The sequence below is a fragment of the Lolium perenne genome, chromosome 6 (genome assembly GCF_019359855.2).
Source record: "Lolium perenne isolate Kyuss_39 chromosome 6, Kyuss_2.0, whole genome shotgun sequence".
NCBI classification, from domain to species: domain Eukaryota; kingdom Viridiplantae; phylum Streptophyta; class Magnoliopsida; order Poales; family Poaceae; genus Lolium; species Lolium perenne.
Window position 1 is genome coordinate 113,818,630 of NC_067249.2, and position 144,179 is coordinate 113,962,808.

General features: G+C 46.0%; 1 protein-coding gene and 1 long non-coding RNA gene across 3 annotated transcripts; both read right to left on the minus strand.

The window, feature by feature from the left end:
• Positions 1–59,007: 59,007 nt before the first annotated feature.
• On the minus strand, positions 59,008–100,934 carry LOC139832776 (uncharacterized). Its single transcript, XR_011747193.1, has 3 exons — positions 99,483–100,934; positions 59,865–61,267; positions 59,008–59,517 (listed from the first exon to the last, which is right to left on the minus strand). It is a non-coding gene; the product is annotated as an uncharacterized lncRNA (long non-coding RNA).
• A 30,360-nt stretch (positions 100,935–131,294) lies between these two features.
• On the minus strand, positions 131,295–138,049 carry LOC127326074 (uncharacterized). Of its 2 annotated transcripts, none has more exons than XM_051352931.2 (5): positions 137,854–138,049; positions 136,847–137,158; positions 136,370–136,571; positions 132,633–132,861; positions 131,295–131,945 (listed from the first exon to the last, which is right to left on the minus strand). In XM_051352931.2, the coding sequence occupies exons 1-5, from the start codon at positions 137,950–137,952 to the stop codon at positions 131,675–131,677; spliced, it is 1,113 nt and encodes a 370-aa protein (XP_051208891.1). In that variant the 5' UTR covers positions 137,953–138,049; the 3' UTR covers positions 131,295–131,674. The 2 variants fall into 2 exon arrangements, with proteins under 2 accessions (XP_051208891.1, XP_051208892.1); XM_051352932.2 differs by having other exon boundaries at positions 136,847–137,164; positions 137,854–138,048.
• Between the last annotated feature and the right edge of the window lie 6,130 nt (positions 138,050–144,179).

Below are 144,179 nucleotides of genomic sequence, written 5' to 3' on the forward strand. Positions count from 1 at the left end.
ACATCACCCAATTCCACCAATTTCGCCCAAAAAAAATTCCAAAAATTTTCCCAAAAAAATAGCCCCAAATTGGCCTTGGATCGATCTCGCGATTTGTTGAGTTGATTGTGGTTTTGCTCCAATAGAAACTTGTCTTTGGTGTTGATCTGCAATTCCCCCACCTTCCCACAGCTTCTAGTGCCAAATTTTCCTCGAATTCGAATGTTTTTGGCCCGGATTTCCGCCCAAATCGATGAACAGCCCGCAAATCTGATTGCGACCGGAAGTTCCGCCCAGCAGAACCGGAAGTTCCGCTCGGGACCGGAAGTACCGCCCCTCAGGACCGGAAGTTCCGGCTGGCCGAATTTTTCACAGCTACCTTCGTTTTTCGTTCTGGCACTAACCCTTTGTGTTTGGACTTCGGTTTGAGTGCCTTTTCAGCTACCACAAAGCTTCCGCAACATCGACAACAACGATAGCACCCCGAGGATCCAAGCGGTTCTTTTGACACCTCCACCACCATAGCAAGTTCAAGATCGTCGGCCACCATCATCAAGTGGTATAACTTGCTCCTAACTTGTAGCCCTAGCCTCTTTTGCGTACCTTTCCTATCGAGAGTGACTTTCTTGTGTTGCGAAGCATTGCGCAAGCGTCCCGACCGTGAGGGTGTGCGTGTGTTGAGCAAAGCTTCGAAGCAAGCTCGTGTGAAAAGATAAGCAAAAGAAGTGTGACATACTTACATAGATAGTAGTATCCTTACATAGTGAGAAAAAGAAAGAAAAATACAAAAAGAAAAAGAAAAAGAGTGTGAGTGACACCTCTACACAAAAGAGTCCAAAGCTTATAAGCAAAAGAGAGAAAAGAGAAGAGAGGCGTCTTGCGCAAATCTTGTTGCTTCTCAATTTTGCAACCAAGCCACAGTCTCTCTTGCGTTAGCGTGACACCGAGCTAGTAGTCTTCGTTAGGACCATTTTGTTCTTGCTCATTTTTCCAAGTCGCGCTAACCCCATTTTGTCCCACGCATGTGTTCCTCCTTGTGTATGCCTTTTGTGATCACCACCTTTGACTTGTGACTTTTGGATCTTACCCACTTTTGACAATAGACTTTTCGTTTGGTTCTTCCATTTGGCTTTCCACATCCGTACCTAACACCATATAGAGTTTTGTTTTTGTGTGTGTAACCGGTTGTTCCTCACCTTGATACACCTTTCCAATTTTGTTGTGAGTCTTTGACTTACTTGTGAGCTTTCCTCTAACCCCCGCAACATAGTTCTTGTTTTAGTTGTAACCATGTCTAGTGGAGAGGGGAACCAACTACCGATGACACGGCACCAACATTGGATAGCTACTCAAGCCGTCAACAAGAGTATCCATGACCTCACGGCAAGGATCGATGAGACCGTTGCACGCTATGAAGAACGAGCTCAAGTGCAAAGAAGGGACCTCAATGTCCAAGTGCAAGACATCCATGACAAGCTTGATGCTCAAGGCCATGATATGAGGGCCACACTTACTACTCAAGGTAAACAAAACATGGCGAGCATGAGAAGGCAAGAAGAAAGGTTGGCACGCCTTGAACAAGCTATTGCCAACATCGCCAACAACCGAAGACAACACTCAAGGTCTTCGCGCTCTCATAGTTCAAGACACCAAGCTTCATCCCCGTCTTACCATGCTTCTAATGAATACCCACACCACCATAATGTGGATGCTCAAGTACTTCAACAGCAAGCTCGAGATGTGGAGCAAGCACGTGCTCAACTTGAACAAGAGAGACTACAACAAGCACATCGCCAAGCTCAATTCGAAGAGGAACAACATCGTCTCTGTCATGATCAAGCTCTCCTTCATGCACGCGAACAAGAACGTCTTCGCCATGAGCAAGAGGCACGTCAACAACAAGGGCAACCGCGCCCATCTCAAGTGGCCAATGCGCAAAGGAACCCACCTCATGATGACGACCAAGAAGTGAACCGAGAACGCCAAATCATCAATATTGATGCTCCGCAAGATGATGGCGCAAGAAGAAACAATAGGGACAATAGAAGACACAACCCTCTCAATTATCGAGCTCGTCAAGCACCTCATGCTCATCAAGGTGAAGCAAGGCACCAAAATGAAGAAGACGCCTCAAGTGAAGCTAGTGTCATGCCACACCCTCGGCAATCTCATGGAAGGCGTCCTCCTCTTCCAAACCGCCGCAATGGAAATGAGGATCAACCTAAACAACCTCGCAACCATAATGAGGATGAAGATGATGCAAGACCACCTCCTAGACGCAATGACCGCAATGAAGAGGAAATCTTTGGAAACTCAAGTTCACCATGCCCAAATTCCACGGAGAAGAAGACCCCGATGCATACTTATCTTGGGTCCTCAAGGTTGACAAAATCTTCCGCATACACAACTTCTCCGAAGCAAAGAAAGTGGCCATGGCATCACTTGAGTTTGAAGGATATGCAAATGTTTGGTGGGAAGACGTGAACAAGAAGCGTGACAAGGAAGATCTAGAGCCCATTGACACATGGGAAGAGATGCAAGAAGTCATGCACAAGCGCTTTGTGCCCAACCACCATAAACGCGGCCTCTTCAACAAGCTTACTCAACTCAAGCAAAGCTACAAGTCCGTTGAGGAGTACTACAAGGAGATGCACATGACCATGATGAGTGCCAATGTGGATGAGCGAGAAGAACAAACAATGGCAAGATTCTTGAATGGATTGAACATTCCTGTCAAGAGGATAGTGGAGTTCTTGCCTTACACCAACATGGTTGAGTTACTTCATCAAGCTACAAGAGCCGAGCGCCAAGTGCGAGAAGACATCGCAAGTGAAAAAACAAAGTCCTTCTTCGCCGCGCGAAATGCAACAAACACCTCCTCAAGCATCAAGAACACAAGTTCTATCACGCCTAAGGATCCTCCCAAGAAAATGAAGAGTGCCTTCAAGACAACAAGCTTCAAGCCGGGGCAATCAACTATGTCCTCCAAAGCTTCCACGGGATCTACTAACATCACTTGCTTCAAGTGTGGTGCTCAAGGACATAAATCCTTTGAATGCAATAACACAAGAGTTATGATAACTAGGGATGATGGAGATGTGGAGTACTTGAGTGAAGGTGAATCTGAAGCCTTGGTACAAGCCGCAACCAATCATGAAGATGATGACTTGGAAGACCACGAGCAAGTCCTATGTGTGCATGATGCAGGCCCATCACTTGTGGTGACCAAAGTGTTGACAACCCATGTCCTCCCCAATGAAGATCAAAGGTGCAACTTCTTCCAAACAAGAGCCGGAATCAATGCCAAGTCAATAAAGGTTATCATCGATGGAGGGAGTTGCCACAATCTTGCAAGCACCGAACTATGCTCCAAGCTCAACCTCACACTCCGGAAACACCCCCACCCTTACCATGTGCAATGGCTAAGTGACAATGGAAACGTCAAGATACAACATACCGTCTCCGTATCCTTCAAGATTGGCGCCTATGAAGACATCGTTGATTGTGATGTAGTGCCCATGACGGTGTGCCACATGCTACTTGGTCGCCCTTGGCAATATGACAAAAGAGCAAGACATGATGGCTACACAAATGCCTATAGCTTCAAGGTCGGCGACAAGATATTCATCCTACGCCCAATGACTCCTAGCCAAGTAATTGCGGACAATGCAAAGGCTTTAGCGAGGGCTAAGGAAGCTACCATCACTAGTGAGATGAGTGGTGAGAGAGTGACCCAACAAAAAGAAAGTGAGCGCCACAAGCCATATATGAGTGAGATGAAGAGTGTCCTCATAGCTACCAAGAGTGAGATGAGAGAAGTGCACCACAACCCATCCACCAAATTGCACTATGTGTTCATTTGCAAGGGGCCATCCTCGGAGACTAACAACTTAACAACACTTGCTTTGTCTTTGTTGTCTCTTTAGAAGGAGTTCGAAGATGTCTTCCCCGACGAGCTTCCTCATGGACTACCACCACTTAGAGGAATTGAGCACCGCATCGATCTCATACCGGGCGCCCCTTTACCAAACGGCGCCGCCTACCGCACCAACCCCGAAGACACAAAGGAGATTCAACGCCAAATACAAGACCTCCTCGAAAAAGGGTATGTTCGTGAAAGCTTAAGCCCTTGTGCGGTTCCCGTGATTCTTTTTCCTAAACCGGATGAGACGCAACGAATGTGTATGGATTGTCGCCTCATCAATACCATTACCGTTCGATACCGCCATCCCATTCCGCATTTAGATGACATGATTGATGAATTGAGTGGTGCCACGATTTTCTCTAAGATTGATTTGCGTAGTGGCTACCACAAAATTCGCATGGCAATAGGTGATGAATGGAAGACGGCATTCAAGACCAAACTTGGTCTCTATGAATGGCTTGTCATGCCATTTGGTCTTTCAAATGCTCCATCTACTTTCATGCGTCTCATGAATCACATCTTGCGACCTCTCATTAGCAAGAGTGTGGTTGTCTATTTCGATGATATTCTCATTTATAGCAAAAATCTCGAGGACCATGTGCAACATGTGAGAGAAGTCTTATGCATCTTGCGTCATGGGAAGCTTTATGCAAACCTCCCCAAGTGCACCTTTGCTCAAAACAAGTTGGTTTTTCTTGGATTTGTGGTTTCCGCAAATGGTATTGAAGTTGATTCTTCCAAGGTTGAGGCCATACACAATTGGCCTAATCCTACAAATGTTGGTCAAGTCCGAAGTTTTCATGGACTTGCCGGTTTCTACCGCCGCTTTGTGAAAGATTTTAGCACCATTGCTTGCCCTTTGAATGAACTTACCAAAAAGAATGTTCCATTTGTGTGGGGCAAGGCCCAACAAAAAGCTTTTGATGAGTTGAAAAAGAGACTCACCGAGGCTCCACTCCTTGTTCTTCCGAACTTTTCCAAAACTTTCGAGATTGGATGTGATGCGAGTGGACTCGGTATTGGTGGAGTTCTTATGCAAGATGGAAAACCCGTGGCATACTATAGCGAGAAGTTGGATGGCGCACGCCTCAACTATCCTATATATGACAAGGAACTTTATGCATTGGTTCGTGTTCTTGAAGTTTGGAAACACTATCTTTGGCCAAAAGAGTTTGTTATCCACTCCGACCATGAGTCTTTGAAACATTTGAAAAGTCAACACAATTTGAACAAACGTCATGCAAAATGGGTTGAGTTCATTGAGTCCTTTCCATATGTAATCAAATACAAGAAGGGCAAGGACAATGTAGTTGCGGATGCTCTTTCCCGCAAGCTCACCCTTTTACTCACTCGTTTGGATGTCCATGTTTTGGGTCTTGATGAAATCAAAGACTTATATGCCTCCGATACTTTCTTTGGCCCAATCTTTGCAAAGTGTTCTAGTGAGAAGGGCCTCGATGATTTCTATTTGCACCAAGGATTCTTGTTCAAGGGCAACAAACTTTGTATTCCCATGTCTTCGCTTCGCATTTTGCTCTTACAAGAATCACATGGTGGTGGTCTTATGGGACACTTTGGACGAGAGAAGACATATGCCATGCTCTCCACTCACTATTATTGGCCAAGAATGTACCGCGACGTGGAGCGCCTTTGCCGACGGTGTACAACATGCTTACAAGCTAAGTCAACTTCCAACCCCTATGGTCTTTATACACCATTGCCTATTCCTTATGCTCCTTGGTCTGATATAAGTATGGACTTTGTGCTAGGATTGCCTAGAACCAAATATGGTCATGATTCAATTTTTGTAGTGGTTGATCGATTCTCTAAAATGGCTCATTTCATACCATGCATGCTCCCGAACGGATGATGCTTCACACATTGCCTCCTTGTTTTTTAGGGAAATTGTGAGACTCCACGGTGTACCAAGAAGCATTGTGTCGGATCGAGATGTCAAGTTCTTGAGTTACCTTTGGAAGACACTAATGGCCAAGTTCAACGTCAAGCTTTTGTTCTCATCATCCTCACACCCACAAACCGATGGGAAAACCGAAGTGGTGAACCGAAGCCTCTCCACACTACTCCGCGTCCTTGTCAAGAAGAATTTGAAGTCATTGGAAGATTGCATTCCGCACGCGGAGTTTTCCTACAACCGCGCCAAGCACTCTACAACAATGAGAAGCCCATTCATGGTTGTCTACGGGTTTGAACCACCTACGGCGATTGACCTCCTTCCTCTTCCGCTACATGAGCAAGTAAACATGAACATCGACAAGCGAGCACAATACATGAAGAAGCTACATTAAGATACAAGGGCAACAATAGAGCAACAAGTTCTTCATCAAGCAACACGCCTCAACATGACGAAAAAGGCACGGATCTTCAATGAAGGAGACCTAGTGTGGATACATCTTCGCAAGGACCGTTTCCCTCAAGAAAGGAACTCCAAGCTCAAGCCCCGAGGCGATGGTCCCTTCAAGGTCCTCAAGCACATCAACGACAATGCCTACGTCATCGACATACCAACATCCAAGTACTTGGTGAGTAACACATTCAATGTGTCCGACCTCTCACCCTATCACGGCGATGAGGAGAACATCGAGTCGAGGACGACTCTTTCCCAAGGGGGGGAGATGATACGGGGTGGCCTTCGGACATCGCCACCTCAAGACCGACAAGCCCTCCTCGTGGTCCAATGACACGAGCTCGAGCCCAAGCCCTAAACCAAGAGGTGAATTCGCTCCTTTCCATGTATGCTTTTGATACCCCTTTGGATGGCTTGCTACTTCATGCAAATACCCTATGTTCAATCAGGTACATCGACCAAGACGCGAGCCATGGAGACCAAGCCAATGGAGAGGGAGCTGGAACTGATGAAGATGGAGCTACAGCGCCCAGGCCGGAACTTCCGCCCCCCAGGACCGGAACTTCCGCCCAGATGCCCTCCAGATGCCTTCCAGCGCCCAGCGAAATGGATCAGGCCGGAACTTCCGCCCCGAGGGACCGGAACTTCCGCCCACCGGAACTTTCGCCCAAGTTCCGAAATTGCGCCAAAACGCCCCTGGATGTTACTGCAAGGAAATGGGCAAATTCCGGAACTAGGCCGGAACTTGGCCGGAACTTCCGGCCCGACCGGAACTTCCGGCCCGCAAGACCGGAACTTCCGCCCATGACCGGAACTTCCGCGCCATCGAGCTTCAGCCCAACAGCACTTTCCAGCGTGTAACTTATCCCTTCGCCCCCACCTATAAATAGCCTGGTTGGCTCAGATCTGAGATTTAGACTTGATGTAAGAGAAAACATGAGCTATGCTCCTTCCCGCGGGAAACCCTTCTAGATCTACCAATCTACGAAGTTATCTACTCTTCTAGGCGGTTGATCTCTTCCATTCTAGGAATTCTAGTGTTTTGGATCTTTTGCTGTTGCAATTCTATCTATTTGCACTCTTTTCCTCTTTGGAACTCTATCAATTGCTATTGCCAATCTTTTGTGAGGGATTCTACTCCTTGTGGGTCTTTTTCTTGCAATTCCATTGGGTTGGTGGATCGGGCCAACGAAGAACAACCGGTTGTGTGTGTGTGTGTTGCGTTTGTATCTTCGATCCACCCCGCCATCCACCCACGTTCTTCGTGTTCATCCACCTCCCCCACGAATCCCATCCAAATCCGTGAAGATCGGGCACACCCTTGGGCTTAGCCCTTATCACACCCGGGGGTACAAAATTGGTTCAAACAACACCCACCATGATATTGTACACACCATGTGGACACACACAATTTTTGGGGTCATTCCCACCCTCCGATGCTCGCTTTCCACGGAAACCCTAATCCATTGACAAATTGCCATCAGCGCATTTGCGTGTAGCCGGACGCACCCGGGTGTACAAAATTGGTTCAAACAACACCCCACCATGATAATGTACACACCATGTGGACACACACAATTTTTTGGGTCATTCCCACACTATGGGGCTTGCTTTCCAGGGAAACCCTAATTAATTGACCGTGCGGTCTACAACATTGACTAATCACCGTCCGCGCATGTGCGTGTAGCCGGACGCACCCGGGGGTACAAAATTGGTTCAAACAACACCCCACCATGATATTGTACACACCATGTGGACACACACAATTTTTTGGGTCATTCCCACCCTCCGATGCTCGCTTTCCACGGAAACCCTAATCCATTGACAAATTGCCGTCAGCGCATGTGCGTGTAGCCAGACGCACCCGGGGGTACAAAATTGGTTCAAACAACAACCCAACATTATAATGTACACACCATGTGGACACACACAATTTTTGGGGTCATTCCCACACTATGGGGCTCGCTTTCTAGGGAAACCCTAATCCATTGACCGTGCGGTCTACAACATTGACTAATCGCCGTCAGCGCATGTTCGTGTAGCCGGACGGACCCGGGGGTACAAAATTGGTTCAAACAACACCCCACGATGATATTGTACACACCATGTGGACACACACAATTTTTTGGGTCATTCCCACCCTCCGATGCTCGCTTTCCACGGAAACCCTAATCCATTGACAAATTGCCGTCAGCGCATGTGCCTGTAGCCGGACGCACCCGGGGGTACAAAATTGGTTCAAACAACACCCCCACCATGATAATGTACACACCATGTTGACACACACAATTTTTTGGGTCATTCCCACACTATGGGGCTCGCTTTCCAGGGAAACCCTAATCCATTGACCGTGCGGTCTACAACATTGACTAATTGTCGTCAGCGCATGTGCGTGTAGCCGGACGCACCCGGGGGCACAAAATTGGTTCAAACAACAGCCCACCATGATATTGTACACACCATGTGGACACACACAATTTTTTGGGTCATTCCCACCCTCCGATGCTCGGTTTCCACGGAAACCCTAATCCATTGACAAATTGCCGTCAGCGCATGTGCGTGTAGCCGGACGCACCTGGGGGTACAAAATTGGTTCAAACCACACCCCACCATGATAATGTACACACCATGTGGACACACACAATTTTTTGGGTCATTCCCACACTCCAGGGCTCGCTTTCCACGGAAACCCTAATCCATTGACCGTGCGGTCTACAACATTGACTAATCGCCGTCAGCGCATGTGCGTGTAGCCGGATGCACCCGGGGGTACAAAATAGGTTCAAACAACACCCCACCATGATATTGTACACACCATGTGGACACACACAATTTTTTGGGTCATTCCCACCCTCCGATGCTCGCTTTCCACGGAAACCCTAATCCATTGACAAATTGCCATCAGCGCATGTGCGTGTAGCCGGACGCACCCGGGGGTACAAAATTGGTTCAAACAACACCCCACCATGATAATGTACACACCATGTGGACACACACAATTTTTTGGGTCATTCCCACACTCGAGGGCTCGCTTTCCAGGGAAACCCTAATCCATTGACCGTGCGGTCTACAACATTGACTAATCGCCGTCAGCGCATGTGCGTGTAGCCGGACGCACCCGGGGGTACAAAATTGGTTCAAACAACACCCCACCATGATATTGTACACACCATGTGGACACACACAATTTTTTGGGTCATTCCCACCCTCCGATGCTCGCTTTCCACGGAAACCCTAATCCATTGACAAATTGCCGTCAGCGCATGTGCGTGTAGCCGGACGCACCCGGGGGTACAAAATTGGTTCAAACAACAACTCACCATGATAATGTACACACAATGTGGACACACACAATTTTTTGGGTCATTCCCACACTCCAGGGCTCGCTTTCCAGGGAAACCCTAATCCATTGACCGTGCGGTCTACAACATTGACTAATCACCGTCAGCGCATGTTCGTGCAGACGGACGCACCCAGGGGTACAAAATTGGTTCAAACAACACCCCACCATGATATTGTACACACCATGTGGACACACACAATTTTTTGGGTCATTCCCACCCTCCGATGCTCGCTTTCCACGCAAACCCTAATCCATTGACAAATTGTCGTCAGCGCATGTGCGTCTAGCCGGACGCACCCGGGGGTACAAAATTGGTTCAAACAACACCCCACCATGATATTGTACACACCCTGTGGACACACACAATTTTTTGGGTCATTCCCACCCTCCGATGCTCGCTTTCCACGGAAACCCTAATCCATTGACAAATTGCTGTCAGCGCATGTGCGTGTAGCCGGACGCACCCGGGGGTACAAAATTGGTTCAAACAACACCCCCACCATGATAATGTACACACCATGTTGACACACACAATTTTTTGGGTCATTCCCACACTATGGGGCTCGCTTTCCAGGGAAACCCTAATCCATTGACCGTGCGGTCTACAACATTGACTAATTGTCGTCAGCGCATGTGCGTGTAGCCGGACGCACCCGGGGGTACAAAATTGGTTCAAACAACACCCCACCATGATATTGTACACACCATGTGGACAGACACAATTTTTTTGGTCATTCCCATCCTCCGATGCTCGCTTTCCACGCAAACCCTAATCCATTGACAAATTGCCGTCAGCGCATGTGCGTGTAGCCGGACGCACCCGGGGGTACAAAATTGGTTCAAACAACACCCCACCATGATAATGTACACACCATGTGGACACACACAATTTTGTGGGTCATTCCTACACTCGAGGGCTCGCTTTCCAGGGAAACCCTAATCCATTGACCGTGCGGTCTACAACATTGACTAATCGCCGTCAGCGCATGTGCGTGTAGCCGGACGCACCCGGGGGTACAAAATTGGTTCAAACAACACCCCACCATGATATTTTACACACCATGTGGACACACACAATTTTTTGGGTCATTCCCACCCTCCGATGCTCGCTTTCCACGGAAACCCTAATCCATTGACAAATTGCTGTCAGCGCATGTGCGTGTAGCCGGACGCACCCGGGGGTACAAAATTGGTTCAAACAACAATCCACCATGATAATGTACACACAATGTGGACACACACAATTTTTTGGGTCATTCCTACACTCCGGGGCTCGCTTTACAGGGAAACCCTAATCCAATGACCGTGCGGTCTACAACATTGACTAATCGCCGTCAGCGCATGTTCGTGTAGCCGGACGCACCCGGGGGTACAAAATTGGTTCAAACAACACCCCACCATGATATTGTACACACCATGTGGACACACACAATTTTTTGGGTCATTCCCACCCTCCGATGCTCGCTTTTCCACGGAAACCCTAATCCATTGACAAATTGCCGTCAGCGCATGTGCGTGTAGCCGGACGCACCCGGGGGTTCAAAATTGGTTCGAACAACACACCCACCATGGTAATGTACACACCATATTAACACACACAATTTTTTGGGTCATTCCCACACTATGGGGCTCGCTTTCCAGGGAAACCCTAATACATTGACCATGCGGTCTACAACATTGACTAATTGTCGTCAGCGCATGTGCGTGTAGCCGGACGCACCCGAGGGTACAAAATTGGTTGAAACAACACCCCACCATGATATTGTACACACCATGTGGACACACACAATTTTTTGGGTCATTCCCACCCTCCGATGCTCGGTTTCGACGGAAACCCTAATCCATTGACAAATTGCCGTCAGCGCATGTGCGTGTAGCCGGACGCACCCGGGGGTACAAAATTGGTTCAAACAACACCCCACCATGATAATGTACACACCATGTGGACACACACAATTTTTTGGGTCATTCCCACTCTCCGGGGCTCGCTTTCCAGGGAAACCCTAATCCATTGACCGTGCGGTCTACAACATTGACTAATCGCCGTCAGCGCATGTGCGTGTAGCCGGACGCACCCGGGGGTACAAAATTGGTTCAAACAACACCCCACCATGATATTGTACACACCATGTGGACACACACAATTTTTTGGGTCATTCCCACCCTCCGATGCTTGCTTTCCACGGAAACCCTAATCCATTGACAAATTGCCGTCAGCGAATGTGCGTGTAGCCGGACGCACCCGGGGGTACAAAATTGGTTCAAATAACACCCCACCATGATAATGTACACACCATGCATGTGGACACACACAATTTTTTGGGTCATTCCCGCACTATGGGGCTCGCTTTCCAGGGAAACCCTAATCCATTGACCGTGCGGTCTACAACATTGACTAATTGTCGTCAGCGCATGTGATGAGGGACTGGTTTCCCGATCTTTCACGATGCACCTTGATGATTCATAGGACCGATAGATCTTGAACTCCCTTGACAGATTCAAGGATACCCAAGCACACATGATTACCCTTGACAACTCAAGAACTCTTATATCTTTATTAGATAACCAGACGAACGTCCAAGACGCCGTCACGCACGCCGATCCCATAGGGACAATGATAGTATGAACTCAAAGTTCTACATATTCTGGATTCAATCTAGACCACCCAAACCCTAGCCGCACCTCCACCTTATATGAGGGGTGGGGTGGCCGGCCAGCCCTTATTGGGCCTAACCTAATTCGACTTGGACAGGCCCAAGTCAAATAGACTCTATTAAAACCCTAATTTGGCCCACCACATGACCTGGCTACATTATTTCCTAATAACAATGCTACGATACTATAATAATGGTACAACCTTAGACTTAATCCTCATATCAATGGCTGTCCTAGTGTACCAGGCCTGGATATCCATATCATTCTCCCCTTCTTCAAGAAGCGTTGTCCCCAACGCGTGAGGGTCTGCTAGAAAAAGGGTAGCGTCAGATAAGAACATCACCGAACTTCATCCTCAAGTCTCGCCAGTCTTCCACACCACATCCTCCCTCTCGACTAGCTTGACTTGTCCTTGGCGCCATTTGGTCTTCGATGCCATCAACCTGATTGAAGACACAAGTATCCATCCAAATACAACTGAAGCGCACCATGCATATCACCCAAAACAAACAGAACAAACTCCTGTACGCCATGGATCCAAATGCGCTGAATACACTTGTGTATGCACCTGATTGAAAACAAGTGTCTATGAACTGTTTCACGAAGAAGAAATATTGATGCAGCTTCTTGGAAAATAAATCTGAGATTTGGGCCAAACTATTCCAAAGCAAACTGAATATTCTGGTGCTTCTTCGGAAAAAAAATTTATGTACGATCACTGTTCTTTCTTTTCTTTTCTTAAATCTGCACACCTTGCTGAGTTGTACGTCACGAATCCTAATTAGCCAAAAGAAACCATGCAGCACATCGCCTGGGAGAGTCCTCGCGTGATGGAAAACCAACGTGCATCTCCTTGAGTCTTTCGCGTATTTTCTCCTGCCGACCACGTGCTGCTTCTCGTCGTAACAGTACGTCGCGATACACCACGATCAACCTCGATCGGAAACCGCTTGGTGCTAGCCCAACTCAGGCCCACCGGACGCTCAGGTCGATCGGCCCCAGAAACTCCAGCCTGGTTCTGATGGAACAGAATCAATCGCTGATCGCACTTCCTGGTTTCTGCCTGCACCGCCACAGAACTAATCTGAAACGATCTCCTTCTTCCTTGATGTTGCTGTCGCCTCCTCCGCATGAACGAAGGCATCCTCACAGATGTTCTTGAAACTTGACTCTGCCGCCCACTTCCTCCCCTCGATCTTCACCAACAGCATGGCGGCGACATACCCAATGGTAGCCACGGCAATCGAGCAGAAACAACCGAGCAACAAAGCAATCTGCACCATGATCAACCTAGCAAACTGATACCACATGATGAGGGACTGGTTTCCGGATCCTTCACGATGCACCTTGATGATCCATAGGACCGATAGATCTTGAACTCCATTGACAGATTCAAGGATACCCAAGCACACATGATTACCCTTGACAACTCAAGAACTCTTATATCTTTATTAGATAACCATACGAACGTCCAAGACGCCGTCACGCACGCCGATCCCATAGGGACGGTGATAATATGAACTCAAAGTTCTACATATTCTGGATTCAATCTAGACTACCCAAACCCTAGCCGCACCTCCACCTTATATGAGGGGTGGGGTGGCCGGCCAGCCCTTATTGGGCCTAACCTAATTCGACTTGGACAGGCCCAAGTCAAATAGACTCTATTAAAACCCTAATTTGGCCCACCACATGACTTGGCTACATTATTTCCTAATAACAATGCTACGATACAATAATAATGGTACAACCTTAGACTTAATCCTCATATCAATGGCTGTCCTAGTGTACCAGGCCTGGATATCCATATCATTCTCCCCTTCTTCAAGAAGCGTTGTCCCCAACGCGTGAGGGTCTGCTAGAAAAAGGGTAGCGTCAGATAAGAACATCGCCGAACTTCATCCTCAAGTCTCGCCAGTCTTCCACACCACATCCTCCCTCTCGACTAGCTTGACTTGTCCTTGGCGCCATTTGGTCTTCAACGCCATCAACCTGATTGAAGACACAAGTATCCATCCAAATACAACTGAAGCGCACCATGCATATCACCCAAAACAAACAGAACAAACTCCTGTACGCCATGGATCCAAATACGCTGAATACACTTGTGTATGCACCTGATTGAAAACAAGTGTCTATGAATTGTTTCACGAAGAAGAAATATTGATGCAGCTTCTTGGAAAATAAATCTGAGATTTGGGCCAAACTATTCCAAAGCAAACTGAATATTCTGGTGCTTCTTCGGAAAAAAAATTATGTACGATCACTGTTCTTTCTTTTCTTTTCTTATTAAATCTGCAAACCTTCCTGAGTTGTACGTCACGAATCCTAATTAGCCAAAAGAAACCATGCAGCACATTGCCTGGGAGAGTCATCGCGTGATGGAAAACCAACGTGCATCTCCCTGAGTCTTTCGCGTATTTTCTCCTGCCGACCACGTGCTGCTTCTCGTCGTGACAGTACGTCGCGATACACCACGATCAACCTCGATCGGAAACTGCTTGGTGTTGGCCCAACTCAGGCCCACCGGACGCTCAGGTGGATCGGCCCCGGAAACTCCAGCCTGGTTCTGATGGAACAGAATCAATGGCTGATCGCACTTCCTGGTTTCTGCCTGCGCCGCCACAGAACTAATCTGTAACGATCTCCTTCTTCCTTGATGTTGCTGCCACCTCCTCTGCATGAACGAAGACATCCTAGCAGATGTTCTTGAAACTTGACTCTGCCGCCCACTTCCTCCCCTCGATCTTCACCAACAGCATGGCGGCGACATACCCAATGGTAGCCACGGCAATCGAGCAGAAACAACCGAGCAACAAAGCAATCAGCACCATGATCAACCTAGCAAACTGATACCACATGATGATGGACTGGTTTCCCGATCTTTCACGATGCACCTTGATGAGGTCTAAGACCCCGTGTGTGGCTCGATCTCGCGGATTGACTTCGAAACCGAGGGGGAAGATGGGAAAACGCGAGGAACACGAAGAACACGGCGATGAACACGAGGAACTCCGAGACTCACGCACACACACACCCCGATACACCCGATGCTTACCTCCGTGGCTCGATGGACCACGCCAATAGAATCTCCGAGGAAGAGACACGCGGTAGAATTCCCCGGGGAGAGATTGGGATTGGAGAAGAAGAGCTTGGTGAGGGAGAGAGAGTATCTTGTACTAGAATCTCACTCAACAAGTTCCAAATCAACAACCAAGGTGCCTTGATTACAGAGGGATGATACCCAAGGGAGACTAAGCTCAAATTTAGGTTTGAGTTCAAAACAAGTCTAACGAGCTAAAGGGGCGTCCTGGGGGTATTTATAGTCTTACAAGGCGTCACAGGCCGAAAAGGTAAGTTCGGGCCGAAAAGATAACTTAAGTCGTGCAGGCCGGTCAGGAGGCCGGTCAGACCGGGCCTGTGACCGGGCCGGCCGGTCAGGGGGCCGGTCGACCGGGCGGCAACCGGGCCTGGGACCGGGCGGCGACCGGACGAGGCTCCAAGTCCCCTGGATGGCGCCCGGATGTCACGAGGGCAGTTTCGGGTGGCGGACCGGGCGGCCCGGGGCGGTGGCCGGTCAGACCGGGCTGTGGACCGGGTGGTCCGGTCGTGGAGCCGGTCGACCGGGTTCTGGACCGGCCGTCCGTCTTCTCTTCCTTGCGCTCTTCGGGCGACTTCCTGTCCAGCTCCACGTCCATCTTCATGTCCATCTTCTTGTCCAGCTGCTCCTCTCCTCCCTTTGACCATGGCGTATCCTCCTCTTGGTGACCTTGATGCTCCTTGTACCTAATGACACATAACACGTCGGCATGAGGTAGCAATCCATCCAAAGGTGTACCAAGATCAAGGGTGGTGAGGAGCGAGTTCACCTCATCATGTAGTGCTTTGACTCGGGCTCGTGTCATCGGTCCACTTGGGGGACTTGTTGGTCTTGGTGTAGCGACGTCGGTGACCGGGGCTACATCATCTCCCCCCCCTTGGGAAAGAGTCGTCCTCGACTCTTGCACCTCCTCATCTCCATGATAGGGTGACAAGTCCGAGACGTTGAACGTGTTGCTCACCAAGTACTTGGATGTCGGTATGTCGATGACGTAAGCGTTGTCGTTGATTCGCTTGAGGACCTTGAAGGGGCCATCTCCTCTTGGCTTGAGCTTGGAGTTGCGCTCATGAGGGAACCTTTCCTTTCGGAGGTGGATCCAAACGAGGTCTCCTTCTTCGAATATCCTTGCCTTCTTCTTGGCGTTGAGGCGGTTGGCTTGACGAAGAACATGTTCTTGTATGGTTGCCCTTGTCTCTTCATGTAGTTTCTTGACGGCGGCGGCGCGCTTGTCGAAGTCCATGTTGATGCGCTCGTGGAGGGGAAGCGGAAGTATGTCGAGTGCCGTGTAAGGTTCGAAGCCGTAGACGACCATGAAGGGGCTCCTTGATGTAGTCTTGTGCTTGGCGCGGTTGTAGGCGAACTCGGCGTGAGCAAGGCACTCCTCCCATGACCTCAAGTTTTTCTTCACGAGGACCCGTAGGAGGGTGGAGAGGCTTCGATTGACCACTTCCGTTTGGCCGTCCGTTTGCGGGTGCGATGATGATGAGAACAAGAGCTTGACTCCAAACTTCGCCATGATCGACTTCCAAAGATAGCTCATGAACTTGACGTCTCGATCCGACACAATGCTTTGCGGTACTCCATGTAGGCGAACGATTTCCCTGAAAAACAATGAAGCAATGTGTGAAGCATCGTCGCTCTTATGGCAAGGTATGAAATGAGCCATCTTAGAGAATCTATCCACTACAACAAATATGGAATCATGACCATGCTTAGTGCGAGGCAAGCCTAGAACGAAATCCATGCTAATATCTGTCCAAGGTGCAAAAGGAATAGGCAATGGCATGTAGAGACCATAAGGGTTGGAGGTAGACTTAGCTTGTAAGCATGTTGTGCACCGACGGCAAAGGCGCTCCACATCTCGCTTCATCTTTGGCCAATAGTAGTGGGTTGAGAGCATGGCATATGTCTTGTCACGGCCAAAGTGGCCCATAAGACCTCCTCCATGAGACTCTTGCAAAAGCAATTTTCGAAGCGAAGACGCGGGAATGCAAATCTTGTTGGCTTTGAACAAATAGCCATCATGCAAATAGAAATCATCCACTCCTCGCTCAACGGAGCACTTCTCAAAAATGGGAGCAAAGAAAGAATCGGAAGGATAGAGTTCTTTGATCTCTTCAAGTCCCAAAACATGAAAATCCAAACGAGTTAGCAAAAGGGTGTTTTTGCGGGAAAGAGCATCCGCCACAACATTGTCCTTGCCCTTCTTGTATTTTATCACATATGGGAAGGACTCAATGAACTCGACCCATTTTGCATGTCGTTTGTTCAAGTTGTGTTGGCTTTTCAAATACTTCAAGGACTCATGATCGGAATGAATGATAAACTCTTTGGGCCAAAGATAGTGTTGCCAAACTTCAAGAACACGAACCAAAGCGTAGAGCTCCTTGTCATATATAGGATAGTTGAGGCGTGCGCCATCTAACTTCTCACTATAATATGCCACGGGTTTGCCCTCTTGCATAAGAACACCGCCAATACCAAGCCCACTTGCATCACACTCAATCTCAAAAGTTTTGGCAAAATTTGGAAGAACAAGAAGTGGAGCTTCGGTAAGACGTTTCTTCAACTCATCAAAAGCATTTTGTTGGGCCTTGCCCCAAACAAACGGAACATTCTTCTTGGTAAGCTCATTCAAAGGGCAAGCGATGGTGCTAAAGTCTTTCACAAAGCGGCGGTAAAACCCGGCAAGTCCATGGAAGCTTCGGACTTGGCCAACATTTGTAGGGGTAGGCCAATTATGGATGGCCTCCACCTTGGAAGAATCAACTTCAATCCCATTAGCGGAAACCACAAAACCAAGAAAAACCAATTTGTTTTGAGCAAATGTGCATTTGGGGAGGTTAGCATAAAGCTTTTCATGGCGCAAGATGCACAAGACTTCTCTCACATGTTGCACATGGTCCTCGAGGTTTTTGCTATAAATAAGAATATCATCGAAGTAGACAACCACGCTCTTGCCAATGAGAGGACGCAAGATGTGATTCATGAGGCGCATGAAAGTAGATGGTGCATTGGAAAGACCAAAAGGCATAACGAGCCATTCATAGAGACCAAGTTTGGTCTTGAATGCCGTTTTCCATTCGTCACCAATAGCCATGCGGATTTGATGGTAACCACTACGCAAATCGACTTTAGAGAAAATCGTGGCACCACTAAGTTCATCAAGCATGTCATCTAAACGCGGAATGGGATGGCGGTAACGGACGGTAATGGCATTGATGGGGCGACAATCCATACACATCCGTTGCGTCTCATCCGGTTTAGGCACGAGGATCACGGGAACCGCACAAGGGCTAAGGCTTTCACGGACATACCCTTTGGCGAGGAGATCTTGAATTTGACGGTTGATCTCCTTGGTCTCTTCGGGGTTGGTGCGGTAGGCGGCACGGTTTGGGAGCGGAGCGCCGGGTATTAGGTCGATGCGGTGTTCTATGCCACGGAGTGGTGGTAGTCCATGAGGGAGCTCGTCGGGGAAGACGTCTTGAAATTCCTGCAAAAGAGACAACAAAGACGGAGGAATGTTGGTTAAGTCGTTAGTTGCCGACGAGGGTCCCTTGCATATGAGCACGTAGTGCAATATGGTGGATGGGTTCTCTTGTAGCTCTCTCCACTCACTCTTGGTGGCTAGAAGGACACTCTTGGACTCATTCATATATGGCTTGTGGTGCTCACTATCTTTGTGGTGGGTCGCTCCCTCTCCTCTCATCTCACTATGGTGGGTGCGGAGTTGTGCCCTCGCTAAAGCCTTCGCATTATCCGCGATGATTTGGCTAGGAGTCATCGGGCGCAACTCGAACTTCTTTTCGTTGACCTTGAAGGTGTATGTGTTGGAGAGTCCATCATGTATAGCCTTCTTGTCATATTGCCAAGGGCGGCCAAGCAACATGTGGCACACCGTCATGGGTACCACGTCACACTCGATGGTGTCCTCATAAGGGCCGATCTTGAAGTTGACGGTGACGGTATGTTGTATCTTGACGTTGCCCTTGTCACTCAACCATTGGATATGGTAAGGGTGAGGATGCTTGCGGAGAGTGAGGTGGAGCTTCTCACACAACTCGGTGCTCGCAAGGTTGTGGCAACTTCCACCATCGATGATGACCTTGATAGACTTGCCACCAATTCCGGCACGGGTTTGGAAGATGTTGCACCGTTGTTCTTCCATATCATGAGGTTGTGTGGTTAGCACCCTTGTGACCACAAGTGAGGGACTTGGGTCATGCTCACATAAGAGAGGATCTTCTCCACTTTCTTGTTCATAGGCTTCTTCACTTGCCACGGCGGCTTGCACAAGGGCTTCATATTCATCTTCATCAAGAGTCTCGATGTCACCATTCTCCATAGTGATCATGACCTTGGCGTTCTTGCACTCAAACGATTTGTGACCTTGGGTGCCACACTTGAAGCAAGTGACACTAGAGGGTCCCGTGGATGCCTTAGAGGATGCGGTGGAGGAGACCGTTTGCTTCATGCGACTTTGGATAGTCGGTCTCTTGGATGGTGTAGAGGATGCGTCGGCCTTGGCACTTGTAGCTTGAGGAGTTGATGTAGTAGGGGGAGTCGATGTTGCGAACTTGGAGGTGAAGTAGGTCTTGGCCTTGGAGTACTTGATATCCTCAATCACTTGGCGCTCGGCCTTCGATGCTTGGTGGACTAACTCAACCATGTTGGAGTAGGGTTGGAACTCGACGATCCTCTTGATGGGGTAAGAGAGGCCATTGAAGAAACGAGCAATGGTTTGCTCTTCGGACTCTTGGATGTTTGCTCGCATCATAGTGAGCTCCATCTCCTTGTAGAACTCCTCAACGGTCTTGGTGCCTTGCTTCAACTTTTGGAGCTTGTTGAAGAGGTCGGTCATGTAGTGTGCGGGGACAAAATGAGCATGCATCTCCTTCTTCATATCTTCCCAAGTGTCAATTGGAGGTTCACCCTTTTCTTCGCGAAGAGTGAGGACTTGCTCCCACCAAGTGTTGGCGTAGTCTTCAAACTCGAGTGATGCCATAGCCACTTTCTTGGCACCGGAGTAGTTGTGGATGCGGAAGATCTTGTCCACCTTGAGTGCCCATGAGAGGTATGCTTCGGCGTCGTCTTCACCTTTGAACTTGGGCATGTTGAACTTGAGCTTGCCATACATGTTCTCTTCATCCTCCAAGTTTCTTCTACGAGGAGGGGCGCCGTCAACTCTTGCGGCTATAGGTGGAATAGGAGGTCTTCTATGGCCAACCATAGCATTGGGTTGGCGTTGGAGTTGAACACTTGCTTCACTTGGTTCACGGTGAGGATGTGGTTGAAGATCTTGTCGCGGTTGAGGACGATGCTCAATGTTGGGTCTCTCATCTTGATCATGGTGTAGTTCTCCTCGTCCACGTTGATCATGGTGAGGGTGGCGACGAAGATCTCGCCGAGGTGGATCTTGAGGATCTTGGTCTTGGGGACGGCCATCACGCCCATGGTGAGCATGGCGATCCACTTGGTGACGATCTTGTGGAAGGTCTTGAGCTTGTGGAGGACGCTCATGTGGACGAGCATGGCGATGTATTTCTCCACGCCTAGAGTTGGAGCGGGAGTCTTCATGACGAGCATGTGAGCGATGAGGTCGATGATGGTCTTCATGCCTTGAAGAAGAGCTTGGGGACGAAATGCCACCATGAGAGTAATGGTCTTCATGCCTTGAGGAAGAGCTTGATGAAGAGGAAGTAGAGCGGTGTCGACGATGGCGACCCAAGTTGGTGATGGCGCGCTCGAGGCTATCCATGCGCCGCTCCATGTTGGCATCATTGGCCGCCATTTGGCCATTCAAGTTGTCCGTAGCTTCACGAAGAAGGGCCAAGTCGTGGTTCACGGTGGAGAAGTTGTGAGCCACTTCATTGTATTGCTCATCGATGCGCGTCTCGAAGAGGGAGAGTTGCTCCTTGAACTCTTGTCGTTGCGTCCATAGGTTGTGTTGAGTAGCCAACCTCTCGGTGTTGCGAAGGATCTCTTCATCCCTATTGGTATCTCCGTTCCTATCCATGATGCAAAGACAAGAACTATGTTGTGTATGTTAGTGGAAGGAGACTACCTCGCACTCTTACCACGGTAAGATAGTATTGAGGCAATCCACCAAACCGAAAGCAAGATCAAGTGTATCGGGAACACACGCAAAACCACACGCAAAAGCTAGCAAATATGGTGTTAGGCGAGTGTTGTGGAAAGCCAAAAGACAAATCCAAGATCGAGTATGTTGTTAAAAGTGGGTAAAGTCCAAAAATCCAAATGTCAATGTGAAGATCACTATAAACACGGAAAAAGATGTGGAACACACACACGAGATAAATGGGGTTAGTGCAACCAAAAGTGAGCGGAAAAGTGTATGTATAAGTGCTCGGTGTCACACTAACACAAGGAGAGCCAAAGCTTTGGTTGCAAATGAAGAGACAACAAGATTCACACGTGGCCTCTCTTCTCCTATCTCTCTTTGCTTAACAGCTTTTTCTCTTTTGTGTATGGCGGCACTTGCACTCGTTTGTATCTTTGGTGGCACGTGGACACTTTGTATGTATGGGCGTATGGATGTATGGATGTATGGATGTATGGTGCTACTCGCACTCTTTTTGTGTTTTTGTGGCTTTTTGACGCACTATGTTAGCGTTAGCCTCGCTTTTGCTATCTTGCCACACGAGTGTTTGCTTGGGTGCCTTACTCAACGCGACACACACACCTCACAATGCGGGGCCACGTGCAATGTCTCGCAACACTAAAACAAGCAATGCTCGATGGGATAGATCGCAAAAGGAAGAGGGGTTACAAGGTGACCTGCAAGTTATACCTGCGATGATGGTGGTGGTGGTGGTGGTGGTGGTGGTGGTGGAGATCGCCGGATGTCGAGGTCGGAGGGGGCGTTGCGTCGCCCGGTCGGAGGCCCGGTTGGACCGGGTTCTGGACCGGCTTGCCCGGTTTGCCGCCCGGTTGACCGGGTTCTGGGCCGGCTCGGCCGGTCGTGGGCCCGGTTGACCGGCTGCTCAACCGGATTTCGCGGGATGAACTTTCTCTCTCCTGTTCTTCACGAAAACCAAGCCAAATCGACCAAATCGAGGGGAAACGATGGAATTGGAGGCTAAAAGTTGGGGAAATAGTAGATCAAGCACAACAACACCAGATCCACGGACCAAAACCACTCAAAACGCAACCAAATCACAGATCGGTCAAGAGGCAATTTAGGGCTATTTTTGGGGATTTTTTGGAAAATTTTCTAGGAACGAAATCGGGTGGGTGGGAGGTCAAATCCGCGGTAACCAAGAGCTGCTGATACCATATGATGAGGTCTAAGACCCCGTGTGTGGCCCGATCTCGCGGATTGACTTCGAAACCGAGGGGGAAGATGGGAAAACGCGAGGAACACGAAGAACACGGCGATGAACACGAGGAACTCCGAGACTCACGCACACACACACCCCGATACACCCGATGCTTACCTCCGTGGCTCGATGGACCACGCCAATAGAATCTCCGAGGAAGAGACACGCGGTAGAATTCCCCGGGGAGAGATTGGGATTGGAGAAGAAGAGCTTGGTGAGGGAGAGAGAGTATCTTGTACTAGAATCTCACTCAACAAGTTCCAAATCAACAACCAAGGTGCCTTGATTACAGAGGGATGATACCCAAGGGAGACTAAGCTCAAATTTAGGTTTGAGTTCAAAACAAGTCTAACGAGCTAAAGGGGCGTCCTGGGGGTATTTATAGTCTTACAAGGCGTCACAGGCCGAAAAGGTAAGTTCGGGCCGAAAAGATAACTTAAGTCGTGCAGGCCGGTCAGGAGGCCGGTCGAGCCGGGCTGTGACCGGGCCGGCCGGTCAGGGGGCCGGTCGACCGGGCGGCAACCGGGCCTGGGACCGGGCGGCGACCGGACGAGGCTCCAAGTCCCCTGGATGGCGCCCGGATGTCACGAGCGCAATTTCCGGTTGCTGACCGGGCGGCCCGGTCAGGAGGCCGGTCAGACCGGGCTGTGGACCGGGTGGTCCGGTCGTGGAGCCGGTCGACCGGGTTCTGGACCGGCCGTCCGTCTTCTCTTCCTTGCGCTCTTCGGGCGACTTCCTGTCCAGCTCCACGTCCATCTTCATGTCCATCTTCTTGTCCAGCTGCTCCTCTCCTCCCTTTGACCATGGCGTATCCTCCTCTTGGTGACCTTGATGCTCCTTGTACCTAATGACACATAACACGTCGGCATGAGGTAGCAATCCATCCAAAGGTGTACCAAGATCAAGGGTGGTGAGGAGCGAGTTCACCTCATCATGTAGTGCTTTGACTCGGGCTCGTGTCATCGGTCCACTTGGGGGACTTGTTGGTCTTGGTGTAGCGACGTCGGTGACCGGGGCTACATCACACCTTGATGATCCATAGGACCGATAGATCTTGAACTCCCTTGACAGATTCAAGGATACCCAAGCACACATGATTACCCTTGACAACTCAAGAACTCTCATATCTTTATTAGATAACCGGACGAACGTCCAAGACACCGTCACGCACGCCGATCCCATAGGGACGATGATAGTATGAACTCAAAAGTTCTACATATTCTGGATTCAATCTAGACTACCCAAACCCTAGCCGCACCTCCACCTTATATGAGGGGTGGGGTGGCCGGCCAGCCCTTATTGGGCCTAACCTAATTTGACTTGGATAGGCCCAAGTCAAATAGACTCTATTAAAACCCTAATTTGGCCCACCACATGACCTGGCTACATTATTTCCTAATACCAATGCTACGATACAATAATAATGGTACAACCTTAGACTAAATCCTCGTATCAATGGATGTCCTAGTGTACCAGGCCTGGATATCCATATCAACGCGTATCAAGCACATTTTTCTGGCGCCGTTGCCGGGGAGATCAAGACACGCTGCAAGGGGAGTCTCCACTTCCAATCTCTTTACTTTGTTTTTTGTCTTGCTTTATTTTATTTACTGCTTTGTTTGCTCATTATATCAAAAATACAAAAAAATTAGTTACTTGCTTTTACTTTATTTACTATCTTGTTTGCGTTCTCTATATTAAAAACACAAAAAAAATAGTTACTTGCATTTACTTTACTTATTTCATCATGTTTCCTCCTAAGTTCACTCTTAAAGATGTACCTGTAGGACGAGGGTCTATCATTGGAAAAGACAATATAGAAGATTTTTTCACTCATATTAGTACGGTTGAAGATTTTGAAGATAGACACTTGGTAGAACTTGCTCCTACTTATGAAATTGATGTTGCTTCTTTAGTACGCATGTTAGAAGCTAGATTTGTTAATCTCAACCCCGTAATGCAACATATGTTTGTTACACTCTGTGATATGGAAGAAGGAGAAAAGAAAGATTTTGTCTTAGAAACCCTTCTTAAAGAATTTGGTGATGTAGCAAGAGAAGATAGAAAAGTCTTTACTAAATATAAGATGCTTGGCTCTTATACCAACTTTGCTAGTACTCTTGAAAAGATGGAAAGAGATAGACAAAAGTACACTAATAAAGCTAATTATGAGGGGGATATTAAAACATCAATACCTTGCAAGCTCTTAGGAATGTGCGAGGCACTAGAAAAGAATTTTGATTGGATTGTTCCTGAATATTTGTTTGATGAGAATAGCGAGCCTAAGAGTAATGAAAAAGGAGCCTCTGAAACTTACATAGATAAGATACAATGCATTGTTGAGGAAACTCCCGACACACCTTGTAAGAATGTTGATGCTTCATCTCTTGATAACACTTGATACACACTTTCTGCGCCTAGCTGAAAGGCGTTAAAGAAAAGCGCTTATGGGAGACAACCCATGATTTTACTTCTGCACTTTTATTTTATATTTGAGTCTTGGAAGTTGTTACTACTGTAGCAACCTCTCCTTATCTTTATTTTATTGCATTGTTGTGCCAAGTAAAGTCTTTGATAGTAAGGTTCATACTAGATTTGGATTACTGCGCAGAAACAGATTTCTTTCTGTCACGAATTTGAGTAGTATTCTCTGTAGGTAACTCAGAAAAATCTGCCAATATACGTGAGTGGTCCTCAGATATGTATGCAACTTTCATTCAATTTGAGCATTTTTATATGAGCAATTTTAGTGCCCCAGAAAAATTCATCTTTACAGATTGTTCTGTTTTGACAGATTCTGCCTTTTATTTCGCATTGCCTGTTTTGCTATGTTTGATGGATTTCTTTATTCCATTAACTTTCAGTAGCTTTGTGCAATGTCCAGAAGTGTTAAAGAATGATTATGTCACCTCTGAACATGTGAATTTTTGATTATGCACTAACCCTCTAATGAGTTTGTTTCGAGTTTGGTGTGGAGGAAGTTTTCAAGGCTCAAGAGAGGAGGATGATACAATATGATCAAGGAGAGTGAAAGCTCTAAGCTTGGGGATGCCATCGTGGTTCATCCCTGAATATTTCAAGAAGACTCAAGCATCTAAGCTTGGGGATGCCCAAGGCATCCCCTTCTTCATCGACAAATTATCAGGTCACCTCTAGTGAAACTATATTTTTATTCCGTCACATCTTATGTGCTTTACTTGGAGCGTCTGTTTGCTTTTGTTTTTGTTTTGTTAGAATAAAATTGCATCCTAGCATTCATTGTGTGGGAGAGAGACACGCTCCGCTGTTGCATATCAACACATATGTTCTTAGCTTTACTCTTAATGTTCATGGCGAAGGTTGAAACTAATTCGTTAATTGTTATATGGTTGGAAACGGAAAATGCTACATGTGGTAAATGGTATAATGTCTTGAATAATTTGATACTTGGCAATTGTTGTGCTCATATAGATCATGTTTAAGCTCTTGCATCATATACTTTGCACCTATTAATGAAGAACTACATAGAGCTTGTTAAAATTTGGTTTGCATGATTGGTCTCTCTAGAGTCTAGATATTTTCTGGTAAGGTGTTTGAACAACAAGGAAGACAATGTAGAGTCTTATAATGCTTGCAATATGTTCTTATGTAAGTTTTGCTGTACCGGTACATACTTGTGTTTGCTTCAAACAACCATGCTAGCCTAAGCCTTGTATTGAGAGGGAACACTTCTCGTGCATCCAAAATCCTTGAGCCAAAAACTATTCCATTTGTGTCCACCATAACTACCTACTACATGATATTTCTCCGCCATTCCAAAGTAAATTACGTGAGTGCTACCTTTAAAAATCTATTCTTTGTCTTTGCAATATATAGCTCATGGGAAGATAGCTTAAAAACTATTGTGATATTGAATATGTACTTATGTATCTTATTTCTTAATAAGTTGCTTGTTGAGCGGTAACCATGTTTCTGGGGACGCCATCAACTATTACCTTTGTTGAATATCATGTGAGTTGCTATGCATGTTCGTCTTGTCTGAAGTAAGGGTGATTTATCATGATCAAATGGTTTGAGTATGCATATTGTTAGAGAAGAACATTGGGCCGCTAACTAAAGCCATGATCCATGGTGGAAGTTTCAGTTTGGACACTAATCCTCAATCTCTTATGAGAATATTATTCGTTGTTGAATGCTTATGCATTAAAGAGGAGTCCATTATCTGTTGTCTATGTTGTCCCGGTATGGATGTCTAAGTTGAGAATAATCAAAAGCGAGAAATCCAATGCGAGATTTCTCCTTAGACCTTTGTACAGGCGACATAGAGGTACCCCTTTGTGACACTTGGTTAAAACATATGCTATGCAATGATAATCCATGTAAATCCAAGCTAATTAGGACAAGGTGCGAGCACTATTGGTAATCTATGCATGAGTCTTGCAACTTATAGGATATCTTATACATAACACATATGCTTTATTACTACCGTTGACAAAATTGTTTCTATGTTTCCAAAATAAAAGCTCTAGCACAAAAATAGTAATCCATGCTTCCCTCTGCGAAGGGCCTTTCTTTTACTTTATGTTGAGTCAGTTTACCTACTTCCTTCCATCTTAGAAGCAAACACTTGTGTCAACTGTGCATTGATTCTTACATGTTTACCTATTGCACTTGTTATATTGCTTTATGTTGACAATTATCCATGAGATATACATGTTGAAGTTGAAAGCAACCGCTGAAACTTATATCTTCCTTTGTGTTGCTTCAAAGCTTTCTACTAAGAATTTATTGCTTTATGAGTTAACTCTTATGCAAGTCTTATTGATGCTTGTCTTGAAAGTACTATTCATGAAAAGTCTTTGCTATATGATTCAGTTGTTTACTCATTGTATTTACCACTGCCTCGAATCTCTACATTCATCTCATGTGCTTTACAAAAGTATTGATCAAGATTATGATAGCATGTCACTTCAGAAATTATCTTTATTATCGTTTACCTACTCGAGGACGAGTAGGAACTAAGCTTGGGGATGCTTGATACGTCTCAAACGTATCTATCTATACCTAATAATAAAGGGAGAAGTGTTTCCTACGTTTGGTCCGTTTTGGTCCATTTCGTACGTCTAGCTAATTTTTGTTTCATCCGTCGCGGTTGATCCAAGCAGTCCGGGTTGAAATCCAAACAGGACACGATTCAATCTGTTTTGGACAATCAATATACAAAAGAAGCAAGTATGTCTAGGAGCGTATACGAGTTGGATACCAAGACGTGGTGCTTACGAACTTGGACTTGCTCGCCCTCTTGCCTTCCAAATAATCCTTGGCCCTATATAAACAAGCTAGAATCGATTGATCAACCCAAGCTCCTACTCCGTACTCCGTCCATGCGATGGATGTAGGCGCCGTGCCCTCCTTCCCCTGGCTCTTTCACGATCTCGGCTGCTAGGCTGATGGGCTGCCTGGAGCTGAGACCACGACGATGGAGGCAATGCCTACATTAAGGAATAGAATCGGACGGGTGACTGCGCCACGACGAGAACTGGCAGCATTAGTTGCCCCATCGGAGATAGGCCCGATCGTTTACGCCGTGCGCACGTATTTTAGATGTGCGCGTTGCAGCATCCTCCTCTGGTTCTTTGTCATGGTGGTTGTCCTATCTCGAGACTCCACCTTAATTTCCCACGTATTCAACCTCAAGTTGCCTCCCGGCTAGGGCCATATCGACGGCTGCCGTTAGTTTTGATGCGGGGTGGCCTTCGGTCACCTCCACACCAAGACCAACAAGTCCCCCAAGTGGACCGATGACACGAGCCCGAGTCAAGGCTCTCCATGATGAGGTGAACTCGCTCCTCACCACCCTTGATCTTGGTACCCCTTTGGATGGATTGCTACCTCATGCCGACGTGTTATGTGTCATTAGGTACAAGGAGCATCAAGAGCACGAAGAGGAGGACACACCATGGTCAAGAGGAGGAGAGGAGCAGCTGGACGCGAAGATGGACCTGGAGCTGGACCGGAAGTCGCCCGAAGAGCGCAAGGAAGAGAAGATGGCCGGCCGGTCCAGAACCCGGTCTGACCGGCCTCCTGACCGGGTCACCCGGTCCACAGCCCGGTCTGACCGGCCTCCTGACCGGGCCACCCGGTCCGAAACCAGAGTTTCCGCTCGTGCCATCCGGTCGCCATCCAGGGGACTCGGAGCCTCGTCCGGTCGCCGCCCGGTCCCAGGCCCGGTCTGAAACCGGCCTGCCCGGTCACAGGCCCGGTCTGACCGGCCCCCTGACCGGCCTGCACGACTTAAGTCACCTTTTTCGACCCGAACCGTTTCACTTGTACCTTTTCGGCCCATGACGCCTTGTAAGACTATATAAGCACCCAGGACGCCCCTAGACCTCTTTAGACTTGTTTTGAACTCAAACCTACCTTTGAGCTTAGTCTCCCTTGGGTATCATCCCTCTGTAATCAAGGCCATCCTTGTTGTTGATTTGGATATTGTTGAGTGAGATTCTAGTACAAGCTACTCTCTCTCCCTCACCAATCTCTTTTCTCCAACACCAATCTCTCACCGGGAATTCTGCCGCGTGCCTCTTCCGGGTGATTCTATTGGCGTGGTCCATCGAGCCACGGGGGTAAGTATCGGGTGTATCGGGTTGGTGTGCGTGCGTGAGTCTCGGAGTTCCTCGTGTTCTTCGTGTTCCTCGCGTTTTCCCATCTCCCCTCTTGGTTTCGAAGTCAATCCACGAGATCGGGCCACACACGGGGTCTTAGACCTCATCATATGGTATCAGCAGCTCTTGGTTACCGCGGATTTGACCTTCCACCCACTCGATTTCGTCCCTAGAAAATTTTCCAAAAAAAAATCCCCAAAAAATAGCCCTAAATTGCCTTTTGACCGATCTGTGATTTGGTTGCGTTTTGAGTGGTTTTGGTCCGTGGATCTGGTGTTGTTGTGCTTGATCTACTATTTCCCCAACTTTTAGCCTCCAATTCCATCGTTTCCCTTCGATTTGGTCGATTTGGTTTTGGTTTGGGGAAGAACAGGAGAGAGAAAGCTCCAGCCCGCGAAATCCGGTTGAGCAGCCGGTCAACCGGACTACAAATCGGCCGGGCCAGCCCAGAAGTCGGTCGACCGGCCGTGCAACCGGCCAGGCCGGTCCAGGAGCCGGTCCAACCGGGCCTCAGACCGGGCGCAGCAACGCCCCCTCCTTCGACCTCGTCTTCCGGCGATCTCCACCACCACCACCACCACCACCATCGCAGGTATAACTTGCAGCTTTCACCTTGTAACCCCTCTTCCTTTTGCGATCTATCCCATCGAGCATTGCTTGTCTAGTGTTGCGAGACATTGCACGTGGCCCCGCATTGTGAGGTGTGTGTGTCGCGTTGAGTAAGGCACCCAAGCAAACACTCGTGTGGCAAGATAGCAAAAGCGAGGCTAACGCTAACATAGTGCGTCAAAAAGCCCCAAAAACACAAAAAGAGTGCGAGTAGCACCATACATCCATACATCCATACATCCATACATCCATACGCCCATACATACAAAGTGTCCAAGTGCCACCAAAGATACAAACGAGTGCAAGTGCCACCATATACAAAAGAGAAAAAGCTTTTAAGCAAAGAGAGATAGGAGAAGAGAGGCCGCGTGTGAATCTAGTTGTCTCTTCCTTTGCAACCAAAGCTTTGGCTCTCCTTGTGTTAGTGTGACACCGAGCACTTATACATACACTTTTCCGCTCACTTTTGGTTGCACTAACCCCGCTTATCTCGTGTGTGTGTTCCACAACTTTTTCCGTGTTTATAGTGATCTTCACATTGACATTTGGATTTTTGGACTTTACCCACTTTTAACAACATACTCGATCTTGGATTTGTCTTTTGGCTTTCCACAACACTCGCCTAACACCATATTTGCTAGCTTTTGCGTGTGGTTTTGCGTGTGTTCCCGATACACTTGATCTTGCTTTCGGCTTGGTGGATTGCCTCAATACTATCTTACCTTGGTAAGAGTGCGAGGTAGTCTCCTTCCACTAACATACACAACATAGTTCTTGTCTTTCCATTATGGATAGGAACGGAGATACCACAAGGGATGAAGAGATCCTCCGCAACACCGAGAGGTTGGCTACTCAACACAACCTATGGACGCAACGACAAGAGTTCAAGGAGCAACTCACCCTATTCGAGACGCGCATCGATGAGCAATACGATGAGGTGGCTCACAACTTCTCCGCCGTGAACCAAGACTTGGCTCTTCTTCGTGAAGCTACGGACAACTTGAATGGCCCAATGGCGGCCAATGATGCCAACATGGAGCGGCGCATGGATAGCCTCGAGCGCGCCATCACCAACTTGGGTCGTCATCGTCGACACCGCTCTACTTCCTCTTCATCAAGCTCGCCACAAGACTATTACTCTCATGGTGGCCTTTCGTCCTCAAGCTCCTCTTCAAGGCATGAAGACCATCATCGACCTCATCGCCCACAAGCTCGTCATGAAGACTCCCGCTCCAACTCTAGGCGTGGAGAAATACATCGCCATGCTCGTCCACATGAGCGTCCTCCACAAGACCAAGTCCTTCACCAAGATCGTCACCAAGCGGATCGCCATGCCCACCATGGGCGTGATGGCCATCCCCAAGACCAAGGTCCTCAAGATCAACCTCGGCGAGATCTCCGTCGCCACCCTCGCCATGATCAACGTGGACGAGGAGAACTACACCATGATCAAGATGAGAGACCCAACATTGAGCATCGTCCTCAACCGCGACAAGATCTTCCACCACATCCTCACCGTGAACCAAGTGAAGCAAGCGTTCATCTTCAACGCCAACCCAATGCTATGGTTGGCCGTAGAAGACCTCCTATTCCACCTCTAGCCGCAAGATATGACGGCGCCCCTCCTCGTAGAAGAACCTTGGAGGATGAAGAGAACATGTATGGCAAACTCAAGTTCAACATGCCCAAATTCAAAGGTGAAGACGACGCCGAAGCCTACCTCTCATGGGCACTCAAGGTGGACAAGATCTTCCGCATCCACAACTACTCCGGTGCCAAGAAAGTGGCTATGGCATCACTCGAGTTTGAAGACTACGCCAACACTTGGTGGGAGCAAGTCCTCACTCTCCGAGAAGAGAAGGGTGAACCTCCAATTGACACTTGGGAAGATATGAAGAAGGAGATGCATGCTCGCTTTGTCCCAATGCACTACATGACCGACCTCTTCAACAAACTCCAAAAGTTGAAGCAAGGCACCAAGACCGTTGAGGAGTTCTACAAGGAGATGGAGCTCACTATGATGCGAGCCAACATACAAGAGTCCGAGGAACAAACCATTGCTCGCTTCTTCAATGGCCTTACTTACCCCATCAAGAGGATTGTCGAGTTCCAACCCTACTCCAACATGGTTGAGTTGGTCCACCAAGCGTCGAAGGCCGAGCGCCAAGTGATTGAGGACATCAAGTACTCCAAGGCCAAGACCTACTTCTCCTCCAAGCTCGCTACATCGACTCCTCCTACTACATCAACTCCTTATGCTACAAGTGCCAAGGCCGACGCATCCTCTACACCTTCCAAGAAACCGACTATCCAAAGTCGCATGAAGCAAACGGTCTCCTCCACCGCCTCCTCTAAGTCATCCACGGGACCCTCTAGTGTCACTTGCTTCAAGTGTGGCACCCAAGGTCACAAATCGTTTGAGTGCAAGAACACCAAGGTTATGATCACTATGGAGAATGGTGACATCGAGACTCTTGATGAGGATGAATATGAAGCCCTTGTGCAAGCCGCCGTGGAAAGTGAAGAAGCTTATGAGCAAGAAAGTGGAGAAGATCCTCTCTTATGTGAGCATGACCCAAGTCCCTCACTTGTGGTCACAAGGGTGCTAACCACACAACCTCATGCTACGGAAGAACAACGGTGCAACATCTTCCAAACCCGTGCCGGAATTGGTGGAAAATCGATCAAGGTCATCATCGATGGTTGAAGTTGCCATAACCTTGCGAGCACCGAGTTGTGTGAGAAGCTCCACCTCACTCTCCGCAAGCATCCTCACCCTTACCATATCCAATGGTTGAGTGACAAGGGCAACGTCAAGATACAACATACCGTCACCGTCACTTTCAAGATTGGACCTTATGAGGACACTATCGAGTGTGACGTGGTACCCATGACGGTGTGCCACATGTTGCTTGGCCGCCCTTGGCAATATGACAAGAAGGCTATACATGATGGACTCTCCAACACATACATCTTCAAGGTCAACGACAAGAAGTTCGAGTTGCGCCCGATGACTCCTAGCCAAATCATCGCGGATAATGCGAAGGCTTTAGCGAGGGCACAACTCCGCACCCACCATAGTGAGATGAGAGGAGAGGGAGCGAACCACCACAAAGATAGTGAGCGCCACAAGCCATATATGAGTGAGTCCAAGAGTGTCCTTCTAGCCACCAAGAGTGAGTGGAGAGAGCTCCAAGAGAACCCATCCACCATATTGCACTATGTGCTCATATGCAAGGGACCCTCGTCGGCGGCTAACGACTTAACCAACATTCCTCCGTCTTTGTTGTCTCTTTTGCAGGAATTTCAAGACGTCTTCCCCGTCGAGCTCCCTCATGGACTACCACCACTCCGAGGCATAGAACACCGCATCGACCTCATACCCGGCGCTCCGCTTCCAAACCGTGCTGCCTACCGCACCAACCCCGAAGAGACCAAGGAGATCAACCGCCAAATTCAAGATCTCCTCGCCAAAGGGTACGTCCGCGAAAGCCTTAGCCCTTGTGCGGTTCCCGTGATTCTTGTGCCTAAACCGGATGAGACGCAACGGATGTGTATGGATTGTCGCCCCATCAATGCCATTACCGTCCGTTACCGCCATCCCATTCCGCGTTTAGATGACATGCTTGATGAACTTAGTGGTGCCACGATTTTCTCTAAAGTCGATTTGCGTAGTGATTACCATCAAATCCGCATGGCTATTGGTGATGAATGGAAAACGGCATTCAAGACCAAACTCGGTCTCTATGAATGGCTCGTTATGCCTTTCAGTCTTTCCAATGCTCCATCAACTTTCATGCGCCTCATGAATCACATCTTGCGTCCTCTCATTGGCAAGAGCGTGGTTGTCTACTTCGATGATATTCTTATTTATAGCAAAAACCTCGAGGACCATGTGCAACATGTGAGAGAAGTCTTGTGCATCTTGCGTCATGAAAAGCTTTATGCTAACCTCCCCAAGTGCACCTTTGCTCAAAACAAATTGGTTTTTCTTGGTTTTGTGGTTTCCGCTAATGGGATTGAAGTTGATTCTTCCAAGGTAGAGGCCATCCACAATTGGCCTACTCCTACAAATGTTGGTCAAGTCCGAAGCTTCCATGGACTTGCCGGGTTTTACCGCCGCTTTGTGAAAGACTTTAGCACCATTGCTTGCCCTTTGAATGAGCTTACAAAGAAGAATGTTCCGTTTGTTTGGGGCAAGGCCCAACAAAATGCTTTTGATGAGTTGAAGAAATGCCTTACCGAAGCTCCACTTCTTGTTCTTCCAAATTTTGCAAAAACTTTTGAGATTGACTGTGATGCAAGTGGGCTTGGTATTGGTGGTGTTCTTATGCAAGAGGGCAAACCCGTGGCATACTATAGTGAGAAGTTAGATGGCGCACGCCTCAACTATCCTATATATGACAAGGAGCTCTACGCTTTGGTTCATGTTCTTGAAGTTTGGCAACACTATCTTTGGCCAAAAGAGTTTATCATTCATTCCGACCATGAGTCCTTGAAATATTTGAAAAGCCAACACAACTTGAACAAACGACATGCAAAATGGGTCGAGTTCATTGAGTCCTTCCCATATGTGATCAAATACAAGAAGGGCAAGGACAATGTTGTGGCGGATGCCCTTTCCCGCAAAAACACCCTTTTGCTAACTCGTTTGGATTTTCATGTTTTGGGACTTGAAGAGATCAAAGAACTCTATCCTTCCGATTCTTTCTTTGCTCCCATTTTTGAGAAATGCTCCGTTGAGCGAGGAGTGGATGATTTCTATTTGCATGATGGCTACTTGTTCAAAGCTAACAAGATTTGCATTCCCGAGTCTTCGCTTCGCAAATTGCTTTTGCAAGAGTCACATGGAGGTGGTCTTATGGGACACTTTGGTCGAGAGAAGACATATGCCATGCTCTCAACCCACTACTATTGGCCAAGAATGTACCGCGACGTCGAACGCCTTTGCCGCCGGTGCACCACATGCTTACAAGCTAAGTCTACCTCCAACCCTTATGGTCTTTACACGCCATTGCCTATTCCTTATGCACCATGGACCGATATTAGCATGGATTTCGTTTTAGGCTTGCCTCGCACTAAGCATGGTCATGATTCTATATTCGTGGTAGTGGATAGATTCTCTAAGATGGCTCACTTCATACCTTGCCATAAGAGCGACGATGCTTCACACATTGCTTCGTTGTTTTTCAGGGAAATTGTTCGCTTACATGGAGTACCGCAAAGCATTGTGTCGGATCGAGACGTCAAGTTCATGAGTTATCTTTGGAAGTCGATCATGGCAAAGTTTGGAGTGAAGCTCTTATTTTCATCATCCTCGCACCCGCAAACGGACGGCCAAACGGAAGTGGTCAATCGAAGCCTCTCCACCCTCCTACGCATCCTCGTGAAGAAGAACTTGAAGTCATGGGAGGAATGCATCCCACACGCGGAGTTCGCCTACAACCGCGCCAAGCACTCGACTACATCAAGGAGTCCCTTCATGGTCGTCTACGGGTTTGAGCCGCTCACGGCACTCGACATACTACCACTTCCCCTTCATGAGCGGACGAACATGGACTTCGCCAAGCACGCCACCGACGTGACGAAACTTCATGAAGAAACAAGAGCTACCATTCAAGAACATGTGCTTCGTCAAGCTACCCGCCTCAATGCCAAGAAGAAGGAAAGGATATTTCAAGAAGGAGACCTCGTTTGGATCCACCTCCGGAAGGAACGGTTCCCTCGTGAGCGCAACTCCAAGCTCAAGCCAAGAGGAGATGGCCCCTTGAAGGTCCTCAAACGCATCAACAACAACGCTTACGTCATCGACATCCCCACCTCCAAGTACTTGGTGAGCAACACCTTCAACGTTGCGGACTTGTCGCCATATCATGAAGATGAAGAGGAACAAGAGTCCAGGACGACTCTTTCCCAAGGGGGGGGAGATGATGCGGGGTGGCCTTCGGTCACCTCCACACCAAGACCAACAAGTCCCCCAAGTGGACCGATGACACGAGCCCGAGTCAAGGCTCTCCATGATGAGGTGAACTCGCTCCTCACCACCCTTGATCTTGGTACCCCTTTGGATGGATTGCTACCTCATGCCGACGTGTTATGTGTCATTAGGTGCAAGGAGCATCAAGAGCACGAAGAGGAGGACACACCATGGTCAAGAGGAGGAGAGGAGCAGCTGGACGCGAAGATGGACCTGGAGCTGGACCGGAAGTCGCCCGAAGAGCGCAAGGAAGAGAAGATGGCCGGCCGGTCCAGAACCCGGTCTGACCGGCCTCCTGACCGGGTCACCCGGTCCACAGCCCGGTCTGACCGGCCTCCTGACCGGGCCACCCGGTCCGAAACCAGAGTTTCCGCTCGTGCCATCCGGGCGCCATCCAGGGGACTCGGAGCCTCGTCCGGTCGCCGCCCGGTCCCAGGCCCGGTCTGAAACCGGCCTGCCCGGTCACAGGCCCGGTCTGACCGGCCCCCTGACCGGCCTGCACGACTTAAGTCACCTTTTTCGACCCGAACCGTTTCACTTGTACCTTTTCGGCCCATGACGCCTTGTAAGACTATATAAGCACCCAGGACGCCCCTAGACCTCTTTAGACTTGTTTTGAACTCAAACCTACCTTTGAGCTTAGTCTCCCTTGGGTATCATCCCTCTGTAATCAAGGCCATCCTTGTTGTTGATTTGGATATTGTTGAGTGAGATTCTAGTACAAGCTACTCTCTCTCCCTCACCAATCTCTTTTCTCCAACACCAATCTCTCACCGGGAATTCTGCCGCGTGCCTCTTCCGGGTGATTCTATTGGCGTGGTCCATCGAGCCACGGGGGTAAGTATCGGGTGTATCGGGTTGGTGTGCGTGCGTGAGTCTCGGAGTTCCTCGTGTTCATCGTGTTCTTCGTGTTCCTCGCGTTTTCCCATCTCCCCTCTTGGTTTCGAAGTCAATCCGCGAGATCGGGCCACACACGGGGTCTTAGACCTCATCAAGTTTCATCGAGCGGACCCGCTCTTCCCCGCGGGTAATGCTAGCGTGCACGACGGCGAAGGCTGGCGATCTCACTGGCTTGGTCGAGGAGATGTTGGAGCGGACGTCCTGACTACCTACCGTTAAAGCCAAGCAGTCCGGGGTCATTGCAGATTTGATGCCCTCGTCGACATGGAATCATGATCTTGTCCGCGAGGTCCGCTTTCAAACATCATGGATAATCGTGAGGTGGAACGGATTCACACATGCGCACAAGATGAGGAGACGTGATTCAATGGATGCAAAGTGAACGAGTCGACGCTCCTAGGACCCTAGCAGTGTGCAACTATGCCCCTGGTCAGCAACGCGAGGGCCGAGTAACATCAGCTGGCACACCTATTGATGGTCATCACGCCGGCGATAGGGCAAGAGGAAGATGGGGGTGGCACGTTGGATTCCCCAGAGCACAGCTGGGTGTGTGGTGGCGGCATCAGACACTCGGAAGCAAAAGCGAAAGAGGTGCAGGTTGTGCGTCAGGCAAGATGTCGTGGCGTTGGTGACATGCCCTGAGCGCCAGGAGGAAGGGTCAGCGTCCCTGTCAGCGTCAAGGAGATCATGGAAGGAGGCAGAGGACAGCGAGAAGCCGCACGACTACCACAACGCTCCTCCAATGCTCTACCTCATGTTTGTCGTTGATTTGTAGTGCATAATCTTCCTGACGATTTCCTTCTAAAACCAAATACTTCTTGGATGCGTAATCCTGCTATTGTTGCTGCAAAAAATCAAGGTTAAAAGTAATCTTTGTAGCCCTGTTTTAGATGGACCAACAAGTTTAGAACTCTATTTCGATAGTTGCGTATCCAAAAGTTTAGAGACAAACACTTAAGATCAGTTAAAGTTGCATGTTTCTAAATGTCTCTGATTTACTATTATATTTCCGTGTCTTGTCGCCTTGGAGGCATGCAGATGAATTAGGCAGGTTAGCAGATTGAAGTTGCTCCTTGAAACCTATGTATAAACAGCAAGAGTTTTACATGGAGTAAGGTATCGTAGCTTAAGAGTTTGATAAATTATTATTTAACAAATTACACTTTTGATGGCTGGACACATAACTAGACCGAATTGCTATAGTAAAGATCGGAGATATCTGTATGAAAACGTACATTTAGTTGCTGCATATATATGTATAAATGATCAAATGGAAGTAACTAATGCACAGTAGTTTTCGGCAAAAATAAGTTGAATCAAGGTATTCAAATTATCATCATTGCCGCAACGCTAAAATATATATAGAAATTAAGCATTGATGGTTTCTTTTGTTTAGAGAGACTGTATACATGGTAATCTTGCTTTATTTAAATTTAAACACTGCATTGATAATACTAAGCAATGCTGTTGATTATGAGGGTTGGCCGATTTTAGACGAACTTTGGAACGAATTTCTCAAACATTGGTTTTTTTTTTCATATCCCGATGCAACGCACGGGTATTTTTCCTAGTAATTTTTTATGTTCCATGCTACTTTTGTGATGATACTCACATGTTTTATACACACTTTATGTCATATTTATGCATTTTCCGGCACTAACCTATTGACAAGATGCCGAAGAGCCAGTTGCTGTTTTCTGATGTTTTTGGTTTCAGAAATCCTACAAAGGAAATATTCTCGGAATTGGACGAAATCAACGCCCAGGGTCTTATTTTTCCACGAAGCTTCCAGAAGACCGAAAGGATTACGAAGTGGGGCGACGAGGCGCTGCCATGCCAGGGCCGCGCGGCCAAGGGTGGGGCCGCACCGCCCTGTTGTGTGGGGCCCTCGTGTCGCCCCTAAACCTACCCTTCCGCCTACTTAAAGCCTTCGTCGAGAAAACCCCAGTACCGAGAGCCACGATACGGAAAACCTTCCAGAGACGCCGCCGCCGCCAATCCCATCTCGGGGGATTCAGGAGATCGCCTCCGGCACCCTGCCAGAGAGGGGAATCATCTCCCGGAGGACTCTTCATCGCCATGATCGCCTCCGGAGTGATGTGTGAGTAGTTCACCCCTGGACTATGGGTCCATAGCAGTAGCTAGATGGTTGTCTTCTCCTCATGTGCTATCATGTTAGATCTTGTGAGCTTCCTATCATGATCAAGATCATCTATTTGTAATGCTACATGTTGCGTTTGTTGGGATCCGATAAATATAGAATACTATATTATGTTGATTATCAATCTATCATATATGTGTTGTTTAAGATCTTGCATGCTCTCCGTTGCTAGTAGAGGCTCTGGCCAAGTTGATACTTGTAACTCCAAGAGGGAGTATTTATGCTCGATAGTGGGTTCATGCCTCCATTTAATGCAGGGACGATGTGATGAAAGTTCTAAGGTTGTGGATGTGCTGTTGCCACTAGGGATAAAACATCAATGCTTTGTCTAAGGATATTTGTGTTGATTACATTACGCACCATACTTAATGCAATTGTCTGTTGTTTGCAACTTAATACTGGAAGGGGTGCGGATGCTAACCTGAAGGTGGACTTTTTAGGCATAGATGCATGCTGGATAGCGTTCTATGTACTTTGTCGTAATCCCCAATTGAATTTCACACTACTCATCATGACATGTATGTGCATTGTTATGCCCTCTTTATTTGTCAATTGCCCAACTGTAATTTGTTCACCCAACATGCTATTTCTTATTGGAGAGACACCACTAGTGAACTGTGGACCCTGGTCCATTCTTTTACATCGAATACAATATACTGCAAACATTGTTCTTTACTATTCTTCGCAAACATCATCTTCCACACTATACATCTAATCCTTTGTTACAGCAAGCCGGTGAGATTGACAACCTTACTGTTACGTTGGGGCAAAGTACTTTGATTGTGTTGTGCAGGTTCCACGTTGGCGCCGGAATCCCTGGTGTTGCGCCGCACTACACTCCGCCACCATCAACCTTCACGTGCTTCTTGACTCCTACTGGTTCGATAACCTTGGTTTCTTACTGTGGGAGACTTGCTGTTCTACGCATCACACCTTCCTCTTGGGGTTCCCAAAGGACGTGTACTTCACGCGTATCAAATTGCTAACTTTAAGCGATTGAACATTTTGGTTTGCATTCCCTGCTCTGTAGATGTAGCCATCATAACTTCTATCTTGCCCAGTCGTTGTTACAAAAAATTTAGGCTACTACTATTTTGTTCATGCCAATCTTGTTCTCCCTGAACATACGGGAGAGAGTTGGGTAGCACCGATTGAAGAGAAGCTGGTCCAACATCGTCTCAGATGGTTTGGACATATCCAACGGAGGCCTCCGGAAGCTCCAGTGCATAGCGGACGGATAAAGCGTGATGAGAATGTTAAGAGGGGTCGTGGTAGACCAAACTTGACATGTGAGGAGTCCGTTAAGAGAGACCTGAAGGTTTGGAATATCGACAAAGATTTAGCCATGGATAGGGGTGCGTGGAAGTTAGCTATCCACGTTCCGGAACCATGACTTGGCTTCGAGATCTTATGGGTTTCAACTCTAGCCTACCCGAACTTGTTTGGGACTGAAAGGCTTGGTGGTTGTTGTTGTTGTTGTTGTAATCTTGTTCTCCCTGAACATGTTGGTTTGCATTCCCTATACTACAGGTGATGCCATTGTTATTTCTATCTACTTCGTCGTAAGCTAGCAAAGAAACTGCCTGCTATTAGTTCCTGCATGCTATCGCTCTGCCATCCTGCAGTACAAATTTATTTGAACTCGTCACATCAGCTACTTCCATCATAATTTTGTCTGCCATCTGATTCTTCAAAAGCTGCAATATTAACTTGTTTCTCTTAATTGGCATGGAGGTCACATATAGAATGGTGAACATATTGGTGTGCATTCCCTCTTCTACAAGTTCAGAGGTGATCCCACTATATTCCGTTTCTGGTCCATCCTAAGCCGTAGCATTAACTATCCTCTATGTGTTGCTCATTACAACTTTATATCCTGAAACAAATTGATTTGTTTCCCTCATCTACAAGTTTATGAGTGATGCCATTATAACTCCTACCTGTTTTATTCCTAGCTATTATAGTAACATCCTGCTATTATTTAGTTCATGGCCAATTTTAAGTAATTGCACATGTTAGTTTGCATTCCCTGCTCTATAGCTTTTGGCATCATAACTTCTATATTTGGTTTACATTCCCTGCTCTGTAGATCTAGCCATCATAACTTTATCTTGCTCAGTCGTTGTTACAAAAATTATGGCCTGCTACTATGTTGTTTGTGCCAATTTTTTACTCCATGAACATGTTGGCTTGCATTCCCTGTACTACAGGTGATGCCATTGTTTTGTATGTAGTTCATTGAAGCTTACAAAGTAAGGACTTAGTTTGGCATGCTATCACTATGCTATCTAGCCTGTAGTACAAATAAACTTGTCATACTACTAGATAATAATTTTGTGTGCCATCTTGTTCTTCAAAAGCTGCATTATTGACTTGTTTCTCTTACTTGGCATGACACTCACATATGGAATGCTGAACATATTGGTTTGCATTCCCTCTTATACAAGTTCACAGGTGATCCCACTATATTCTGTATCTAGTCCATCCTAAGCTCCAGCATTAACTATCCTCTATGTGTTGTTCATTACAAGTTTATATCCCGAAACATCTTTATTTGCATCCCCTTCACTATAAGTTCAGGAGTATTATTTAGTTCACGGTCAATTTGAAGTAATTGCACTTGGCACATGTTGGTTCACATTCCCTCCTCTTTAGATTTTGCCATCGTAACTTCTATATTTGGTTTACATTCCCTGCTCTGTAGATGTAGCCATCATAACTTCATCTTGCTCAGTCGTTGTTACAAAATTTATAGCCTGCTACTATGTTGTTCATGCCAATTTTGTACTCCCTGAACATGCTGGTTTGCATGGGACTCGACAGTAGTAGGTCTGTTGTTTCATTCTAACGTGCTCTGTTATATTGGCTGTTGGTATGTGGCATGCACTCTTTGTTTGCTTATTGTGCGCATTACAATGATCTTGTTATAACGACAAAATGATGAGTTCCAAATTCTTCGGCAAACAATATTGTAGTGCCTTTCCATTGTTGATGTCTTAACTTTTAATGTCTTTGTTTCAGATATAGGTGCTGCATGGACAACTTAAAAGATTGCCGAATCGCTTCATTGTATTGCTAGGTTTAATTACCATTCAATTTCTTTGGGTTCTGTAATATTTTTTCAAAGCCTTGCAGCTGATGTAATATTTAGTTAGTTTTTATAGTTCTTTCGTGCATTTTTCTATGGTGCTTGTGGTAAGTGAGGTTATTTGACAGAAATCATGTGCTGCGTAAATATTCTCAGTATCTAAATCACAAATTCTCATCCCTTAAAAGTCCCAATTAAGCGAAATCACATATGTGCCGGCCCGCAAAATCCTAAAGCGCCTATTGTGCCGGCATATAAAAAGCAACTAAACGGGCTAGCCCACTTACTTATTGGGCCAGCCCACTTGATACAAGGTGGACCCCAGCCACTAATTGGGCTGGCCCACTTGCTTTAAGGTGGACCCCACCCACTAACTGGGGCGGCCCTGTAACAGAAAAGTGGCCCCACGTGCTTATTGGGCTAGCCCATTTGGTAAATGGGCCGGCCCTTTAGCAGGAAAGTGGGCCCCACAAGCTTATTGGGCCGGCCCGCTAACTCGTTGGGCTAGCCCACCTGATTTACGGTGGACCCCACGTACTTATTGGGCCGGCCCGTTAGCGCGATAGTGGCCCCCACAAGCTTATTGGACTGGCCCGCCAACCTGTTGGGCCAGCCCACTTGCTCTATAGTGGACCCCACTTACTAACTGGGCCGGCCCGGTTAAATGAAAGTGGGCCCCACCTGCTTATTGGGCCGGCCCACTATCTTGTTGGGCCAGCCCACTTGCTTTATTGTGGACCCCACATACTAACTGGGCCGGCCCAATAACAGGAAGGTGGGACCCACCTATGTTTTTGGGCCAGCCCACTTGATCTATGGTGGACCCCACTTTAGCCCGGCCCTATAGCAGAAAAGTGGGACCCACATGCCAAATGGGCCGGCCCAATACCTTCTTGGGCCGGTCCAATTGCTTCGTGGTGGTCCCCACATGTTAAATGGGCTGGCCCTATAACAGGAAAGTGGGTCCCATATGTCTAGTGGGCCGGCCCATTTACCTGTTGACCTGTCAAACGAGTGCATTCGGCCCGGCCCGCGGGCTTAGTGGGCCGGCCCATATAAATTTTGACCTGTCAACCTTAGAGGTTAGGCCCGGCCCACGTAACTAATGGACCAGCCCAGCTGTATAGTTGACCGGTCAAACTAAGTCAGTTGGCCCGGCCCGCAAACTAAATTGGCCGGCACGATTAAGGCGTGGCAGGCCTCGTGTGGGTCTACCATCTACCACGGGGTTTCAGCCGGTTAACGCCGTTAACTGCCAGTTAACGGCGCCTGCCACGTGTCAGTTTGCATGACGTCAGCATTCAACGGGCTCCCGAAAACACATCTACAACGGTCCGATTTTTGTGGCGGAAGGGCGCCCGAACGCGACGGACCGACAAAAACGTGGTAGGACTTTGCCTGACGTAGTTTGGACCACAGAACCCATATCGTCGGGTTAGGCCCATAGGCGACGAAAAATGGCCCTTACCGGACGATTTTGGGACGTTGTCTATTTGAACTTTTCTTGTAGTTACCACCCGTGGTACCGCTCAGGGTCCAGGTATCCTGGACATAAATGGACGTTTAACCGGTACCACGGTCGGTACCTCGAGCGGTACTACCGTCCAGCAAAAACCTGTCTAGTTTTGACTCCATTTTTTGCCCTAAATCTTGATAACTTTTCGGAGCCCGTTTGACTCCAAATTTTGAAAGCTACCTCATACCATTTAGTCTCTAATTTTGACATCTTTTCCGAAATTTTTCGAATACAAAATTTTGGCGACTTCGATCGCTCGTCATGACCCAAATTGTCGGGCATTGACTTAATTTGCCCGGTTTACATCTTGGAGTGCCTTTGGTCCGTGACAACCGCTTCTGCGCCTACATCGACATCTCGACGACGGCATCGGCACCCCGGATCCCGGCGCAACTTCGACACCACCACTTCGCCATCGCAAGTTCTTGTGTTTGACACCGCCTAAAATCAATAGGTATAACTTGCATCCTCTACACCTTGTAGCCCCATTTCTTCCTTTGCGTACCTATTCCATTGAGAGTGGCTTTCCGAGTGTTGCAAAGCATTGCACAAGTGTCACGGCGGTAAGAGGGTTTGTATGTGTGTTGTGTTGAGCGAATCTCCGAAGCAAGCTCGGTGAGAAAGATACACAAAAAAGAAGCGTGACATATACATAGAAAAAAAGCTTTTAAGCAAAGAAAAAAAAGTGAAAAAAATAAAAGAAATAGATACAAAAGGAGAGTGCGTGCCACCGATACAAAGGAGTCCAAAGCTTCTAAGCGCAAAGAGAGAAAGAGAAGAGTGACATCTTGTGCAAATCTAGTTGCTTCTCTAATATGCAACCAAGCTACGGTCTCTCTTGTGTTGGCGTGACACCAAGCTTATAGTCTTCGTTAGGACCATTTTTGTTACTTGCTCACTTCCTTGGTCGCGCTAACCCCATTGTTCTCCTTTGTGTGTGTTTCCGTGTTTCCTTGACATAGATCACCACTCTTGACATTTGACTTTGGATCTTACCCATATTTGACAATAGACTTTTCCGTTGATATTTTTCGTTTGCTATCCACTCCACTCCTACCACATATAGTATTTCTTAGCCTTTTGCGTGTGCTTTGAGTGTGTGTGTGAGTAACCCCGATACATTTCGACTTTGCTCTTGACTTGAACCATTTTTTCGATACCATCTTGAAAGGTGGGATACTTGTGTAGTTTTCCTTCCACCATACACATACACCTATCCTAGTGAGATATACATGATGACCCCACAAGAACAAGCCGAGATGAGAGCATACTTCGCCGAGCTAGATGCTCGAGAAGCCCAAATGACACCCAAAGATAAAGCCGAGTGCAACGCATACTTAAAACACCTTGAGAGCAAGAGTGATACACACCATGAGTCGAGTTAGGATGTTTTGGTTTCTAACAACTTAACCTCTACTCCGCTTGTGTTGTCTTCCTCTTTGCTAGGTTGCTCGGACATCAACAACGCCATTGCCATGGAGATGAGGGACTCCACTATATGTGAGATGAGTGACTCCACTATACGTGAGCTTGATGAGTGCCTCCACTTCGAGAGCATGAGTGATACACCAAGTGAGATGAGAGTGGTAGTTGATAGGTCATGTGAGGCCATTTTCCATTCTAACATCTAACCCTCTACCTCTAGTGTGTTTCCTTGTGTCTCATTAGGTTCCATGGATGACGAGACGCCGATCGTGGAGAAGATGTACATGGTGCATGATGATGATATCACACCATGCTTGCTTGAAGATGAACATGGAGGCCACATCGAGCCGACCTCTTCCACAACACCTACCTCATATGAGCGGGAATACAAAGGTACCTATATGGTTGTTGATGATGACATGATCCCACTAGTGGACATGATGACTTGTGAGTGCTTGCATGAAAGTGGAGATCCTATTGCTATGTCATATGCTTCATTCTTATTCCCATGTGATGCTTTTCTTGATAACATTGTTGATCATGTCGACTTGATTGATTTTGATACCATGACCATGCCATGCTATGAGTGTTTCAATATATCTCCCATTGCATGCAACTTGTCTAACAATTGCTCTTTCCCATGTGTTGCTTGCAATGAGGACATTGATGCTTGTGTTGTGACAACCTTGATGAACAATTTCTCTTTCCCTAGGTTTGTCGACAACAATGATAAAATGTTGAATATGTTTTTCTCTAGATGCTTGCAATATTCTCACATTGATGCAACCAAAATGGTGAATACTTGCTCTTTCGAATGCTTGGTTTGCCATGATGTTAATATGCTTGTGAATGAGATTGCCCACATAGCTCTCTCACATTTTGGAGACTTTGCATATATCCATGTTGAGCATGTTCCCATGTTTACTCCGCATATTGACCACATCTACTATGGTAAATTGCTTAATGCTAATGGTGATGTGAAAAAGAAATGGACCATCATGATGGATGATGTGTTAATATACCATGCACACACGTTCTTTGCTTTGCCTATTGTGTGTGTAGGTACACGAAAGACAAGGTCAACCTCGATTGAGCACGAGTTGACCAAACGAGCTCTTGAGAGCATAATACAAGTAAGTACAAGATCGAACCCGGCTCTAATACCTTTCCCATGCTTTGCATTGAACATGCCGAACAATTTCTCTTTCTTATGGTTCTTTGGCAAGCATGATGATGTGATTCTTATCGTTGGTGTTTCCACAAATATGAGGACTGCTTGTGACGGTAAAGCACTCGTCCGTTGGGAACCCCAAGAGGAAGGTGTGATGCGTATAGCAGCGAGTTTTCCCTCAGAAAGAAACCAAGGTTTATCGAACCAGTAGGAGTCAAGAAGCACGTTGAAGGTTGATGGTGGCGGAGTGTAGAGCGGCGCAACACCAGGGATTCCGGCGCCAACGTGGAACCTGCACAACACCAAAATACTTTGCCCCAACTTAACAGTGAGGTTGTCAATCTCACCGGCTTGCTGTAACAAAGGATTAGATGTATAGTGTGGATGATGATATTTGCAGAGAACAGTAAGAACAATGTTTGCAGTAGATTGTATTCGATGTAAAAGAATGGACCGGGGTCCACAGTTCACTAGTGGTGTCTCTCCAATAAGAAATACCATGTTGGGTGAACAAATTACAGTTGGGCAATTGACAAATAAAGAGGGCATAACAATGCACATACATGTCATGATGAGTATTGTGAAATTCAATTGGGCATTACGACAAAGTACATAGACCGCTATCCAGCATGCATCTATGCCTAAAAAGTCCACCTTCAGGTTAGCGTTCGCACCCCTTCCAGTATTAAGTTGCAAACAACAGACAATTGCATTAAGTATGGTGCGTAATGTAATCAACACAAATATCCTTAGACATAGCATTGATGTTTTATCCCTAGTAGCAACAACACATCCACAACCTTAGAACTTTCTGTCACTATCCCAGATTTAATGGAGGCATGAACCCACTATCGAGCATAAATACTCCCTCTTGGAATCACAAGTATCAACTTGCCCAGAGCCTCTACTAGCAACAGAGAGCATGCAAGATCATAAACAACACATAGATTGATAATCAACATAACATAGTATTCCATATTCATCGGATCCCAACAAACACAACATGTAGCATTACAAATAGATGATCTTGATCATGTTAGGCAGCTCACAAGATTCGAAAATGATAGCACATCAGGAGAAGACAACCATCTAGCTACTGCTATGGACCCATAGTCCAGGGGTGAACTACTCACACATCACTCCGGAGGCGACCATGGCGGTGAATAGTCCTCCGGGAGATGATTCCCCTCTCCGGCAGGGTGCCGGAGGCGATCTCCTGAATCCCCCGAGATGGGATTGGCGGCGGCGGCATCTCTGGAAGGTTTTCCGTATCGTAGCTCTCGGTACTGGGGTTATTCTCGACGAAGGTTTTAAGTAGGCGGAAGGGTAGGTCAGGGGGCGACGCGAGGGCCCCACACGCTAGGGCCGCGGCCAGGGCCTGGGCCGCGCCGCCCTGTTGTGGTGGCGCCTCGTCGCCCCACTTTGTTTCCTTTTTGGACTTCTGGAAGCTTCGTGGAAAAATAGGACCCTGGGCGTTGATTTCGTCCAATTCCGAGAATATTTCCTTACTAGGATTTCTGAAACCAAAAACAGCAGAAAACAACAACTGGCTCTTCGGCATCTCGTTAATAGGTTAGTGCCGGAAAATGCATAAATATGACATAAAATGTGTATAAAACATGTGTGTATCATCAATAAAGTAGCATGGAACATAAGAAATTATAGATACGTTTGATACGTATCAAGCATCCCCAAGCTTAGTTCCTACTCGTCCCCGAGTAGGTGAATGCAGCGATTCAAAGCAATGGTAAAGAAAATGATTAAACAATTGAATCATATAGCAAAGACTTTTCATGAATAGTACTTTCAAGACAAGCATCAATAAGTCTTGCATAAGAGTTAACTCATAAAGCAAAAAATTCATAGTAGAGGCATTGAAGCAACACAAAGGAAGATATAAGTTTCAGCGGTTGCTTTCAACTTGTAACATGTATATCTCATGGATAATTGTCAACATAAAGCAATATAACAAGTGCAATAAGTAAACATGTAAGAATCAATGCACAGTTGACACAAGTGTTTGCTTCTAAGATAGAAGGAAATGGGTAAACTGACTCAACATAAAAGTAGAAGAATGGCCCTTTGCAGAGGGAAGCATGGATTGCTATATTTGTGCTAGAGCTTTTATCTGAAAACAAGAAACAATTTTGTCAACGGTAGTAATAAAGCATGTGTGTTATGTATAAGATATCCTACAAGTTGCAAGCCTCATGCATAGATTACCAATACTGCCCGCACCTTGTCCTAATTAGCTCGGATTTACATGGATTATCATAGCATGGCATATGTTTTAACCAAGTGTCACAAAGGGGTACCTCTATGCCGCCTGTACAAAGGTCTAAGGAGAAAGCTCGCATTGGATTTCTCGCTTTTGATTATTCTCAACTTAGACATCCATACCGGGACAACATAGACAACAGATAATGGACTCCTCTTTAATGCATAAGCATTCAACAACAAATAATATTCTCATAAGAGATTGAGGATTGATGTCCAATCTGAAACTTCCACCATGGTTCATGGCTTTAGTTAGCGGCCCAATGTTCTTCTCTAAAAATATGCATATTCAAACCATTGATCATGATAAATCACCCTTACTTCAGACAAGACGAACATGCATAGCAACTCACATGATATTCAACAAAGGGTAGTTGATGGCGTCCCCAGAAACATGGTTATCTCTCAACAAGCAACTTATTAGGAAATAAGATACATAAGTACATATTCAATACCACAATAGTTTTTAGGCTATTTTTCCCATGAGCTATATATTGCAAAGAAAAATAATGGAATTTTAAAGGTAGCACTCAAGCAATTTACTTTGGAATGGCAGAAAAATACCATGTAGTAGGTAGGTATGGTGGACACAAGTGGCATAGTTTTTGGCTCAAGGATTTGGATGCATGAGAAGTATTCCCTCTCAATACAAGGCTTAGGCTAGCAAGGTTGTTTGAAGCAAACACAAGTATGAACCGGTACAGAAAAACTCCCATAAGAACATATTGCAAGCATTATAGGACTATACATTGTCTTCCTTGTTGTTCAAACACCTCACCAGAAAATATCTAGACTCTAGAGAAACCAATCATGCAAACCAAATTTTAGCAAGCTCTATGTATTTCTTCATTAATAGGTGCAAAGTATATGATGCAAGAGCTTAAACATGAGCACAAAAATTGACAAGTATCAAATTATTCAAGACATTATACCATTTACCACATGTAGCATTTTCCGTTTCCAACCATATAACAATTAACGAAGCAGTTTCAACCTTCACCATGAACATTATGAATAGAGCTAAGAACATATGTGTTCATATGCAACAACGAAGCGTGTCTCTCTCCCACACAATGAATGCTAGGATCCAATTTATTCAAACAAAACAAAAAACAAAAGCAAACAGACGCTCCAAGTAAAGCACATAAGATGTGACAGAATAAAAATATAGTTTCACTAGAGGAACCTGATAATTTGTCTCAAGGATTTGGATGCACGAGAAGTATTCCCTCTCAATACAATGCTTAGGCTAGCAAGGTTGTTTGAAGCAAACACAAGTATTTACCGGTACAGCAAAACTTACATCAGAACATATTGCAAGCATTATAAGACTCTACATTGTCTTCCTTGTTGTTCAAACACCTCACCAGAAAATATCTAGACTCTAGAGAGACCAATCATGCAAACCAAATTTTAGCAAGCTCTATGTAGTTCTTCATTAATAGGTGCAAAGTATATGATGCAAGAGCTTAAACATGATCTATATGAGCACAACAATTGCCAAGTATCAAATTATTCAAGACATTATACCAATTACCACATGTAGCATTTTCTGTTTCCAACCATATAACAATTAACGAAGCAGTTTCAACCTTTGCCATGAACATTAAGAATAAAGCTAAGAACATATGTGTTCATATGCAACAGCGGAGCGTGTCTCTTTCCCACACAATGAATGCTAGGATCCAATTATATTCAAACAAAAACAAAAACAAACAGACGCTCCAAGTAAAGCACATAAGATGTGACGGAATAAAAATATAGTTTCACTAGAGGTGACCTGATAATTTGTCGATGAAGAAGGGGATGCCTTGGGCATCCCCAAGCTTAGATGCTTGAGTCTTCTTGAAATATGCAGGGATGAACCACGGGGGCATCCCCAAGCTTAGAGCTTTCACTCTCTTTGATCATATTGTATCATCCTCCTCTCTTGACCCTTGAAAACTTCCTCCACACCAAACTCGAAACAAACTCATTAGAGGGTTAGTGCATAATCAAAAATTCACATTTTCAGAGGTGAAATAATCATTCTTAACACTTCTGGACATTGCACAAAGCTCCTGAAAGTTAATGGAATAAAGAAATCCATCAAACATAGCAAAACAGGCAATGCGAAATAAAAGGCAGAATCTGTCAAAACAGAACAGTCCATAAAGACGAATTTTTCTGGGGCACTTAACTTGCTCAGATGAAAATGCTAAAATTGAATGAAAGTTGCATACATATCTGAGGATCACTCACGTAAATTGGCACATTTTTCTGAGTTACCTACAGAGAATACTACTCAAATTCGTGACATCAAGAAATCTGTTTCTGCGCAGTAATCCAAATCTAGTATGAACCTTACTATCAAAGACTTTACTTGGCACAACAATGCAATAAAATAAAGATAAGGAGAGGTTGCTACAGTAGTAACAACTTCCAAGACTTAAATATAAAATAAAAGTGCAGAAGTAAAATGATGGGTTGTCTCCCATAAGCGCTTTTCTTTAACGCCTTTCAGCTAGGCGTAGAAAGTGTGAATCAAGTATTATCAAGAGATGAAGCATTAACATCATTACCATGGGCTTTGTCAATTTTAGGCCTATAATAGTTTTTTTTGGCTTAGGCACATTAGAGACATACATGAACTTTTGCTCCTTACCCACATAAGCTTTCTCCTTAAATTTAAGAGAAGAAAAAGTTGAACCCAAGGTTCCCATAGCTTCTTCAAATTCACTAATCCTATGGGTTTGATTATCATGAGTAACACAAGTTTCTAAGATGGCAATTCTCTCATTAATTCCACCTAGAGATTTATCAAGTTTATCAGTGCTATTAAGTAATATTCCTAATTTAGTCTCAATACTTGGAAGATTTTGCTCTATGGTCTCCAACTTTTTCATGACATCTTCAAGAGATATTTCAATTTTAACTTCATTAACAGGTGGTATTCCAACTAGACTCTCAATAATGTAACTAGCTTCTAAAGCAGGAGTGCCTAGGAAATTACCTCCCGCAAGAGTATCAAGAACATACATATTCCAGCTAGAGATACCAACATAAAAATTTCTAAGTAGGATAATAGTGGAGTGTTTCTTAGTGCACCTATTATGAGCATCACTAATTCTATACCAAGCATATTTTAAACATTCTCCCCCTTGTTGCTTAAACGAACGAACTTCAACTTCAGGATTACTCATTTTTAGCAGTAGTAAATAAAGTAAACTAAATAAAGTAAATGCAAGTAACTAATTTTTTGTGTTTTTAATATTGAGAACGCAAACAAGATAGTAAATAAAGTAAAAGCAAGTAACTAATTTTTTTTTGTATTTTTGATATAATGAGCAAACAAAGCAGTAAATAAAATAAAGTAAAGCAGGACAAAAACAAAGTAAAGAGATTGGAAGTGGAGACTCCCCTTGCAGTGTGTCTTGATCTCCCCGGCAACGGCGCCAAAAAATGTGCTTGATACACGTGAAGCACACGTCCGTTGGGAACCCCAAGAGGAAGGTGTGATGCGTACAGCAGCAAGTTTCCCTCAGTAAGAAACCAAGGTTATCGAACCAGTAGGAGTCAAGAAGCACGTGAAGGTTGTTGGTGGCGGAGTGTAGTGCGGCGCAACACCAGGGATTTCGGCGCCAACGTGAAACCTGCACAACACAATCAAAGTACTTTGCCCCAACGTAACGGTGAGGTTGTCCGGCTTGCTGTAACAGAGGATTAGATGTATAGTGTGGAAAATGATGTTTGCGAAGAACAGTAAGAACAACTATTGCAGTAGATTGTATTCGATGTAAAAGAATGGACCGGGGTCCACAGTTCACTAGTGGTGTCTCTCCAATAAGAAATAGCATGTTGCGTGAACAAATTACAGTTGGGCAATTAACAAATAAAGAGGGCATAACAATGCACATACATGTCATGATGAGTAGTGTGAAATTCAATTGGGCATTACGAAAAAGTACATAGACCGCTATCCAGCATGCATCTATGCCTAAAAAGTCCACCTTCAGGTTAGCATCCGCACCCCTTCCAGTATTAAGTTGCAAACAACAGACAATTGCATTAAGTATGGTGCGTAATGTAATCAACACAAATATCCTTAGACAAAGCATTGATGTTTTATCCCTAGTGGCAACAGCACATCCACAACCTTAGAACTTTCTGTCACTATCCCAGATTAAATGGAGGCATGAACCCACTATCGAGCATAAATACTCCCTCTTGGAGTTACAAGTATCAACTTGGCCAGAGCCTCTACTAGCAACGGAGAGCATGCAAGATCTTAAACAACACATATATGATAGATTGATAATCAACATAACATAGTATTCCATATTCATCGGATCCCAACAAACGCAACATGTAGCATTACAAATAGATGATCTTGATCATGTTAGGCAGCTCACAAGATCGAACAATGATAGCACATGAGGAGAAGACAACCATCTAGCTATTGCTATGGACCCATAGTCCAGGGGTGAACTACTCACACATCAATCCGGAGGCGATCATGGTGATGAAGAGTCCTCCGGGAGATGATTCCCCTCTCCGGCAGGGTGCCGGAGGCGATCTCCTGAATCCCCCGAGATGGGATTGGCGGCGGCGGCGTCTCTGGAAGGTTTTCCGTATCGTGGCTCTCGGTACTGGGGTTTTCTCGACGAAGGCTTTTTATAGGCGGAAGGGTAGGTTTAGAGGCGGCGCGAGGGCCCCACACAACAGGGAGGCGGGGCCCACCCTTGGCCGCACGGCCCTGGCGTGGCGGCGCCTCGTCGCCCCACTTCGTAATCCTTTCGGTCTTCTGGAAGCTTCGTGGAAAAATAAGACCCTGGGCGTTGATTTCGTCCAATTCCGAGAATATTTCCTTTGTAGGATTTCTGAAACCAAAAACAGCAGAAAACAGCAACTGGCTCTTCGGCATCTTGTTAATAGGTTAGTGCCGGAAAATGCATAAATATGACACAAAGTGTGTATAAAACATGTGAGTATCATCATAAAAGTAGCATGGAACATTAGAAATTATAGATACGTTTGAGACGTATCAGTAGCACATGAAGTATTTACTTGGAATGGCAGAAAATACCACATAGTAGGTAGTTGTGGTGGACACACATGGCATAGGTTTTGGCTCAAGGTTTTTGGATGCACGAGAAGCATTCCCTCTCAGTACAAGGCTTTGGCTAGCAAGGTTATTTGAAGCAAACACAAGTATGAACCGGTACATCAAAACTTACATAAGAACATATTGCAAGCATTATAAAACTCTACACTGTCTTCCTTGTTGCTCAAACACTTATACCAGAAAATATCTAGACCTTAGAGAGACCAATCATGCAAACCAATTTCAACAAGCTCTACGGTAGTTCTCTACTAATAGGTTTAAACTACATGATGCAAGAACTTAATCATGATCTACTTGAGAGCTCAAAACAATTGCCAAGTATCAAATTATTCAAGACAATATGAAGCATTTTCTGTTTCCAACCAAATAACAATAAGTGCAATAGCTTCCAACTGTTGTCATGAACATTAAAAGTAAAACGAAGAACACGAGTGTTCATATGAAAAAGCGGAGCGTGTCTCTCTCCCACACATGGATTGCTAGGATCCGAATTTATTCAAACAAAAACAAAAATAAAAACACACAGACGCTCCAAGTAAAGCACATAAGATGTGACCGAATAAAAATATAGTTTCAATAAAAGTGACCTGATAAGTTGTTGATGAAGAAGGGGATGCCTTGGGCATCCCCAAGCTTAGACGCTTGAGTCTTCTTGAAATATGCAGGGATGAACCACGGGGGCATCCCCAAGCTTAGACTTTTCACTCTTCTTGATCATATATCATCCTCCTCTCTTGACCCTTGAAAACTTCCTTCACACCAAACTTCTCATAAACTTCATTAGAGGGGTTAGTACTCAAAAAACTTTAATTCACCTTAGTCCTGTAGTGACACATTGCAAGAACTCAATAAAACATTAGCTACAGCTCTCCACGTCTAGAAAGCCTTGCTCAAAGTCCACAAGAGACAATGCAAAAAACAGAGACAGAATCTATCAAAACAGAACAACCAGTAAAGACGAATTTTTAAGAGGTACTTCAGTTGCTCAAATCAGAAAAATCAAAACTAATGAAAGTTGCGTACATATCTGAGGAGCACACACAGAAATTGGCAGATTTTTCTGAGTTACCTACAGAGAGCTCTGCTCAAATTCGTGACAGATAGAAATCTTTTTCTGCGCAGAAATCCAAATCTAGTATCAACCTTCTATTAGAGACTTTACTTGGCACAACATTGCAATAAAATAAAGATAAGGAGAGGTTGCTACAGTAGTAACAACTTCCAAAACACAACAAAACAGTAGCAAAATAAATACATGGGTTATCCTCCCAAGAAGTACTTTCTTTATAGCCATTAAGGTGGGCTCAGCAATTTTAATGATGCTCACATAAGGAATAAGAGTTGAAGCAAAAGAGAGGATCAAAAAGCAAGTTCAAAACACATTTAAGTCTAACCCACTTCCTATGCATAGGAATATTGTACACAAATAAATTCATGAAGAACAAAGTGACAAGCATAGGAAGATAAAACAAGAGTAACTTCAAAAATTTCAGCATATAGAGAGGTGTTTTAGTACCGTGCAAATTTCTACAACCATATTTTCCTCTCTCATAATAATTTTCAGTAGCTTCATGAATAAACTCAACAATATAACTATCACATAAAGCATGTTTTTCATGATCCATAAACACATAATTTTTATCAAGCTCAAAAATAGTGGGATTAAAACTTTCAAACCCACTTTTATCAATAATATAACAAGATGATTGATCAATCTCAAAAGATATGGGACTCATAGATAAAGTCAAGACTTCTCCAATCCCATTTTCATTAGTAGTACAATTAATATTATCAAGTAACATAGGAACATCATCTAGAGCTTTACCATAAACATTTGCTACGCAAAACTCTTTAGTACCATGCATTTCGACATCATGCACAAACAAAGCATTATCATAAGATTTATCAAAGTAGCATGGATAATCATAGATAACAGTAGCATAATTATTCTCACAAGGTTTACTCATAGGTAATATTTCAAGAGAATCCACAGCAACATAACATTCATCCTCCTTTGGTAAGCATGGAGGACAATCAAATAGTGTAAGAGATAAAGAGTTACTCTCATTAGAAGGTTGGCATGGGTAGCTGATCCATTCTTCCTCCTTTTGTTCATCACTCTCCTCTTCTTTTTCATCCAATGAGCTTTCAGGTTCATCAATTTCCTCCTCTTTTTCATCCAATGAGCTTTCAGGTTCATCAATTTCTTCTTCCACAGGTTCCTGCAAATTGTGAGTGCATTCTTGTGCATTAATGAGTCTATCTTTATAATCAATGATATAAGGATTATCGCTGTAACTTTCTATGCAAAAATTAAGGATAGAAGAGACAATCTTTAAGGTCCTTACAAACAACACAAGTTTCATAATTTTTAGCCATGAAGGATTCGATCTCGGAAGCTCCCATAAATAAGACAAATTGTTCTACTTCTTCTAACCCAAAATGAATATAGCTATTCCAATTATAGTTCTTAATTAAAACTTCTTCACTAAAGCCACATTGGAATTTAAGATGTTTAGTATCCTGTTGAGAGCAACAGTTTATATCATGGCGTTTAAGCAAGATTTTAGCAATTGTATTCAATTTTTCTATCACATCACTCATGACTTTACCCGTTCTTGATTCTCTATAATTATTATATATTTAAATAAGCTCAAAATAGGTTGTGGGTTCTCCCATAACAACAGTTTTAAATTTTTCGGTTTTTCAAATTTTAATGGATTTTTGGGTATATGAGAAAAGTAAAACAGGACAAAAAGAAACTAGACAAAAGTAAACTAAGCAAAATAATACTAGACAGAAATAAACTAAGCACAAATAAACAAGACAAAATTAAACTAAGAAAAACAAAATAAAATAAAATAAAAACAGAGAGAGAGGTAGAGTGTACTCCCCAGGTGAACTTATGAGTAGAGCTATGCCTCCCCGGCAACGGCGCCAGAAAATAGTCTTGATGACCCACAAGTATAGGGGATCGCAACAGTCTTCGAGGCAAGTAAAACCCAAATTTATTGATTTGACGCAAGGGGAGGTAAAGAATACTTATAAGACTTAACAACTGAGTTGTCAATTCAGCTGCACCTGGAAAAGCACTAGTAACAGGGGTGATGTGAAAGCAGCAGTAATATGAGAGCAATAGTATCAGTAACACAGCAGCAGTAACAGTAACACAGAGGCAATGGCACCAGAAAATAGTTCATACTACTTCCAATGTCATATAGAACGAGTATATGATGATGAGAGATGGACCGGGGTTCCCAGCGATCTACACTAGTGGTAACTCTCCAATAACAAGTGACAAGTGTTGGGTGAACAAATTACAGTTGGGCAATTGATAGGATTGAAATAGCATTAAGACAGAACATCAAGATTATTAATCATGTAGGCATGTTTTCCATATATAGTCATACGTGCTCGCAATGAGAAACTTGCATGACATCTTTTGTCCTACCAGCCGGTGGCAGCCGGGCCTCAAGGGAATCTACTGGCAATTAAGGTACTCCTTTTAATAGAGCACCGGAGCAAAGCATTAACACTTGGTGAAAACATGTGATCCCATATCTAAGCCATCCCCTCCAGTTATCCCAGTTGCTGTCACTCTGGGGCCTCGGGTTCTGGACATAGACATGTGCAAACAACTTGTAGATACAATCTAAGCAATAAGTATAGAGCTTAAATCTAAGATCATGCCACTCGTGCACTAGTGACAAGCATTAAACACAACAAGATTGCAACAACAATAACTTCACAAACTTTATAAATAGACTAATCATAATGTAACAATCCATCGGATCCCAACAAACACAACACCGATTACATCAGATGAATCTCAATCATGTAAGGCAGCTCATGAGATCATTGTATTGAAGTACATGGGATAGAGAGTACCAACTAGCTACTGCTAGAACCCGTAGTCCATGGGGGAACTCCTCACGGAGCATGATGGAGGCGGTGGCGTCGATGGAGATGGCTTCCGGGGGCACTTCCCCGTCCCGGCGGCGTGCCGGAACAGAGATTCTGTCCCCCGAATTGGAGTTTCGCGATGACGGCGGCGCCCCTGGAGTCTTTCTGGAGTTTCGTCAATTCGTATTGCGTTTTTAGGTCGAAAGGGCTTATATAGGCGAAGAGGCATCGCAAGGAGGCGCCTGGGGCCCCCTCACCATAGGCTGGCGCGGCCAGGGGGCCACCCGCGCCGCCTTATGGTGTGGGCCCCCATCTGCCCGCCTCCGACTCTCCTTCGGTGTTCTGGAGTCTTCCGGGAAAAATAAGATATTGGGTCTTTGTTTCGTCGAATTCCGGGAATATTGCCCGAACAGCCTTTCTGGAACCAAAAACAACAGAAAACAAGAACTGGCACTTCGGCATCTTGTTAATAGGTTAGTTCCGGAAAACGCATAAAAACATTATAAAGTGCGAGCAAAACATGTAGGTATTGTCATAAAACAAGCATGGAACATCAGAAATTATAGATACGTTGGAGACGTATCAGTACTCACGGCAGAGGCGACACAATATGAGCCTAGTGGCGGAGACCTCGCTGGGCATTCCGATTTGTCGGCGCAGCGGCGACGCGCAGTACCCAGGGCCGGCGACGACCAACGTCCGCCGCGGTGCGGCGAAAGCCCGGCGGGCGCCCGCGACCTCCTGGCACGGCGGTAGGAAGGGTCAACGGCAGGCTCTCTGCGTGGCAGGGTGCACGCGCGCTCCCCTGCGGTGAACGACGGCGGCGGCCTACGGGACCACCGCTCGCATCGCTCTGCCAGGCTGCGATCTCTTCAATCTCCTTCAACAGCGATGGTTTTTTATGGACGTACCAATGCCCGTGCGTTGCCACCGCTACTCAAATTTTATTTCTAAATCCATACATATAATTCATAACTCACTATGAAAATTTAACGCAAATCTTGAATATCATAATGTTGACATCATGATAATACCGAACGCAATAAATCTTGAATATCGTAACATTGACATCATGATAATAATACCGAACGCAATAACAAGACATCATTTTTGTGCATCTCGGTGTTTCAAGTTATAGATTTTTTTGTTACTCTTCCGCGTTAAGTCTCAGACATGTGTTCTGAGACGTCATACCTGTCAACTGAACAACCTCTTCTTTTGGATATATTATTATCTCACAAAACACGAATGCCGCAAACACATGTATAACTGGAGGAATATATACTTCTTTTCTGATTAGTCCAAACAATATTTTGATATTCATAAATATTTGGAGACAACTCTAGATCGTAGTCTTCTGTATCAAATATACAAAAAGGGCTTAAAAAGTCTATAAATAATGGCTAGGGTAAAAACTCCGTCTGCAAGCCGATGGTACGGATATATCCTCATAGGAGCTCGAGACTCGAGAGTATTTATTACGAGGATGCAAATAAAATAAAATTTACCTTTCATTCATGCATGAATCTGGCTAATGTTACTCTTTGTAATATTATAAGAAAGGCACGTGAACTTGTAAAGGGTATCTTAGAATACACATATACACGATTGATGATCTTTGTTACGACAATATAATTATATTTTGTGTACCACTTGAAACACCACTTATGCTCTCTACTTTGCTATTTCTACTGACAAATGGCTGCTAAACATTCTATACTCGGACCATGGTTAGACTTAGAAGTGAGGATGTGTGAAAAAAAAGTATTGCACTGTGTCATTTTTATTCCCTTTTTTTGTTTGTTTTGACCCCTTTTGGAGTTTCTTGGTCTTTTGTAAAGTCCCGCCGAAGAGGTCTGCCTCGATCTGTCGCCGTTCACTTGCCACGTTCCTGCCCGGTACAAGCAAATGGAGGCACAGCCCGTTGTCGCCTCCTCAGGCACCTCGCGCGTGGGCCAGTGCCTGCAGAAGGCGATGCAGCACAGCCCGTGCTGCACCATCTCGATGAGTTCCACATGTCAAAGAGCTTCTTCACCTGATTGCGAAAAAACATATATTGATCAATGAATGCTCCAAATTTTATTCTACTTTAGCAAACAAATAAATTCTCTAACTTTTAATTTCTACTAACACACAGTAAAAGACGCACGAAATTTACATTGTTTAAAGATAAATACAAGTTGTCTTGATGTAAGCTCGTAAATATAATAGGAAGAAAACGTATACTCCATTATAAGATTTTTCTAGGATTATTTCCACTATGTTGTCTTGAATCCACACCATACACTAAATTCTAAAGCCGGCATCCAATTGGAACTCTAAACAAACATAAATAATTATCAACAATTCTGATTCAGAGAAACTCAGGAAGTCTCAACTCACCTCTAAAAATTTTCTTGCTCTTCATGGTTCACCTTCATGTTTTCCTAACTCCCACCACCCAACTTGCAAAATAAAGATGCACAGCCAGACACAAGAACCGGGGAACTAATAAAGTCTGGTTGTAGTCCTACATAATTACACACCGACTAAGCTTTTTTGGCATTGTGTTGCTTCTTCACATTCAACTATTTTCTACCAAGTTCACTGATGTTGCACTTCAAAATTCAGATCTCACAAAAGCTCAATGCCTTACATATGCCTTCCAGGAGGAGGAACATTCATTTACTCTACATACGGCTGACCAAGCACTTGCAGGTTCCGATCATTAACATGCTTACAAAAAATAGTAATTCACAATCTAGGGTGGATGCCATCTTATCATCACTGGGTGAAGAGTTTCATGTATCCTTGTAAACTGACAAGTTGACAGTGGAGTTGATCAATACCATATATTTACCTACCCCACCTGGATAATGTTTTCCCAGATTATGAATGTTCCTAGTAACTCTAGCGACCATGACCCCTCCTCATTCTACAGGTAAACTGGAACCCAATTTGTCAGAAAACGCAATTTTGCAGATAAAGTGGCACTAAATTATCAGAAAATATTCATGAAAAGAGAATACTTATTAGAATTCACATTACAGCTCACATCACATCCGAGTGCCTATTTATTTACCTCTGAGTGCGCGCCGGCGGGAGAAGCGCCTAAGTTCTGGCGAAAGGAGGTAGTGGAGTAGAGACTTTGAAAACTCTCGACACAAATGTTCTCAGCTCTGACAAACATATATATAAATGTTGGGTACCTATTAAGTTCTATAACAATTCATCCCATGCATCAACAGAATCATCTAATACGCAACCAATGCTAGCAAAGTAGCAATTCTGTCCATGCATTATGAAAAGCATGTGATAGCATGTAAGATAACAAACTTCCTACAAGATTGGGCAAGGGAAAGCAAATTAAAACCTCACCCGTAACACTACACGAAGCAGTTTTTGTTCAGGTTTGAACACAAACAGTTGTTGGCACAAATGCAAGACATCTTCATCTAGAGCGAGCGCTAGTTCATCTTCTTTATCTCATTGGGATCCTCACCTTCTTCAGCTACCTCCTCGTTGGCATGCACTCCGTGAACTCCCGTACCTGCAATGTAAATTAGTCAGACACAAGTCATTGCATTTTGATAGAGATTTATAGCTACATTACAATAAGAAATTAATAACAAAAGTAACAGAATGATGATAGGGTGGCTATGAGATAGTAAAAGGTTATGAGGAGGACGGCCATAATTATCTTGCTTGGCAGGGTGGCTGGGTGAGCATGACCATGCACATGGCTATGAGGAGGATGGCCATATTATCTTGCTGGGGTATCTCCTTGCGCTTCAGATCGGAGAAGTCTGCGAGCAGCATGGGGTTAGTTAAGCATCGCAAACACATGCATACATGTAAGAAAAAAACTCTTAGCATCAAATGTGCATGAGAAACAGCACAAACTATCATGGCTGTCAAGTCGAAATGCTTTTCTAGTTGCACAAGCTAATACGTGAAAGAGGCTAGCAGATACCATGTGATACGGGGCGACCTTCGGTCTTCACCGCATCATGTGCTTCATCGCCAAGACGACACGCTAAGGTGAATCTTCTCCTTTACGCGTGCCTCAAATCGCCTATTTGGGACGATATACTACTTCATACCCCGTCATATCTTGATGATAGGAACTCGACGACAAGTACGGGGAGAAGAGAGGATGCCATGGAGACCCGAGGACGCAAGGCCGATGTCACGGAATCATGGAAGAAAAGGAGAAAGAAGAAGCGTTGGACGCTCCAGGCCGGAACTTCCGCCCAACATCGTCGGAACTTCCGCCCAGATGCTGTCAAGACTGAAGATGCTCGCACAGCAGAGCTGTGGCCGGAACTTCCGCCCCTGATGGCCGGAACTTCCGCCCAGGACAGCCGGAACTTCCGCCCCAGCGAACCTCAGCCAGATCTCAGCCCCCTTTGGCTTGTAACTTACCCCTTCATCCCCTTGCCTATAAATAGACACCTACCCCCACCTTCATGAGGGAGAGATGATGTTTAGATGAATTGGCTTATGCCTCTATTATCCCTTTGTGGATTTGGGAAACCCCCACCTTAGATTAATTTCTATTGTACCACCCGGGCTCCTTATCGAATCCTATTGTATCTCTTTGGTGACTTCTACCAATCTTGATCTTTTGCTTGCACTTCTACCTTTGGGTCTTTTGCTTGCACTTCTATTGATTTTGGTCTTTTCACCCTTCTAGATATATAGGATCTTCGATTCGTCGATATTTTTGCGGGACTTCTACCGAAAGGTCTTTTCCTTGCAACTTCTATCGAGTTGGTGGTTTGGGCCAACGAGAACAAACCGATTGTGTTGTGTGCGTGTGTTTGTATCGAGTTCTTCGCGTTCATCCACTTCCCCCGCGAATCCCCCTCCGCAATCACACTCACCCGGGTCAAACCGTGAAGATTGGGCACCCCCTCGGGCTTAGCCCGCATCATATGGTATCAGAGCAAATGTTGCCACAGATTTGACCCTCCGTTTCCACCAATTTTGCCCAAAAATTTCCCCAAAATTTTTTCCCCAAAAAATAGCTCGAATTTGGATCTCTGAATTTGTTGCGTTGTTTGTGGTTTTGGTCCACAGATCTATTGTCTTTGGTGTTGATCTACAATCCCTCCTGATGCGGGGTGGCCTTCGGACACCTCCACACCAAGACCAACAAGTCCCCCAAGTGGACCAATGACGCGAGCTCGAGTTAAAGCTCTACATGATGAGGTGAACTCGCCCCTCACCACCCTTGATCTCGGTACCCCTTTGGATGGAATGCTATCTCATGCCGATGTGTTATGTGTCATTAGATACAAGGCGCATCAAGACCCCGGAGAGGAGGACACGCCAAGGTCAAGGGAAGGAGAGGAGCAGCGGGACATGGAGATGATCACGAAGCTGAACTCGACGTCGCTCGAAGCACTCAAAGGAAGAGAAGGGAGCTGGCCGGCCCAGGACCCGGTCAGACTGGCCCCACAACCGGGCCATCCGGTCCCAGGCCCGGTCAACCGGGCGCCCAACCGGATTCCCTGCATCGTACCGGAAGGAAACCGGAAAACCTCGCAAGTTCCCGGTTGGCGCCCGGTCGACCGGACCCAGGACCGGACCACCCGGTCATAGGCCCGGTCTGACCAGATTCCAAACCGGATTTGACGGGAATGACTCACCAAACTGCCTAAGTTATCCATTCGCGTACCTTTTCGCCTTTGCTGGCCATGTATGCCTATATAAGTAGCCTGGACCCCTCCTTTACCCCTTAGACTTGTTTTGAACTCAAACCTAACTTTGAGCTTAGTCTCCCTAGGGTTATCATCCCTCTGTAATCAAGGCATCCTGGTTGTTGATTTGGATATTGTTGAGTGAGATTCTAGTACAAGTTACTCTCTCTCCCTCATCAATCTCTTCTTCTCCAACCCCAATCTCTCTCCGGGAATTCTGCCGCGTGCCTCTTCCAGGAGATTCTATTGGCGTGGTCCATCGAGCCACGGGGGTAAGTATCGGGTGTATCGGGTTGGTGTGCGTGCGTGAGTACATGCGTTCTTCGTGTTCTTCGTGTTCCTCGCGTTCTCCCACCTCTTCCCTTGGTCTTCGGGTTCAAGTCGCGAGATCGGGCCACTCCCGGGATCTTAGATCTCATCATATGGTATCAGCAGCTCTTGGTTACCGCGATTTTGACCCTCCACCCACCCGATTTCGTTTCTAGAAAATTTTCCCAAAATCCCCAAAAATAGCCTCAAAGTGCCTCTTGACCGATCTGTGATTTGGTTGCGTTTTGAGTGGTTTTCACTACTAGGGAAAAGCCTATAGGTGGAGGCAAGTTGTGCCGGCGCACCACCTTGTGCATGCGCCGGTGGAAAGGATTGCCGGCGCACCACATTTCAGCCGCGCCGGCGATGAAGGGATACTGCCGGCGCACCTCGGGGAAAGGCTCGCCGGCGCTATTTCCTGGCATGGCCCGGGCCGATTCGGGCCAGGCCCAAGAATCATTGCCGGCGCACCGGCCCAGTGGTGCGCCGGTGGAAAGTTTTCTATTGCCGGCGCACCCCTGGGCCGGTGCGCGGCAATGATTCTTGGGCCTGGCCCGGTTGTGATATAGCCGAAAGGGGTATATGTTGCCGGCGCACCATGGTCCAGGTGCGCCGGCAATAACCTGGCAGTTATTTCAGCCACCAACCAGCCCACTCACTCACACACTCACTACACTCCACTTCTCCACACAAACCCGAGCCTTCTCCCAACCCAGCTCATTTTTGCCCATTTCTATCCCCAATTTCACCAATTTGACCAAACAAAATCAAAATTTTTGAGCAAATCTTCCCTTCCTACATGCATCTCCCACATCCCCCTATGTAGATCTAGATCTACTATCCCGCATTGACCGCTCAATCTAGATCTAGATCTAGAAAGTCGGCTTCCATACGCCATTGTCGCGGCGCGTCGTCTCGATCTTATCGACGAATATATCAAACAAATAGGTGATTAATGAACAAATTAAGGAATGAAATCGATGTATGTTGGACATTTGAAGAAAATCTCTCGTGTGTGGCATATATATATGTTGTGCTTGTGCTTGTGTGTGTGTTGGCGTTGAAAATGAGTTGCCAACGTTGCGCCGAAATGTTGATTCTTCAAGTTTCCGTTTCGGCACATTTACGGCGCTCCTATGTCCTACCGTGTAGGAAGGTCATGCCGAAATTTTCCGTGAAAACTACCGACGGATGCATGGTTCTAATGAATTATGTAATCTTACCATGCAGGCGATAATGGTTATCGAGATGAGTGAAAGCATCGTGATGAGATATCTGAAACACGCGATCATCGACATGTATGAAAATAACCGCACGGAGGTATTGTGTCCGTGCCGGAGATGCAAACGAGGGAAATGGTTTGACCCGTATTCAGGCAAGTTGCAGGGGCACCTGCTCACTAATGGTTTCATGCATGGACACACTCAATGGATGAGTGATGATGGCGCGGAGGTCAATGGGGCGACGGCGGCAGGTGGTAAAAATGGCCGGCAAGAAGGAGGGCATCATGATACTGATGACGATGAAGAGTTTGTCGCACATGACGATAACCTTGACGACGACAATAACCTTGAGGACGACAATAACCTTGACGCATTTACGAAGAGGTGCCGCTAGCTTCGATCGTGCGGGACCCTCATCTTCAAGATCTGCTTCTCGAAAAGACGAAAGGCGCCAAGCGGAAATCAAAGCTTGAGCAACTCGAGATAGACTCGAATACTCCGTTGTACGACTCAGGTCGCGGGTTGGGGAGTCTCGCTTGAGAGTAGCTCTCGATGTCTGCAGATGAAGGCGAAACACGGATGGACGGACACAAGCGTCGACGACATCCTGGAATACGTGAAAGATCTCCTTCTGCCGGGAACACGTGTCCTGGTAGTCTAGCCGAGGCCAAGAGAATCACGTGCCCTCTCGACTTACCCCACGAAAAGTATCACGCTTGCATCAACGATCGTATCATGTATCGCAAGGAGCACATGGACAAGACCAAATGTCCTGTGTGTGAAGCTGAACGGTACAAGAAAGGGAAGAAGAAAGCTCCTCGGAAAGTTGTGTGGTACTTCCCGCTCGCCCCCCGGCTTCAACGGTTCTACGCGGACCGCAAGGAAGCAAAGCTCATGCGCAGGCACGCAGAAAGAAAGGAGGCGGTGTTGAATGATAAAGAGCGGATTGAGCACCCAGTCTGACGCACCCTTCGGATGCAAGCCGGTGGAAAGCATTAGACAATGAATTCGGAAGTTTTGGGGCAGATCCCGAAACATCAGGTTGGGTGCGAGCACGGACGGATTCAATCCGTTCGGAAACCAGAGCAGCACACATAGCACATGGCCCGTGTTTGTATGGATCTACAACCTCCCGCCACGGCTGTGCATGAAGTGGAAGTACATCGAGATGTGTTTGCTAATTCAAGGGCCGACACAGCCAGGAAACGATATCAACATGTATCTCGAACTATTAAAGGAGGAGCTTGAAACGTTGTGGGCGGAGGAAGGGGTAGATACATGGGACGCCGTCGCGGAAGAATATTTCCCTTTGAGAGCCGCGTTGATCACGACGGTGCAGGACTACCTCGGATACGGTTACATTTCGTGCCCGGTGTGCCATGGACACTAGGCATGTGTCGGTGCATGGAAGAGACGATGTTTTTGCAGCTTGGTAAGGATGGCTCTTCGAAAACAGTTTACATGGGGCATCGAAGGTGGCTACGTAAAACCGACCCGTGGAGAAAGCGTGGAGATCTGTTCGATGGTACAAATGAACCCCGAGGACCTCCACGTAAGAAGAGCGGCGAAGAGATCGATACATTACTGAAAGGTTGGAAGGAGTGCCTGCGCCGGGAAAGATTCGTCAAAAGCCCGGAGAGAAGAAGAAGAAAAAGGAAACGACGCCGCTCATTGGTGTATGGAAAAGGAGGTCCGTGTTTTGGGACTTGCCGTACTGGAAAATTCTCGATACACCTCACTGCCTTGATGTCATGCATATTACAAAGAACGTGTGCGAGAGCTTGCTTGGCACTCTTCTCAACATGCCGGACCGGACCAAAGATGGGCCGAAAGCAAGACAGGACCTGAAAGTTTTGGGCATCAGGGAAGAGCTTCAGATCCCGCCGGCCCAAGAGGGACAGTCGGAGGAGGAGGCGGACGGCGGTCAGAAGCGCAAAAGGATTAAGCAGCCAGACTATTACTGTCCCCCCTCCTGCTTCACTTTTAGTCCGGCCGAGGTCGATCAATTTTTCAATTGCCTTGTAGGAGTCAGAGTGCCCTTCGGTTACTCCGGGCTAATAAGCAGATACCTGGACCCCAAGAAACGAAACTTCAGCGGCATGAAGTCTCATGAGTGTCACGTGATGTTGACGCAGATTCTTCCGGTTGCAATCCGAGGTATAATGGATGACCATGTCCGTGCAACGCTGATCGGGCTCTGTAACTTCTTCGACGTCATAACTCGGAAGTCGATAAGCGTGAAGAAACTCGCAAGGCTCCGGGAAGAGATCGTGGTGATCCTATGTGAGATGGAGATGTACTTCCCGCCTTTGCATTCTTTGACGTGATGGTCCATCTGTTGGTCCATATCATGGATGATATCGTCGATCTAGGGCCGGCATTCTTACACAACATGATGCCGTTTGAAAGAATGAATGGGGTCATTAAAGGATACGTTCGTAACAGGTCACATCCAGATGGAAGCATCGTACAGGGCTGGCTCACCGAAGAGTGCATCTCTTTCTGCACGAATTATCTAGACATCGAGGACCCTGTTGGTTTGCCTCAAAACAAGTACCTCCGTAGGTTCGAGGGAGTAGGCCACAAAAATGGAAGGAAGGAACTGCACGTGCACATGTCTGGTCGGAGTTCCGACTTTGATAGTGGCCAACTTAGTAGCGCTACAACACATTGACTTGATCGATCCTTGGTTGAAAGAGCACAAAACCATGATAGAGAACAGTGGCAAGCCGATGATGACGGAAGCGAGAAATATACAGAGAGCACAACTCCTCTTTTGCGCGCTGGTTCAAAGACCACATTGATGCTAATCCCCCACCAATGGATTCTGACAAGGATAAACTAGTATTGGCCTTGTCACATGGCCCCGCGCCCAACATCATGACTTACCAAGCGTACGATATCAACGGGTACACATTCTACACGGAAGAAAAAGACAAGAACAGTGTTTACCAGAACTCAGGGGTAACGATGGATTCCTGGACGGGTGACGTAAAGACTAGATACTACGGAAGAATCGAGGAAATGCGGGAGCTTAGCTACGGCTGGGGAGAAAGTGCCGATGTTCCGTATCGGATGGGCTAAGAGCGTCGGAAAAGAAGACCGGTATTTCACCACCATGTTTCTACCCGAAGCCAACAAATCAAAGTCCACGAACGCCACCGCGCGAGAATGAGCCATAGAGTGCGGCGAACACGTGCACCAATGCTTCTTCATAACCGACCCATCCAGGCCTAGCCGTGTTATCGTGAGGAGAGGCAAGAGGACCATCGTCGGAATGGATGGAGTCGCCAACGAGGAAGACTTCGAAGGACAAGTCGGAGACCCAATGATGGAAGAATCCGAGGACGAAGACACAACATACACCACAAGAAGAAGCAGGACCACGCTACCGAGGTCAGGTCGACCCTTCAAAAGAAGAATTCACGACACGGGGCTAAATTATTCAACGACGAGCAAGAAAAGCAAGAAGAAAGCGAAACACTCTTCTCAATCAATGATGTAAAAATTTATTTGCAATCTATAACTCATATTTTGTGTAATTCATAACTACTCATATGGTCATGGCCAATATTTTATGTATGACTAATTAATATTGTGTTGGTCAATATTTTGTGTATGTATATATAACTCATATATATATCTTCATGTTTTTACATAACTCATGCATATTGCTTCATTATTATCTTGAAAAGATAAGAAAAATAAAATACTACAGTATTTGGGGTAGAAGAAAAGAAACATACAATAAAGAGAAAAGAAATAAATTTTTGGGGTAAAAGAAAAGCAACATACAATAAAGAGAAAAAAAATACTACAGCTGATCCAGGGTTATTGCCGGCGCACCAGGCTTATTAATTCGCCGGGGATATACTTGTCCCCCGGCGAACCGGGTATGTGGTGCGCCGGCAATAACCCTGGATCAGTGTAATTAGGACTTAACCTTTTTTCCCCTTCTTCTCCCCGCACAGCCACATCTCCAACCCCACCGTCGAGCGCCGCCGTTACGTCGCCACCTCAAGTCCCCCTCTCGAGCGCCGCCGTTGCGCCCCGCCACCGCCCTCCACCATCCCCTCGACCATCCCCACCACCTGCCACGTACGCCGCCGCGGAAGACCCGTGGAGAAGGAGGTGCCGCGCGCCATTGGAGAAGGAGGTGCCGCGCGCGGGGACGTCGGCGCCGCCGTTGGAGAAGAAGGAGCCGCGCGCGCCATTGGTGAGCTTCCCGCTCCCCTTCCCTCTCCCCTTCCCTCCCCCTTCCCTCTCTGTTTAGCTAGGGTTCTTCCTCATCTCCGGTGACCCAAGCCGGTTAGGGTTCTTCCTCGTCTCATACCCTGGTTCATTTAATTCGTGTTTAATACCCTGGTTAAATTTGAATGCTAAAATTGGTTTGAAAAGCTAAAATTTGATGTGCAACAAAATTGCCCAAAAAGGAAGTTTGAATGCTAAAATTTGTTTGAAAAGCTAGCGGTATTGTTCTCTGGTTTTGGTTCTTTATGTTCATAGGAGGTTAATGAGCAGACGTTTGGTTCAAACAAGAAAATGATTTTAGTTGCAGGTATGTTAGTTCTTCATTAAATGAAAATGAAAATGAAAATGAAAATGGTTTTGCTAAATGGTTAAATGAAAATAAAATGCTCATGCTTATGCTACTTTGCAATCAAGTTGAAAATGAACTTTATATATGTTGGTTTTGCTAAATGGTTAAATGAAAATAAAATGATCATGCTTTTGCTAAATGGTGTTGCATGCTCATGCTAAAAATATGAATGAAAAACATATGTTAATTTGTTCTCTCGGTTTGAAAAAGGAAAATGAATGCTAGCGAGTATGTTAGTTCTTGATTAAATGCATTCTCTGGTTTGCTAGGTAAAGAAGCAGCAGGTTTAGCTCACCAAACCATTTATAAAATGCCCAGAAAATGCTAGCATCTTGACTGGTGTTCTCTGGTTTAAAAATGCTAGCATTTTGGTTATGGTACTGCCAATTCATATAAAGTTCATAGGAGAAAAGAATGCTACTGCATTTATTCTCTGGTTTCATAATGGTTCATGCTATATATATGAAATGCTCTCTGTAATTTTTCAACTAGAAATAAAATGATGCAGTAGCTTTAAATGATATAGCAATAAAGTTGAAAATGAACTTTATATATGTTGGTTTAGTTGGTTTAGATGAAAATGCTTTATATACTAAGTCTTTGTTGAAAAAGAAATTGAGTTGGGGTTTTTTATTATAGTGTAAATGAAATGGAAATACTCTTTGGTTCATTTAAAATAGTTCTCTGGTTTAGTTCACTATTGCTACTTCACTATTTAAAATGGAAATGGAAATGAAATGAATGCTCTGGTTGGAAATTGTTCTCTGTTGGAAATTGTGATATAGAAATAACTAAATGAAAAAATGTAAATAGCTAGTATTAGTTGGTTTAGTTGATAAAATTTGTTCTCTGGTTGGTTTAAAAAGAACAAGTGCTATTCTATAAATTCTATAGATGTTTGCTGGCTAAAATTCTGGTTCAATTCATTCTTTTAAATTCATTCTCTGGTTCAATTCATTTATGCTTGTTTGAGAATTTGAGATATGGTGGTATGGTGGTTCAATTCATTCTCTGGACAAAAGAAAATGCCATTGCAGAGAAAATGGTCCCCTTAACCAGAGAAAATGGTCCTCTGTAGAAATGGAGAAATGTTTCCTAGAGCAAAAGCATGTTTCATTGCTGCATTGATGCTACATTGCTGCATTTGAAACTTGACTGTTTGCTATGATGCTACATTGCTGCATTTGAAACTTGACTGTTTGCTTTGGCTTGTTTGATTTCCTCTATAGTTTGTGATCTTACCTGTTGTAAACACTTTTGCTGAATCATGAAATAGTGTGGTAAGATGGTTGCTATATATACATCTTTGTTTTCTAGTTTGAAAAATTCTCAGCATGTACAAAGGAAGAGATGTTATCTCGGTAGCACAGAAAGTGCACATGGAAGTTTCACCCAACATATTTGATTAGCTATGCAATTTATGGTCTTATTTGATTGTTCCCATACTTCGGTTGAATTTGGAATTAGCCTAGGTGGAGTGTATGATGCTGCTAAGCGAGTTTGATGGAGGTTGTCAAGTGTTATTCAATATGTTCATTCTCTGGTTTTAAATGGAGGTTGTCAAGTGTTATTTTTATGCTGATGTAAAATGCCACTGTAATGTATATGCTAAAAAGCTAGCTACTGTAATTTATGTGGTGATGGTTAAGGTGATGGCATGGTTATGGAGATGGTTATGGTTATGGTTATGGCATTTCTATGTTTGCATTTCTGTTACAGGGATTGAGTTGCTATTGAGTGCCGGAATGTCGATTCATTTCCGTTCCGGCAATTCTAGCACTCGGCATGACCAATTTTTAGCAAAGGTCATGCCGAATTTTTCCGTGAATTCTAACTCTTTTTCGTCTTCTATTAGTGCAAGCCACCATGTCGTCTCAAGAAGAGTTAGAGGAGCACTACAATCGGCACTTCTTTAGGACGGAGGAGGATGCCGAGGCCGCTGGTGTTGGCGGCGACGAGGACCATGAGATGGAGGATGCCGCTGGGGGTAGTGCCGACGAGCCGAGCGGCAACGAGGCAAGCGCCGCCGCCGGGGGTAGTACCTACGAGCCTAGCGGCGATGAGGCAACCGGCGCCGCCGGGGTGGCGGCGAGACAAGCGGCGACGATCCTAGCGCCGCCGCCGGGAGTAGTGGCACCGGGACAAGTGGAGCCAAGAGGCCGCGGAAGGCAAGGCGCCAAAACACGGTCGGCACCGGCGGAGACACGATCACGAGAGGTGGACCCCGCCGATGGTTTGCCGGTGTTGCCTAAGGATGTTGCCAAGGGGTACGGCAACCAGCGGCATGTATCCTCCGAGAGGTCGTCAATCTCAACGAGACGGACCTCCGAGCTGAGAGCAAAGCGCCTTTGCGAGCCCAGCTCATTGCGAGGTTGCACGCACGATACAAGTTCCTAGGCGACTACGCCTCCAGTCATCAAACCAACAACATTGTGAACTCACAAGCCCTCCTGAAGTTCACCAAACACCTCAGCAGCTATAAGTACATGGTGCGGAGGCAGATTGCTGAGGGCAAAGGTTTCGAAGAGGTCCACTCCGCCTTTCCGCATGTCACCCGGGCGGACTTTGATGCTTTTGTGGCCAATGAAGAGCTACAAGCAACCAAGAATCGCAAGTTGTGGGGGAAGGAAATGCGGGAGCTTAACATCGGCAACCACAACCTTGGGAGCCGTGGGTACGAGGGAAAGGAGCCCTATTGGGCGAAGGAGGATGAGGCGTATGTAAATGCCGGCATTGAGAACCCCTGGCTCAAGTACAAGGACCCGCTTGAAAGAAGATTCATCAGGTCCCGGTACCATAAGAAGAAACTAACCGGGGAACTTGTCACGGACCCGAAGGTCGTAACCGACATAATTTGGTTCACGAACGACCGAGAAGGTCCTGGCGTTGGAGAAAAACTGGTAAGCAATTTACCGGTTTTATTAGATCAAGTATCGTTCATATAATAGTAGCAACATTTCTAAATGGTTCGCGTTTCTTCCGCAGGAAGAAGAAAGACAAAGACTTTCTCAATCCTCCCAAGGTGACGAAGGCTCCTCGTCCCAGGCGTCGACGGGCAGGGTAGCCTGGGACAAGCCTCTCGTACGGGCGCTAAACATCGTTAATGAGCATTCACCGACGAGAAGGCCGCATAGAGGCCGTGTGGCTGGCGCCGGTACAGGCTACAAGCATGGTCACTATGGCTTGTCGTCTGCGGCCGATAAAAATGCGCGTAATGAGAGGAAGCAGCGGGAGGCGGAGGAAATGAGGGAGTCAATCCTAGCCCAAGTCCAAGCTGGTTTGGTACCGCAGCGGTACCGCAACTCAAAGCTACACTCGTACCAAGTCAAAGCTGAAGTCGCGGCCGGAGTCCAAGCAGATTTCAACGCTATGCAAGCGTGGTATGAGGGTGGCAAACAAGCCCCCCCCCCCGAAAATGCAAGTGGTTAGCTTCAACGGCAGCAACTCGATGGTGCCGCCGTCCGCCGGCAATGACAATGTTATAATGGAGACTCCTCCGGCCGCCGGCAATGTCGCTGGTGCTAGGGATTCACCGTCCATGCCGGGTAGCAGCCCCTCCGTCACTTGCACGCCCGCCGCCGCATGTGCTGGCCCGTCGACATTAGCCGAGCTCAACGCCCTCACGGTAATTAACTAATGTGTACATCAAGTTAATATATTAGTTTCGTCATCCTTGCCCTCTCTCTAACGCCATACACAGGTTCTCGCAGCGCTCTCGACGCCATGCACCTTTTTGATGAGAGTAAACGACGAAATCAAAGACGTCGCGAGGGGGTCCATCATTCGGCCCCTGGATAAGAAGTGGCACACACGAGATATGGCGGATGACGTTTACCGGGTTGAAGTGGATCGGGCGTTACCGGGCTATGAGGATTTGTTTCCTCCTAATCAACCGCATGGTGCCGATGACGATAGCCCGTTGAATCTGGCCTCACTGAAGGGTTGGGTACTGCTATGGCCGAAGACCCTAATTCGGATCAACACCTACTCGGGGTCGACGGCAAGCAAAGACAAGCACCTTGCGGCGCCACATGTCAGCGTCCCTCCACGACAGCCAGCGGCGCCCGTGGTCATCGCCCCACCAGAACGGCCGGCTGCGCCGGAGGTCAGCGCCCCACCACAACAGCCAGCTGCGCCGAGAGGCCGAGGAATATGAACGTGACAACTTCCAATGGGATATTCCTACGTCTTCACAAGTTGTCCATGAGGATGCGCCGGGCTTCAAATATGTGTGCTCCAAGAAGCTGTTCGATTCTCAAGAAACGGCTGATGAGGAGGAAAATCCTGAGGAGGTCGCCACCGCCGCCGTCAAAAATATGTTGAGCCCAAACACACTCCGTGCTACGGCCACTACGGCGATGGATGGTCCAGCACTACAACCCAAGAAGAGGAAGAGGGCAAATAAGAAGGACGCCCAAGACAAGGCGGCGGCGGCCAAATCCAAGGACAAGGTCCCACTCCTTGACAAGTTGCCAAACAATTGGCGACCTCTGCATCACTTGGGTCAACCGATGCTGCCGGAGCATGTCGTGAAGAAACTCACCCCGGATATGAGGAGCTTGCATGAGACTTGTCTTGCATGTGGAGAACCTTCTTCTCAAATCAAAAGATCCTGGTTACCCTCTCTTCGTGGCGAAGGTGCCAACTGGCATGAACTTCGTCGAGAAGTACCCCGCGGACTTGTGCTTCATCCGGTTCAACGACATCTTCAGCATCTATCGCATGCAAGCGCTCCACTTTAGTGTGGTTCGCCTAGTTGCTCTTAGCATGTCTTCCCAGTTGTTAAGGAGGGGACGCCGACCATCGCGAACATGGACCCCGTCTATATGCGGGAGAGCATCAACGGCAACCCTGGGGATCGCGCGATTGCCACCCGGCGGTCGAGGATTTCATGCTGGCGAACATTAAGAAGGGCGCCATTCTCATCCCTTACTTCCCGAGTAAGTAATCACTCGCTAGTCCCCCATCACCATTCTATCCTATATCTCCATTTGCATTTCCAAAGGTTAATCCGTGTGTTTTCCCGCAGAGACAAGTTACGCACCCTCATCGTCGTGCACCCGCAACACTCGCATGCGGTCTATCTCGACTCGGGTAGGGACCGCAAGAAAGACTACTCCCACATCAGGGCCCTTCTCAATGATGCTCTCACCGGCTTCGCCAACAAGGCAGGCCCCCTCAAAGTAGAGAGGAAATCCCGAGGAGGCTTCGTCTTAACCCACACAACCAACTTCCCCTGCCTCGGGCGATCGACGCCCGACAATGGGATGGACGCGTGGTACGCCATCCTTCGGATGCAGGAGTACATAAAGTACGCAGATGACATGTTGCTGCCGAGATAATCTCAGAAACAGGTTTGCAAACATGGCGGATGTCCACGATAGAGAGATTAGAAAGAAGCGGGGTCGCATCCGGCGGTTCATTTGCACGATAATCTGCGGGATGTCAACAATAGGTGCAGCGAGTTCTTCTACGGCTATGGTCTACCACCTAATGACGAGATAGACCTCCGCTTGGAGATGTCGCGTGATGAGAGGCCGTTCAACTCGCTTGAGGGCTGCCGTCCATTCCCCCTAGGCGTACAACCTTGATCTTACGACGGGAACACTTGCTAAAGCTTGAACGATATGTCCTTGAACTTCCGTCTGTAATAATTGTTATATATTCCCATAGAATCGACTAGTTGCTTTTATTTAGTTGTATGAATGTGCATGTGAACATGTGTCTGTAGTTTCATTTACTTTGCTATATATTTCAAGATTATGGCGTACATAGCTTAATAATTATTTGCATTTACTCGACCACTACTTGCCTCGTATTTGGAGTTCGCCGATGATTAGAATGTTCGGTCAATCGTACACTCGGGGGTGGAGCCAGTGAGCCTTGGTGCGACGGCCACAAGTATCAATCTATTGTGCATCCTACCTAGCCTCACCGACCCCATCCCTGTATGTTAATATTTGTTTCGACCGACAAAGTATGAGGCACGCTATTTAATTCGTACTACTTGTCTTCTATTTGAGTTCGCACTTCTTAATTGCATTGGCCGATGATTAAAATGTTCGGTCACTTGTACACTCCGGGGTGGGGCCAGTGAGGGTTGGTGTGAAGGCCACAAATATCAATCTATTGTGCATCCTACCTAGCCTCACTGACACCACCCTGTATGTTATTATTTATTTCGACCAACAAAGTATGAGGCACATGCTATTTAGTTCATACTACTTGTCTCTTATTTGAGTTGGCACTTGTTCATTGCATTGGTACTAACGTTTTACTTGTCTTGTGAATGGAGATGCCGACGACATATGTCGTGTACAAGGAGGGTTCTGGAGTCTACGACGGCGGGAGGACTGTCGGAGACAGGTGCACCGTTTCAGCGGCAACGGCTACAAGGGATACCCCACTAGGGTGGAGGCGGAAGGAAGATACGCCCGTTATCTAGCGGGAGAGATGAGGGACATGAGGAGGAACCGGATGAAGACCATGGCCTTCGTGATGATGGTCATGACCATGTTGGTCATGTTCTATGTGATTCTAGTTTAGGTTAGGACCTACATTGTGAGGTGTATGACGATACTTGTGACGACTATGTACCAAGACTTCTAACTTTGTGAAACTTCGCCGTTCGGTGTTGCATATGCACATGTGTTGTATGAAATCAACACATTCCGAAACGAGACTTGCGTATTTGTGTACTGATACCGAAATGAAACTTGGCTCTCTATGTGCTTCTCATATTGCATGTAATACTGTATAAATATGAACTGCGTTGTAAATATATACTGCTGTCAAAATTGTATTGTAATATGCTGGAAAAAAGTGGAAAAAAGAATTTTCGAATTAATTGCCGGCGCACCTAAATAACACATTGCCGGCGCACGTGGCATGCGCCAGTGCTGGAAGCACTACTGCCGGCGCACCTGATAGTGCGCCGGTGAAATAGATCTTTGCCGGCGAAGCAGGGTGGTGCGCCGACGATGGGCTGAGATATCGCCGGCGCACAACCTGGTGCGCCGGCAGTGTCCGTTTATCACCGGCGCGTTCGCACCGGCGGGCTTGTGGTGCGCCGGCAATGGGGGTTTTAGGTGCGCCGGCAATGGGCCTTTCCCTAGTAGTGTTTGGTCCGTGGATTCGGTGTTGTTGTGCTTGATCTACTATTTCCCCAACTTTTAGCCCTCAATTCCATCGTTTCCCATCGATTTGCTCTTTTGGTTTTGGTTTGGGGAAGAAAAGGAGAGAGAAACGCGAAACCCGGTTGAGAAACCCAGTCAACCGGACCCCAGACCGGACCAGCCGGCCCAGCACCCGGTCAACCGGGCGCCAACCGGATCCGCTGGTCCACAGTCCGGTCCAACCGGATCCAAGCCGGGCGCAGCTCCGCGCCCTTCTCCGAGCTCGATTTTCGGCGACAACCACCACCACCATCATCGCAGGTATAACTTGATGAGGACATCCCTACTACACCATTACCTCCGTCATTGATGAATGAAGATGAACCTGCTGTGAAGCTCAAGTCCGATGAAGTTTGGATTGGTCCAATTACAAGAGCTCGTGCGAAGCTACTTAAACAACAGGTGAACTTGTTCCTAAACGATACTTTGATTGATGAGAATTTTATACTACCTAAATCCTATTACTTATGTATCATCAGGTATCAAGAGGAGACGAGCATTGCAAGAGGAGTAGAGAAGCAGCTGGACATGAAGACGGACGTCAAGATGGACGTGAAGCTGGACATGGAGCTGGACATGAAGATATCTCATGGTCGCGCGAGGGAGGAGCGGGAGGAAGGCGCGAGAGGAGAAGACGACGTCCAGGCCGGTCCAGCACCCGGTTAGACCGACCTCCGGACCGGCCCGCCCGGTCCCTGGCCCGGTTGACCGGGCGCCAACCGGATGGGATTTATCGTACCGGGCAAAAACCGGATTTTTGCGAACTTTCCGGTTTGCCGCCCGGTTGACCGGGTTCTATGCCAGGCCGCCCGGTCACTGGCCCGGTTGACCGGGTTCTATGCCAGGCAGCCCGGTCACTGGCCCGGTTGACCGGATTCCAGACCGGACCAGTCCGAGTCTGTCTCGACCAGATCTATTCTGGGTCGGTTTTCTTTGTATCTTTTCGACCAGAACTCGTCCCGAACGCCTATATAAGTGCCTTGGACGACCCCCTAGCTGTTTTAGACCACGTTTAAGATAAACCCTAGTTCATAGTTGTTTGCTAAGCAAAACTATTGTTCCCCAACTCTCCAATTCGTTGCGATCTGGAGTTTTATGCTACTGAAAGTTTGTGTGATCTGCTGTTCCATTGGGGATTAGAAGATTGCAATCTACCGCTTCGTGGTCGGCGGCTACGTGCGCAAGTGTGTGGAGTTGCGAATATCTTGCAGGGTTGAGAGCTGTTGCATTGGCATCAGGAATCAATCGAGAGACTTCGTCGGCGTCATACAAGTTATCCTCCTCATCATCATCGATTCCATCCGCTGCTACCATCGTGTGTTCATCACCACCCGTCGCTTACTGAGAAGATCGGGCAACCCCTTATCATCTTGGTATCAGATTTCCAGTTTTCCTCGGTAAGCCATCCACTATCCACCCCATAGTTGAGTTGTGAGTGTTTTCCTATCCAGAAAAAGCCATAAAAAGTTAGGGTTAGGGTTTGCCATAGCCTTAGATTGCACTAATTTCGAGTTTTAGTTGCTTTTCGTAGTTGTTTTTGCGTATCTTTATCTTTCTTATAGTAGAATTGTTAGGGTTTGTGTTTTCTCTATCATCTAGTTTATCATAGTGTGTCAGTTTTTGTTACTCCGAGTCCACATAGCGTACAGTGTGCTTGTTCCCAACCATAGACACAGCCTATCGATATAAAGTGACTAGGAACTTCCCCAGAAGAGACTAGTTTTACCACTCGACAGGCTGCTCGTTAGGTTATCGGTGCTTTGCATATTTCTGTTGGCCGTGTTATCAAGGAGTTGTGTCAGAAAATCAAAAAAAAAAAATAGCAAAAAAAAAAAAAGCAAAAAGAGCTACATAGCTGCGTGTGCTATACAAAAAGAAAAATCCAAAAAGAAAAGTGAAGTGCTAGTTGAATCAAGTGAAGGCCTAAGTTTACTTTACTGCACCCGTAGTTGAGCAATCTTGTGCCTGTCTCGTTGATCTTTGCTAGCGTCTCTCGTGTGCATTGCAACCTTTCCCACATATAGTTGCATTGCTCCATTATATCGCCTTGTGTGAGTATCTATTGGTTGTCTACGGTCAGCGCTAGAGCTTGTTATTGGTGCAAATAGGTAGCCCACCTACAGCCCCACATATATCCTGCTTTGTCGTGTGATTGTTCTTATACCCTTGATATTCGCTTCGCTACATCCGTGCACTAGTCCGTCAATCCAAGTTGGTAAGCAATACTAATTCACTTTGGAGCGGTAAGATTTACCTTTCTTATCAGTTTTGAGTGAGTTGTGAGAGTACCACCAAAGATTTTTGTTTAGTGCACTAACCTACTAATCATGTCTTCTACCGAGAATGTTGATGTGATGCAGAAAAAGGACGCCGCTACACCAGTTACTTGGCGTGAATTTGAGGCACTTCGTGATCACATGCAACGTGAAATACGAGTTGCTAGCGATGTGTTGGACAAGGATATTCAAGGTGTTCACTTGAAGGTCGATGAGGCTACTACAGCGGTTAATACCGTTCAAACATCCGTGACGACTCTTCAAGCATCCATACAAACGTTGACTAACGCCGTTGCTGAGATACGTACTATGGTGCAACCACAACAACCACCACATGATGACGATGGCAGTGTGCAAGGCGACAATGCTGAAGCTGCTCATGCTCAAGGGCGTGGTATGGGTCGTGGTATTGGCCGTGGTGTTGGTGATTTCCGTGGTCGTGGTTTTGTCCCCGTCGGAGCCCAACGTGTTCCTCAACAACAAGAAGATGGTTTGGGTAAGCCCAAGTTCTCAATTCCCAGATTTGAAGGAGGTACTGATGTTGAAGAATATCTTACATGGGAGCTGAAGATTGAGAGATTATGGCGTTTACATCCTGACTATACTGAAGATAGGAAGATCAAACTTGCTTCCTCTGAGTTTGATGGCTATGCATTGCGTTGGTGGGATGGACTTGTGAGTGCTCGAGAAGAAGATGGTGAGCTGCCTATTATCACATGGCGTGCTATGAAGGCGGCAATGAGAGCTCGTTTTGTTCCTACCAATTATTTGCGCTCAGTTTTTGACAAGTTGACCCAATTGAAACAAGGTGTGTTGACAGTTGATGCTTACTACATGGAGATGGAGATGCTTATGCAGCGTGCCCGTGTCCGTGAGTCTCTTGAGATGACACTACAGCGATTTCTGAATGGTCTCCGATTTAACATCAAGGGCATTGTGCGTCATCACACTTATGCTACAATGAATGAGTTGCTACATCATGCAAGAGAAGCTGAGTCACAGTTGGCTGAAGAACTGCAAATGAAGGGCCGTGCTACAGGCGCTGGGCGTTACACACCCCGCGCGCCGCCCTCCATGGCGCCATCTACGCGCCCTGCGGATGTCCCTACTTCGTCTAGCAAGCCGGTCTCCAATGTGTCTACCACAAAGAAGCCCGTTCCTGCAGCAAGTGGAACTAGTTCTAACATGTCAACAGCGCGCAATCGCGATATGGCTTGTCTTACATGTGGTGGCAAGGGTCACTTCAAGCGAGATTGTCCTAACCGCAAAGTTATGATCATTAATGAGGACAATGAGTATGAAACTGGAGATGATGTTCATCCAAATGCTCCAGATGAGGATGATTATGACAGTGATGGGTTTGATGCTTTCCCTTCTGAAGCTCAAACTATTGTTGTCTCGCAGCGTGTTCTTAATGTGCAGTCAAGTGCATCTACACAGCGCTGTAATTTGTTCCAAACAAAGGCACTAGTTGGTCCTGATAAAGCTTGCAAGGTCATTATTGATGGCGGAAGTTGTCGCAATTTAGCAAGCAAAGAGTTATGTGCCAAGCTGAAACTGAAGTATCTACCGCACCCGCATCCATATTATATTCAGTGGTTGAGCAATAATGGAGAGATGAAGGTGAGCCACATGGTGCGTGTTGATTTTGAGATTGGACCATATAAGGATTCCATTGATTTTGATGTGGTTCCTATGACGGTTTGTCACCTGCTGTTGGGCCGGCCATGGCTCTATGACCGTTCTGTGCAACACAATGGCCGCGCCAATACATATCACTTGGAGTTCAAGGGCAAGAAAATTAACTTACAGCCTATGTCACCGCAACAAATTGTCAATGAGTCTCGTCAAAAGATTGAAGTAAACTTGGAGGATGCGTCCATAGATAGGCGAGAGAATTGTAATGCCGTGAGTGATATAACGAAAAGTGAGAGAGTGAATTCCTTAGTCTCATTAGCCACCAAACAAGACATGAGAGAATTTTGTGAGGATCCTACAGCCATGCCTATTGTGCTCATGTACAAGGGTACGGTTTTGGTTTCTAACGACATGACCCCTCTTCCTCTTGGTGTTTCTAATGTTTTGCAGGAATTCAGTGATGTGTTTCCGGAAGAGGTACCCGCAGGACTTCCACCTTTGCGAGGTATTGAGCATCAAATTGACTTGATCCCCGGAGCATCGCTGCCCAATAGGGCGCCATATAGAACGAATCCCGAAGAAACGAAGGAGATACAGAAGCAAGTACAAGCGCTACTCGACAAAGGTTATATCCGCATAAGCCTTAGTCCTTGTGCTGTTCCTGTTATTCTTGTTCCTAAGAAAGATGGTACATGGCGTATGTGCGTAGATTGTAGAGCGATAAACAACATTACTATTCGATATCGTCATCCTATTCCCCGTTTAGAGGATATGCTAGATGAATTGAGTGGTCTTTGCTGTTTTCACTAAAATTGATTTGCGTAGTGGTTATCATCAAATTAGGATGAAAGAAGGGGATGAGTGGAAAACCGCCTTTAAAACAAAATTTGGTTTATATGAGTGGTTAGTAATGCCTTTTGGTTTGACTAATGCACCTAGCACTTTCATGAGACTGATGAACCATGTTTTGCGTGATTTTATTGGCAAGTTTGTGGTTGTGTATTTTGATGATATATTAATTTACAGCCGCAATGAATCTGATCATATTATACATATTCGACATGTTTTGCAAGTGTTGCGTGATAGTAAACTCTATGGTAATCTTGAGAAGTGCACATTTTGCAAAGATAAGGTCATATTTCTGGGTTATGTTGTCTCTAAGCATGGAGTAGAAGTAGATGTGTCTAAAATTGAAGCTATTCAAAATTGGCCTACTCCCATGAATGTGAGTCAAGTAAGAAGTTTTCATGGTCTAGCTGGGTTTTATCGCCGTTTTGTGCCCAATTTTTCTACTATTGCTGCACCTTTGAATGAATTGACTAAAAAGGGTGTTGCTTTTGAGTGGGGCGTTGCCCAAGATCATGCTTTTGATGAACTGAAACGATTGTTAACTTCTGCACCGTTGCTTGCACTTCCTGATTTCAATAAGCAATTTGAGATTGAATGTGATGCTAGTGGTATTGGAATTGGTGGTGTGTTGATGCAAGAGGGTCGCCCAATTGCATATTTTTCTGAGAAACTTTCGGGTGCTAAGTTGAACTATCCTATCTATGATAAAGAATTGTATGCTTTAATTAGAGTTCTTGAGGTTTGGCAACATTATTTGTGGCCAAAAGAATTTATCATACATTCTGATCATGAAGCTTTGAAATATCTGAAAGCCCAATCTACTTTGCATAGGCGTCTTGCTAAGTGGGTTGAGTTTATTGAGTCTTTTCCGTACATTATTAAGCATAAGAAGGGAAAAGATAATATTGTTGCTGATGCTCTATCTAGGAAAACTATGCTATTAACCCATCTTGATGTTAAAATTCCTGGATTAGAGGTGTTATGTGATTTATATGCGACTGATCATGATTTTGCTGAACCATACCGCTTATGTGTTATTGGTAAAGCATGGGAAAAATATCACATACACGATGGGTTCTTGTTTAGAGCTAACAAACTATGTGTTCCAGAATCGTCTGTGCGTTTGCTCTTATTGCAGGAATCTCATGCTGGAGGTTTGATGGGTCACTTTGGGCGTGAGAAGACGCTACTCATGCTCGCTGATCATTTTTATTGGCCAAAGATGAGGCGGGACGTGGACAGGTATGTGAAGAGGTGCATTACTTGCAACAAGTCCAAATCCAAGCTGAAGCCTCACGGTTTGTATACTCCTTTACCGGCACCTACTACACCTTGGGAGGATATTAGTATGGATTTTGTGTTGGGTTTGCCGCGTACTAAAAGAGGCCATGATTCAATATTTGTGGTAGTGGACAGATTTTCTAAAATGTCACACTTTATTGCTCACACAAAAGCGACGATGCGTCGCATGTTGCTAACCTGTTTTTCAGGGAGATTGTTCGACTACATGGAGTCCCGAAGACTACATGCTTACTGATCGTGATGTGAAGTTCATGAGCTACTTCTGGAAGACACTTTGGGGAAAGCTGGGGACAAAGCTACTGTTCAGTACTACTTGTCATCCCCAAACTGATGGTCAAACTGAAGTGGTGAATCGAACCTTGTCACAACTGTTGAGATCCATGATCAAGAAGAACCTGAAGGAGTGGGAAGAGTGTTTGCCGCATGTGGAGTTTGCTTACAACAGGGCGGTACACTCTACCACAGAGCTGTGTCCTTTTGAGGTGGTGTATGGTTTCAAACCCATTACTCCACTTGACTTGTTGCCTTTGCCCATACATGAGAGAGTTAATATGGAGGCATCCAAGAGGGCAGATTTTGTGAAGAAAATACATGTGAAGACTAAAGAGTTGATAGAAAAGAAAGGCAAGAGCAATGCTGCAAGGATGAACAAGAAGCGCAAAGAGATGTTGTTCAAGCCTGGTGATATGGTCTGGGTACATTTTCGCAAGGATAGGTTCCCGAAGCTACGGAAGTCTAAGTTGAAGCCTCGTGGTGCTGGTCCTTACAAAGTGCTTGCCAAGATCAATGATAATGCATACTCGATAGATCTTCCAGTTGATGAGTTTGGTGTCAGTAATTCTTTCAATGTTGCTGATTTGACACCATATGACGGAGAAGACCTTGGAGCGTCGAGGTCGACGCCTTTTGAAGGGGGGGGAGATGATGAGGACATCCCTACTACACCATTACCTCCGTCATTGATGAATGAAGATGAACCTGCTGTGAAGCTCAAGTCCGATGAAGTTCGGATTGGTCCAATTACAAGAGCTCGTGCGAAGCTACTTAAACAACAGGTGAACTTGTTCCTAAACGATACTTTGATTGATGAGAATTTTATACTACCTAAATCCTATTACTTATGTATCATCAGGTATCAAGAGGAGACGAGCATTGCACGAGGAGTAGAGAAGCAGCTGGACATGAAGACGGACGTCAAGATGGACGTGAAGCTGGACATGGAGCTGGACATGAAGATATCTCATGGTCGCGCGAGGGAGGAGCGGGAGGAAGGCGCGAGAGGAGAAGACGACGTCCAGGCCGGTCCAGCACCCGGTTAGACCGCCTCCGGACCGGCCCGCCCGGTCCCTGGCCCGGTTGACCGGGCGCCAACCGGATGGGATTTATCGTACCGGGCAAAAACCGGATTTTTGCGAACTTTCCGGTTTGCCGCCCGGTTGACCGGGTTCTATGCCAGGCCGCCCGGTCACTGGCCCGGTTGACCGGGTTCTATGCCAGGCAGCCCGGTCACTGGCCCGGTTGACCGGATTCCAGAACGGACCAGTCCGAGTCTGTCTCGACCAGATCTATTCTGGGTCGGTTTTCTTTGTATCTTTTCGACCAGAACTCGTCCCGGACGCCTATATAAGTGCCTTGGACGACCCCCTAGCTGTTTTAGACCACGTTTAAGATAAACCCTAGTTCATAGTTGTTTGCTAAGCAAAACTATTGTTCCCCAACTCTCCAATTCGTTGCAATCTGGAGTTTTATGCTACTGAAAGTTTGTGTGATCTGCTGTTCCATTGGGGATTAGAAGATTGCAATCTACCGCTTCGTGGTCGGCGGCTACGTGCGCAAGTGTGTGGAGTTGCGAATATCTTGCAGGGTTGAGAGCTGTTGCATTGGCATCAGGAATCAATCGAGAGACTTCGTCGGCGTCATGCAAGTTATCCTCCTCATCATCATCGATTCCATCCGCTGCTACCATCGTGTGTTCATCACCACCTGTCGCTTACTGAGAAGATCGGGCAACCCCTTATCATAACTTGTAGTTTTCCCTTGTAACCCTCTTCCTTTTGCGATCTATCCCATCGAGCATTGCTTGTTTAGTGTTGCGAGACATTGCACGTGGCCCCGCATTGTGAGGTGTGTGTGTCGTGTTGAGTAAAGCATCCAAGCAAACACTCGTGTGGCAAGATAGCAAAAGCGAGGCTAACACTAACATAGTGCGTGAAAAAGCCCCAAAAACACAAAAAGAGTGCAAGTAGCACCATACATCCATACATCCATACATCCATATATCCATACATACAAAAGTGTGCAAGTGCCACCAAGGATACAAAAGAGTGTGAGTGCCACCGTGTACAAAAGAGTCATAAGCTTTTAAGCAAAAGAGAGATAAGAGAAGAGAGGCCGCGTGTGTCTCTTCCTTTGCAACCAAAGCTTTGGCTCTCCTTGTGTTAGTGTGACACCGAGCACCTTTACATACACTTTTCCGCTCACTTTTGGTTGCACTAACCCCGCTTATCCCGTGTGTGTGTTCCACAACTTTTCCGTGTTTATAGTGATCTTCACATTGACATTTGGATTTTTGGACCTTACCCACTTTTAACAACATACTTGATCTTGGATTTTGTCATTTGGCTTTCCACAACACTCGCCTAACACCATATTTGCTAGCTTTTGCGTGTGGTTTTGCGTGTGTCCCCGATACACTTGATCTTGCTTTTGGCTTGGTTGATTGCCTCAATACTATCTTACCTTGGTAAGAGTGCGAGGTAGTCTCCTTCCACTAACGTACACAACATAGTTCTTGTCTTGCCATCATGGATAGGAACGGAGATACCCCAAGGGATGAAGAAGTCCTCCGCAACACCGAGAGGTTGGTTACTCAACACAACCTATGGACGCATCGACAAGAGTTCAAGGAGCAACTCGCCCTCTTCGAGACGCGCATCGATGAGCAATACGACGAAGTGGCACACAACTTCTCCGCCGTGAACCAAGACTTGGCCCTTCTTCGTGAAGCTACGGACAACTTGAATGGCCAAATGGCGGCCAATGATGCAAACATGGAGCGGCGCATGGATAGCCTCGAGCGCGTCATCACCAACTTCGGTCGTCATCACCGACACCGCTCTACTTCATCGTCATCAAGCTCTCGACAAGATTACTACTCTCATGGTGGCCTTTCGTCCTCAAGCTCTTCCTCAAGGCATGAAGACCATCATCGACCTCATCGCCCACATGTTCGTCATGAAGACTCTCGCTCCAACTCTAGGCGCGGAGAAATCCATCGCCATGCTCGCCCAAATGAGCGTCCTCCACAATACCAAGTCCTACAACAAGATCGTCACCAAGCGGATCGCCGTGCCCACCATGGGCATGACGACCAACCCCAAGACCAAGGTCCTCAAGATCCACCTCGGCGAGACCTCCGGCGTCATCCTCGCCATGACCAACATGGAAGAGGAGTTCCACCACATGCTCAAGATGAAAGGGCCAACAATGAGCCTCGTCAACAACCTCGACAAGATCTTCAACAACAACATCACCGTGAGCCAAGTGAAGCTAGTGTCCACCTTCAACGTCAACCCAATGCTATGGTTGGCCATGGAAGACCTCCTATCCCACCTCAAGCCGCAAGAGATGAAGGCATCCGTCCTCGCCGAAGAACCTTGGAGGATGAAGAGAACATGTTTGGACGGCTCAAGTTCACCATGCCAAAGTTCAAAGGTGAAGAAGATGCCGAGGCCTACCTCTCATGGGCACTCAAGGTTGACAAGATATTCCGCATCCACAACTACTCCGGTGCCAAGAAAGTGGCTATGGCGTCTCTTGAGTTTGAGGATTATGCCAACACTTGGTGGGAGCAAGTACTCACTCTTAGGGAAGAAAAGGGTGAACCTCCAATTGACACTTGGGAAGAGATGAGGAAAGAGATGCATGCTCGCTTTGTCCCAACGCACTACATGACCGACCTCTTCAACAAGCTACAACAATTGAAGCAACGAACCAAGACCGTTGAGGAGTTCTTCAAGGAGATGGAGCTCACTATGATGCGAGCCAACATCCAAGAATCCGAGGACCAAACCATTGCTCGTTTCTTCAATGGCCTCAACTACCCCATCAAGAGAATTGTGGAGTTCCAACCATACTCCAACTTGGTTGAGTTGGTCCACCAAGCATCCAAGGCCGAGCGCCAAGTGATTGAGGACAACAAGTACTCCAAGACCAAGACGTACTTCGCCTCCAAGCTCGCGACCTCAACTCCTCCTACTACAAGTGTCAAGCCCGACGCGTCCTCTACAACATCCAAGAAACCGACTATCCAAAGTCGCATGAAGCAAATGGTGTCCTCCACCGCCTCCTCTAAGGCATCTACGGGACCCTCTAATGTCACTTGTTTCAAGTGTGGCACCCAAGGCCACAAATCGTTTGAGTGCAAGAATACCAAGGTTATGATCAATATGGAGAATGGTGATATCGAGACGCTAAGTGAAGATGAATATGAAGCCCTTGTGCAAGCCGCCGCGGCCAATGAAGAAGCTTATGAGGAAGAAAGTGGAGAAGACCCTCTCTTATGCGAGCATGACCCAAGTCCCTCACTTGTGGTCACAAGGGTGCTAACGACTCAACCTCAAGCTATGGAAGACCAACGGTGCAACATCTTCCAAACCCGTGTCGGTATTGGTGGCAAATCGATCAAGGTCATCATCGATGGTGGAAGTTGCCATAACCTTGCAAGCACCGAGTTGTGTGAGAAGCTCAACCTCACTCTCCGCAAGCATCCTCACCCTTACCATATCCAATGGTTGAGTGACAAGGGCAACGTCAAGATACAACATATTGTCACCGTCACCTTCAAGATTGGACCTTATGAGGATACTATTAGTGTGACGTGGTACCCATGACGGTGTGCCACATGTTGCTTGGCCGCCCTTGGCAATTTGACAAGAAGGCTATACATGATGGACTCTCCAATACATACACCTTCAAGGTCAACGACAAGAAGTTCGAGTTGCGCCCGATGACTCCTAGCCAAATCATCGCGGGTAATGCGAAGGCTTTAGCGAGGGCACAACTCCGCACCCACCATAGTGAGATGAGAGGAGAGGGAGCGACCCACCACAAAGATAGTGAGCGCCACAAGCCACATATGAGTGAGACAAAGAGTGTTCTCCTAGCCACCAAGAGTGAGTGGAGAGAGGTCCAAGAGAACCCATCCACCATATTGCACTACGTGCTCATATGCAAGGGACCATCGTCGGCGACTAACGACTTAACCAACATTCCTCCGTCTTTGTTGTCTCTTTTGCAGGAGTTTCAAGACGTCTTCCCTGACAAGCTCCCTCATGGACTACCACCACTTCGAGGCATAGAACACCGCATCGACCTCATACCCGGCGCTCCGCTTCCAAACCGTGCCGCCTACCGCACCAACCCCGAAGATACAAAGGAGATCCAACGCCAAATTCAAGATCTCCTCGCCAAAGGGTATGTCCGCGAAATCCTTAGCCCTTGTGCGGTTCCCGTGATTCTTGTGCCTAAACCGGATGAGACGCAACGGATGTGTATGGATTGTCGCCCCATCAATGCCATTACCGTCCGTTACCGCCATCCCATTCCGCATTTAGATGACATGCTTAATGAATTGAGTGGTGCCACGATTTTCTCTAAAGTCGATTTGCGTAGTGGCTACCACCAAATTCGCATGGCCATTGGTGATGAATGGAAAACGGCATTCAAGACCAAGCTTGGTCTCTATGAATGGCTCGTTATGCCTTTCGGTCTTTCCAATGCTCCATCCACATTCATGCGTCTTATGAATCACATCTTGCGTCCTCTCATTGGCAAGAGTGTGGTTGTCTATTTTGATGATATTCTCATTTATAGCAAAAATCTCGAGGACCATGTGAAACATGTGAGAGAGGTCTTATGCATCTTGCGTCTTGAGAAGCTTTATGCCAACCTCCCTAAGTGCACCTTTGCTCAAAACAAATTGGTTTTCCTTGGCTTTGTGGTTTCCGCTAATGGGATTGAAGTTGATTCTTCCAAGGTGGAGGCCATCCACAATTGGCCTACTCCTACAAATGTTGGCCAAGTCCGAAGTTTTCATGGACTTGCCGGTTTCTACCGCCGCTTTGTGAAAGATTTTAGCACCATTGCTTGCCCTTTGAATGAACTTACCAAGAAGAATGTTCTGTTTGTTTGGGGCAAAGCCCAACAAAATGCTTTTGATGAGTTGAAGAAAACGCCTTACCGAAGCTCCCCTTCTTGTGCTTCCCAACTTTGCAAAAACTTTTGAGATTGAGTGTGATGCAAGTGGACTCGGTATTGGTGGCGTTCTTATGCAAGAGGGCAAACCCATGGCATATTATAGTGAGAAGTTAGATGGCGCACGCCTCAACTATCCTATATATGACAAGGAGCTCTACGCTTTGGTTCGTGTTCTTGAAGTTTGGCAACACTATCTTTGGCCAAAAGAGTTTATCATTTACTCCGACCATGAGTCCTTGAAATATTTGAAAAGCCAACACAACTTGAAAAAACGACATGCAAAATGGGTCGAGTTCATTGAGTCCTTCCCATATGTAATCAAATACAAGAAGGGCAAGGACAATGTTGTGGCGGATGCTCTTTCCCGCAAAAACACCCTTTTGCTTACTCGTTTGGATTTTCATGTTTTGGGACTTGAAGAGATCAAAGAACTCTATCCTGCCGATTCTTTCTTTGCTCCAATTTTTGGGAAGTGTTCCGTTGAACGAGGAGTGGATGATTTCTATTTGCATGATGGCTACTTATTTAAAGCTAACAAGATTTGCATTCCCGAGTCTTCGCTTCGAAAATTGCTTTTGCAAGAGTCACATGGAGGTGGTCTTATGGGACACTTTGGACGAGAGAAGACATATGCCATGCTCTCAACCCACTACTATTGGCCAAGAATGTACCGCGACGTGGAACGCCTTTGCCGCCGGTGCACAACTTGCTTACAAGCTAAGTCTACCTCCAACCCGTATGGTCTTTACACACCATTGCCTATTCCTTATGCACCATGGACCGATATTAGCATAGATTTCATCTTAGGATTGCCTCGCACTAAGCATGGTCATGATTCCATATTTGTGGTAGTGGATAGATTCTCTAAGATGGCTCATTTCATACCTTGTCACAAGAGCGACGATGCTACACACATTGCTTCATTGTTTTTCAGGGAAATTGTTCGCCTACACGGAGTACCGCAAAGCATTGTGTCGGATCGAGACGTCAAGTTCATGAGTTATCTTTGGAAGTCGCTCATGGCAAAGTTTGGAGTGAAGCTCTTGTTCTCATCATCCTCGCACCCGCAAACGGACGGACAAACGGAAGTGGTCAATCGAAGCCTCTCCACCCTCCTACGCATCCTAGTGAAGAAAAACTTGAAGTCATGGGAGGAGTGCCTCCCACACGCGGAGTTCGCCTACAACCGCGCCAAGCATTCGACAACATCACGGAGTCCCTTCATGGTCGTCTACGGTTTCGAGCCTCCAACGGCACTCGACATACTACCACTCCCCCTTCATGAGAGGACGAACATGGACTTCGACAAGCGCACCGCCGCCATGAAGAAACTACATGAAGAAACAAGAGCAACCATTCAAGAGCATGTGCTTCATCAAGCTACCCGCCTCAACGCCAAGAAGAAGGGACACATATTTCAAGAAGGCGACCTCGTTTGGATCCACCTCCGGAAGGAAAGATTCCCTCGTGAACGCAACTCGAAGCTCAAGCCAAGAGGAGATGGCCCCTTCAAGGTCCTCAAACGCATCAACAACAACGCTTACGTCATCGACATCCCAACCTCCAAGTACTTGGTGAGCAACACGTTCAACGTTGCGAACTTATCGCCATATCATGAAGATGAGGAGGCACAAGAGTCGAGGGCGACTCTTTCCCGAGGGGGGGGAGATGATGCGAGGTGGCCTTCGGACACCTCCACACCAAGACCAACAAGTCCCCCAAGTGGACCAATGACGCGAGCTCGAGTTAAAGCTCTACATGATGAGGTGACCTCGATCCTCACCACCCTTGATCTCGGTACCCCTTTGGATGGAATGCTACCTCATGCCGATGTGCTATGTGTCATTAGATACAAGGCGCATCAAGACACCGGAGAGGAGGACACGCCAAGGTCAAGGGAAGGAGAGGAGCAGCGGGACATGGAGATGATCACGAAGCTGAACTCGACGTCGCTCGAAGCGCTCAAAGGAAGAGAAGGGAGCTGGCCGGCCCAGGACCCGGTCAGACCGGCCCCACAACCGGGCCATCCGGTCCCAGGCCCGGTCAACCGGGCGCCCAACCGGATTCCCTGCATCGTACCGGAAGGAAACCGGAAAACCTCGCAAGTTCCCGGTTGGCGCCCGGTCGACCGGACCCAGGACCGGACCACCCGGTCATAGGCCCGGTCTGACCGGATTCCAAACCGGATTTGACGGGAATGACTCACCAAACTGCCTAAGTTATCCATTCGCGTACCTTTTCGCCCTTGCTGGCCATGTATGCCTATATAAGTAGCCTGGACCCCTCATTTACCCCTTAGACTTGTTTTGAACTCAAACCTAACTTTGAACTTAGTCTCCCTAGGGTTACCATCCCTCTGTAATCAAGGCATCCTGGTTGTTGATTTGGATATTGTTGAGTGAGATTCTAGTACAAGTTACTCTCTCTCCCTCATCAATCTCTTCTTCTCCAACCCCAATCTCTCTCCGGGAATTCTGCCGCGTGCCTCTTCCAGGAGATTCTATTGGCGTGGTCCATCGAGCCACGGGGGTAAGTATCGGGTGTATCGGGTTGGTGTGCGTGCGTGAGTACCGGCGTTCTTCGTGTTCTTCATGTTCCTCGCGTTCTCCCACCTCTTCCCTTGGTCTTCGGGTTCAAGTCGCGAGATCGGGCCACTCCCGGGATCTTAGATCTCATCACCTCCACTTTTCACCGGCCAATTCCACCGTTTTCCCCCTCAAATCCAGCGATTTGTCCCACAGTTTCCGCCCCGTGTTCGTGTTGTTTATCATTCCAGATCCAGATCTAAAAATCGTGGTACTTCCGGTACTTCCGCTCTCCGTACCCGGAACTTCCGCTCCAGCCAATTTTTTTCCCCATCTGTTCAACACACTTGTTGTCTTCCTCGCTGTGCATCCCAACCAAACCGCCGCCGCTTCTCAGCCTTCCTGCCCACGCGCGCAGCGCAGCAACCACCACGGCATCGCTCGGCCGCCCCACCCTCGCTCGCCTCCACGCCTCGAGCGCCATCAGCTGCCGGCCTCCCACGCTCGCGCCCGCTCAGCAGACCGCGCGCACGCTTGGCCCAGCAACCACCTGCGCCCATCCGCGCCGCACGCCAAGGCCCAGCTGCCGCCCCGCCTTGGCCCAGCCAATGCCGGCCCATGCCCAAGCCTCGCTCGCCACCGCCCCGTGCCATGCGTTCTCGATCGCTGGCCAAGGACGCCCACGCCCGCACGCCTCCACGCATCGGCCGCCACACCGAGCTGCCGCCCCGCTCGCATCGCCCACTAGGCCACGCCACCACCGCTGCTGGCCCACGCCCAAGCCACGCGCCAACTTCTGCTGATTGCCCGCACGCCCCGCTCGCCAGCAGCCAGCAGCGCCAAGCCCCAGGCCACCTCCGAGCGTGCACAGCAGACCCAACAGCAGTTCGACTAGTCACAATGGGAAGTATCATACACTAGTATCATGCACATGATACTAGTTTATGATACCAACCCCATAATGCATAGTATCATAAGATAGCATCATATTATCATCATATTTAATGTTTTGTAGAATCTCAATGCAAATGTGTGTACATGATCTGGTTGTCATTAAATTTTCTAGTTTTACGTGCTATGATACGGTATCATATTATGATACCACTCTCATCCCTCACCTCATTAATTGGTGTGCCACATCAGATTTTTGCCAACATGGCATGCATGATACTACTTATGATACTCCCATTGTGACTAGTCTTCGCCCACGCCTCAGCCTCGCAGCCGCACGCGCCCCAAGCAACGCCCCACCTCGATTTTCCTCATAGATCGCGCGAGCAATTTTCCAGGCAAAATTTCGAAACCGGAACTTCCGGCCATCAGCAGCGGTACTTCCGCCCCAGCGGAACTTCCGCCCAACTTCCGCCCAACTTCCGGAAACGCGCGATTTGGCTCGCAGTAACCCCTGGATACACGCTGAGAATTTCCGGAAGTTGACCGGAACTTGACCGGAATTCCGCCCGGCGCAGTTTTTGACCCAAATTTCAGCAACTTTTGACCCCCAACTTTGACCCAACTTTTGACAACTTTCCGGAGCCCGTTTGACTTCAAATTTTGACCATAATACCACCATCTTGACTCCAAATTTTGACAATTTTCCCGAGCCCATTTGACTCCAAAATTTTGACCACTTCGCCCGCTCGTTTTGACCCAACTTTTTGGGCATTGACTTTTGTGTTCGGATTTCCTTGTGGAGTGCATTGGTTGTCTTTTTCGCTTCCGCGCCTACATCAACACCGCGACGACACCATTGACACCCCGGATTCCGGCGCAACTTCGAAACCATCATCGACACCACCTCGATCATCGCAAGTTCGTGTGCTTGACACCGCCTAACATCACTAGGTATAACTTGCCCCACCCCTTGTAGCCCCGTTTCTTTCTTTGTGTACCTATCCCATTAAGAGTGGCTTTCCGAGTGTTGTGAAGCATTGCACAAGTGTCACGACCGTGAGAGGGTGTGTGTGTGCGTTGTGTTGAGCAAAGCTCCGAAGCAAGCTCGGTGAGAAAGATACACAAAATAAGAAAAAGTGTGACATAGAGAAAAATAAAGCTTCTAAGCATAGAAAAAAAAAGTGAAAAAAGAGAAAAAGGAAAAGGAAATACAAAAAGAGTGTGTGTCCACCGATACAAACGAGTGCAAAGCTTGTGAGCACTAAGAGAGATAAGAGAAGAGTGGCATTTGTGCAAATCTAGTTGCTTCTCTCATATGCAACCAAGCTACGGTCTCTCTTGTGTTGGCGCGACACCGAGCTAATAGTCTTCTTTAGGACCATCTTTGTTACTTGCTCACTTCCTTGGTCGCGCTAACCCCATTGTTCTTCCTTGTGTGTGTTTTCGTGTTTCCTTGACATAGATCACCGCTTTTGACATTCGACTTTGGATCTTACCCACATTTGACAATAGACATTTTCTTTGGTTCTTTTCGTTTGCTATCCACTTCCTCACCTACCACCATATAGAGTTCTTAGCCTTTTGTGTGTGCTTTGAGTGTGTGTGTGAGTACATATCGGTTATTCTCTAACTTGAACCATTTTCTCGATTTTGGTTTGCGAGTTTTGACCTTTTGGTAGTTTTCTTTCCACCATATATATACACCAATCTTAGAGACTAACATGGATAGTGAGGATGAGCCTACGGAGGACGACATGGAGTACTACGAGGGTGATAGCTCCGCAAGCACCGAAGATATGGAGGACCATGTGGAGCTCGACACCGACAATGGCTCCGCATGCAACGGTGACGTGACCGACATCGAGCATCTCTACACCGACCATGACTCGCCAAGCAAGGACAACATGGTGGACCACCACTCCGAGCTCGACTACGACTACGATGACATGGTGGAGCACCACCTCAACCACGACTACGACTACGACGACATGGTGGAGCACTACCTCCACTACGACTACGAAACCATGATGAAGCATCGCACCGAGCACTACCTCGAGCACGACATCGACACCATGGTGGAGCCTAGCTTCGACCCCACCTTGAACAAGACCGGTGCCTACAAGTTCCCCATCTTGGCCAATGGAACTACATATGAAGATAGAGGACCTTCAAGACGGCGCAACCATGAGAGTGCTTATGCACACGATCATCTACATCGAGCTCATTCTACGGAACATCAAGAGCGCCACCACCATGATCGCCATCGACACTCTCCTCTGAGCTCAAGAAGGCGCCACAAGAAAAGTGCCAAGCCACATGAACCATCATCTAGGCATGCCGAGGATCGTCATCAACACATGTCGCCTCATGATCGTCGTCGACCATCACCACCTCATGGTCGCCATCGACCAACACCTCCCAAGGATCTTCGCCGACACAAGCCACCTCATGTTCATCATCGACCAACACCTCCCAAGGATCTTCGACGACACCCCCCAAGACATGGTGATGATGCAAGAAGACGAAAGCCTCGACATGAAGCGGCCAAGGCTACAAAGAACAACAACACCAACCATATGGTGTCCACAAAGCCTAGCCATGAAGCGGCCAAGGCTACAAAGAACAACAACACCAACCATATGGTGTCCACAAAGCCTAGCGCCACCACCAAAATGGCATCTCCAAGACCGCCTACACATGAGAAGATCTCCAATGGTGCGAGACAAGACGCTACATCAACAAGGAAGATGGTGGCAAGTGCAAATAAAGAGGAACCACCTATCATGGTGCTTCCCCCTCCTACCGCCACCACCACAATGGCGCCTACAAGAAGCTTAAGCCCCAAGATGAAGACCGTGGAGTCTACACTTCAAGATGAAGGACGATCTACCCATCTTTATGCCAACATGACAATGCGTTATCCACCAAGATCAAGTAGCTCCCAATGCTTTCGTTGCAAACAAGACGGTCATCTTTGGTAATGCCCCAATCTCCATTGTGATGTGTGCACATCCAACAAGCACATGACATGGGAATGCAACACACCACAAGCCCACAAGCTCTACTTCACCCAATTGGATGCCGAAATCGCCAACAAGACACTTCAAGATACCATTGTCTTCAAAGAATGGTGCAAGGAAATGAACAAGATGACGACTATGAAGACTACACTTCAAGATGGAGCACGAGAAGGCCAAGACAAGAGTGACGTTGATTCGAGCCTAGCTCTCAACAACACCATAGCGCCATCAAATGGTGTCAACATGGGAGGCGATGGAGTTGAGAAGGTTGAGCATGGGATTTTCCCTTCAACCAAGGAGGCGAATGGAGTTGAGAATGGTGAGCATGGGATGATCCCTTCACCAATGGAGGCGCATGGAGATGAGAAAATCGGGCCTACTCCTATATGCTTGATTGATGATATAGTACCAATCCCATGTGAGCATGAGAGCCACTTAGCCCACTTGAGTGAGAGTGATAGTGAGTTGAGTGACTTCCACCCCATATGTGAGTTTGAGTGCTTCCATTTGGAGGACATGAGTGATACACCGAGTGAGTTGAGAGAGGTAGTTGATAGGTCTATGGAGGCCATTTCACATTCTAACAACTTAACCTCTACCTCTAGTGTGTTTTCTCATGTTACAATAGGTTCCATGGAGGACGAGCTCCCGATCATAAAGACGATGTACATGGTGCATGAAGATGATAATATCACACCATTCTTGAGCGAAGATGAACATGGAGGCCATTTGGAGCCTACCTCTTCCACAACGCCCACTTCAAATGATTCGGACTACAAAGGTACCTATATGGGTGTTGATGATACCATGATCCCACTAGTGGACATGATGATTTGTGAGTGCTTGCATGAGTTGGATGATCCTATTTCCATGTCATATGCTTCTTTCACTTTCCCTTGTGATACTTGTGATACCACCATTGTTGATCATGTGGAAGTAGTTGCTTATGATAATATGTCCATGCCATGCTATGCGTGTTTCGATTTCTATCCTATTGCTTGCAATGAAAATGATGATGCTAATTCTTGTGTTCTGACAACCTTGATGAACAATTGCTCTTTCCCTAGGTTTGTCGACAACCATGATACAATGTTGAACATGTTTTGTGAAAAATGCTTGCAATACTTTCCCATTAATGCAACCAAAATGTTGAACAATTGTTCTTTCCAATGCTTGGTTTGCAATGATGTTAATATGCTTGTAAATGAGATTGCCCCCATAAATCTCTCAAATTTTGGATACTTTGCCTATATCCATGATGAGCATGTTCATATGTTTTCTCCGCATATTCACCATATCTATTATGATGCTTTGCTTAACGCTAATGGTGATGTGCAAAAGAAATGGACCATCATGATGGATGATGTGTTCATATACCATGCACACACGTTCTTTGCTTTGCCTATTGTGTGTGTAGGTACAAGAATGCCAATGTCAACCTCGATTGAGCACGAGTTGACAAAGAGAGCTCTTGAGAGCATAATACAAGTAAGTTCAAGATCGAACCCGGCTCTAATACCTTTCCCATGCTTTGCATTGAACATGCCGAACAATTTATCTTTCTTGTGGTTCTTTTGCAAGCATGATGATGTGATTCTTACCATTGGTGTTGCCTCAACCAAGTTTACCAATTCCTACTTCATTTGGTTTGTTGGCACACACGGTTGTGTAAACGTTGTTTTGATGAACGTTTTGGAAGATATGTTGTGTGTTGCACCAAATATGAGGAACAATTTCTCTTTCCAATGGTTTGTGTGCACACATGTTGATCATATTTTGGACACTCTTCCGTATGTGTTTTTGCCAAATTCTCCACTTGTTGCTTCAAGGATGTTGAACAATTTCTCTTTCCGATGCCTTGAGAGTAATAATGAAAATGACTTTCTACATGAGATGGACACCACGGTCGTCTCACAATTGGGAGTTTTTGTGTTTCCACATTTGGAAGATGTTCATACGGAGTTCTTACACATTGACCTTGCACATGCATTATTCTTGATAAATTTGTGTTGTGCTAACGGTGTTGTGAACATGAATGGAGATGTCATTGATGATATGCTCCTCTATCACGCACACATATACTTTGCTTGGTGTTTGTTGTGTGAAGGTACACGTGACATATGGATGAGCGTCAACGAATGGGTTCAACCCCATACATCTACTACACAAGATCTCTCAATGAGAGCACACCGGCATTATGCTAAGGTGACCTCCTTCTACTTACGCTCTCTTGCTAAACCCGTGGAACATTGGCTATACTTTGAGTGTTGTTTGGCTTTTCTTGTGCTATTCGTAGGGCTCTTGACAAGCGAAGTGACATTCAAGTGTGGTTGTCATCTACCTCCTATACAAGTTCATGAAGAGCTATCGTCGAGGACGACTCTTTTTCAAGTGGGGGGGAGATGATACGGGGCGACCTTCGGTCTTCACCGCATCATGTGCTTCATCGCCAAGACGGCACACTAAGGTGAATCTTCTCCTTTACGCGTGCCTCAAATCGCCTATTTGGGACGATATACTACTTCATACCCCGTCATATCTTGATGATAGGAACTCGACGACAAGTACGGGGAGAAGAGAGGATGCCATGGAGACCCGAGGACGCAAGGCCGATGTCACGGAAGCATGAAAGAAAAGGAGAAAGAAGAAGCGCTGGACGCTCCAGGCCGGAAATTCCGCCCAACATCGCCGGAACTTCCGCCCAGATGCTGTCAAGACTGAAGATGCTCGCACAGCAGAGCTGTGGCCGGAACTTCTGCCCCTGATGGCCGGAACTTCCGCCCAGGAACGGAACTTCCGCCCAGGACGGCCGGAACTTCCGCCCCATCGAACCTCAACCAGATCTCAGCCCCCTTTGGCTTGTAACTTACCCCTTCATCCCCTTGCCTATAAATAGACACCTACCCCCACCTTCATGAGGGAGAGATGATGTTTAGATGAATTGGCTTATGCCTCTATTATCCCTTTGTGGATTTGGGAAACCCCCACCTTAGATTAATTTCTATTGTACCACCCGGGATCCTTATCGAATCCTATTGTATCTCTTTGGTGACTTATACCAATCTTGATCTTTTGCTTGCACTTCTACCTTTGGGTCTTTTGCTTGCACTTCTATTGATTTTGGTCTTTTCACCCTTCTAGATATATAGGATCTTCGATTCGTCGATCTTTTTGCGGGACTTCTACCGAAAGGTCTTTTTCTTGCAACTTCTATCGAGTTGGTGGTTCGGGCCAACGAGAACAAACCGATTGTGCTGTGTGCGTGTGTTTGTATTGAGTTCTTCGCGTTCATCCACTTCCCCCGCGAATCCCCCTCCGCAATAACACTCACCCGGGTCAAACCGTGAAGATTGGGCACCCCCTCGGGCTTAGCCCGCATCACCATGCTTCCTCAAATCCTTAGTACAACTATTATACATGATTGAATTTTATACAGGTGAGCAGTGTCTAATTTTCAAGCATAGTGAAATACTGCAATCTGTTCATGGCTCGTGCTGGTGTTTTTCGAGCGAACCATAGCTCTTCGGCTACAAGTGTAACGGTTCATAACAATGGTTAATATCAAAGTTACCCGCAAAAGAAAAAGGCTAATATCAAAGTTGTACATGAGTCACATTTTATTGGTTGCTTCTCAGGATACCGTCACAACCTTTTCTTCACTTGATGCATCCTTATGACTTCAAAAGCACTTCAGTTTTGGCTTGCCTAGAAATCCTATTTTGAAGGAAAGGAAACTTTGCAACTAATAAACACTCTATGATTTTGCCCAAATTCCATAATGGATAGGAAGCAATTTTTATCCAGAGAAGGGAAAACACTCTATGATTTCTCTACAAATTATGCATTGGACTGGCAGCAAGTTTTTAACAAACAGGGGAGACTGGCACCTGCCTTATATAATATAAATATGTCATCATGTTTGTACCCAACAAAATTACACAGGAAAAAAATCACTCTGGGAAAGCATACAAAACCTGCAAGACATGAGATGTATTCTATATAACAGAGATACGGTATTTACTCTTTGGAAAAAACTTACCTGGACCCAGGGTAAATTAGATACTTGGCAGCAGTACTACCTCAAATATGTTACGAATAGGCATACTTCTATCTTAAGTGCTTTTACTGAAATAAAATCTAAGGATACTGAGTATCAATTCATTTGAGATTTAACTGAGCGCTAAAAATAGACTGCGGACTACAAATGAATCAGAGAAGATCCTCACATGGCAGCAATAAATTCTTACCTTCAGAGTGAAGAAGAGTCTATCCTTGAAGGCACCTCACGCTGGTTGCTGAACTTCTTGTTCACATATTTGAATCAAATCAAGGCTCAAGAAAAACACACACTGAAACATATACAGTATAGAATCCCATCTTTTACTGTGAGCTTAGGACGCCTCTTGGTGCTCGGAGGATCTGGCAGAGAAGACGGGAACATGATCTCTTTGAGATCATACCTCAGGTAGTCGTACAATTTCTGGCAAACAACTCTGAACTTCATCCTGATAGCTACACCGACAAACTTTTGGAACGGCTCGACGAATTAACCTGCGCCATGATAAAAGCAATGCCAGTCATGCCCTAAACAAAACATCCCCAAACCTGAACTTATGGTTCAATTTCATCTCTTTACTCCTAATTAAACATGCAACTAAGCATGACATTGATTTACATAACTGCACAATGAGCAAGTGTATAGATTAATAGATGTACAGTTGCAGATTTTGAGAGGCAACAAATGCAAATGCTAGCAACTTGTATACACAGGGAAAATAACTCATTTACATGTATAAACTTGTATACCTATCATCTACCACTGAATAGATTTTCTTTTGTTCATAACTTTCGTGTTCAAAACTGAGCCTAATTAGTACTGTTCAATATATATATTGTGTCACTGCTAACCTATGTTGAGCACAGATTTACTTATCTCACCTGAACCTAAAGTCTTGGTACTTATTTTAGTTCCTCACAATTCTCTCAAAGTCTCACATGAACATGACACAGAAATACAACTTTGTAGTTTCACGGTACATCACTTCTGCTAGCAGACACATCTAAACAACACGGAAGTCCTCTACGGTATATTAGTCAAGTTTATATGTATGCAAACCACGATTGGCATGCCTCAGTAAATGATGGAGTACTATTAAACGATTTGGAGTTAAGCCTGTGGCTTGGTTGGAGCACGGCCGGCCAGAGCCTGCATTAGGCAGAATGGCGAGACGGCGGACTCGCGGAGCAAGCACTGGAACCGACGGACCTGCTGAGCTGGGGGGGGGGACTCAGCTCGTGCTGCTTGACACCGTCGTCGGGAGAAGAACTGGATCCGGCCATTCGGTCCCGTCCCGTGCTGGAGCTGCGGAGCAAGCACTGGATTCCGGACAGGCAGGTCGACGGCGGCGATCTGGGGAAGAGAGAGGGCCTTGGACCAGAATCAAAGTTTTAACGAAATCAGGGACGATTCAGTTCGATCTGCTTGAGTGCGTGTATGATTGGACGACGACGACGCGGGTTGCTTCTCTTGGCGGCGGCAAAGCACGGCAGAGAGGAAATCGTCGCGGGCTTCTGGAGCTATGCTAGGATTTTTGGAGTGGAATCGAGGTGGAAGGATTGTTTTGATGGGATTCGATGTGATCTGGACGGATGAAGGCGGTGTCGCTCGCGAAGAAGGAAAGAAAAGAGAGCCACAAATCGAGGACATAATCAAGGACAACACTACACGGCGGCGCCGCACCAAAGGATGATCCGTGCGGCGGATTCCACCTATCTAATATACATGCATGCATGCAGTGACATATGCATTTACGTCATCAAGATTCCCCCAATTTGTAAACTGAAAAACCATTATCTATTAAACCGTTGATCCGTTCGACAATCCGTTTTCACCGTAGGCTTAGTTGCGACGAGATCTTCGTATGTTTTGAGAACTTTTTTTTCTGTCAGTAATTACCAGATTGTTATCCCTAACTTACCAAATTATTCACTACTTAGTTGCTAGATTATGATAAGTTGGTTGTTCGGTTTATGTATATTATTCTACATCAATATAAAGAATTTGTGTGGAATGATATCATTCCTTAGCTTTTAGAGACACTTGAAGACCGTTCATTAGCTGCGCATATCATTGCAATATTTATAGATGAGTAAATTTTTATCCAATAATCATGTACAATTATCATAGCATGGCCGTTGTTAATCTGGCAACCATATTACTATAACCTGGAATTGGTGTCACACACATAATGTAGTTGTGCATAATAATGCAATGTTTAAAAGAATTGTATAAACTTATCCGGGAGCCATGTATAAGTATTGTGATAGATGTTCGATATTAATATGGTAACTGATGCGGCGAAAAAAAAATCACCTAAACATAGCAATAACAGATCTAGTTTTGAAGCCCCCGCCGAGATGAACGCAACGGTGCAAGCGGATCTTAAATTGGATAAACGGGCTGGAAGAAAATTCATTTTTAATTTTCGAATTCTACTAGTAGTAATGCAATAATGTAATTGTGAGCTTGCACATTAGTGCATGCATGTACGTAGTCAGTCCTATTAGGGGAGAGCACCAAAAATCTGCCGCCGCACAAGATTGCACGAAGTGCGGCGCTTCTCGTTAGATTTTTCCCATAATCAAACTGGTACCCGTCTATATTATACTCAAGGTTTTAAATAGCGCGTAATTTTGCCGGTTTTAGCGCGCAATAGCGGATTTGGACCCTCCACGCTATATTTAACAGAAAATAGTCGCTACAGTGTTAAACACGAAATAACACCCTAAATCGTGCTAAATCGCGCTAAAACACATAACACGTAGGGGCGCTAAAACATTTAGCTGCAAAAAACAAAGGTCCAAAACTGCATGCCAACCCATCCGCCCAAAAGTCCAATTTCCCCAACAAAGCTAAATACCTAAAGCTCGTATACGTACGGAAAAACCTAACCTAAATCCCAGTTTAGCTGTTCCGCACGGAAGCGATGGCGGTGGCTGCCTCTTCCAGCGTGATGTCGGCGTCCGTTGCTTCCTCCCACAGAGTTCTATCGGCTACTTCCTTCGGCTCGGATGTCGAAGACGCCTTAGAAAAATCACCCACAAGGTTAGAGCTAACTAGAACCTCCTCCTCATCCTGATTCATAGATGAGTAGATGTATTGAACTATTGATATGTAGTTCTTCCGATTCTGAATGAGTGCTTTCAGTTGCCTCATTGGCTCTAAATCATAATGTTAGTATGTGTTAAAAAATGTTGTCTTTAATTTGGTCCTGGGAATCTACTTTGAACGATCTGGTTATGCAATTTGTCTGCTGGACAAGTTTTTAGTTGCCGAAATCCTTAACATTTGCATATTTTTTTGCAAAACGCTATTATAACGCGCTATAACGTGCATAGCGTTTAGAGAAGGTCCTCGCTAAATGAAATAGTGCGCTATTTAAAACTTTGATTATACTCCCTCCATTCGTTTTATAGTGTCTATAGATTTTTGGCATTTGTTTCAGAATATAAGGTTGTAGGTTAACTTTTTTTCAATTACCCTCTCCCCGTTCAGCTCCCAAGTCGTTCAACTCCCAAATTTGTTATGGTAAGTTAGTAAGATATGGATTTCCCAAATTTTACGTTGATCTCAAATCGTTTAGCTAGGGGTCTTGTGTAAAAAATACTCTTGCGCTAATTTCCGTGACAAAAAACTATAGACACTATAGAATGGAACAGAGGGAGTACGATTTAGTGGGAGGGCAAAATAGTCAGATAAAAATATGTAGGACAAAACTTCGAACCGGAGGAAACAGAACCAGTTCGTCCTTTTTATATAGTATAGATATAGATATAGATATAGATATAGAGATAGAGATAGAGAGAGAAATAGAAATAGAGATAGAGAAGCCAAGCCAAAATCGATTTCTTTGTATCCTATTCCTAACCATACGAGGGATCTTATCTCTTCGTTTCTTTCCATTCTGGTTTAGATATTTTTTTTTCGGTTCTCAGGCTATCCAAATTTTGGAGTTTAATTCTATTAACGTACTTTACAATAAGTATTAGGTTCTTTGGACCTTGCAGTTTTACCCTCAAACTAAGGGTTTCTTTTAGTGGTTTAACCTACTAGTATTATTATATTCACTGAAGCCTCTAGCTTCACAACTAATATACGTACTAGATTCTATGGCTAACTGTATATAGTAAAAATGTACCATTCTACATCATGTAAAAGTACCACATGAAGCCCTTATATTTTGAATATCCCTAATTTCTATCATGTTATATATATTTGCCTCTAGCATTTTGGTAACATGCTTTTTGGTACGACAACCTTATTTTGCAATTGAAAGCTAATTTTCTTGCAAAGTTCTCTTAAAAAAGACAAATCTACCCATAAAGTAAGTTACTATCTCAAATTTTATTTTGTAAATCACAAGGCAATGACATCTGCTGCGTGAAGTGCAGTTTTTCCATTACTTTGAGATGTGCTTATTTTTAATTTTTGGCAATAATATATCTCCAAAGTGTTGCTCTAATATATTAATGTCAAAGTATAACACAAGGTAATATGATAAGGAGTCCAATGAGATGTGTCAGACTATCATTCCTACTACTCGGGGATGTACTCCATAAATATGGAGATTATCTACAATGTGTTAACTCACACTTTGACATCCATGCATGGCATAGAAGCATCAGCGTCATATTAAAATTGTTCCTCTAGAGCATATTTGTTGTTTACCAAATATATTTTACTATCATAAAAAAAAATTCATGCATGATTTATTCATGCTTCTCTTACATTGGTATTACATAAAACTATGGAGCACGTATCATGGAATAATATTGTTGTGTGTTATGTCTATCAAGACAAACTCCATCATACATAAAAATCATTGACTTTCTCACAAAACTACTATTGGTTCTGCATCATGCGGTGATAACCAATGTCAAAATACACATCTATGTTTTGGCGGTAAATTTAACATCTCCCATCACTTTGGGGATGAAGTCCAAAGCATTGATATAATTACAATTTAGTGTCTTAATACTAAATGTATATGACTGGAATTTCCATCAATGAAATTCACTGAACTCACATTACATGAGAGAAATTGAGTAAATATCGATTTCTCCATAAATATCCATCAATGAGATATATGATGCATAAACACAATGTTAATAGTTTCTCAAACAATTTTGAGTACTTCTAGTACATTGTAGTTTTTTCTTTCTAGTGTCTATAGAATCAACTCCAGGTTGATATTTGTTGATCACACATTTGATATGAAGATGTGATTCAAAACCTCGAAAGCACTTTACATTTTTTATGGTAATACAATAAATTATCATATTTATTTCAGGATAATAATATATCATATCTTCTTATGAAGAGTCACGTGATACACCCTACGGGTGATATACCAATACCTGAAATTCATATTAGTACTCAAAGTACTAAGTATCTCAATGTTGACAAAAAGAACCATGAGAAATTAATGTAAAGTGGAGGTAAAATGAAAAATAAAATCATAGTAGACATAGTAAAAGGGATACGATAACTATCAAGTTGATCAAATATACTATTGTATGAATCATTGCACATATATCACTAGCATCTGGTTGAATTATACTACATATTCATTAAGTGACGTGAGTGTAACAGGATAATTTTGAAGCTCCTTTTGATAAACACTGGAAATAATCTGGATGTGAATTGTACTTAACATAAGTCCACTCCCGTAGGAGATACACTCCTTCACAATATCAATTTTTCTTGTGGAATAAAATTCCCAATAACTTTTAGGGACTTCATTTTGTCTCATAACTATCCCAATATGTCACTTTGCCTATAATTATACTACTAAATATGGTATGTTGTTCATTAATATTATGTTTCTCATACATGACATTTCAATGTATGAACTAAATTCATACTAAAATTTGTTGCGTACAAACTAATTTTTTCAGATTTTGATGAATCTACGATTATTCATAATCGCCTTGATCACCCATTATAGGGATAATGTGAAAAATTAGTGAAATTTTGTTGGTCACAATTTACAAGTTTCAAAATTAAAAAAAAATCATCTGTGAAATTAATAAATTTATCATAATAAATTAATTTCTCAAATTATGAAATTAAGAGAAATTTATCATAATATATTGGTTAAACCAATACTAATATTTTTTTCACGAGCATTTGTGATTTTACTAAGTACTTGCGTGTACATACCCAGGATAGTGCAACTAAATTGTTTGTTAAAAGAATCAAACTAATTAAATGACCACTGCAACAAAATTTTGATATACCAACATACTGTTGGAGACATGCGGTCTTACATGCCGTAAATCTAATCTAGATCACTACAGTTGCTTATCATACTGCTTCCTCTTGCAGTAAGTACGTGGAAATCAAACAAGTATTTCCCACCTACGATAATTCGGTCGGTATCACCACCCCAACGTACATCATGGGCCATCACATCAATTTGGGATCTATGTGATAAATAACTGAGGTATACTTGTTTATCTGTCAAGTACCTCAAGACCCTAAAAAGGGAGTTATTGATAGCCCGTACGCTGATTCTATTTGCAATAAGGACATTTTTCGGCATTAGGGGGAGATTAGTACCACAAAGAATGCCGATAAATAAATAATAAATGTCATAGACTTTCAGTCCTTTTATTGACGTACTTCAAAATCTGAACGATATGTTCAGACATAAATTTGCAACACATTGCAAATCTGCCACATACATTTACTCGTGACAAATATGTCACAAAATCATATTATGCATGCAACCAATGTGCCAAAAGAGTGAAGGTACCTAATGTAACCACTTTCCTCCGAAATAAGAGAAAAAAGGGGGAGTAAATTGGCCACATGAGATATAAATTCTCAAATACTTCCGCGGAACAGAGGAAATTATATCCTCAACAAGTAAATGTAGTTCAACCTCAAGTTGAATAACACATAGTGGATGCCCATCATCCAAACCCAGCACAAATGTGCACATAATTTTAAGTGTTGGGACATCGAAACACCTTGACTCCATTGTTATGGGAAATCATGAGGAGTTCAAATATTTAATCACATTTCCACAAATATTATTGATTTAACAGAATCATACAAAAAAGACTACATTTTGTCGACAAATATTTTTATTCTTAAAAATTGCTAAAACCTTTAGGGTCCTGAACTAAAGTGATAAGGGCTAAGCCCAAGGATGTGCCCGATCTTCATGGATTTGTGTGGAATTCGTGGGGGAGGTGGATGTCGAGGGTACTCCTCGGCAATGCCCTCCGATTGGGGCTTAGGGTCGACGGAATCCTGCAAGCTGACACGAGACATCGGTTCACAGACAAGCGGGGAGAGCGATTTACCCAGGTTCGGGGCCCTCGATGAGGTAAAACTCTTACGTCTTGCCTGTCTGTTATTGGTTATGAAGATATTGGGTTATAATGGGGTGCCGAATAGTTCAGCTGAGATCTCGTCGAGAGGCTAAGTGCTACGATGACCTAGCTCTAGACTTTTGGTGGCTAAAGTTGCTAAGATTGATTGTGTCCCTCGGTAGCCCCTCTCCTGGCCTTTATATAGGGTGTCAGGTCTCAAGAGGTCTAACCGAGTACGACTAGGTTTACAGTAGTTTAAATCTAATCTTCCCTTGTTCGGCTGCTTCCTTGTCTTGCCCGTCAAGGAATCTTCTGGTGCGCCGTCCAGGTGGTCCATCTTGCCTCCAAGTGTCTTCATGGGCCTCCAACTAGACAATACGGGATAGGGCAATGTCGGTTACCCGAAGGGTAATGCCCACGTCAGTAGCCCCCGAGTGTCTAGCCGAACATAGTTCGGGTAGAGACTGAAGCATGTCTCCTTTTGATGTTCTTCTCCTTGATTGTTCTTGTTCATCTTGAGTCAGCATCATCTTCATTTGTCGGGTGCGCGTCAGTGCTTCCGATGGGAGTAGCCCCCGAGTCTAGGTACGGATGCTTGTAATCCGTGCGTAGACTCAAGTTGTACTACTCGAACGTTCTGCTCTGCCGAAGCTTTTCTGCAAGTCTTCACAGGTCATCCGATTTATTTTCCGCATGCAAGGGATAATAAGTAACGTGCCCAACTTTTGTTGGTTAACTGCCGATGGCAAAACAACGTTACCCTACACAGAATCAAGTCCCCGGGCATGATCCTGGAGTGCAAAAAAGTTCTATCGGGTGCGCGTCCAGCGCTCCTGATAGGAGTAGCCCCCGAGTCTGGGCACGGGTGCTTTCAACCGGGCGCAGACTTGAGTTAAGCAATCATCTTTTTTCTTCGAGTTCTCAATCTGTCGGGTGCGTGTCAGCGCTCCCGATGGGAGTAGCCCCCGAGTCTAAGTGCAGATGTTTTGCAATCTGTGCATAGACTCAAGTTCACCATCCGATACCTTTTTATTCCTTCGAGTGCTTCGAGCATTCTTTATGACGTCATTGATGACGTTTCACTGTCATCTTGATTTTGACTGATAAGACGCGACTCGCTGGGCCCATCCTTTTCTCTGTATGGCCCCATTTTTAAGCAATTTCCGCCCTTCTCGCACAGTTACCAAGGCGCCTCCTCGATTCCTGCAACCATCAATCGGAAAAAGGTCCACTGGCAGCAACGACACGTGCCCACGCAATTCTCCTTCTCGTAAAATCTCCAAAGGACGAAAATCCCTAATCTTCTCCTTCATTTGCCATAGCATCCTCTTGTCTTTCTTCTTTTCTTCCTTTCGCAACTGTTGCGCCGCCACCACTTCCTTTCCGATCCTTCCCAGATCTCGTAATGGTGAAGAAGAAGAACCTTACTGCCGTCGCCAGTTCCACGAGCGGTGGCACCGCCGCCAAATCCTCCTCAAATCTTCCGAAGAGGAGCACTTCAGATGTTCCTCCCCTAGCTCTGGCGCCGCCAGCGCCGTCAGGCTCGATAGCCAAGCTTGGGGATTGGCTGGCGTCCTCCATCACGAAACGTGATGAGAAGCGGGCCCGAAGCCTCGGGCTAATCTCCTCCGACGAAGGGAACGTGATCCTTCCAGGTGCGATTTCTCGGCCCAATCCCCCTGCTGGTTTTACCGTGGTGTTCTTGTCATTTCTGCATCGGGGTCTCTTGCTTCCTGCCCATGAATTCCTTCTTCACCTCTTGCGGACTTACGAGATCCAACTATGGCAACTCACTCCTAACTCAATACTTCACGTTGCTGTGTTCATCACCCTCTGCGAGGCGTTTCTAGGCATCGAACCTCATTTTGGGCTGTGGAAAAAGATCTTTTATGTAAAGAGGTACAACAGTAGCAATGGATCTTTTGTCATTGGAGGAGTGGGGTTCGTGGCTCGTTCAGAGGTCAACTACTTCAGTTTCCCAATGAGAGAATATGTGCAAGGATGGAGACTGAAATGGTTTTATGTCAAGGATTCCTTGACAACCGAGTCCCAGCTCCCTTGCTTTGCCGACGTCCTCGAAGCCAAGCCGAAAGATTCTTGGAAGAATATTCTCTCTCCCGACGAAAGGGCAGCAGCCGATGAATTATTTGCCAAATTCCTTCGGATCAAAGAGGCCGATGGTCAGACTATGATCGGCACAGAGGTGGCAGCAGTGTTCTTGAAACGTCGAGTCCAACCAATCATGGCCAGAATTCGCCCGATGTGGTTGTATACGGGTCCAAAAGATGAGACCAGGATAAATGTTGTTGAACTGTCGAAAAAGGAACTGCTTGATGAAGTCCGTCGCCTTACTCTCTTTAGTTAGGAAGACTCGATCCCACTGATATCTTCCTATACTCCCCTTGATGCTGATCATCCACTGTCAGAGGTAAATTTCCTTCTTATACTCTCATTACACCGCTTCCACTTAGTCGACATAATTTCCGCTGTTCTCATTTGCTCGTTTCTTCGGCAGATCCCCATAGTTTCGGGTGACTTGCGCGATTCGCCAAACGATACTTCTGAGGGAAGAGGCTCCTCAGTCCCCGTTGATTTTCATGCTGCCGAACACATAGACCCAGAGGGTGAACACGGTGACCCGATAGATTCTGAAGCTGCCCATGCCGATCCTCCTTTCTCAGCCGATGATGCTTGCGACACAGAGGGATCAGTGCGTGATGATGACGCTGATCATGATGCCTTTATTGATGCAGCTGTGGAGCAGGCCAGGGCTTCACCCACGAAGAGATCGACCGGCGGCATTGCCGATGAAGACGACCTCTTCGATATGTAAGTACCTTCTTCCCTGAAGCCGTATTTCTTCCTTTTATTTCTCGCATTCCTTTCATAACTTTTTGTCAATCATTTCCTTTTGCAGTGACAAAGGTTTTGTCGAGCCTCCGTCTAAGAAAGCCAAATCCGGAGCTGCTCCACCGGACGTTGCTGCTTCCGAAGCTTCGGCTCCTAAGGCAGCCCCCGCGGCTCAGGTATCGACAGCTTCCTCCCTTTCCAAGGGGAAAGATGTTCCTTCAACTGCCGCCGCCGTGACTCCTCCTTCTGTAAGTTCTTTTTGATCTCAACGCGAACTTTCCTGGTGTATACCTTGTTTAATGATTCTTCACTAAATATCCTCTTTTCTTTAGGACCTGCGGGGTGTTATCTCCTCTCTGGAGGCTTTCGCCTCCCAATTCACTTCACTGGAGGCAGACAAGGCTCGGCTGCAGAAGGAACTTAAATCTTCCTCCTCGAAGTTGGATGGCGCAGTCAAGATAGCTGCCGAAGCCCGCCAAGAATTCGACTCCCTGAAGGAGGAACTGGGCAAGCTGATGGAGAAGCTGAAAGAAGAAGAGGCATCCAGGTTGGCTGCCGAAGCTCGGGCAGCTGAAAAGGATGAACTCCTTCGTCAGTCTTCCTTGGCTTTACTTAGTAATCTCCTTTGTACACCTCTGTTGATTATTGCACTTATGGATTCGATCCTTTGTTAATGACCTTTTCCATTTTATTCTTTTGCAGAGGCTGCCAACATCCCTGTCGATGCCTTGGACAAAATTCCAAACAACTCTCCGGCCAATGGTCTGTCGATGACTCTCGCCTCCCATCAGCTTACGCGGGAGCTTCTTGAGAAGGGAAAAGGTGCCATGGCGCGGATACACTCGATGATCTTCCCCAAGATCAGTCAAGACAAAACTCTGGGGCAGTTGATCGACGCCTTCGCGGTTGACACCAAGGAGGTTATCGAGGTATTCAAACGTACTTCGCATACCTATGGTGCTTTCCTTGCCTTCCAACTTATGATGGGTCACGGCTTTAAGGCCGACATTGGAGAAATGTCCAAGGAGCTGCCGAAAGAGCAGGATGGGCGGTTTGTCGATTTAAGCATCTTCAAGGCGTCAGCCCTTAAATGTGCACGCCAGCTCCTCGAGCTGGTTTCATCAAGGAAGACATCGGCTGGCCCTAGTTTATCGACTCAGACCCAAGCCCTTTGATCTTTGTAACAAACTTTTATTTGAACCGATGTGAAACACTGTTCTGTTGGATAACTTTTGCTTGTAATAAAATTTGTGCTAGCAATGTTGGTAGCACACCCTTTGTTATAATATTGTTGCTTGCATTCTCCCGATGGGAGTACCTTCCGAAGTTGGTGTGAATCAGTCTGTCATGCTTTTGACGCTGTTTCTTGCAGGTGTTCCCCGTGCCTGCATCTGTCGAAGATTCTTCGGGTGCTCTTTCTGAAGATGATCGGATCCATCATATGAAGGATCAGATCACGCAGTTGGAGAAGGATTTGCGCAGCACCTATGCCTTGGCTGCTATCATCAAGAAGAAGGGCGAGATTGCGGCTGACGTAGAGCGCTATGCCCTTACTGAACTTCATAAAGCCACTGAAAGTTTAAATTGTAAGTTCCCTGGTCCTTGCATTCATTGCTCTTCCTCCAAAAACGTATTGCCTGATCTTCCGTTAATTGCTCTGCTAGTCATATCTTTGAACCGTGCGGAAGAGAACAAGCGGATTCACGAGCGTGTACACGCATTGACCCAGTTATCATCAGCCGAAGAAATTTTCTGGCGGGAGCAGTCGAAGGCTTCGGCTGTTGCGCAATTTCAGGATTGGGTCCAACAGGTCCACCATTTCTTCGACAAGTGCTACAAAGCCCTGAGGGTAGTTTGGAGGACAATGTTTCCCTTGAACAGGGTTCCTCCTACGCTGCTAACTCTAATGTCGGAGTTTGGAAATACCAGGAAGATTCGAGACTTGGTGCGAGCTCAGGTCTTTGCAGGGGCCAGGTTTACACTTGCCCTTGTCCTTGTGCGTTATCCCTCAGCGAATTTGCTGTCTATCACCAACGCAACTGGTGATTTGGAGACACTGTATCCGAAGGTATTGCTGCCCGCCAATATGATTGTCGACAAGCTTGAAAAGGACTCAAAGGTACCTGAGGAAAAAGAAACTCCGCAAGGGTGATTCCAGGGGTTAAGATTGTTTTGTAAATGGGCATTTTGGCTACTTTATCCAAGTGTTAGGATTGTTTAGCCGAGACTTTTTATTCGGTAGATACATGTGTATGTACTTTTACCGTGTTGATGCCGTTGGCAAATTTTGAAGGAGCAAATCTTAATTGCCCATTTAGATGTATGTATATTCGTTGGTCAGCAAATCATTTGAGTGATCAGCTCGTGTTGCGGGTTTTGCTAAGCCCGTTGTATGCGCAACTTTGCTTTCAACCGATGTATGCTTCGACAGGCACTCCCGAATATTTCGGGTGCAGTGAGTCTGCCGATGAGCCCGTTGTTCTTTGATATTTCCATAAGTAAAATATCGAACGTGGGTTGTGTTTATGTGTATTTCCAAACTCTTGCTATTTACGGCACTCGTAGAGGCATCTATAGCAGATGGAAGAGTTAATGTCCTTGTTTGTTTGCATCATGTAGCACTCGTAGAGGCTTTTTTCGGAGCACGATCCTTTGCCTCGCACTATCATCGTTCGCCACGGGGTGTGGGCAAGGTTTACAATGATGCGGTTTAGGTGCTCTGGTCAACTGCAATGCTTTTCAAGGAATCAAACTTAAGTTCTCATTAATAATAATAAAAACGCGGGACTAAAGGGCGAAAAAAGGGAGAGCCCTGCTTGAAAAGGAAAGGGAAGCTAAACACTAGTAGGTTGCTTAAGTGTTGAAGGGGTTCTTCTCATCTTCTGGCTTGTTCACCGTGTTGGTGTTTTTTGAAGCGTCGTTGATTTCTCCAGAGGTCTGGTCAGCGATTGTCAGAGTCTTGATGCCTCCTATGTCTTCTGCATCATCAACTGCCGAAGCTTGAGCTGCCGTAGTTTGTGCTGCCGAAGCTTCAAGGGCGAGGTCGGCTGGCTTCTTATTTGCTCCTCTGAAGTGTTCTTCTTCCTTATTACTGCGTGACGATGTCTTCGACAGAAGGTCAGTAATTTCCTGCCTCAGACAAAACTTAGCAGCAATCCTCTGAAAGTCCCGATCACAATTGTCCGAGCGTGAGAAACTTCCATAGACTGTAATGTTTGTCCCGTTGTTCCCAGGCATTTTCAGCTTGAGGTATGCGTAGTGCGGTACAGCCATGAACTTGGCATAAGCTGGTCTCCCGAGTATAGCGTGATACTGCGACTCCCAGTTCACGACTTCAAACTCGATCTTTTCCTTCCTGAAATTGTCGGGTTTGCCAAATACGACGTTCAGGTAAACTTTGCCAAGAGAGTACGCTGGTGAAGTGGGGAGGATCCCATGAAAGCAGGTGTCTGATTCTTCTAGCATTCTCATGGTGATCCCCATACTCTTAATTGTGTCGAGAAATATCAGATTTAGTCCACTTCCACCATCCATGAAGACTTTGCTCATCTTGAATCTCCGACCTGCGCCTCGACTACTAGGGCAGCGTGTCCTGGTTTTGGTATGGTCATCGGGTGATCTGCTCGACTGAACGTGATGCTCTGAGACGACAACTCGACATACACAGGGATATTCGCCATGATGCTTTCTGCCAGGTTGATTTCTCGAGTGAGCTTCTTCATTTCTCTTCTTGAAATAGCTATCATGTGGATCATACTCATCTGCCCACGTGTTGGTGGAAATGCCTCGTTGGGCTGATGAGGTTGAGCCTGCTGGACCTGATGCTGTGGTGGAGGTGGTGGCAGCGGTTGCTGACCTGCCTGTTGGATGAGTTTCTGCATATCAATGAACTGCCGACAGTCCCTGAGCAAGTGTCTTGACTTTGTTTTGCCGTCCTTAGAATCGATATACGAGTGCAAGTAACAGGGAGCGTTGATCTGCTCAGCGCAGGGCAGTTCGGGAGTCCTCTGTTGCTGTGGTTTATAGTTGCCACGGTTCCCAGAGTTGTTCCGATTACCATCATGTCGATCATCTCATCTGTCGTCATACCGATCGTCTTGCCGATCAGAATACCCTACGGCTACCAGGTTGTTGTCGTCATAGCTGCGGTTCTTCCTTCTCTTGTGGCGATCCCTTCGACCACCCGAGTCGTGCTTCGGCTGGTCATCGTCTTCGTCGTCACTGCGCTGTCGCGGCTTTCGCACGTTGTGAAAGGATCGTATGCCGCACCTAGAGGGGGGGTGAATAGGTGCTAACCAATTTTTAGTTCTTTTTCAATTTAGGCTTGACACAAAAGGTAAATTCTCTAGATATGCAACTAAGTGAATTTACCTATATGACAAGGCTAACAACTAAGCAAGATATAGCTAGGCAATATAAGAGATAGAATAGGATAGAGGTAACCGAGAGTGGAGCACGCGATGACATGGAGATGATTCCCGTAGTTCCCTTCCTTTGCAAGAAGGTACGTCTACGTTTGGAGGAGTGTGGTTGCTACGAAAGCCAAACCAACAGCCACGAAGGCTTCACTCAAATCTCCGGTGAGCAACGCCACGAAGGCCTAGCCCACTTCCACTAAGGGATTTCCTCGAGGCGGAAACCGGGCCTTTACAAGGTTCTTGGGGCACACATCCACAACCGAATTGGAGGCTCCCAAATCTGTTACAACACAACAATCAACAACAATACATCAACACAAATCAACTAGGGATCCAAAGAGGAACACTAGCAAGGGGGCCCTCAACAAAATGAGGGGGAAATGCAAATTGCTTCGGTGAAGATGTAGATCGGGGTCTTCTCCTTCGATTCTCCAAAGCACAAGGGATTTGGGTGGTTCAGGGAGGAGATCCGATGGATTTGATGTTCTTGGTGGCTCAACAATGGTGTATGTCTTTTGGGAGGAGAATGAGCAACCCTAGCACTTTGGAGAAGAAGCCTTTAAATAGTGGCTGCCGATGCAGCCGATGGAGCCGTTGGAGAGGGGTGGCCGGTAGTACCGGCCAGGTTGGGCCGGTACTACCGCTCCTAGGCGATGCGCGCGACCAACAGGAGGAGGCCACGTGGCCAGAGAAGCTCGGGCCGGGAGGGGAGGCCGGAGCCTCCGGCCGGGGTACCGGCCGAGGTACCGCCGGGGCTCCAACCTCCCTGGCTGGCATACTGAGGCGCCCCCGCGCCACCGGTACCATGGGCGGTACCATGGCCGGAGCCTCCGGCCGTGGCCAGGCCGGCGGTACCGCCCAGGCCTCCGGCTCCTCTCTTCTTTTCTTCTTTTCTTTTTCTCTTCTTCTTCTCATTTCTTCCTTTCTTCTTTTCTTTCTTTTCTCTTCTGATATCTTGCATACTCTTCACGCTTTGAGCATCTAGAGAATGTAATAACCTACAAATCTTATAAACCGAAATGTTCATATATTATCATTGTCATCAACACCAAAACTACATATAAAATGAGATATGATCTTTCAATCTCCCCCTTTTTGGTTTCTTGATGACAATATAAGATTTGCAAAAGATGAGAGTATTTGAGCAGAGAAAATATAAGATTTGGATAAAAAGCTCCCCCTAGACATGTGCATCTAATAGAATTAACATTTGAATAAGAGGCACATAATCTAGGATCAAACTACTCAAGTAAATACGAATCACCAACAAGTGCAAAGATGCTTAGTAAGCAAATAAATTCATCACTTGTATAGAGAAGAGACAACCATATGTGAGTAAAGACAAGTGTTGAGTTTAGAGATCATACCACATGAAGTTCACTTAGTCTTTACCATAGATAGATAGATAGATAATGTCTCATACATAAATAGATAGCCCCTATGACTCACACACATAGATAAGGTTCATAAAGCATAATAAGTAGTTCTCAACAATAGATAACCATAGGTCACAAGCATAAAGAGTCAAAGAAAACGCAAGCTTGTGACTTCCCATGCAAATCCCGAACCTAATAGAACTCTTATCCCCCTTTGACATCAAGATGCCAAAAAGGTTGAAGAGCGATGCTATCGTCCCTAGCCATCAAGGAAGTCCCCGGCAATATCGGAGTCGACATCATAGGAGGGTCCATCCTCGCCATCAGACCACTGGCTATGAGCAGAAATCCACTGAGGCTTCGGAAGGATATTCTCTTCAGATCCTGGAGGAGACACTTCCACACCAAGCTTTGCCATGATGCTCTTCTGACGGCGTCGAGCTTTCTTCTCTGCCACATAGGCGTCATACATGCGCTCCTGAATATCCAGCTGGAGGCATAAGGTCTTCTTTACCTTGATCTTGAGTTCGGTGTACCAAGAGGGCTCGAGCATGGGATCATATGCGGAGTGAGCCGGAGGCCCCCCAAGGGCCATATGAGGAGTAAAACCATCAATGAGTCTGAGGCCAGCAAACCGGCGATCAGTGGAAGGATCTGCAGGACCTGCTGAAGGAGCTGCTGAGGCAGAAGGAGCTGCAGAGGCTGAACGAGCTGCTGAGGCAGAAGGAGCTGCAGAGGCTGAGGTAGGAGCTGGGAGCCCATGATCTTTGATAAGAATGTTCTTGCGACGATGCTCAATGAGGGGTGAGTATGGTTCCAGGATAGCGCCCTCAAATTTCTGACGCCACACCTCAGAAATAAGCTTCATGATGAAGGGAGCAAAGGAAGGAGACCTCTTCTCCACCATACGCCCGAAGATCTGGTTCCAGAGGCAATCCATGACATCCATCTTCTTACCTTTGCCCTTCCGGAGATGAGTTTGAAGCATCAAGTCAATGACAAAAGAATGAATCTCATCAACATTACCAACTCTGACGGCAACGGTCTCACGGTAGATGCGAAGCATAATATCATATACGGGTTGGAGACCGGAAGTAAATCCAAGCTTGCATCGACCGGGCATATAGAGCGGCGCAAGAACATCTTTGGTGCTTGCATTAGACTCCTCGTGAAACCTCCAACCACTAGAACGGTCATCTTCACAATTTTCCGGAATAGGATAACCAAGAATCCGTCCAAAGTTGCTCCAAGTGGTAGTGAGTACCTCATCTCTAGTCATCCAAGTAATGGAGCGAGCTTTATCCTCATGAAAATAGACTGTGGCAAAGAACTGAGTCACAAGGTACGGATCATAGTTGCATTGGAAAGTCATGATGGGAAGCAAACCAAACTCCTCGCAAATCCCAAGAGCTTCATGAAAGTAGGCATTCTTCTTCAAATGGTCAATGTTGATATACCGTTGATCAACAACCTTCGTCTTGGGAGGATAGACTTCGTTGAATATGCGCTCTTGAACCTCGGTGTAGAAGTGGCGGTTGCGGGTGCGAGAAGACCGAGGCCCCAAATAGGGGTTAGCGGTGCGAATAGCCATGTATTCATGAAGGCGGACGCTGCCATAGGACTCAATAGCCTTTTTCCCTTTCTTTTTATTTGCCAAAGAAGCACCACGCGCAGTAGTGGCACGGGGTAACACTTCATCTTGTTCAACAAAATCATCCTCAAGGGTCGGATCCCCTCGCCTCTTCCGACTAGCACCTGTGAAATAGACGAATAGAGCCGAGGGAAATATGGGATAAGGGCACAAGCTCATCTCAATAAAACAAAATTTTGACCCAAAAGACACATGCATGATGAAAAAAAATATGGCCACACACAATGGGTAAAAAAGAATGCTACATAGTAGAGGTTAACGGTGCTACATACTAGAGGACATAGATCAGCAATAGATACAACCTCTTAGTGTAAGATTTAGCCAAAAATCGAAGCATGTAGAACCGATAACCAACTCACATGTGAGCCAAAAATACGAGCAAAATACACGGAGGGAGAGGCTAATACCGGGAGCCATGGAGGAGGAGGGATGGGGGAAGGCTCCCACGGAGCCGATCCGGCCGGAGGGGGCCGGAGAGTGGCCGGGGGAGCGGGGGAGGTGGCAGGGCGGCAGGGGCGGCCGAGCGGCTTGCGGTTTGGAGAGGAGGGCGAGTGGGGAGGAGATGGGGAGCGGGGCTCGACCCGACCTCCTTGGAGGTACCGGCCCGAGGCCGGCGGTAGTACCGGCCAGGCCCCAGGCGGTACTACCGGCCTGGTCAGGCCCGGGTCGGCCAGCCTCCTCCCGTTTTATTTTTAACACCCCTGTTTTTTTTAAACACAATTTGGTCAATGATAAACATGAGTTTTGGTATGCAAATTTTTTTTTGTTTGAAACGAGCATGTGCAAGACATAGAAAGTGTTTAGAGATGAGAGAATGGCATAGGATGGACACAAAGAGGGGTATGGTACTATGAACTCAAGTTTGCAAGGATCAACACAAGAGAAAGCCAAACATTGAGTCGATTCCCATAAGAACAAGGAGATGTCAATAAAATCCAATGAAGATCCAAATTACTCCAACTCTTCACAAAGAAGAGTGTGGTGGCCTAGGCCACCATATATGAGTGCTAAGGTATGGCACCGCGAAGATATATCTTGGGTCCAAACCAATACTGATCATTTAAGCTCACATATCAACATATGATATAACGAGAATGAAATCTTTAATGTTGGCATTATGGGGGGAGGGATAGCTCAATAATTTAAACCGCACTCCCCCTATTTCCATGCCCACATCTAAACCAAATAAAGTTTTGAGACGAAGGTGTGTTTGCAAGATGGTCAAGCTATACTCCTTGAATCAATGATATTTAGCTCATTCCTCAAATAAGAGAACCTTGCTTCATCAAGAGGCTTCGTGAATATATCGGCAAGTTGATCTTTGGTAGGAACATAGATAAGCTCAATATCACCACGGGCAACATGATCCCTAATGAAATGATTCCGGATCTCAATATGCTTCGTTCTTGAATGTTGCACCGGATTATAGGCAATCTTGATGGCACTTTCATTGTCACATAATAGAGGCACTTTGTCACAAATGACACCGTATTCCTTTAAAGTTTGCCTCATCCATAACAATTGAGTGCATCCACTTGCGGCGGCAACATATTCGGCTTCGGCGGTGGAGAGAGATATACAATTTTGCTTCTTAGATGACCAACACACCAAGGACCTACCAAGAAATTGGCAAGCCCCGGAGGTTGATTTCCTATCATCCTTGTCTCCCGCCCAATCCGCATCGGTGTATCCATTGAGAATAAAACTTGAGCCTTTGGGGTACCAAATACCATATCTTGGGGTATCAACCAAATATCGAAAGATTCTCTTGAGAGCTATCATGTGGCTCTCCTTAGGAGAAGCTTGATACCTTGCACACACACCAACACTCAACACTATGTCCGGTCTAGATGCACAAAGGTAAAGCAAGGATCCAATCATGGAGCGTTATACCTTTTGATCCACCTCTTTACCATTGGGATCAAGTGCAAGATGACATTTGGTAACCATAGGAGTGGCAACATCTTTCATCTCGGTCATCTTGAACCTCTTGAGCATGTCTTGGAGATATTTTGCTTGGTTGATGAAGGTTCCTCCTCTCAATTGCTTGATCTCAAAACCAAGGAAGAACTTCATCTCTCCCATCATAGACATCTCAAACCTATCGGTCATAAGCTTTGAGAATTCATCATTGAAAGCTTTGTTAGTAGAGCCAAAGATAATATCATCAACATATAATTGACAAACGAAAAGCTCCCCATTGACCCTCTTAGTAAAAAGAGTGGGATCGATTAGCCCAACATCAAACCCACGGTCTACCAATAATTCCTTAAGGTGCTCATACTAAGCTCTAGGAGCTTGTTTGAGACCATAAAGAGCTTTATCGAGCTTGTAGACATGGTTAGGGAAGTTGAGATCCTCGAACCCCGGGGGTTGCTTAACATAAACCTCTTCATGCAAAGGACCATTAAGAAATGCACTTTTCACATCCATTTGTTGTAACTTAAAGTAATGATGCGATGCATAAGCAAGAAGGATACGGATGGACTCAAGGCGAGCCACGGGAGCATAGGTTTCTCCAAAGTCAATTCCCTCAACTTGAGAGAACCCTTGAGCCACCAATATTGCCTTGTTCCTCACAACATTTCCAAACTCATCTTGCTTGTTCTTGAATATCCATTTAGTGCCAATAACATTGCGGCACCCCTTTGGCTTCTCTACTAAGGTCCACACTTTGTTGCGCTTGAAGTTGTTGAGTTCTTCGTGCATAGCTTCCAACCAATCCGAATCTTCAAGGGCTTCAAATACTTTCTTGGGTTCCACTAAGGAGATATAAGCATGATGATTGCTAAAGTTAGCCAATTGCCTTCTTGTGGAAACTTTTGCCCTTATATCACCAAGGACCTTGCCATGTGTGTGTTCACGAATTTCAAGGTTCCTTTCTCTTCTTGCTAGACGACGGGCCTCGATCTCCTCCTTGGTTCTTCTTGGCCTTGGAGGTGTCACTTGATCAACTTGATCATTTGGGTCCCCGTCTTGACCTTCAACTTGAGCAACTTCAATTTCTTGAGTGTGCTCAACCTCATGTGCTTGATCTTGGACATCATTTGGTGCGGAGAAAATATCAAATGGATACTCGTCGGAGCCATCATGAATTCTTTGTTGATCTTGACCTTGATCTTGTCCTTGATCTTGTCCTTGATCTTGCCCTTGAGCTTGTCCGTGATCTTGCACACTAGAGGGAGGGTTTTGTTCTTGTTCTTGGGTTGGTGCATCATTTGCTTCACTTGATGGGGTTTGTTGATGTTGAGAAGATGAGGGCTCCACCGTGGTAGAGCATAGTCCTTCCCGAGACGCCACACCGTGTCCCTCAATGGGGCGGAAAAATCCCACACCCATTCTTACTATGGCATCTTGAGGTATTTCATCACCTGCACATACATCAACTTGCCCCACTTGGGAGCCATCATTTTCTTCGAACCTCACACTACAAGATTCGATGATAATCCCGGAGGCTATATCAAAGATTCTATAAGTGTGAGACTCGGCACCGTAACCAACAAATATACCCTCCAAAGCTTTAGGAGCGAATTTAGATAAACGAACCCCTTTGATTTTGTAGAAACACTTACACCCGAACACCTTGAAGTATGAGATATTAGGCTTGTTCCCGGTGAGTATTTCATATGGAGTCTTGTTCAAGCCCTTGCGGAGGTAGAGCCGATTAGAGGAGTGACAAGCGGTGGAGATGGCTTCGGCCCAAAAGTTATAGCGGGATTTATACTCCGCCATCATAGACCTTGCCATATCCATAAGAGTCCGGTTCTTCCTCTCCGCAACACCATTTTGTTGAGGGGTGTAAGCAGCGGAATATTGATGACGAATCCCCTCATCACTAAGAAAATCATTGAGTGTGTAGTTCTTGAACTCGGAGCCGTTGTCACTTCTTATTGCCATAATGAGGAGGTTGTGTTGGCGTTGCACCTCGGTAGCAAAGTCAATGAATATTTGTTGAGTCTCATCTTTCGTCTTGAGAAAGTAGACCCAAGTGTATCTTGAGTAGTCATCGACAATCACCAAGCAATGTTTCTTCGCACCAAGACTTGCATGAGTAACGGGACCAAAGAGATCCACATGAAGGAGCTCCAAGATCCTCTTGGAAGAGATGATGGTCTTGCTTGGGTGCGGAGAGTCATGCATTTTGCCTTCAACACAAGCCCTGCAAACACGATCTTTGGCAAAAGACACATTTTCCATTAGTCCCACAATATGGTTCCCCTTGTGAAGACTTTGCAAAGTTCTCATGTTGACATGGGCTAGGCGGCGATGCCACAACCAACCCACGTCCGCCTTTCCGAATAGGCACATCGCACTTGTCGTGGTGGTCCCCGAAAAGTCCACCACATACAAGTTGTGTTCGCGATACCCAACGAATGCGACTTTTAGAGTCTTGCTCCACAAGAGGACCACAATATCATTATCAATAAAGACGGCGAAACCCATCTTGCCAAGGGCGGAAACGGAAAGCAAATTGTAACCAAGGGTTTTGACAAGCATGCCATCCACAAGAGTAATGTTGTGTGCAACCACAACCTTGCCAAAACCCAATACCTCGGATGTAGAATTATCGCCAAAGGAGACGGTGATATGATTTATGTTGGGCCTCAACTCCTTGACGAGGTTCTTTCCGCCGGTCATATGACTTGTACATCCACTATCAAGTACCCATTTTGAACCTCCGGCGGCATAGTCCTACATGAGATCAATTCTTGGATTTAGGTACCCATTTTTCAATGGGTCCTCTTTTGTTAGCAACAAGGGTCTTTGGAACCCAAATAGACCAAGCAACATAACCATCATATGGACCAACATATTTAGCATAAACATCACCATAATAATCTTTAAAGAGAACATAGTGAGGGTTATCTATTCCCGCACCATCATCATTAATGGTATTGCCCTTTCGGGTTTCACCATTAGCTTTCTCATGTGCGGGCTTGGTCTTTTTCTTGTTTGCCTTTTTAGCCTTGGTATTATAACCAAGTCCCTCCTTCCCATTGTTTGACCTTTTCTTACTCAAAAGATCATCCAAGGAAAGTTTACTTTGGGGAGAGCAGGCCTTAGCAAGTTCATCCTTCAACCTAGAATTTTCCTCAATAATATTTGCATGATCACATGAAGGAGTAGAGGTACTAGGTATGTCATATGAAGCAAGCCTAATTTGAAGTTGCTCATAAGACTCGGAGAGGAGAGAGTATTCACTCTTCAAGGCTTTGTGAGCCTTGTCTAGTTCATCTAGATCCTTCACAAGTTTCTCATGATCAACACCAAATTTGGCCTTTTCCTTTATAAGCACTTTAGTCTTAGCTCTAGCAAGATCTCTAGCTTTAGTGAGCTTGTTAAGTTTATCTTGAGGTTCTTCAAGACTTTCTAGCTTCTCTTCAAGAGATGCTATAGTTTCTTGACATTCCTCAAGAGCATTTTTAAGAGCATGTATTTCTAGAGAGTCTTCTCTCTCTATTTGGCACTTTTTCTCAAGAGTATCATTTAGTTGAGCCATACGAACCATGAGACTTGAAACATGCTTCTTAGTGTTACCTTGTAGGTTACTAATGAAATCATCAAACTCTAGCATTTCTTGTTTCACTTTTAGACTAGCGGGATCAACCCCTAGATCATTAGCAATGTTAGGCATAGAGGGGTTAGGAGATGATACCTCGGAAGATTTAGCCATGAGGCAACTTTCTTCCTCCACATGAATGACCTCATTGGGAGATTCACTTGTTGATGAAGAGTTAGTAGCGAGGGAGGCAAGGGCAACCAATCCATTTGAGGTTGCATCTTCTTCATCATCAACATCTTCATCTCCGGAGGTATACTCTTCTTGAGTTGATAGCACAATAGATGTGTCCAAGGTGGACCTTGCCATGAAGCAATGTGCATTCTTGCGTTGAGGGTTCTCATTGGGTGAATCAAAGAGAGATGAAGAGGGAATGTTGGTGGTGACAATGGCGGCCACTTCTCTTGAGCTTTCCTCTTCATCATCACTAGCACTTGCAATCTCATCGGAGGAGTATTCTTCATTAGCAACTAGCACAATCCTTGAGGGCCTCTTGCCCTTCTTGTTCTTGTTATAGAATTTCTTGTTGGGGGGCTTTGAATATTTGCCCTTTGAGTCTTTGCTCTTGTCCTTGGGGATGAGCCTTCCACCATTAGTCTCCCTATCTCATAGGGACATTCGGCAATGAAATGACGCTTGTCATTGCAATTGTAGCAAGATCTTGTTCTTGGGCCCGAGCTTGAGGGACCCCTTGAGTTGTTTCTCTTGATGTTGTCCTCCTTGGCCTTGGAAGGATCAATCCAAAAGGTGTTTGCATGGAACGCCATGTGATCATGGTAGTGGTGTTCCAAGTCTTCCGGATAGGTCATGCTCCAAGATGCCCTATAAGATTCTTGAGGAATCACTTCTTGCACGGGGTTGACCACCAAGGCAAGGTTGGACCCTTTTGTCATCCCAATGGCACGATTGCGGGAATCATGAGAGTTTTGCTCAAGCACCTTGAGAGCTTGCATCTCGTGCACGGCTTGTTGAGAGGTGAGGGAGGCATAGAATTCTCTTCCGACAAGAGTCTTGACATCAATAGGCTCGAACGGCATCATGCACTCAATGTACTTCTCCTTGATCCAAGAGTCATTAATGTGAGTGGCTCCAACAATCCGGAAGGCATCGGCAACGGTGAGAAGTCTTCCATACATGTCTTCATGATCTTCATCCGGAAGCCTCATGAATCCTTCGGCTTTATTCCGAAGAGCATTATACTTGTTCCTTCTTGTGCTCTCACTTCCAATGCAACCCGCGGCCAAAGCATCCCAAGCATCCTTGGCGGTGGTGAAATGCTGAACACGAGACAACTCCTTTGTCCCCACGGCAGTTTGAATCATGTGCAAGGCGGTGTTGTTGAGTTGACTATCAACCGCTTCTCTTCTAGTCAACTTCTTGGGGTTGTAAGGATTAAAGCCTTCCTCGATGATTCTCCAAAGTTCATTGGAGGCACTGCGAACATGAGAGCTAAACTCAAATTGCCAAGTATCGTAATCATTAACGGAAAACTTAGGTGGGTTGCCCCGGATGTTTATATGAGGATGGGGAACCGGTATATCGGGTGATTGGAAAGGTGGAGGTACTCGATTGTAGCTCTCACTTCCACTAGTTCCCTTGGGAGATGCAATGGGGGGTTTGATAGTGTTTGAGTTATCACCATCCATGGGTGTGGTAGCGGAAGGTAATACCGAAGTATCACCCTCTACAACCGCATCCGTGATATTAACCTCTATGGTGGGAGCCACGGGACGGGGAGGAGCCAAAAGCTCGGAAATCATTTTTCTCATGCTTTCCATTTGAGCATCCATGGATGACTTCAACGAATTGATATCCTCCATGGTGACCGGCCTAGTCTCCCCTTCCGAAGGTCCATCGTCCGGCATACTCTTAGGCGGTTAAGCCCGAAATAAGAGCCGAGGCTCTGATACCAATTGAAAGGATCGTATGCCGCACCTAGAGGGGGGGTGAATAGGTGCTAACCAATTTTTAGTTCTTTTTCAATTTAGGCTTGACACAAAAGGTAAATTCTCTAGATATGCAACTAAGTGAATTTACCTATATGACAAGGCTAACAACTAAGCAAGATATAGCTAGGCAATATAAGAGATAGAATAGGATAGAGGTAACCGAGAGTGGAGCACGCGATGACACGGAGATGATTCCCGTAGTTCCCTTCCTTTGCAAGAAGGTACGTCTACGTTTGGAGGAGTGTGGTTGCTACGAAAGCCAAACCAACAGCCACGAAGGCTTCACTCAAATCTCTGGTGAGCAACGCCACGAAGGCCTAGCCCACTTCCACTAAGGGATTTCCTCGAGGCGGAAACCGGGCCTTTACAAGGTTCTTGGGGCACACATCCACAACCGAATTGGAGGCTCCCAAATCTGTTACAACACAACAATCAACAACAATACATCAACACAAATCAACTAGGGATCCAAAGAGGAACACTAGCAAGGGGGCCCTCAACAAAATGAGGGGGAAATGCAAATTGCTTCGGTGAAGATGTAGATCGGGGTCTTCTCCTTCGATTCTCCAAAGCACAAGGGATTTGGGTGGTTGAGGGAGGAGATCCGATGGATTTGATGTTCTTGGTGGCTCAACAATGGTGTATGTCTTTTGGGAGGAGAATGAGCAACCCTAGCACTTTGGAGAAGAAGCCTTTAAATAGTGGCTGCCGATGCAGCCGATGGAGCCGTTGGAGAGGGGTGGCCGGTAGTACTGGCCAGGTTGGGCCGGTACTACCGCTCCTAGGCGATGCGCGCGACCAACAGGAGGAGGCCACGTGGCCAGAGAAGCTCGGGCCGGGAGGGGAGGCCGGAGCCTCCGGCTGGGGTACCGGCCGAGGTACCGCCGGGGCTCCAACCTCCCTGGCTGGCATACTGAGGCGCCCCCGCGCCACCGGTACCATGGGCGGTAACATGGCCGGAGCTTCCGGCCGTGGCCAGGCCGGCGGTACCGCCCAGGCCTCCGGCTCCTCTCTTCTTTTCTTCTTTTCTTTTTCTCTTCTTCTTCTCATTTCTTCCTTTCTTCTTTTCTTTCTTTTCTCTTCCGATATCTTGCATACTCTTCACGCTTTGAGCATCTAGAGAATGTAATAACCTACAAATCTTATAAACCGAAATGTTCATATATTATCATTGTCATCAACACCAAAACTACATATAAAATGAGATATGATCTTTCACGTTGTCCTCGCCATTAGCCCAGTTGTTGGCGATCTCCATTAACTTGGTTATGGTTTTTGGCTTTTTGCGTCCGAGATCTTCTATGTAGCTTTCTCGTCGGATGCCATCGCTGAAAGCGTCGATTGCTCTGTTGACAGATACGTCCTCTGCAGCGTTTAGGAGTTTGCTGAATCTCCCGATGTATGAGCGCATCGATTCCTTCTGCTTTTGCTGGCAATGCCGTAATTCTTCGATCCCGACGGGCCTTTTGTACGTTGCTTGGAAGTTGGCAACGAAAGCTTCCACTAGGTCGTCCCATGATTTGATGGAACCCTTCGGCAGACCCCTTAACCAGGCTCGCGCTGAATCCTTTAGGTAAAGCTGCAAGCACTGCATTGCTGCTATCTGGTTCCCCTTATGCAGAATCACGGTCTGCAGATAGTCGTCTATCCAGGACCTTGGCTCCTGCTGCCCATCGTATTTGGCAGCGTCAGTAGGGGTGGGTTTGAACTTTCTGGGTGGCATCGCCTCCCGGATTTTGTAGCTTAAACAATCGGCTCCCCTGAGTTCGCCGTCGTTCTCCTGACTCTCATCCGAAGAATCACTGTCGTATTCCTCCCTGGCGGCGCGTCGTCGCCTTGCCTTGTCGATCCTGCTCTGGGTGATTTCATCCCGAGCATCTCTCGCATGATGCTTTGAGCCACTAGCCTGCAACGTGATCTTTTCCTTCCGCGGCACCAGATTGTCTCCCAATATCGCGAGACTTTCTAGGGCACCTCGGTGGGCTTGAGCCATAGAACCTTCAGGGCGCTGATTGATGAGGTATGCAGCGAGGTTAGCTGTTGCTCCCGCGACGGTTTTTGGCCGTGGCATGCCCGCGGTGTCCGTGGTCATAAAGGACTTAGTCAGATTCGATGTTATTTCTCTAGCGTCATCTTCCGAAAGCCTGGATAGTCTTGATCGGTGCTTGCCTGCCCCCTGGGTACTTCGAGAGGCGCTTCCCTGCGAGCCTCTTCGTCGTTCGCTGGATTGGTCCGCCGCAGACAGGCGTCTCTCGAGGGTGGCTTGTTCTTTGGATAGTCATTCCCGGTTTTTCTCCAATATGGAGTGGTAAGCATTGAGGGTACCAACCGTGGCTCCCGCTGGGAGCGGCGTGTTGTTAAGCACGGCTGCCTTGGCTGCTGCCCACTCCTCCTCTGCGATGGTGTGGTCGCTGTTGTTGTTGCTGGCGCTGTTCTCAAAACTAGCTCGCCTGCTGGAACGGGGGGTGCAATCTCCGTCTCCCCTGTTAGCAAAATAAACTTGGTGGTGCGCCGCTCCTCGGGTGACACCTTGGACGATGCTGTCGACACTATCTTCTCCTGATGAATACTGGGCGTTGCAGATGAACGGCGTGTCGCTTGATCCCAGCCCGTGCCTGGTGTCGCAGTTCAAGCAGTAGTACGAGGTTAACTCCGAAGATGCAGGATCATCGGATCCAACCGACATGGAAGACACCGAACGGGGAGTCGAGGGCGCGGGCGAACTCGTCGAGCCTGTCAGACCAGCCGAAAGGTCGAGTGATGATGACGCGCTTGGACTCGTTGATCTGGAAGTGGGTGACTCCAGCAGCCGAAGGATTCCTTCCGAGTTGACGTTGTAGTGGACGCTCCCGAAGGTCATCTCCATGTTGCCTTGCAGATCGGAGAAGGTCGAGCGAGACGAGTTGCTGTGCGGGGTGAATTCATAGGAGCCGAAACGAATCGGGCTTCCCAGGTTTGGCGATGATGGTGTTGATGAAGTTGCTGATGACATGACGGGCTCCGCCGATGTCTGATCTTGTGCCGACAGGGTTCCCACAGATAGCGCCAATTGTCGAGGGTACTCCTCGGCAATGCCCTCCGATTGGAGCTTAGGGTTGATGGAATCCTGCAAGCTGACACGAGACATCGGTTCACAGACAAGCGGGGAGAGCGATTTACCCAGGTTCGGGGCCCTCGATGAGGTAAAACCCTTACGTCCTGCCTGTCTGTTCTTGATTATGAAGATATTGGGTTACAATGGGGTGCTGAATAGTTCGGCTGAGATCTCGTCGAGAGGCTAAGTGCTACGATGACCTAGCTCTAGACTTTTGGTGGCTAAAGTTGCTAAGATTGATTGTGTCCCTCGGCAGACCCTCTCCTGGCCTTTATATAGGGTGCCAGGTCTCAAGAGGTCTAACCGAGTACGACTAGGTTTACAGTAGTTTAAATCTAATCTTCCCTTGTTCGGCTGCTTCCTTGTCTTGCCCGTCAAGGAATCTTCTGGTGCGCCGTCCAGGTGGCCCATCTTGCCTCCAAGTGTCTTCATGGGCCTCCAACTAGACAATACAGGATAGGGCAATGTCGGTTACCCGAAGGGTAATGCCCACGTCAGTGGAAGAACGCGATGAACACGAAGAACGCGGAGGGGAATCGTGGGATACAAACTCACACACACACACACACAAATCGGTTTGTCCTCGTTGACCCGAACCACCAACTCGATAGAGGTTGCAGGAAAAGACCTTCCGGTAGAAGTCCCGCAAAGATATCGTCGAATCGAACCCGAGAGATCTGGTAGGGTGAAAAGACCAAGGTTGATAGAAGTGCAAGAAAAGGACCAAAAGGCAGAAGTGCAAGCAAAAGACCAACGATTGATAGAAGTCACCAAAGAGATCACAAAGGTTCGACAAGGCGATCGAGTGATACAAGATCTAGGATCTATGGTAGGGTTTCCCACATGGGGCAAGAGCAAAGCTCAGGTTTAATTTCACATCAAGTCTAAATCTCAGATCTGAGCCAACAAGGCTATTTATAGTTGGTGGGGCGAAGGGGTAAGTTACAGAACGTGCTGTTTTGAGCTGACAGTCGTGCAGGCGGAAGTTCCGGCCGGACGGGGTGGAAGTTCCAGCTGGATTCTCTTCACAGGGCATCTGGGCGGAAGTTCCGGTCCTGGGGGCGGAAGTTCCGGTCGGGGCAGATTTACTTCCGGCCAACTTCCAGTCTAGTTCCGAAAATGACCGATTTCCTTGCAGTAACATCCAGAGGTGTTTTGGCGCATTTTTGGAACTAGGGCGGAACTTGGGCGGAAGTTCCGGTGGTCGGAAGTTCCGGTTGGATGCTTTTTCCTGTGCGCTGGATGGCATCTGGGGAGCATCTGGCCGGAAGTTCCGGTCCTAGGGGGCGGAAGTTCCGGCTGGAGCGTTGGGTATCCATCTTCTTCATTTTCAGCTCCCTCTCCCTTGGCTTGGTCGACATGGCTTGCGTCTTGACCGATGTACCTAATTGAACATAAGGTATTTGCATGAAGTAGCATGCCATCCAATGATGTATCAAATGCATACGTGGAAATGAGCGAATTCACCTCTTAGTGTAGGGCTTGGGCTCTAGCTCGTGTCATTGGGCCACGAGGAGGGCTTGTCGGTCTTGAGGAGGAGGTGTCCAAAGGCCACCCCGTATCACAAAGTCCATGGCAGAGTGCCTAATGCACTCATATATTGGTTCAACTAGAAGGATGCAATTGAATAAGAATAGCACTCACTCAACAAGGGAGGTATTTACCATCGTAATACCTATTCCTCATAAGCACCTTCCCTCTGGAAGAAAAATGATCGACTTTTTGTTAACAACAAAAAAAAACAATGAGGTGGTGATAAAGTGAGGCTTGTAGCACAAGGGTTCACGCAGAGACCCGACATCAATTATATATGATGTAACATACCCTATTGGTATAAGTGGAATTATGTTTCGATACTAATATTATTGGCAATTATAAATAAACTATCCATGTAGCTGATTGATGTAGTGATTACATAATCATATGGGTCACTCAATTTGGATATCTATATTAAAGTCCTTAAGACTTATAAATCCAAATCCAAAATTGAATCGCAACATATGTGTAATAATACAAAAGTCACTCTATGACTTAAAATAGTCAAACACAAATTGTGTGGTACAATTGACTGTAAGAGCTCCTTCTTATAAAGGATTACTCGTACAATGATGATTGCTTATATGTAGTCATAAACAAAATCCCTAATTGGATTCTACATGACCTTTGTATATATCAATGCTTTATCATCAAAGTTTATAATATACATGAAAGGTCCTTGCAATCATATCAAGACGGAGATTTGGATTGAACCAAGTTTATAACTTGAGTATATTCCTTCGGAATGCATATCTATCAGTCTTTACATGTCCGTAAAGTTTTGGAGAAATTAAATATGGATAAATCAAATCAAAGATATATATGGTCACACTATCCTTAACTGGGATACAAATTCATCCATTCAGTGTAGTAGTGATAAAATGTTATTGGACCTCTTGTTCCATATCTCAATACAAATTACATCACGGATGAAAATGTATTGCTGCCAACTTCTTTAAAGTACAAACCCCAACTAAAAGATTGGTGTAGGTAATATCCTCTGATATCTTTAAGGCACAAATGATCTTGATTAATTCCCTTAGAAATATCAGGATTTGACCATTGTGTAATCTACATTGGCTATAATTACCCGATCCCGAAAATGCCATATCATAGACTGAATTCAATGAAAGAGCCTTCTAAAGTAAGTCTATGAAATAGACTTTAATGGCTTCATAACCACGTTCAAAATCATGTGGTTAAGATTCAATTGAATCACCTATCATTATCTATTAGATAATACCACTTGTATTGCTCAAATGCATAAGGGTTAAATTAATATTTTCCAAACCAGGGAGATAAACATTTTGCAAACATATCATGTGAAAATCTAACAGATTTATTCACAGTGTTTTACAGATTTCCATATTCATGGATTGGTGTGAGACAACTTTTAGATTTGCAAAGTTCAAGGGGATAAAACTCCCAAATTATAACCCAGTAATGATCATTAATATTGTACTCTTTTTCCCTTAATGAGTTTTCCTAATGGTTTTGAGACAATATAAACACAAGTGTTAAGACATGCCACATTGTTTTCTCCTTATATTTTTCCCATTGGGTTTTAAAGGAGTTTTCGGTGGCACATCATATTGCACTCTTTGCACTATTTACACAAGATATATGTTGTACCTCCTATTTTCCCCATTGGGGTTTTTAAGGGAATTATATAAGGCATATTATTGATCTCTAAACTCACTAATGAGATTTTTCCTTATCAAGGTTTTTCTCATATGAGTTATCATGGAGATAATAATCTTTGTATGTTGTATCATTTTCTCCTTATTTTTTCCACATGGTTTAAAGGAGTTTTAGCAACATATCAAATACTACTCTCCTCATATTTTTCCCAATTGGTTTTTGGAGAGATTGTAAAGATATCAGGATCAAGAACTATCAAGGTCATACATGGGCGTCCGAGCACTCAAGTCTATATGAAAATTTTCAAGATGATGAAGTCATTAATGAACAGCGATTGTCCAAGGGGGTGTGTTAGAAATAGTTAGCGCTAAATATAAGCTAAGTAGGGAGTTAGCTTTCCCATTTAGCTAACTATTAGCAGTTAGAATAACTGCGTTGGCCAAACGCTAACAATGCCGAACAGGCACATGTAACCGACTATGTATGCACCTGTTGGGATCTATAAATACCCAACTTCTTGATCAATGAAGCAGAGATTTCATTCTCAATTCTTTTACATCAAACACCTATGAACCAAAAGGCGATGCAATCCGTCAAACAACTTTTGGGCCAAGGGGATCAGGCGATCAGCGACTTCAGCTGGTGGCCAGAGAAAATACATTTGGTGCAACTGCACCGGCATGGACAAAATATATCTCCGTAACAAAAGATATAAGCTACCTGAAATAGTGACACTAATCTACTGTCAAGTGAAATACTAACATTTGAAAAACAGACCCGCGCTTTGAAAATGTGCTTTAGGAACTGACAACCCTGCCTTAATAGTAAAGCCGGTCAGTCACAATATATGAACGAAACATGGTCAAAACATGAGTACCTGAATTTCTCAGTAACCTATATCTGTATAATCTGCAGATAAAAACCCCCAGGGAGTATTCCCAAAAAGTACTGTAGCTTATGAAATTTAGAAGTTGCATTGGGTTTATGCTTCACTAGATCTTGTTCTCATGTCATCAGCATGATCAGCTCTATCTTGGGTTTCATCTGCATCCACGCCACTATCTTGGGTTTCATCTGCATCCACATCCTCGGCTGCAGCTATAGTTTTTTCTTCGGTAGTCGTAGGGGCATGGCTGTAACTGCCAGTTTCTGTTGCATTATCCTCAGCGTGTTTGTCCATCATGCCAGAAAGTGCTAATTTTGGGGACCACTCAAGGACATCATCAATTATATTAGAAACCTTCTTTTGGTACCTGACAATAAGGAAAATAAAATAGGTTACTGAACTAAAACAGAACATGCATCTGAATTTCATACCATTCATTACCAGACGTCCTTCCTCCCTGACAAGCATACTAACAGATATGCCCAGGCAAGACGTGTGGCCATTAAATGATTCGACAGATTTACCAAAGCTGAGTTTAGCAGAAAAACGATAAACCCACACCCTTGCCTTGACAGGCAATCTTTTGCACCAATAACATACCTAACTAATAGTTTTTCCACTTGCAAGGGACAAAAAATATGCAATTTTGCAGACATTCTATAATGTCATTAGACATAAGTTGTATTTTCTGATCAATACACATTAGAGAGAGCAAACCAACTAATACAAATTTGCTACCCATCATCACTTCAAGGTAGGATCGAGTCAGCTTCTAGTAAGACAAAATCCAGTTAAATGCAATGACCTAACACTGTGCAAACCAAATGTGATTGATCCTATTCGAAAAATAATTGTGTTCAGTCAAAATAAGAATTACATAGGAGATACAGTGATAAGTAAACTACGTGCCAAAACAAATGGAAGGCAGGTGGCTGGAATAATTTGTTGAATGCACTGGACTCGTGTTTGATATAGCACTTCTATGACTGACTGTGTCACTCAGGAGACACTATGAGGCATGAGATAGGAAAATGTATCGTAGAAAAATATTTACCTGGCCCTAGCTGCTTCATCTGGAGCATGGTGTCTAAGCAGCAATATCACCAATACAGTAACAGTAGCATAGAAAAGTCTTGATGTCCACTTTGGGCGCTCTCCCTCGTCCTTGTCAGGCCAAAACCGAAGGAGTTCTCTAAATGTAGTCTCCTCTGCATTTATATTGGGGAAGAACCACACACGTTTTCCAAGAAGAACCCACAGAATGCCAAATATGGCAGCTCTTACTGCGATTCCATTGAACATACATGTAAGCAAGACATCATCATTGCCAAGTTAAAGCATCTAACAAAAGAATGCAAATGGTTTGTGGGGAAATCATGCAACATATAAAACAGTGTGGCAATAAAAGCAGCATTGAGATCTGTAAGTAGTAAAAGCAGGCTTGTAAATGATACTCCCTCCTTGCTAAAATGTAGTGCATATTAGAATTTTTTAAAGTCAAACGATGTAAAGTTTGACCAACTATGTAGGAAAAATATCGACCAACTATGTAGGAAAACTATCAATATCTAGAATACCAAATCAATACCTTTGAATTCCACATGATGTATATTTTCATGTGGTATACATCTGGTATGGTAGATGTAGATATTTTTATCAAAAAACTTGGTCAAAATTAACATCGTTTGACTTTTTAAAGATCTAATATGCACAACACTGTGGCAACGAGGGAGTATTGCACTAAGATGCATATGTGAATGTATTATTGAAACTGCAACGCTCAAACAATTCCTAGTGCCTAATTTTCTATGTTATAGCTAAGGAAAGTAAGAAAATGACATATTGCACGTGAAGATGAGGACTTCCAACTTTATCATATACAATACAAAAGACGAAAACTAATCCTAAGGAGACAAGGTAACAACTTGGTTTCCTAAACCACTATGAACCTGCCAGCAGTATTTGAAAAGGCACAAGGCAGTAGTCACGCGGCAGGATCATGTGTAGCATTTAGTCAGGGCTAGGCAGCACCTTGGGTAGGTAGAAGTCTTTTAGAATAGTGTCTGCCAGGAAGAAGTTATGCTGGTACAAGCTGTTAATCTCAGCTTTACAGTGTTTTTTGAGGAAGTGCACTGCCCTTAGGGCAGCGACAGTTGTGGGAAATGGAAAGTTGGAGGGCAAGGTTTAAAATAGCGTGCTAAACAAAATAGCGGCAGCTTCCTCCAAACGCTATGAACGCTATATCGTGGTAATAGCGTGCTATATTTCAAATAGCATTTTGAAAATATACATATAGCCTAAAAATAAAGGATTTTCGTCCAAAAGTGACAGATTTATGCATACATAACCACTTACAAAAATAGTTCTCCAATTTATTAGAAGCCTAACATCAACACTCCACGAGACAACAACATAGTATAAATCATTTATTAAGAATTCATCAGTATTAACAATATTATCTTCCGATTTAGAAAACAATTTCTTGTTTTCTTAAGGAGGAAAAATCAGACCCTTGTGCAAGTGGACTGGAAAAAATAGCGCGCCAACGATATGACGTTTTAGCGCGATATAGCATGTTATTTCGCAAATAGCGTCATAGCGAGAAAAAATACTCAAATTTAGCGTGGACTGGCCAGATATGCTATAGAGCGCTATTAACGAAAAAATAGCGCGCTATTTTAAACCTATGGAGGTGGATAAATAGCGCGCTATTTTAAACCTTGGTTGGGGGTGGAAATTTATGTGAGCATATATAGTTCATACTAACTTTCATATATAGTGTTGGACAGACATTAGATGGAAGGAATAATTCAGCTAAGACATTAGATGGAAGGAATAATTTAGCTAAATTAAACTATGCCAGGCTAACTTAGCTGTGACTACCTCAGTATATTGTATTAGATGGTGAGATCTGTCAAAAGATATCACTTTTAGTAACAATCCTTATCATGCATGCAACTGGATTTGTATAGATAACTTGAGAAAAGTTATTAGAAGACTGAATTTCCCAGTTTAAATAGAAAGAATCAGTTTTTTGTCAACTTGAAATCAATGGGAGAAGTTACCATCCAATAGGAACTGAAATGCAAGTGGTAGGTGAACAGGTGTCAGCTAAAAATCTATTTCTTTTTCGAAAACATGGCAATTATGTCATCTTCAAGGGACATATTATTGGTGCTGTCGACTTTGCAGTTCTGGATCATATAAGTGCAGCAGACACTGCTCAACGGTGCCACTATTGACATCTTATAGCTTCGCAAGAAGCATGCAAAATTAATATTAGGGCGTGTTCGGCAAATTCATGGCTTCCAGCTTCTCTATGCTCCACCGCGGAGCAGCACCGAACAGCCAAACTCCATGGAGCTAGATCCGAGAAGCTGAATCAATTTGATGTACAAAAATCGGAGCACCTCTTTTGCAAAGCGAAATTTTTGTTAATAATTTTTTTTCGTTAATTTCACATACTCCCTCCGTTCCTAAAAAGGCTTCTCAACTTTGTCTAGATATGGAGGTACATAGACATGTTTTAGCTATAGGTACATCTGAATCCAGAAAAAGATGTTTTTTTTTGGAACGGAGGGAGTATAATACTCGATTTTGAACTTTTTCAAAAGTAATACTGCATCACGGAAGTGTACCCCGATTGGGCCTTGTCGGGTTAGGCTTTCCCGAAAGGAGGATTTCTAAAGGCCTGGTCGGCTGGCAGCTCTGGTTGGCGCGCTTTCCCCAAAAGGCCCCTGTCAGGTTGGGCTTTCCCGAAAAGCCAGGACCTGTCGGGTTAGCCTTTCCCAAAAGGTACATGTCAGGTTAGCCTTTTCCCAAAGGTTAGGCTTTCCCGACTTGTTCTGCAATAAGCGTGAAATTTTTTGGAAAAGTTCAAAAACAAGTATTATTCGTGAAATTTTCGAAAAACAATGTATTATTAAAAAAAATTCACGCTTTTGCAAATTCCCGGATTAGCTAAACGTGGAGCAGCCCAAAATTACAAAGGAATGCCACCACGAAGTGAAAAACGCTTCAATCCCAAAGCTTCTCTGTTTCCCCTCGCTCGCCCAAGACCCCCTTGCTTGCCCACGACGCCCTCCAGATCCAATCAGAGGCCTATCATCGCCCCCAAGCCACTGGACCTTCCCAGCCGGCCACCCCAACCGCGACAGCCACGACCATCCCAGCAGGTCATCCTCCCTGCCAGTCCCCCATCCCGGCGTCCTCACCTCGAGCCCCGCTCTAGCTCAGGCCGCGACCGCCTCATCCAACAGATGACGTCAATCAGCGGCGCCCCCTACCTGCTGCCTCAGATCGATTCCCTGGTCCAATTTCATGAATTGTTGGCCGCCAGCCAGATTCTTCCAGATCTGCTGGGAGGTGTTGTTAACTTGGTCTGTATGGGCTGCAAGATGTTGGTCGACTCCCGTCCCAATGGGCCACCACGGCTAAACGGTCCGCAAGCCCATCCAAAACCATCGAAGCGATGCCAAACGTTTTGAGCTCTAAAACAAGACGCCAGATTCGCGTTCGTGGAGCAGAATCTGAGGATTTGGAGAACTGGACAAGTCCCGAACATGCCCTTCGATACTCCAACTGTAATGTAACCATCTATAAAAGGGATATACAAGACTCTGCTCTTACAAAAATACTAAACGATGGCATAACTTTCATAACGGCAACATGCAGAATGTGCAATTTTAATGCATAAAAGCAATATATGCAACTCAGAATGCAAGGGTTAACTGCCACTAAACAGAGTCAAAATATAGGGTGCATGATATAGATTTGGGGATAGAACCTTACATAAAAGCAGGGATACGATGAACAGTAAAGCTCCAGCACATGAGTACAGTACCACAATCTTGCATTGGTATGGATAAACTGGAAATAAGCACACTGCCAATGCGAAAAGAGGCCAAACAAATGAAAGAATTGTCTGCCACAAGGTCCGTCTTTTGAGAAACATCCAAGCATAAAAACCATCATTTTCAGTGAATACTTGTTCCTGCAAGTACAAATAAAGCTTAGTTCGACAAAAGAACAAACCCACCAAAGAGAATAATATTCTGAAAACAACCCGTTCTGTAGCGGTCATTGATTAAAGTGCAAGAAAGGGATTCATTTGCTAGACACAAATGGCTAAAAATACTCAAGGAACCCATAGGTTCAACGACAGACAATGTAGAGCACCATATTAATCACCAATCACAACATTAGAAAGGAAAAAAAAACTTAACGTTAATATCATAGTAACATTCTTCCTGAGCAACATAGACCTACCTGATGTATCTCCAAATGAGCAGGCCATGATGATAACTTTTTCTTTCCTGGTCTCACAGTTTTCCAAACTCTGTCACACCTTATTACGAGGTTTTTGCTCAGCAAAGTGTTAACAATTTCTTCAGCTTCCATATATTTATCTGACCCTAAAATTTCCCCAACTTCTGGATGAGTCTTGATGAAGGTGGTAAAATCTTTTCCACGAAAATACTCAACACGAGTTTCTTGCATGATAGCCCATCTCGATTCCAGTTGCTTGTTATCCCTAACCTTCTCAGCAAATAATTGATAAACATCTTTCATTGGAGCTGGCTGCTCCTACACAGCATCAAGTTATTTTTCGTCAACATTATCCATTAGAGAAGAGTAATAATTTTGTTAAATATAAAATCATATGGATCATACTATCAAATATGTGAGAATCTTCTAGTGTTGAATACAAGTCATTTGGCTCATAGTATCAAAGCAAGGTGATCCCAAATTATTTAATTTGCTATCAATTCGAGCAAATAAAGGTGAACAAACGTGTGAGCTGTTATATATGATGATCCAGTCATTGGGGAGAATCCATAGGCCGCAAAGAACAAGTGAAATTGAGGCCACCAGAGCAACCAATATGGATGCAAGTGTGAGACCCACTACGCCCGCAAAACCCGGTGTATTAGAACAAAATGTACCAGAGGCGTCCATCTTTGGACCACTGCAAACCTAGTGACAACGTCCTCGCAGGTGGCACACAGTATTTCAACGGTCAGAATAAAGCCTACCAATAATCACAATTTGCGAAAGAAGAAATGAAACTTTTAGCACTATTGTATCCACAGAACGCAACTAGACAGACCGTGCACTTCTCCAAATCTATTTTGCTAAATCACAATGAATATTCCAACCAACATCATCAAATGAATCTAGCGTGCCCTTCAGGAAACAAAATGCACATCAGAACAGCAACCTGAACCAAATCTATAGCCCACGTACGATGCGAAGAGCACATCAATCGAGCTGACCTGGGAACCTCCGCGGGACGAGCGGGACGCGGGGGCCTTCTTCCCCTTTTCCTTCTCCGCCGCCTTTGCGGACGTCGCCTTGGCTCCCTTCCCTGCCATCTCCGCCGGCTCGGCCCACTCCGTAGAGCGACGGCGGGACCCTAACCCCTGGATGAAGTCCAACCAAAGGGGATCGACGGATCTCACGTCCGATTCAGAAAGTGTGTTTTGTGTCAGGATCGCCTCCTGACGATCTTCTTTAGTTATCCAATGGTCGAGGTTGCCAGGCGGAAGATCCAACGGCTGAGAGTGTAACGTTTTGAACTTTGATTATTCTTTATCTCTGTAATCTCTGAACTTATCACTAAGTATGGTCCTGCTCTGATTTATAAAGGGCAGGAGTGGGAGGATGGGAGGCACGCTATGAATAAACCCTAATATTTCGTATCCGAGTCCCCCTTCTTCCCCATGGCAGCGCCGCCGGAGCGCCTGCTCTACCTTCTTCTCCCTACGAATTCTTGATCGACAACTCGGATCCTGACAAGGTGGTATCAGAGCAATCGGCTCTCGGACCTCGGGCTAGCAACGGCGAAGCCCTCCCTTCCTCCCAAATCTACCACCCTCCCACCCACTTCTCTCCGACCATGGCAGGCAGGACCAGATCCAGGACCTCATCCCACTCTCGCAATTCGTCACGGGATCGCAGCAACGAGGATGCACCAGTCCTTGGATCGGCGTCGACAACGGACGTTGAGCTCGTCGCGCTCAGAGCACAGCAACGCCAGGAGCGGGATGCGCGATCCGTGGGGCGGCGCCTCCGCAACTATCAGGCTGAGTCCACGGCCTCCATCAACATGCTCACGAACCAGATGGGTAACATGGTGGCGTTGATGGAGCGGATGCAGACCAGCATCGACAAGCTTACGCAGCCGGAAGGTAATCTCCAACTCGATACGGGCCAAGCTCCTACCTTTGTGACGCCTCCTCCACGCACAAGCTCGAACCTTTCCCCTATCCCGGAGGTTTCTACACCACAGGACACACCACCAACACAAAATCCGCCTCCTTTCCCACCCACCCTAGGACGGCTAACACCCGCACAGCTGTCGCTACCACCAAGCACGCAGGATGCTCGACAGAAAGCCGTGAGCACGGAGAACGAGCCCATCGTGTCCACCTCCATGGCATCGTCCTCGCGGCAGATCCAAATACAACGAACAAACCCCACCACCCAACCCCATTACTACCAGCCTATGCCTACCACACAAAACCCCACACCACCACTACACCCCACCACCACCCAAACCAACCACAATTCCAGTCACAGCACCCAACCACAGCCACCACTTAGCCAACCACCACAACATACCCTGCCATACACCCACAGCCACTTCCCGAACCAATCCTTTCCACAAAACCGCTTCCAGCAACAAAACACAAACAGTGACATGCATCTCCGGGCACCCCATGTACAACTACCAATCTTTACAGGCGATGCACCAAGAGCTTGGTTACTAGAGTGTGAGGATGTGTTCAATTTGGTTGACATACCAATGGCTAACAGAGTCAAGTGGGGATTGGCTCACATCAGAGGACAAGCAAAAACTTGGATCAGCAGCTCTGGGTTACACTTGCAGACACTGACATGGCAAGAACTCAGCCAGGTGTTGATTGATCGTTTCCCTAATGCGACAGCAAACGATCATATGGATCAGCTCCAACTGCTCAAACAAAATACTACAGTGAATGCATATATTGATCAGTATGAGCAGTGGATGACGCAGATGAAAAGAGAGCGCAGTTACTTGCCTCAGGACTTCTTTGTGGATCGATTCACCAGTGGACTTAAAGACTGTATCAAGCATTTAGTGCAGTGCCAGAAACCTGAAACACTGCTATCAGCTTACTGGTATGCCAGGAAATATGAACAGGCTTACTTACTGAATGTGAAGAAAGCAGCTCCTCCTGCACCTGTCCCTTGAGTGTACCCACAGCAGCAACCAAACCAACGTCCACATCTACCAAGAGACAATCGCAACAGACCACCAAACAACAATAGAGGACCAAGATTGTGTTGGTATTGCAATGAGAATTTCTTCTTGGGACACAGATGCCCTCAGATGCAAAGAACTTTGAATATGATTGAACTGCAGGGTTATGATGAAGAGGAAGAGAAACAAGGCCCCTTGTTGATAGATCCTCCACCACCAGCTATCCAGCAAGTTATGATCCTTCATGAACAAGCTCCAGCTCCACAGCAAGACATACCACCACAAGCAATGCCTCCGGATGAAGCGGCAATGTGCATCTCTGCAGCAGGAGCATATAGTGGCAGTCCAAGTGATTCTACAATCTCCCTTCTCCTCAATTTCAGTAAAGCACAGGCAGTGGCCTTTGTAGATACAGGCAGCACAAGTACATTCATGGACTTGACCTTTGCACAAAAGCACAAGATTCCTTTGACAACAACTACAGAAAGAACAGTTACAGTAGCAGGTGGTGGAATCCTATCCTCTGGGTTTATAGCATACAATTGCCCTTTTACTGTCCAAGGAACCAAGTTTGTCACAAACTTCAGAATCCTGGAGCTGCAAGGAGCTGATGTAATACTGGGAGTAAATTGGTTTAAGCAACACAACCTAGTCACCTTTGACTTTGTGGAACGGAAACTAACTATTGGTGTCCAGGAGAAACTACTCACATTCCATGATCACCTACTTCCTACTGACAAGCTGCTCATTTCCTCTGAACAATGTTGTAAGCTGCTAGCACAAGGAGCAACTGGTTACTTATTGTGTTATGCACAAGGGGAAGACATTTAGCAGAACAGCAAATCTGATGCACCTGTATCTGATGCTGTTCAGGAACTACTGCTACAATTCAGTGATATATTTGAGGCACCACAGGGACTGCCACCTCCTAGAGTGATGTGATTTAAGATCTAGCGAGTGGCCCGATCTCGCGATTGACCCAAATCCAAAAGGGGAAAAGAGGGAGAAGATGAAGAACGCGAAGAACACAAAAACGAACACACACACACCAACCCGATACAGTCGAATCTTACCCTCGTGGCTTGATGGACCACGCCAATAGAATCACCCGGAAGAGACGCGTGGTAGAATTCCGTGTGAGAGATTGGGGTTGGAGACGGAGACCGGTGAGAGAGAGAGAGTTGAGCACACTAGAATCTCACTCACGAATATCCAAATCCTCAACAAGAGTTGCCTTGGTTACAAAGGGGTTCTAACCCTAGGGAGACAAAGCTCAAAGTAGTTTTAAGCTCAGATTATGTCTAAAGAGTAAAAGGGGCGTCCTGGGTACTTATATAGGTCTACATGGCCCGCAGGTCGGAAAGGTACATAAGTGAATGACTTAGGCAGATTTGGTAGGGACAGGTCGATGAATCCGGTCAGGGGCTCGGTCAGGACCTGGGGCCGGCGTGTCCGGTCCAAACCGGGCCGGGGACCGGGCGCCAACCGGAAGTGTCGCAGATGCCCGTCCGGTTGGCACCGGTGCGCCGCCCGGTTGACGCCAAGGGGGGTCCGGCGTGCCGCCCGGTTGACCGGGTCTGGGACTGGGTGGCCCGGTCATGGGTCCGGTCGACCGGGTCCTGGGCCGGCTGGCTCCCTTCCTTCCTTCTCACGCTTCGGATGACGTCGGGTCCAGCTCCATGTCCATCTTCACGACCAGCTGCTCCTCTCCTCCTCCTGACCATGGTGTGTCCTTATCTCCGGGGCCTTGATGCACCTCGTACCTAATCACACAAAGAGTGTCGGCATGAGGTAGCAATCCATCCAATGGGGTACCGAGATTGAGGGTAGTGAGGAGCGAGTTCACCTTATCATGTAGGGCTTTGACTCGAGCCCGCGTCATTGGTCCACTTGGGGGACTTGTTGGTCTTGGTGCAGTGTCGTCAGTGAGCGGGGCTACATCATCTCCCCCCCTTGGGAAAGAGTCGTCCTCGACTCGTGCGTCTCCTCATCTCCATGATAGGGTGATAGGTCCGAGATGTTGAATGTGTTGCTCACCAAGTACTTGGAGGTAGGGATGTCGATGATCTAGGCGTTGTTGTTGATGCGTTTGAGGACCTTAAAGGGGCCATCTCCTCTTGGTTTGAGCTTTGAGTTGCGTTCATGAGGGAATCTTTCCTTCCGGAGGTGAATCCAAACGAGGTCGCCTTCTTCAAATATTCTTTCCTTCTTCTTGGCGTTGAGGCGGGTAGCTTGGCGGAGGACATGTTCTTGAATGGTGGCTCTTGTGTCTTCATGTAGCTTCTTCATGGTGGCGGCTCGCTTGTCGAAGTCCATGTTCGTTCTCTCATGAAGAGGTAGTGGAAGGATGTCCAGTGCCGTGGGCGGTTCGAAACCATAGACGATCATGAAGGGACTCCTTGATGTCGTGGAGTGCTTGGCTCGATTGTAGGCGAACCCCGCGTGGGGTAGACACTCTTCCCATGACTTCAAGTTTTTCTTCACTAGTATCCGTAGAAGAGTTGAGAGGCTTCGATTGACCACTTCCGTTTGTCCGTCCGTTTGCGGGTGCGAGGATGATGAGAACAAGAGCTTCACTCCAAACTTTGCCATGAGCAACTTCCATAGATAGCTCATAAACTTGACGTCTCTATCCGATACAATGCTTGCCGGTACTCCATGTAGGCGAACGACTTCCCTGAAAAACAACGAAGCAATGTGTGAAGCATCATCGGTCTTATGGCATGGTATGAAATGAGCCATTTTAGAGAACCTATCAACTACCACAAAAATTGAATCATGACCATATTTGGTTCGAGGCAATCCTAGTACGAAATCCATGCTAATATCCGACCAAGGTGCATCAGGAATAGGTAACGGTGTGCAAAGACCATAAGGGTTGGTGGTGGACTTAGCTTGAATGCATGTGGTGCAACGGTTGCAAAGGCGCTCCACGTCTCGCTTCATCTTTGGCCAATAGTAATGAGTGGAAAGCATCGAGAGTGTCTTTGATACGGGGTGGCCTTCGGACACCACCGCCTCAAGACCGACAAGCCCTCCTCGTGGTCCAATGACACGAGCTCGAGCCCAAGCCCTACGCCAAGAGGTGAATTCGCTCCTCTCCACGTACTCCTTTGACACCCCTTTGGATGGCTTGCTACTTCATGCCAATACCATATGTTCAATCAGGTACATCGACCAAGAAGCGAGCCATGAAGACCAAGCCCATGGAGAGAGAGCTGGAAATGATGAAGATGAAGCTACAGCTTCCAGGCCAGAACTTCCGCCCCCCCAGGACCGGAACTTCCGGCCAGATGCCCTCCAGATGCCTTCCATAGTGAGATGAGAGGAGAGAGAGCGACCCACCACAAAGATAGTGAGCGCCACAAGCCTATATGAGTGAGACAAAGAGTGTCCTACTAGCCACCAAAAGTGAGTGGAGAGAGGTCCAAGAGAACCCATCCACCATATTGCACTATGTGCTCATATGCAAGGGACCATCGTCGGCGACTAACGACTTAACCAACATTCCTTCGTCTTTGTTGTCTCTTTTGAAGGAGTTTCAAGACGTCTTCCCCGACGAGCTTCCTCATGGACTACCACCACTTCGAGGCATAGAACATCGCATCGACCTCATACCCGGCGCTCCGCTTCCAAACCGTGCCGCCTACCGCACCAACCCCGAAGACACAAAGGAGATGCAACGCCAAATTCAAGATCTCCTCGCCAAAGGGTATGTACGCGAAAGCCTTAGCCCATGTGCGGTTCCCGTCATTCTTGTGCCTAAACCGGATGAGACGCAACGGATGTGTATGGATTGTCGCCCCATCAATGCCATTACCGTCCGTTACCGCCATCCCATTCCGCGTTTAGATGACATGCTAGATGAACTTAGTGGTGCCACGATTTTCTCTAAAGTCGATTTGCGTAGTGGTTACCATCAAATCCGCATGGCTATTGGTGATGAATGGAAAACGGCATTCAAGACCAAACTCGGTCTCTATGAATGGCTCGTTATGCCTTTCGGTCTTTCCAATGCTCCATCTACTTTCATGCGCCTCATGAATCACATCTTGCGTCCTCTCATTGGCAAGAGTGTGGTTGTCTATTTCGATGATATTCTCATTTATAGCAAAAACCTCGAGGACCATGTGCAACATGTGAGAGAGGTCTTGTGCATCTTGCGTCATGAAAAGCTTTATGCTAACCTCCCCAAGTGCACCTTTCATCAAAACAAATTGGTTTTCCTTGGCTTTGTGGTTTCCGCTAATGGGATTGAAGTTGATTCTTCCAAGGTGGAGGCCATCCACAATTGGCCTACTCCTACAAATGTTGGTCAAGTCCGAAGTTTTCATGGACTTGCCGGTTTCTACCGCC

Coding starts and splice junctions, on each gene's coding strand:
- LOC127326074 (XM_051352932.2), bottom strand. CDS start 137,952: ATGGCAGGGAAGGGAGCCAAGGCGACGTCCGCAAAGGCGGCGGAGAAG. Junction 137,165..137,853: donor CGTCCCGCGGAGGTTCCCAG/GTCAGCTCGATT, acceptor GATGCTGTGTAG/GAGCAGCCAGCTCCAATGAA. Junction 132,862..136,369: donor CATCGTATCCCTGCTTTTAT/GTAAGGTTCTAT, acceptor ATGGAATCGCAG/TAAGAGCTGCCATATTTGGC.